The following is a 127,437-nucleotide window of genomic DNA, read 5'->3' on the forward strand; positions in this document are numbered from 1 at the left end:
AGGATGGTTTAATAGAAAGTGTGCAAACCTAAAACCCGTGCACTATCTCCAAATTAAGGATATAATGACCAGCGGTCAACTGGTACAAAGACAAGACATATATAGGCAAACAAACGACCCTCAGGTGAGATGGATCACGGGCTCCGCCCACCTAAGGGACGCACATGATGTCACCAGACAACAACAACAACAGCCGCTGTGGACAGAGGCGGCCGGTAGGGGGCCGCCTCACCATGACACTAACTAGCAATTTAGATTACCGAGATGACGGTCCCTCGTCATCATTGTCACAATCAGCCACAACGTGCTTCAGGTGCTCGTACATCGCGGTTGTGCTGCCGCGGAAGGCAAGTTCTGCCTTGCAGATATTGCATTTTGAGTTCCGTAGCCGGGTAGCCATGATACAGAGCCTGTCTGTATAACGTCCTGGGATGTCGTTTCCACTACTGCGCATGTGTGTCAGAGGAAAATTTCGCAGCAGTTTGTAGAGAAAATAGTAAAGAAAAAAAAAATGACGCATCGACTATTAAATAGTCGTTGACTATTTTAATAGTCGACATAATCCTGACTAGTCGAATAATCATGGCAGCCCTAGTCATGCGTTCACTCTAGTTGTGACAATGATTTGGGTGGAAAGCAATGGCTCAGTGACCCTTCATAACTGTGGTCACCCCAGACCCCTCCCTTTAATTATGCTGTTATAGATAAGCCTGCTGGAGCCACATTCTAATCACTGGGACGTGATTATACAGTGAGTCCAAGAAGTATTTGATCCCTTGCTGATTTTCTTCGTTGGCCCACTAATAAAGACATGATCATTCTATACTTTTAATGGTAGATGTATTCTTACATGGAGAGACAGAATATCAAGACAAAAATCCAGAATATAATTTTAAAGAATATATTTTAATTAATTTGTATTTCAATGAGGAAAATAAGTATTTGATCCCTCTTGCCAAACACACTCAATACTTAGTGGCAAAGCCTTTGTTTGCAAGCACAGCGGTGAGATGTTTGTTGTAGTTAACCACAAGTTTAGCACACACACCAGGGGGAATTTTGGCCCACTCTGCAGATTCTCTCTAAATCATGAAGGTTGGTGGGCTGTCGCTTGGCAACTCTGACCTTCAGCTCCCTCCATAGATTTTCGATCGGATTGAGGTCTGGCGACTGGCTGGGCCACTCCATGACCTTAATGTGATGTTTCTTGAGCCAATCCTTTGTTGCCTTTGCTGTATGTTTAGGGTCGTTATCATGTTGGAAGACCCAACCACGGCCCATTTTCAGATCCCTGGCAGAGGGGAGGAGGTTGTCCCTCAGGATTGTGCGGTACATGGCTCCATCCATCTTCCCAGTGATGCGGTGTAGTAGCCCTGTACCCTTGGCAGAGAAACACCCCCAAAACATTATGCTTCCACCTCCATGCTTGACGGTGGGCACAGTGTTCTTGGGGTCATAGGCAGCATTTTTCTTCCTCCACACATGGCGGGTGGAGTTGAGGCCAAAAAGTTCAATTTTGGTCTCGTCTGACCACAAAACCTTCTCCCAATAACTTGGTTCATCTTTCAAATGATCATTGGCATACTTGAGGCACGCCTCCACATGTGCTCTCTTCAGCAGGGGTACCTTTCGGGCACTGCAGGATGTGAATCCATTGTTGCGCAAAGTGTTGCCAATTGTTTCATTGCAAACTGTGGTCCCAGCTGCCTTCAGGTCATTTGCTATCTCCTGCCAAGTGGTTGCAGGATGATTTCTGACTGTTCTCAGCATCATTGCCACCCCACGAGGCGAAATCTTCTTTGGAGCACCGGGCCGAGGTCTGTTGATTGTCATGTTATACTCTTTAAACTTTCTGATAATTGCACCAATAGTTGTTACTTTCACATCCAACACCTTACTAATCTTTTTGTAGCCCATTCCAGCTTTGTGAAGGTCAACAATTCTGACTCTGAGGTCCTGTGACAGCTCTTTGGTTTTACCCATGTTGGAGACTTGAAATCTGTGTGATCTGTCTGATTCTGTGGACAGGTGTTTTTCACACAAGTGATTAGTGAGAACAGGTGGCTTCAGGTCAGGTAACAAGTTGATTGGGAGTGTGTAACTGGTCTGTAAAAGCCAGAACTGCTAATGAATACTAAGGGATCAAATACTTATTTCACTCCATGAAATACAAATCAATTAATATATATTCCTTAGATTTATCAGTGGCGATTGCTCTAAGACTGCAAGGGAAACTCAGCTTCCCCTAAATGTCAAAAAATAAGTGATCAAACATATACTGTTGTGTGTACATGTCATTGACTAAATATGCGCTACAACGCGCTCAACTTTTGTTCAGAATCAGTTTCTTATTGCTGGTAACGACGCGGCTTTCCTCTCACTCAGTCCCGCAGCTTCACAGTGCTTTAAACAGTGTGGACGCTGAGCGTCTACAGAGTTCAATAGCGAAGCAAAGAGTGCAGCGAAACGAGACGAGCCATTGGATAAATGCTGGGTTTTGTCCCGCCCATCGGACGCTCAGCGTCTCTGGGGGTCTTTGGGGCAGTGGGCTGGCCTCGGCTGTCCCGGACGCACAGCTTCTGCATGATGATTGGATGATCTGTCTGAGGCTGAATCCCTTTTTGATTGACAGCGAAATGAGTGAATCAGCGATCTTTTGGTGTAAACCTCCGCGGGAGCATAAAATTTTTATTTTTTTTAATTTTCATTCTGTTCTGAGTTGAACCGGAGATTTTCCTAATCCTCTTAGCAGCATTTTCTTCATTAAAAACGACTAGCGACAAATCGAGCTTCTATTTCTGGTGGTTTTTGTTGTAGCTGCTTGTGTTTGGAGACTGACTTCTATCACTCCACCCGAAATTGAGCTTCCCCTCCTTGAAAGACCAGCATCCGCCACTGAGATATATATATATATATATATATATATATATATATATATATATATATATATTAGGGGTGGGGCGCGAAAAATTAATCGAATTAATCGGAAGCTTTGTAATTAATTAATTAATCGAAATTAATCGCATTTTAATCGCATTTCAGTATTTAACATGATAAATATTAATTTAAATTTGAATGATGATGATGATGGCCCAATGAAGGTAATTTAAAAACCAGGACATTCAATGAATCAATGAACATAATCATAAACTTCAACATCTTGTTTATTTTTCCACCAGTCTACTACACAGACCAATAGATGAGTGCAGAAAACAGTTCAGAACACTGGAAATTCTGACCAAAAATGTTGTTTCATTTTGGGAGTTTTGCTCAGGATATTGGAAGAATTGAAGTAAATCAGAAGATGTTTTTTAATACCATTTTAGATGGTATATTTTTCTTTAATTTCCCAGGCTTCTGCCATAGGCATCTCCATAGTGCCTAGAAGTGGTCTTCTGCATGCTCAAAGCAAATAACTGGATCTTCCATTCATCATCTATAATATGAGCTGTCACACCAAGATCATTCTTGTTGCTAACAGAGGTCCAGTTAATGAAGGTAATTTAAAAACCAAGACATTTCCTCACTTTAAAAAAACCCGGGACGCCAGGGACAGGATGTGAAATACGGACATGTCCTGGGAAATACGGACGTTTGGTCACCCTATCGTACTAGGAATTCATTTAGCAGCTAAGTTATCATTACTGACCTGCGCATTAGCCCCAACATGTTTTGCGTTGAGGTGGAAATAAGGGTGGAAGTGCTCCTGTGATTAGCGAACTCCTTCCTACATAAAGTGCAAATAACACTATTTTTGTTTGTACTTCCATCTGGAAGTTTCTTGTATTTAAATTTCCCATCCACCAACGTAGCCTCTTCAGTCATCTCCATCATGCTCATCTTATTGTGCGTCTATATAATCTGTATGTCTGGAACTCGTGCACTGAGAAATATTCCACGGTGCAAAAGTGTCTCATGCGTTAAATGGCGTACATTTTTTTAGTGCGTTAATTTTCCTGTAATTAATTAATCGAAATTAACATGTTAAAGTCCCACCACTAATATATATATTACATATTTAATCTGTATTTTGTATCCTAGTTACCTAGGACCAAGACCATTTTTGCCAGTGGATGTGCTGATGCCGCCAGCAGATGCACTGATAATGACATGCCGATGCCAACTCCTACCTGAGGCTCAACATCCACATTGGAGGGACTGCCTGGCCTAGAAATAGAACTACATATATGGATTCTATTAGCTGGGCCGCCCAATGGAGGATGGGTTCCCTTTTAAGTCTTTGAGTCAAGGTTTCTTCTTAAAGGGAACCCCGGCTGGTAACACTTGTAAGCCTTAATATGCTGTAATTAATCGAAATTATTAAGACATGTTGTAAAAAAAATCACAAAAGCAGCAGATTTATTTACAAATCAACGCTTTTATTCGAAATATTTGACATATGGGCGAGGCCATGTTTTCTGACGCGCAATGCCTGCTGGGTAGATGACATCAAATGGTTGCAGCGCGCTAAACTTGACTGCGGTTGGAAGGAGTTCATGTTAGTTAGATAAGCTACCTTAAAGAAAACCATGCCACACTGTGTTGCCTTTGGATGTTATTTCCAGTCCAGGCAGTGGAAAGACTGATATTAGTCTTCAGTTTTCCCAAAGATAAAAAGAGGAGAAATTTGGGAAGCAGCGTGTGGACGAACACAGCTACCAAAAGACCCGCGGCTCTGCTCTCTTCAGTCCCGATGCGTTTGAGTCATTCAGTAGAGCCCGACTGGTGAGAGAGTTGACAGGTGCTGTTGGTTTTAAACGTAGACTAAAACACAGTGCAGTGCCCACAGTTTTCCCACACAGAAAGTCCAAAAGCCCCAGAATGTGGAGCGAGAACCGCACGAAGAAACGTAAATATAAACATGCGCTGGATTCTCTCCTGGCGTCCCAGCAAGCAACGTTTACCACTAACGTTTAAACCTTTCAAAGTTTAATATAGTAAACATAGTAATGTAATATTATATCATGTAATATAATATAATATATAAGCCTTTGAAAAGACTATAAAAAGAATGTAACGTTTACTGCTTCTCCCTCGTTTGCGGATCCTGAACTTGAAGGTACAGCATTAGCGGTCATTGATAAATCAAGCGCGAAGGCCAGTCACTGCAACCATTTGACGTCACTACCTGCTGCGCCTGTCAGCAGTTATAAAAATGGCGACCTACGTGCAGCGGGATTTTACAGAAAATCTAATAAATCTGCTTCTTTTTGTGATTGTTTACAATGTGTCTTAATAATTTAGAGTAATTACACGATATTAAGGCTTGCATATGTTATCAGTCGGGGTTCCCTTTAATCCCTGCCTAGGGTTTTTTTCTTTGGCACTGTCACTGCTGGCTTGCTCATTAGGGATCTGGACCCATGTGCTTTTAAAGCAGACACCTAAATAGTTCACCTCAGCTAGTCTATGGGCAAATCTTCTTATGTAATAATCATCATGCCTAGGATTGTCTCCAGTTTGGCTTTGTTCTTTGGTGGTGGAGTGTCTCTGATGGGTTTCACTTTCATCAGGTCTGGTCTGAGACCATCAGCTGTAAGCCTGTGCCCGAAGTAGATCACTTCTGACATACAGATACAATACTTGTCTGGGTTTATTGTCACACTTCTCTCTAGTCTGTCTGAACAAACTCTGAGGTTGTGGCCATTTAGTATCTTTCACTGTGAGCAGAGGATAGTATGGCCTCATAGAACTTGCAGGAACACATCTGGTAATTCACTCAATATGTTGTTCTCTCTCTCTCTGTGTGGAGTCAGTGACAGCATAAATAAGCGCCACATCCTGATATGCTCTCTAGCGAAGGATGGGTGGACCATTGCAGTCTAAAATGTAGAACTTTAATCTATATTCATTTCAGATTCCGTTCACTTTTAGTGGATGCCCTCCAGACCCTTTGAGCCAAAAGTTGTCCCCCTGTAGTAGTGTATTGGGGATTGAAGATGGTATGACATCTTCTTGCGCCTCTGCATCTAGCTTGAATGCGACTTTTTCTTTCTTTCTTACTTTGACAAAATGGCTGAATTTTTGGCACTTTAAGCACCAATTGCTTTTTGGGGGTGGGTCAAGCATTTTCTCTAACATTATCTCATGCCCTTTGCTGAGCGATGTTTAAGTTTTAGCTCTGTTATAACATGTTCAGTGGATCTCTGCTCTTTTGTATATGCATGTGGTCAAACATAGTTCTTAAGCACTTAATATGTATATAATTTAAACCAGTGTTTCCAATTGAATATAAGCTGTTGTATAACATATTATTGTATGTTGTATTGCCAATTACATTGGCAATATTCACAACAGATTTAATGAAACTCAGTTCTGTTTTCTGAACATTCTGAACAACTCACCCCTGCCTTTTTCTCATAAAATGTACATTTAGGAAAAATTGGGTTTGCTTTCAGAGTGAGGTATTTAATGAAGCCTTAATAATACGTTTTTATTTATTAAGGCTTCATTAAATTTTATTTATTTTAGCCTTTCCTTCTCCTCTACCGCCCAGGTGTTGTTAATACCTCTTCCGTTGTCCCTGTTTTATAGCAGAAGAAAACTGTACTTTTCCTCCTCACTTTTACTTTGGCTTGAGAACATAATGCAGCTGAAATCATGTGCAGCTGAAATCTTCCCCATGTCTCCAAGATGTTAGTCAAATGCCAATCCATCCTCTGAGTAGCTACACCAAAAATGTGCATTGATGTATCTAATTGTGAATTCAAAGTCAGTTGGCTAATATTCTGACACAATGTTTTTGTATATTTTTCAGAATAAGTAATGATTAGGCCTGTGTTGAAAAAATCGATTTTCCGATTCAGAATCGATTCGCATATGATGATCTGATTATCGATTCGTACGTCCAAAGATTGATTTTTTAGTGAACTTTTACCCCCGTCTCGTCACTGAATTCACGCAGGTGTGCTCGGTCTAACTAACTGTAAAATGACTTGGCGTCGGACAGTGCCGGTAACGACGATAGTCAAATCGGAAATCTAAAAACAGAAGGACAGTTTATCCAGTGTCAGTGACTACAGTTAGTCCGTGTCACAGAGGATGCTGCGCGCGCGCAAATTAACCCTGATGAGATCCGGGCGTGGTCTACCTTCTTGGGGTCCAGCAGGGTGTGGGGGACCCATTGCATTTTTTGTTAAAATAATCAGCAGATTTAGCCCAATTGCAAGTAAAATAAACAATACATATGTTAAATTAGTTTGCTCTCATTTATTTATTAGTTACTTTTTTATTAAAATGTAACACAATAAGGAAATGAATCATAAATCATGCTGGCTGACAGGCTGGTCCTATGGCTAGCTGCTGACGGGCTGGTGCTAACGGAGCTGGCTGCTGCTCATCCTCCTTTTCATTATCACTATCAGACTCTGATATTTCAGAAATGTGATCCTGAAATTTCTTCTTCTGAATCACCATCAAAATCCTCTGTCTCTTCCAATAGCAGCTGTAAGGCAGTCTGAACTGAGAATCGCTTTGCCATCTTTTATAGCATTTTTAGCATTTATAGCATCATGTCCCCATGATTGGATGAAACACACACTCACACACACATACACACACACACACACACACACACACACACACACACACACACACACACACACACACACACACAGGTCCAGAGAGGAGGGAGGGATAATGAGGGCTGAGAGAAAAGATGCTTCTTTCAGATCTCACCCCTTTGTCTCTATAGAGATTCTTCGTCTGCTGTCTGACAATATGCAATCAACCCCTGATGTGACAACCATCAAAAGTGTTGATGGTTGCTCACCTTTGCATGCCAAACTCCTCTGTCCTTTGTTTGTATATCCTTTAAAGTCATACAGACGACTATCAACTACCCAACCCAATGTTGATTGCCCACTTTGACTAGCCCAGGGCCCAGTGGACCCTGGACCCTGTATGTAATACAAATGTGAAGGGGGGGGTACGGGGGGGTGGTCATTGAAAATATTTTCTGATTTATGTTGCTCACAGAAAATGAGCCAAGGACCAATGAATCTCAGTTTGAAAAAAAAAAAATTGTAGAATTTTTTTAAGCTGATTTTTTAAAAATGGGTCCCACAGACCCTTGGACCATAGACAAACCACATCAACCCAACGTGATTACGAGACGAGCCACAGGTGAGGACTATCACAAGACGCACCCGCACCCACGGAGATACACCGACGTAGACGATTAGACGCAGACGACGTTAACACGCCCAAAACGGAGGGGTTGGGGACCGTAACGTGAGAGTTCTGTTCTTATATTCTCACTTTAAAGAAAAATACATGTTTACATTTTATACTTTCAGTTTATTAAGTGTGAGCACTTTTAAAATAAAAATGCATTTGGTAGCAACAGTTTTTGGGTGAATTCTTAATTATTTCAATCATAATAATAATGCACTGGTTAGTGTCCCAGTAGGAGCCCACTGTTGCAGATATAGGCACCTCAAAGATGTCCTCTGTTTATTGTCCTGGATTACCTTTCTTGAAGGTAGATTTATGATGACCCTTTTCACCAGTCTTCCAGCCATCAGTAACTACCAACTACCAGTAACTATTTGCTGATTAATATCTATATAATACTAGTTTTAACATGTTGCTTCTGTACACACCCAGGAAACAGCTCAAATACATTTTAAATAACACTAAACCCCGAATTGGATCGAATCGGATCGAATCGATTAAATCGGATTAAATCGAAAAAAATTGATTCTTAATCTTCAGAATCGGAATCGGATTGATTCTTGGAATTTGAATCAATACCCAGCCCTAGTAATGATATAATGCTATATCTCCTTTAGAGATAAGGTGCGGAGCACGGTCATCTGGGAGAGACTTGGAGTAGAGTTGCTGCTCCTCCATGTAGAGAAGAAGCAGCTGAAGTGGATCGGGCATCTGGTCCGGATGCCAGATGGGTGCCTCCCTGGCGAGGTGCTCCCAGCTTGTCCAACTGGGTGGACACCCTGGAGAAGACCTAGGACACATCATTAGGGTTTTGCTTCATATTGTTTATTTTGGCAATTATAATTTGTTTAGTTTTCATGCAATATTTTTTTGGTGATTAATTTTTGTGTTCTTGTTGAGGCCAGCTGATCCCCTATATTTTATCAGTTTGGATGTTTCATTTTCTTACTTCTTACTTTTTTTAATTTTCTGCTTATATCTTGTTGATATATATGTGTGATTGGTCAATTTAGGCGTATTGGCTGGGTGGCATAAACCATCCTTTTTCCCTGAGACTTGGCGTGATCGCTTCCATTTTATTTCGCTCACCATGCCCGTCACAGTGTGCTGTACTCTCCATTACCATTCTAGGGCTCCCTGTTCTCATTCTTTTCTTTGTGTCTTGTTTGTCGTGGTAGATTTTATGTGCATAACAAGCACTTTCTCCCTTTATACTGTTTGTGCGATTGTAGAAGTGCTCAGAGTTGTCCTTTATCTCCCAACATATGGTAATCATTGTTACGACTACTCTAGGCTATAGCCCTAACAGAGAATGAGTATTTTATGAAAGAGAGACTGTGATAGATATGATGAAAAATGATTGATATTTATTCAAATTATGGCCAAGGGATGTAACTCCAGGACACGACCTAATGCTCAAAATAACAAACAAACGTCTCTAACCAAAATAATATCAACTACCTAACCTGATGCATGTTTAAAGAAATGAAAGTAAATGACAATAACCTACCTTAACTACCTATGACAAAACATAGAGAACAGTATAACCAAAAGAGCGTCGTGTCCTTTCTTCCCGTCTGGGCCGAATTAACAAGCAGGATTATATACACAAATATTTACACTTACACACTATTTATATACATATACACATTAATTATATACAACAGCTTCCAAAACCAAAAGGGGCAAATCCAGACTCAAGTTCAGGGACGAAATAATACAAAGTCAATGAAACTAGAAAACCAACCACACAATCGAACGCTACCAAATCACACCAAACGCCAATCTGGAGAATAATCTCTTCGTCTTACTGATTTGTCTGTCTTTTAAAGGCGGGACTGTGGGTCTTGGGCGGTGGACAGCCAATCCACAACAACCAGGAAGAGGGAGAGTGACATGGTTGGAGGAGAGACACGTCTGGACCTGTAGCATCAGATACCAGCAACGCAACGACCAGCAGTGGTCGTAACAATTTTCTGGTGGAGAGCTCTTCGGCTTAAGCTGTCAAGTGACACATCCCCCTTTTCTACTTGAGAGCTTAAACAGCTAGTATATTTAATTTTCCAGATATTTTACTACAGTGCCATCAATTAATAGTTGTATAACAATTCTCCTATTTAATTTGCCCTTTGATGGTATGTAAACATATATATATATTTAAATAAACTTGTGTTCTTTTATTTTCATTTATGCTATTTTTGTTATTTTGTGCTTTTGATGATTGTTAAATATTACCCATCTAACTCAAAACCATGTCTCTAAATATTTTCCAAATATTGTTTCTTTGGTTTATATAAAAATAAATTGGAGAGAAACTCCCTAGCATAGTGAAGTTATTTCAGCACATTAATAAGGGCCATGTGTGGCACAGTCAGCAGGATTTCGAAAGCAGAGACACGTCTGAGTCATTTTCTTTTGCTTGTTTTCTTTTCCTATAATCATTTGTAATTGTTACTGCTAGAAGTTAACTGGCAGTTTATAGACAAAACAGCAGTCAGCACATTAGGGTCCTAAACATTTCAGCTGGGTGCCTGCAGTAAGGTTGTGCAAATTGCTCTTTGATTGACTTTTTAATTTTCCTCTTTGCTACAGCCAACAAGCTTCAAGAATTGAGATTCTGTGTGCCTAGTGTCTAGGTGGACAGTGAATGTCTCTTACAAGAGCAAGCCTCAGCTCAGTTCCAATGGGACCATCCTTTTGGTCCCTGGGGGGTAATTCTGTCCCTGCCAAAGGTTGCTATGTGTTCCTCTTAAGCGGAAGTGCCCAGTGGTAGAGGCATGGCTACTATCGGCATTAATACGTTAAGGAAGGGCAGGCTATTATTCAAGTGCAGCATTTAGGGCCTCTTGACTAGAATAATTTTTATGTTGGAACATCCGGAAGGGGATGAAAAGATCAGAATCAGGTTTTATTTGCCAAGTATGCTCAAACATTCAAGAAATTTGTTTTTGGTTACATTAGCTCAGATTATACACAGTACTACAAAATAAATTCCTCCCACACACCCAACACAGCATCTTAACACCAATGGTCTGTTCACATTCATTCAATGGTTTGTTCATATTCACTGCTGCTGAGTCTTTCTTTAAGACGGACACAATGGCACCTGTTCTGGTTGCAAATTGCCCACTTTGACAGTTTGGGAGCATTTTTGTTTTCAGCCAAATGAAAAGGGAAAAGCCGATCTAGATAAGGTAACATGCAAAATCTGTGCCAGAGGTTCACTGTGAAATGAGGAAAGATATCTCAAGCAATATGAGTTGCCTTGCAAGACCTTCTTTTCAGACTGCTGCACCGTAGACACCCTAAAGGCATTGGTCAAAAGTGAGCTCAAAATGTTGACTACTTCTCTGCCATAACTATATGTGCACAAGTGTCAGTATGACTCCTACTATAAGAGTAATGGTGCATTATCTGACCATGGACTGGGCTTCTTAAATTATGTTGCCTTGAAACACCGTATATTTGAAGAATGATCCCTGGATGACAAGAAGTTATGATAAAATTTCATAAATTTCACTTGCCAATATGGAGTCAACTGCACACCATCAGAACGAGTTTAGAACGAGCCACTGGTGACACTGTTAACCCACTCAGATCCTCTCTGAATCCACATAAGCTGAATATGTTGGTTTTCTTAATGCACAAGGACATGACAACCGAGTTCTATGTCTTATTGACTTTATGCTAAAGGAAAGGTTTCATTATAAATTTCTCATTTAGATTTGCACTTGACTAAACAATCTGCTTTATTGTCATTTCAAAATGTGTATCTAGCCTAGGCTTAATATTGTTTTTATACAGGAGAAAAGGTATCACTGTCAAAGGAGTTCTTAATTAATCTTAAAACTGTCAACTTTGACATTCAAAAAGCAACACTCTCTCTTATATATATATATATATATATATATATATATATATATATATATATATATATATATATATATATATATATATATATATATAATTTGTAATAAAAAGTGGGGGGGACATGGACTCGTCGCTATTTAAATATTTGGTTTTAACCATAAAAACTGGGGGGGACAAACACCGGCTTTTGAAAAAGTGGGGGGGGGACATGTCCCCCCCCCAAATTACGTCTGTGTATATATATATTAGTGGTGGGCCGTTAACGGCGTTCGTTAATTTGATAATCTTATCGGGCGATATAAAAAATATCGCCGTTAATCTATTCTTAAAGTTGGTTTGGGAACTGGGTCAAAATGGGTAAGCAAACTATGATGACTTTCAACTTGATAGTTTAGCTCGGCTGTATTCCTAACCAAATTGCACAGTAGGGGCGAGAACGAGTTTTCAAACCGAAGTCGCCAGGTTTGCTTCATGGAAAATTCATTTTTAGGAACGTAAAGTGTTACCGGAGCGGAGCTCGGAGCGGTCGTTTTCTGCATGGTCCTAGCGCTAGATTCGTCGCTATTTAAATATTTATTTTTAACTGTTAAAACTGCAGAGGACCAAAACCGGCTTTTGAAAAAGTCCCCCCCAAATTACGTCCGTGAGGTTAAATGTACTAAATGTTGGCTTACATTTCAAATATCATCTTTAGCTGAATAAAGCCTACATTTTATTGAGCATGTTATTTTTCTTCAAGTATCAAAGTAGAACAGCTTCCTCAAGCAGTCATTGATGCATTTTGGAAACAGGAGATGAGCCCCTGGTCTAATGCACCCCCTGTATTAAGAAACCCTATCTTAAAAACTGACTTTTAGTCATTACTTGGGTAGCACGCATATGAGCCATTTTAATATAGATTAATCTAGATTAATTTCAAGATTTCAGTGAGATTAATCTAGATTAAAAAAATTAATCTATGCCCACCCCTAATATATATTTAAACCAAAAATGTACCAATACTGTGGCAATATTACTGTGGCTGAACACTAATACTGTGTTCAGCCATCCTATACATCCTATGTCCTCAATACTGTGTACAGCCATCCTAAATCACCTTGGGCTGAGGCCAGAAGGCAGCAGAGTTAGGAGTTATTCAGTGTGTGCACTGCAGATGTCCAGGGAGTCTTATGGGCTCAGGATTACTCAGCCAACATCGACAGTTGCTGGATAACGAGGTTATCCAGGAAAGTTGTAATTACCTATGCCTCTCCAAACGAAGAAGAAAGACGGCAGCCTTCACACGTGCATTGATTACTGCCTTAACAACAAAACCAGGAAGGATGCATTTTTTCTCCTCAAATTGAGGAGCTGTTTCGTACTTTATCATTTATAGCTCAGTGATGTACAATTTTGGATGTCACCAGTGGCTACTACACTGTAAAACATTTCAAGTTGGTTAAACTCAGCAACATAAGTTCCCCTGTGTCACGTGCGGCTACGCCCCCTCTCCTAGCTGTCACTCTGGGTTCCCTCGTGTCTGTGTTCTTGCCCGTTTGTCCCGCCCTGCTCGTTAGTTTTATGAATCCCTCGTTTGTTACCACGCCCCTGTGTCATTGTCATCACCTGTCCCTAGTTTAGTTCTGTGTATAAAAGCCCCTGAGTCTCCCTTGTCCTTTGTCCGGTATTTTGAATTCATTTGTGATCGTGTTTATCCCACCGCTGTTCTCTGTGCCTGACCGTTTTCGTGTTTCTCCTGTTTTCCGTGCCCCCTGTCTTGTGATGCCTGTCTTTGCCTGTTTTACGGACTGCCCTCCTGTTATCGACCCTGGCTGGCTATCCGACGATGAATACGGTATTCCCCTGAATAAATCTCGCTCTTCTCAGCACTTGTGTCCGTCCTCTCGCTCCGTGGCGCGAGCCACGTTACACCCTGCTGCCTTAAAAAGCTGAGTAAACTCAACTTGAAGGAAACCTTTGTTACAACTCAAGATGTTAAGTTAAACAAGTTGTTCAAATACTGATTATTCATTGTTTCAACTTGATGCACTGACTTAAAACAACTTACTGTGTTTAATTTATCCATTTTAAAAATTATCTATATAGTTCAATAAACTTGCAATTCCTGACTGGTTTAACACATACTTTCAAGTTATTAAAACTTCAGCAATATTCACATAACTTATTATTTTAAGTTAACCATGCTTGTGTTTTTAAGTTATTTCTAACATTGTTGTTACTTAATGTTACTTAAGCTTTCACCTTGGTTGTTGGTACATCTTTCAAAAGTGTACCCAAAATAAAACTGAAGGGAAAATGCGACAGATTTTGCATGTTCACTTCAATTCTTTATTAACTCCTTTTTAGACAATAAGGAGAGGATCACACAGTCACTCAACATTTTTGTTGTTCTTTAACATACGCTGTTCAAACCAGGTCATTACTCTTCCAACATGACATGAACACGGTGAGCCTAACAGTGCTAAAATAAATACAAGTGACTGTACGGAACAAACACGTATGACCAAAACAAACCACATAATAACAATCTATCACATTTAATCAAACATGTACTCTTTTAACGTACTGCTTCGTGCCGCAAGTGCTCATGGGAGGTAGCGTACTCCATGCTCCACCCCTATACACGAGTGGCAACGCTACGATAGTTTAATTATTTAAGAGTCTAAAGAGTAAAGACAAATTCTTCAACACCAACATATAAATATGGTGTTACAATGCACGACATATGTTTTGAACAATTGTAACGTATTGAACAGGCAGAGAGGGATCCAAATGCGGAAGAACACCGCTTTTATTGAAATGAGACGCTGGTACAAAAACAGGCAGGTGAATCACGAGTACTAGGATCAGTAGTAACAGCGTTTTCTTGGTGTGGTCAGGACGGTCCAGGGTCATACCGGGGGAGCAGAAGTCAGGAGGTACAGAGGGACTAGGCAGGAGACAAGGTCGGGGACGTAAGCGAGGGTCAGAACACAGGAGAGCAGACAGGTAATAGAAAGGCTTGGTACGCGGCATGAGTCGGCAATACTTCGCAACTGAGACATGCTGGTGAAGTGCTTGAGTAAGACTGAAGGGGGCGTGGTAATGAGGGGCAGGTGAGGCTGATAAAGGAAGATCAGGTGGCATTCCTGACAACAATGAAAACCCGCTGTCGCTGCTGTGTGGTTACGTTGTAAATGCTACTCCAGCTAGCCAAACTCCACTTGGTGAATCACGCTGCATTCAGATTGCTGTCCGGAGTTAGGCGTGTCCCTCCGCCGCTGAAAGTACTTCCCTATAGTTGATGTTTTGTCGCTCCTTGTTAATATTAATTGCTATGCCACTGTAAAAAAGTGGTTAGCCCAATGCTCCCATGGTTTTAAAGTTGTAAAAAGTATGCCAACATTTTCTAAATTCTAAAATGGTGCCTACATCTCTGCATATTCAAATCTTCCCACTTTCCTTTTTTTAACCAATAACTTACAAACATAAGTTAAATAAACTTGGGCAATTCTGAAAAACTCACCAGAAGTTAAGACAATGTGGTATTTTAAGTTATTTTTATTTAAGACGAAGGAACTTGAGTTGAATATCCTAAACTTACCATGGCAATTTGAACTGAAAAGAAGAAGTGAGTTCACATAACATAATGTGGCTGTAATGTTTTACAGTGTACCAGACCTCTGTTATTGACAGTGAAAGTACTAAGACAGCTTTTTGTACTTCCTTTGGGTTAAATTTAACGGGATACTCTTTGGCTTATATAATGCCTCTAGTATCTTCTAGAGACTCATGGAAAGAATGTTTGTAGATCAGAACTGCCAGTCCCTGCTGCTATATATTAATGATAAAATCTCGTCTTCTGATATGTATAAGCAAATGGGCCACTTACACTTTGACTACAGTAAGAAAGCCTGAAAGCAAATCCGAAGACATTCTGTTTTGTTAGTATGGTATGGCTTTTTGAGTACAGCCATGGTGTGTCTACTGTGGCTAATAGGCCATATCTAGCTTCAGTTCTTGAGTTGTGCCAATTCCTTGGCTGTTATGACTGGAAATCTGGTCAGGACAATGTGCTTGAAGAGGTTGAAGTCAAAGCTTGTGAATGTCTTTGCCAATTTCCCCCAGTTATTTTGGATGTTTATGATACTCAACATGGTCCTGAATGAATATTTGTAAAGTAGCTTGCTGCTGTGTTTCCCAGACATTCAAGTTTGACTACACTAGTTTTGACTACACTATACTTGTTTTGCTGTACACCCAAAGTGGCACCCACAGAAACCCATGCCCAGTATAAAATGTGCTCCAGTTCAAAAGACTATATTTTAACGAATTGTCTTAGATTGTGTCTTGGCTGTGATATGGAGGCACTGATGCCACCAGTTGATACACTGATGCTGCAGTAATGCTCCAGTAGAAACACATAAGCTTGAGGATGAGGTGACCAACAAAAACAACGATACTGACAAAAGGAAGAATAAACAGGCAAGATGAAAATATACAATATGAATCTTGCCAGCTCGTACTTAAAAACAAATTGGAAACAAGAAACAGGTGCAAACAGTTAATATTCTGGAGGACCGCCTCTGATTGTCTGTAAAACTATGTACCCAAAATGACAAATGCACTATTTTTGGCTCATCATTTAGTACAAGATGTGCTTTTAGTTATTCTAAGGTTTGTTTTCATTCAAAATATACATTCTTGTCACATTGTAAGCATGAAATATTTATTCAAAAGTCAAACTTATTTAGTCAGATTTGGCAATTTTCCAAATAGTAAGACATCTTTATGCATCACCATCACAAGCACAGGCTCAATAAGAAGGTGGTTACCTGTGTAACATTAATGTGGGCATAACTCATAGTGCTGATGACACTCAGACTTGGCTAGTGAACATGAGATGAGACATTGCTGAATATGGGGACATTTGAAAAAGCAAACTCAATCATCTTCTGTAGTTTCAACCATGGTCAATTCAAGGAATACAGTAACAAAATAAAGCCAGCAAACTAAAAGGCAAAGTGACAGAACTCAGCCAGAATAAACACTGGCTTTGTTATTGATAGCTCAGTGACCTGAAGGGATGCAGAAGTGATGATGAGTTGTTGTTTTTGTTTTTTGTTTGTTTTTTGTGAATTTAACCTTACCTTTATAGTATAATGCAATGTATAATTGTGACATTTTAGCTTTTAATGTTAGCTGACCAATCTTTCATGAGCTGATAACATTGATAATGTCTTTTTTCACTTCATACTTTGTTGTATGACAAACGAGGATAGCCATTACTCTCATTCATTTACAGATCATTTCCAGTGCTTTGGTCATTACCCTAAAGCCAGCTATATTTTCATATTTTTGTAAAACGTATGTCTTGAATTAAAATATCTGAAGAATACATGGTTAATGTTGGATAGCTTCATACATTAACTTAATGCACTGATGATAAACAGGCTGAAGATAATGAATTTACCTGGATTAATAGATGTCAACAACAGAGAAGATGGGCAATCAAATATAAGCTACTGAAACACAGGAGAGATGCACATTATATGCAACAATTATAACATACACAAAAATCACTTGGATAGCTATCTACAAGAGATCCTTAAAACATGTAGGCTGTAATATTAGGAAATAGTAGGAATTACCCAGACACTAGAATGATAAGGAAGTGTATGGCTGGTTGAGAGGGACTGATTAGCTGGCTGATTGATAACTATTACACCTAACTGAAATTTATTGCACAACAAATACATACTGTTATGGCATAGCTTTCTATAGAACGGTACTTTAGCTAAACTGCTCTAAACACTGATATCAGTCTAGATGAACAGTTTCACTGTCACCAGCCACTCCTATAGCTATAATTTAACCCAGTATTCCCAGAAACCCAGAAACAGAAATCCACTGAGTGAAATGCTTGTTAGAAAATAGTGTTTTTCATGTAGACACAGTCAGAGTTTTGTCAATAGCTGGAGGCAGCATGAAATCTGGCAGAGGTAGCTGCCTCGTAATTCCGTATATAGGAAAAAACCCAGGAACCCTGTAGGCTATGAGGGCGTCTCAGTGTCTCAGCCTATTTTAAAACAAACAGGCAAAAAAATCTTTAAAACATTATCTAAATGTTATTGTTTTTTATTATAAAGAAAATAAAGTTCTGCTGCATGACCTCATATCTCAGCAATGGTACTTTGAGTAAAAGCTCTGAATTGTCAAAACTCCTATTTTTTTCAAATAGCCCGAAATGTCATACTTTAAACAAAACTGGATATTAATGATGTAAAAACATTTTTACTAATTGCTCCCTATTTAGAAATACCAAAAATATCCAAAATACCAAAAATGCAAGGTTTAGTTAGCTAGCTAATCAGCAGCAGTAAAGTAGCACTGCTCATTTGTCAATTTCTTTTTATGTTTTTTGTACAACTATATGAAGGTTTTCTGTGCTGGCTTTTATTTTGTTGGAAAAGTCACATGACTCTCCAGAAAATGTTGCTCATTTCACAGAGCTGATGTAGTAAGCCGAAGGCACATATTATCCACTACACTGTAGAGAACAAGGCGGGGAACTATTTGCATATTCATAGAGCAGTGCATACTGAATAGGTTACAGACTTTCATCTAAATAACTTTTGGGAGAAATCACTTTTACTGGAAACAACATCTAAAGATGTAATTTTGATAAATGGAAAAGAGTTTTGGGGAGTTTAATCGATGACTGGAGAGCATCTTTAAAGAAGGAGAACGTGATATAAATATCATTAATTACATATAAAAGGAAGAAAGGGGAAGCAAGTAACAAGAAATGTAATAAGATCAGTTTATTCAGGAGACAGAAGTAAACATATAGACTAGGGCACACAAAAGCCTTGGAACTCTTACACACACACACACACATACACCTTGGGAGCTCTTAAACATCTACCCAACCTCAGGGGGTACTGTTTAAGAGTCAGGAAAAGGGGGAAGTGGTGTTATATAAAATGTCAGGGTCAAGCGCACGCATACACACACACACACACACAGAGAGAGACACACACACACCAGAGCAGGAAGGGGCCCCTACGCCATCATCCCATATATGGAAAGATAAGAAAAGATGGCCACTCAAAACAAAGGAAGGAAACGAAAGGGGGTATTTAAAACAAATAATACTACCACTCTCTAGCTAAACAAACATAAAACTAACTCAATGGGCAAAACAGAATCAGAGATGTCCTGAAGTGATAATAAACGCACTAGCCTACCCAACAGACTCACTCACAGTTCCAGATCATCTGATTAATTCTAAATTATTTACATTAATCCTAACATTTTTGTTTCCATAAAACTACAATAGAAATACAGCAAAAACATACATTACACATTACATTGAGTCCAAATACACTATACTCTCTTAACAAAATACTCCTTAGAAGATAATCAAGCACCTTGCAAGTAACTGTACAACTGTAGGGTGTTGTAAGGAAACTACAACAACACCCTACAGTAGACTGTTAAAGTGATCTAATTGCTATAGCAACCCTAAGGTATGAGGTACAGGAAACCAAAGACACACTCAACATGTAACAATTTACCCTCATTGTGCCACCACCCAAAAAACTGCCTCATCATTCTCTGTCTAGAATTTAGCAGACTTACAGTGAAGCACCTTGCTTGCAAAGCTGATAAACCTCTGTCCAAAATGTCCTGTTTCTCTGGAATCTCTGTGTACTCTGAAACTATTTTGAATATCTCCACATCTTTTACTACAGTATACTACAGTTATTCACCTAGAATCTATTACTGGTGTGTGAATACATTTTCACTGTCAACTCAGGCTAAGACTCTTAGGATGGCAACGGTAGCACCTAACCTCTTGAAGTTAAACATATATGTTGGTGTCTCTCTGTTCCTTGACCAACCTGGTCAAGTATACAACTCACCATTCCCATTACAGTCACAGGGTGTTACGCCGACCTTGGTGATGAGACAAAAAAATCCCCATCACATGCACATACACGAGCTGACGCACCTCCAAGGCCCTTCCTGAGACTGTTTTATTATTATGCTCCTCCTTGCAAGGACTATCAGCCAACTTCAGTTCAATTTTATTGATTGCTATAGTAACCTGCAGGTTGCACCTGCCAGGTGGACAAAAAAATAATCAACATGTCATACTGAGTGAGCCTGTAGGTTTCTACATTAGACAGACCCTCCAGAAAGTCGCGATGTTGCGATTTGCAACTTCAACGCAACTTCAAGCAAACCCCACGAATTCAGGGCGGTGTTGCAACTTCAGCCAATCACCGCAACTTTCCCGCAAATTTGACAAATCACTGATGTCGTCTTGATGTGACGTCGACAAACTCCCGCCTTACTTCCGTATATACGTTCAAGAGGAGCAGACTGAAAGCAGCATGAGCGACGAAAATAACGGCAAAAAGATCGGGAAAAGCAGTATCCCGGTACACTACATGAAAGCGGGGATAAAGTGTTTTTTTTTGTTTTCAGTGTTTTATTGTTTCACAACGATGGGTTCATACATGTATTTCCAACAAGTTTAACATTTCTAGTACCAGCCCATCCACTCCAAGTGATTTTTCATAGTCTTTTAAGAGACGGAAATTCCATTTCTGCCACCGAGCTGTTGCACTTCGAGTGATCATTTCAAGAAAGAGAGAGGGATCATTGTGCATTCTCTGTCCCAACACCTATGTTTCAGGGGGCGGTGCATACAAAATCTTGAGAGGGATCATTCCTGCCCAAACTTTTTCATACCACATAGAGCACATGTCAAAGTCAAGGCCCACGGGCCAGATCCGACCCGCAAATTGATTATCTATGGCCCCCTGGATGATATTTAATTACTATTGGAACCGGCCCGCAGGCCACAGCTGCCCGATGGTGTTTTGCACGCACAAACACTACATTCCCCACAATGCAACGGTAGCCCGCGAAGTCACTGCAGTGCACACAAGCGGCGAGGGTCTGCGCGGCGAAAATTATGTAATCGCAGTGGCTCCGCCCGTGCGCGAGGGCGTCGCGCGCTGTCGATTTGCGAGGTCGTGCACCTCTCGAATTTTGTAACTGCGCGCACCAGTTAAACTTAATTAAGTTAAATATTTATACATATAGTCGAAATGATTCGAAATACTTCGCTTTTTTATTCACATTATTTAATGGTTGTTTATTTTCAAAACGCCCAATCTTAACGTCTTCACGTTCTCTCGTGTTTTGTCCTGGAATTACAAGAGGCTCGTATTTGTTAACGTAATACAAGAGAACTGTTCAGTCAGATAGCTATTTGTTGTGAAACGAAGTCGTTACAATTTCAAGTATTTTCAAGCACTTTAGCCTAAAGTCCAGCACTTTTCAAACCTTTATTACTTTATTCATTTAATGTACAGGACATGTTTTCTTTGAAGGAAGTTTGTTTTTATCTGTTTGCTTGTTGAAAAATTTTTTCACTTGAAATTACTGACAGGTCCATAAGAAAATATTGATTTATTCATTTAAGCATTAAATAATATACAATGTGTTAGGTCTTGGTTCAATAGGCTATGTGCAATAATTTCAATATGTTTTAATAAACATTTAACCAGTCCGGCCCTCGGCTTGTAGCAAATTTGGCTTTTTGGCCCTTGGTATATTTGACTTTGACATCCCTGACAGAGTAAGAGAAATAAAATCATTGCTTGAAGTGTTAAAACCAGGGGTTTTATAAGAAGCATAATACCCATAAATAAATAAATCAGGGTTGCCAACTCTCACGCATTGAGTGCGAGACACACGCATTTATCTCTGATCCGAATCTGAGTTACTAATTCGCTCTGGCGCCAACCACTGGCGATCGATCTCGATATAATACTTAATTTGTGTCCATTTTACAGGCCGCCCGGTAACAACTTACGTTCGCCACCCCCTCCAGGTTCAAATCTCAACCCTGAATAAATAGGTAAATAGATAATTAAAATGGACTACTAAATAGTCCCATAAATAGAAACCATACATTTACTCCCTATTGCAATGTACTCACAAAAAAGCAAAAACACACCACAACTTCCATCGCAATTTTTTTGAAAAACACCCGCAACATCAAACATTTTAGCCCGCAACAATCACAAAAAAGGCCCGCGAAATCCTGGTGGGACTGATTAGATTCTTCATTAGATTACATTAGATATACACACACACACACACACACACACACACACACACACACACACACACACACATTATATATATATATATATATATATATATATATATATATATATATATTAGGGGTGGGCATAGATTAATTTTTTAATCTAGATTAATCTCACTGAAATCTTGAAATTAATCTAGATTAATCTATATTAAAATGGCTCATATGCGTGCTACCCAAGTAATGACTAAAAGTCAGTTTTTGAGATAGGGTTTCTTAATACAGAGGGTGCATTAGACCAGGGGCTCATCTCCTGTTTCCAAAATGCATCAATGACTGCTTGAGAAAGCTGTTCTAATTTGATACTTGAAGAAAAAAAACATGCTCAATAAAATGTAGGCTACTCGTGTTCAATGGTTTATTCAGTTACACATGAATTTGTAAGCCTATACTGTACATTAAAATGGGTTGATAACATGTTTATTCAGCTAAACATGATATTTGAAATGTAAGCCAACATTTAGTACATTTAACCTCACGGACGTAATTTGGGGGGGACTTTTTCAAAAGCCGGTTTTGGTCCTCTGCAGTTTTAACGGTTAAAAAGAAATATTTAAATAGCGACGAATCTAGCGCTAGGACCATGCAGAAAACGACCGCTCCGAGCTCCGCTCTGGTAACACTTTACGTTCCTAAAAATGAATTTTCCATGAAGCAAACCTGGCGACTTCGTGGCTGCATCCATGTAAACACACGTACAATTTGTAATTCACAGGTTTGAAAACTTGTTCTTGTCCCTACTGTGGAATTTGGTTAGGAATACAGCCGAGCTAAACTATCAAGTTGAAAGTCATCATAGTTTGCTTACCCATTTTGACCCAGTTCCCAACCCAACTTTAAGAATAGATTAACCCCGTATATATATATATATATATATATATATATATATATATTAGGGGTGGGACGCGATCAAAAAAATTAATCGAATTAATTACAAGCGTTGTAATTAATTAATCGAAATTAATCGCATTTTAATCGCATTTCAATATTTAACGTGAGAAATATTAATTTAAGTTTGAATGATGAATGAATCAATGAACATAAGCATAAACTTCAACATCTTGTTTATTTTTCCACCAGTCTACTACACAGACCAATAGATGAGTGCAGAAAACAAAGCAAACAGTTTTCAGAACACTGGAAATTCTGACCAAAAATGTTTAATTTTGGGAGCTTTGCTCATGATATTGGAAGAATAAGAAGAAGTGAAGTAAATCAGATGTTTTTTAATACCATTTTAGATGGTAGACTTTCTTTAATTTCCCAGGCCTCTTACACAGGCATCTCCATAGTGCCTAGTGATCTTCTGCATGCTCAAAGCAAATGACTGGATCTTTCATTCATCATCTATAATATGAGCTGTCACACCAAGATAATTCTTGTTGCTAACAGAGGTCCAGTGATCCCCAGTCAGAGCTACATTTAGGGCACTCTTCACAATAACCAAATAATGTGATGCGTAAAGTATTGTAATGATCCTTAAGGGATTATTTATTGGGTTACTGTTTCTTTAAGTTAAGTTGTGTGTGCGAGTGGAAAAGTGCGCGAGGAGCGAGAGTGAGAGAGAGAGAGGATTCGGTTATTTTTCTTGAGTGAGTTCGCTTGTATTAATGTTTAAATAAAAGAGACGAGTTGTCAACAGTAAACTGTCCTGGTATTTAACCAACGTTACAGTATAAACGCCTCCGCCGCTCGTGCGAGGTGTGCGGAGTCGCGCGCGTCACTAGCGAAAGTTTAATCCAGTCTTGATTAGGTTTAATCAGTCTTAATGGTCCAATGAAGGTAATTTAAAAACCAGGACATTTCCTCACTTAAAAAAACCCCGGGACAGGATGTGAAATACGGACGTTTGTTCACCCTATCGTACTAGGAATACATTTATCAGCTAAGCGATCATTACTGACCTGCGCATTAGTACCAACATGTTTTGCGTTGAGGCGGTAACGAAGGGTGGAAGTGCTCGTGTGATAAGCGAACTCCTTCCTACATAAAATGCAAATAACACTATATTTATTTTACTTCCATCTGGACATTTCTTATATTTATATTTCCCATCCACCAGCGTAGCGTCTTCACTCATCTCCATCATGCTCATCTTATTGTGCGTCCATATAATCTGTATGTCTGGAACTCGTGCACTGAGAAACATTCACGGTGCAAAAGTGTCTCATGCGTTAAATGCGTTAATTTTTTTAGTGCGTTAATTTTCCTGTAATTAATTAATCGAAATTAACGCGTTAAAGTCCCACCACTAATATATATATATATATATACACACATACACACACGTATACATAATGGACATAATGGACTACAGCTTTAGTTTTTAAATTAAATTCTTATATCACAAATATCTCTAAATGATCATGATAGATAACTTTAATTACCAGTAGTAGAAAATAGATGTTTAATTGTAATGGAAATCCCCCCACAAAAATCCAAGATTTGTATTTACTGCCGTGGGAAAACTATTTCGAAATCAAGCTGAAATTAAATACTGTGATTTTACCAGGGAGGGAGCATGATGCATGTGTGAATGGAAAAAAAGTGCTGCAGCAAGCAGAAATAAAAAATAACTATCTATTCAGACTCCTCATGCATACTTGATCCAGTCCCAGAGACGAGGGCACTACAATGGTTAGTACTATGTCTAGGGCTGGGTATTGATTCAAATTCCAAGAATTGATCCGATTTGATTTAATCCGATTTAATCGATTCGATCCGATTCGATCCAATTTGGGGTTTAGTGTTATTAAAAATGTATTTGAGCTGTTTCCTGACTGTGTACAGAAGCAACATGTTAAAACTAGTATCAGCAAATAGTTACTGGTAATTGGTAGTTACTGATGGCTGGAAGACTGGTGAAAAGGGTAATCATAAATCTACTTTCAAGAAAGGTAATCCAGGACAATAAACAGAGGGCATCTTTGAGGTGTCTATATCTGCAACAGTGGACTCATACTGGGACACTAACCAGTGCATTATTATTATGATTGAAATAATTAAGAATTCACCCAAAAGCTCTTGCTACCAAATGCATTTTTATTTTAAAAGTGCTCACACAAATAAACGTGTATTTTTCTTTAAAGTGCGAATATAAGAACAGAACTGTCACGTTGAGGACCCCGACCCCTCCCTTTTGGGCGTGTGCTTACATCATCTGTGTCTGTGGATCTCCGTGGGTGCGGGTGTATCTTGTGTTAATCCGTCTCACCTGTGGCTCGTCTCGTCATCATGTGGGGTGTATGTGGTTTGTCTACTTAATGTGCATTCATGCAGTGTCCCGTGCTCGTCGTTGTTTGAGTCACACATGTTCTATGTAAACGTGTTTTATGTGCGCTGTCTGCGCTTCGGTAAATGTAATAAACGTAACGATTTGGAAAGTGCAAAGGATTCTGTCTTGTCCATCGCCTTGCGCCCAACGTTACAAGAACATTTTAAACTTTTTTAAACTGTAAAAACACTGGGTAAACTGTGAGTGACATGGACTAACTGTAAATAGTCACTGACACTGGATAAACTGTCCTGTTTTTAGATTTCCGATTTGACTATCGTCGTTACCGGCACTGTCCGACGGTATGTTGTTTTACAGTTAGTTAGACCGAGTACGCCTGCATGAATTCAGTGACGAGGCGGGGGTAAAAGTTCACTGGGGGAAATGTAAAAAATTATTTTAATAAAAAATAAATAAATCGATCTTTGGACGTACGAATCGATTATCAGATCATCATATGCGAATCCATTCTGAATCAGAAAATTGATTTTTTCAACACAGGCCTATGTCCCTTCTTATTTTCATATATATATATGAAAATAAGAAGGGACATAGTACTTACCATATATATATATAACACCCACACACACATATTATATATATATATATATATATATATATATATATATATATATATATATATATATATATATATATATATAAAGTAGCGAACCGTGACCATTAAACCTGGGCCCGCTCTCCTGATAGGGGGAGATACAGATAATTTATTTGCTTATATTTTTGTAATTGTTTAGATGTTGATTGTCAAACTGTAAGTACATAAATTAAATTATATATATTTATGTTTTAAGAATAGGCCCTTTGAGAGGGCGTAGAGGGCCCTGACGGTTCCCCACTGAGATATATATACAGTGATGGCTAAGTTACCTTGAAAAAGTAATCCGATTACTGATTACTTCTTTTAAAAGTAACTTAGTTACGTTACTGATTACTTGATTTTAAAAGTAACTAAGTTAGATTACAAGTTACTTTAGTAGTTACATTCAGCAGCAAAATTAATTTTTCCAATACTCACTTTATTGGAAATGCATTTTTAACAGTAACAATGTATTGAAGCAGGTTCGGTAACCGAGGCAGAAACTGCTTAATCCAAAAATCCCGAGGAGGGAAACTTTATTGATAACACAACCCTGGCGTACACAGACCCCACCCCCCAGTGTCACTTAAAGGGCAAGACTCGCCATGAGGAGTAGTAGTTGCTACAGTATCTCCTGACATTACGTTTGTGTAGCTGCGCGGTATTATTTGTAAATTTATTTGTAAACGTAATACAAGCGAACTGTTCAGTCAGACAGCTTGTGAAACGAAATACCATTACAATTTAAGCATTTTAAAGTAGGCGACGTTAGTCAAAATTTCAGCACTTTTCAAACATGAAACACAAAGTAACATTAAAATTCTTCAGGTAAATGTTCCTTCCCCTGTTTTTGAGGGGTGTTTCTTTACACTACCACATATCGTTACGAGAGAACACTGCAAAAAAAATGACGTGTAAAACGTGCTCGCGCTCTCACAGGGTCGCGTTCGAGTCGAGCGCTACGGTCAGACGCAAAAGTAGAACTGAGCCAAGAAGAAAGCAAAAATATATATTTTTACTAGGGAAAATAAAAATAGTAACAAATAATAAGTAACTTTGGATGGATAAGTAACTTTAATCTGATTACTGGACTGGAAATAGTAGCGCGTTATATTACTCGTTACCGAAAAAAGTGGTAAGATTAGAGTAACTGACATCACTGTATATATATTATTAGTGGTGGGACTTAAACACGTTAATTTCGATTAATTAAGGAAAATTAACGAACTAAAAAAATTTAGGCATTTTAACGCATGAGACACTTTTGCACCGTGGAATGTTTCTTAGTGCACGAGTTCCGGGCATACAGATTATATGGACGTACAATAAGATGAGCATGATGGAGATTACTGAAGAAGCTACGCTGGTGGATGGGAAATTTAAATATAAGCAACTTACAGATGGAAGTACAAACAAAAATAGTGTTATTTGCACTCTATGTAGGAAGGAGTTCGCTTATCACAGGAGCACTTCCACCCTTCATTACCACATCAACGCAAAACATGTTGGGGCTAACGCACAGGTCAGTGATGATAACTTAGCTGCTAAATGTATTCCTAGTACGATAGGGTGACCAAACGTCCGTATTTCCCGGGACATGTCCGTATTTCACATCCTGTCCTGGGTTTTTTTTAAGTGAGGAAATGTCCTGGTTTTTAAATTAACTTCATTGGACCATCAAGACTGGATTAAACTTTCGCGAGTGGCCGTAGCACGCAACTCCGCACACCTCGCGCGAGCGGCGGAGGCGTTTAAACTTGACGCGTCACATTATTTGCAGTGTTGTTCACTCTCTGTGGTTGAAGATAAAAGCTTACAAGAAGCGTTGCAAATTGCGTCAACTGATGCAAGTTACAAACTGCTGTCCAGAAAGACAATGTCGAAAATCCAGCAGCTGTATGATGAGGAAAGGGAAGTAAAACAGGTTATTGTGAAAAGCGCCACAAATGTGGCTCTGACTGGGGATCACTGGACCTCTGTTAGCAACAAGAATTATCTTGGTGTGACAGCTCATATTATAGATGATGAATGGAAGATCCAAAAATGAAACAACATTTTTGGTCAGAATTTCCAGTGTTCTAGACTGGTGGAAAAATAAACAAGATGTTGAAGTTTATGATTATGTTCATTGATTCATTCATCATTCAAACTTAAATTAATATTTATCATGTTAAATACTGAAATGCGAATAAAATGCGATTAATTAATTACAAAGCTTCTGATTAATTCGATTAATTTTTTTAATTGCGTCCCACCCCTAATATATATATATATATATATATATATATATATATATATATATATATATATATATATATATATATATATATATATAATGGAAAGCTGTTCAGGAAATAATTATATATATATAGAATGACTGCTAAGTCTGAATATATGGAATGAAACCTGAGAATATGAAATGAAGTCTGAATAAATGGAATGAAAGTCTGAATATATGGAATGAAACCTGAGAATATGGAATGAAACCTGAGAATATGGAATGAAATCTGAATATATGGAATGAAACCTGAGAATATGGAATGAAAGTCTGAATATATGGAATGAAACCTGATGTCATCGACGCACTCGCGCCATTTTGTGCTTTCAGTTTGTGGTACTGGGTATGGTGGCAGGCTTTATGAGTTTTCATTTTCGCCACGGACCCTCGCGCCGCATCAAGTATAAACCGCTTAAACCAGGCTTCAATCGATCGATCACCAGTGGTTGGCGCCAGAGCGAACTAGTAGCTCATTGAATCATAGATCTAGATCAGAGATAAAATCTAGTTTATTTTTCAGCGTGAGAAATCGGATTTATGGCATGTGTGGCAACCCTGCAAACCGCAGCTCCGAATCAAGCTAATCACCGCTGATAGCATGCTAGCCAGCAGTACTATGGAGAAATGTTCTATTTATTCTGCTTGTAAGCAGTTCGCCACCATAGCTTGTGCACTGGTCAGGGTGTTTTATCATCTCCTCCGTACTGAGGATTACTGCTACCTAGGGGTGTGACGATACACTCAGCTCACGAGACGAGACACGATTTTATTTAACTGAGTTACACATGCATTTTGAAATGTTTTATTAGAACTCTTAACATGCATGATGCAAGCATGAAATTAATAAACTTATTCTACAAACTGAAGTTAAAATAAAATTTCATAAAAGTTAAAATAAAATAAATAAAAATATTTCTCCTTTTTTCAAGCGTAAACAATACAGTGAGTCCTCACTTAACGATGGTTTTAGAGACTGAAAAGTCCGTCGTAGCAGTTTTCGTCGTTAAGCGCGACCCTAGATTTAGATACGCTTTGATCGTAAATCGTAACTCTGGTCCATCGTTAACCTGACCCGTCCTTAAGTGGGGACTCACTGTATTATGTGCAAAACAAAAAGTTTTTCTTTGTCAATACAGAGTGCAAATAGTGCAAACAGAACCTGACCAAGTATGTCACTGAATTTGCTGCAACTACACTGCCATGTTCATTTTTAAGAATATTAACACAGTGGTTCTCAAAGTGGGGGGTGCGCCCCCTAGGTGGGGCGCGGAGCTATTGCAGGGGGGGCGCAGAGCTTGGAAGTAAAGCCTGGTTTATACTTTCGCGAGTGACCGTAGCGCGTGACCCTGCACAAACGGTGTAGGCGTTTATACTATGAAAGTTATTCTGTGTCAATATTCAAATGAAAATGTAATACACATTTACATGTTCCACTCTTACAAGCAACTTTGAGCTCAACATTCAAATTCAATAATTCCATTTACATTTGTAATGTGATAGACGTCTATTCATATTTCATTTACACATACATTTTGATGCTTTATTTGTGTCTTTACAGGAGGCACTATTTCTCCATTAACGTTTGAATATTGACATCTTTTTAGCGTGGTGGTGAGGTTGAAAATTGGGTTTCAAACGTGTTATCACGAAATGCAAAGCATATTAAGCGAATAGCATTTTAATTATAATTTTGATACAACCTTTGCATGATCACATGAACTTGATAATTCAAATCGGGAAATACATTTTCATTTCAATAAAGACACAAATAAAGCATCAAAATGTATGTGTAAATGAAATATGAATAGACATCTATCACATTGCAAATATAAATGGAATTATTGCATTTGAATTTGAATTTTGAGCTCAAAGTTGCTTGTACGTATTACATTTTCATTTGAAGATTGATACAGAAAAACTTCCATATTATACTAACGAGCTTCACTGCAGTGTTCTCCGAAACGATAGGTGGCAGTGGAGAATAAAAAACCCCTTCAAAACCGGTGAAAGAACATTTTTACCTGACGCTACACCAGGCATCAAAATAAATAAATATATACACACACACTATATATATATACATAGATCTATATAGATAGAAATATACATCTATTAATCTGCGCGAATGGTGGAGGCATTTATACTAGCCGCGTCACATTCTTTGTAGTTTTGTCCGAAACGATATGTGTTAGTATAAAGAAACACCCCTCAAAAACGGGAAGAAACATTTACCTGACCAATTTTAATGTTGATTTGTGTTTCAGGTTTGAAAAGTGCTAGAATTTAGCCTAAAGTACTTGAAAATGCTTGAAATTGAAACTACTTCGTTTCACAACAAATAGCTGTCTGACTGAACAGTTCTCTTGTATTACGTTAATAAATATGAGCCTCTTGTAATTCCAGGGCGAAACATGAGAGAACGTGAAGACGTTAAGATTGGGCACTTTGAAAATAAATAACCATTAAAATATAGCCGCAAGCGGCGATAGGCGGGTTCACACACAAATAGGCATTTTGGCCTCAATAAGCAAAAGGAAGCCCAAAAGGTCCTTTAGACCTAAAAGTGAAAAGAAGCTGTTTGGGTTTGGCCTGTGTGTGCTCTACAGATGTAGAGTGTGTGATGACATCTGCATGTGTCAGAAAGGGAGACACAGAAATAGCACATCTGGCTAGGGCTGCATCTATGTGAACAATATAGGAAGGCCTGCATGTGTCTATACATGATTGGGCCTGTATATCACTGACAGAGAGAGATTGAGGGAGCCAGAGACTATGCTTTGTTAATTCACTCTTTACACACCTAGCATGCCTAACATGACTGCCCATGTATTCAAAGTATGAATGTAGTCTGCAAAGCCTGGCATTACATGACTGACATGACTGGTATGACTGGAATGACATCACTGCAATGACGAACAAAATTAACATGACTGATATGACTGACATAACTGGCATGACTGTAATGATTTGATGATTTGACTGACATGACTGATATGACTGATATGACTGGACTGAAATGATTGGCATGACTGATGTAACTGACATGACTGGCATGACTGACATGACTGATGTAACTGACATGACTGGCATGACTGATGTAACTGACATGACTGGCATGTCTGATATGACTGACATCACTGGCATGACTGACATATACTATACATATACTATAGATATGCATACAAACTATACATACATTTAGGTAGAAGTGTGTGTGTGTGGTAGTGTATGTACTCAAACTATGACAACATATACTAATACATACATACATAAGTATACATAGAAACTATACATACATATAGGTATAAAGGTGTGTGTGTCTGTGTGTTTGTGTGAGAGAGAGACAAAAAAGAAGCCAAATATCAGTTTGTATGAGCATGTGTTAGTCACTGAGATATGGGTGGGTATGGCTAGGGAAGTGTCATTGTGAATGCTATAGGAAGGCCTGCTTGCGCCTGTATGTGTGTGTGCCTGGTTAATAGACACATAGAGATCTAGGTAGCCAGAGCAATGTTTACTTAGGGCACAGAGATGGGAGGGGGAATGTGGGTGAGAGTGTGAGAGAGACTGAGAGTGTGTGAGTTTCAGCTTGCGTGCGTGTGAGAAGGAGAAGGTGACAGAGGGACTTTACATGCATTTTTATGCATTGTATATAATACTGCACTGTAGAGCCATACGATAACCGATTTAGATGAAACTTGACAAATTTGTTCAGGATGGGATTCTGAATGGGCTTGTGCATTTTGGTCAGAATTGGATAAAATATGAAAGAGCTTTAAGAATATGAATATTATATGTATCGATGCTGTCCATTAAAAAAATATTTAGCAGGTATAAGTGTCCTCAAATCCAAAATCTTTGGATTGGTTTTGATTTCACACTCTGTAGAGTATTATAAGACTATGCTTGACATGATAGTATGAAAATCCTAGGAGCAGTATGAAAAGTGATGATTTCAAACTATTATTAACTGTAAATAAACTGTGCATTTTTTAATAGGACATGTAATGGGAAAGTTGTTCGCACTACTGCAAGGAATCAAAAGAGTCCAATTGCATGTTCCCAAGTGGAATTATGTAGGGGATACACTTGCTTTTTTTGCAATAGCGCCCCCCCAGTGCCCAATCGACACCCGGCTGGATTATGTCATAGGGGGCGTGCACTTGTCCACACCCAAGAGGTTTCGTGCAGATTGACCAATGGTAAGCCTGTCAAACGTGTGCCGATCACTGATTGGCCGATTACGTCAGCCATTTTGGAAGTATGGCATGTCTGCTTTAGGACCTGGTTTCCAGAGGCCCATAGATGATGTCTGTCAAGTTTCATGTGGATCGGCCAATCTGAGTGCATGGGGCAAATTTTTGCATGTTATAGCGCCCCCTAGTAGGTGAGGTATGGCAACCTCTGCGAGCTGCCCCAGACCCTCACAGGGAAGCTGTCTGTGAAGTGCCATCTCATTACATGCAAGTTTTCTTAAGTTAGAGCTCCATATGCGCAAAATTTACTATTGAATTTACGCCCCCTCATTTGATTGGCTTATACTGACTAGGTAGTGAAGAAATTAGCATTTTTGTTGGATACATTTTAAAGTTCAGACTCTTCTGAACACATATGTGCATGTATGTGAAAAATCCAGGGACTAGTTCGCGCTCAAAAATGTGTGTGATTTTGCACATTATGCAAATTAACTCGAAATCTAAGTGGGCGGAGCCTAATGGTTGTATATTAAAAGTCCTATTGAATTTAGTCAAAGAATGTATAGGAACTGGAATTTTGGTTCTAGGACCTACGGTGTAGGAGATATGGACAAAAAGTCAATATGGTCTGCTATAGCGCCACCATCAGGCCAATTTGGGTCCCTGTATGGGAATCCGGTCCTTGGAGTTAACTGAACCTTTTTGCCAAGTTTGGTGCTTCTAGGCATTACGGTCTAGGCTGCACAATACGTTTTAGGTAAAAAAATGGGACAAAGAATAATAATAAGAAGAAAGAAAAATCCTAACAATTACAATAGGGTTCCCACACTATGTGTGTGAACCCTAATAATGTGATTAAAAAGTGAATTATTTCGAATCATTTCGAGTATATGTATAAATATTTAACTTAATTAAGTTTAACGTGCTGGGAAATATTGAAATGGACCTTGAAAGTGATGTACAAGTGCTTTAATTCCACCTTGTTTAGGTGTATGAACCCTGCAAACATGACTTTGTTCATTGCGCTGAGGCGCGGCGAGCGCGAAGTTACAAAATTCGAGAGGTGCACGACCTCGCGAATCGATAGCGCGCGAGACCCTCGCGCACGTGCGGAGCCACCGCGATTACGTCATTTTCGCCGCGTGGACCCTTGCGCCGCTCGTGACGCGTCAAGTATAAACCAGGCTTAAAACATGTGCACATGTGTCAATATGGGGGGGTGTGTGTAGGGGATGTCGCAAAAATATTCTTATCTACTAAAGGGGGGCACGGCAGAAAAAGTTTGGGAACCACTGTATTAACATGTCCACATATTAGCATATTAACATCCCCACACTGCTCCCGATATCCTTTGCTGTCACAACTTGCCAAAGCGCCTTTCTGTCCCTGCTACCTCTGTTCAAGTGAGATATGTTGATTTGAGTACTGAGCTGTGGTGGTGCTGTAAATGTCTCTGTATCGTGCTCGTATTGGCCGTGGTGTACGGCATTATTTTCATACAATGTTTGTATATGGTCCGTGCCTTATCAGTCACTCTCTTGCCATTTATCATTTCCCAAAATGCTGCCAAACAAACAAGCCTGCTGCCATACCTGGTACCACAAACTGAAAGCACAAAATGGCGCAAGTGACATCAGGTTTCATTCCATATATTCAGACTTTTATTTCATATATTCAGGTTTTCATTCCATATATTCAGACTTTTATTTCATATATTCAGGTTTTCATTCCATATATTCAGACTTTTATTCCATATATTCAGACTTTCCTTCCATATTCTCAGGTCTCATTTCATATATTCAGACTTTCATTTCATATTCTCAGGTTTCATTCCATATATTCATTCTATATATATAATTTTTTTCCTGAATGGCTTGCCATAATATATATATACACCACCTAGACAATTTTGTGTTTTCCCTGAAATCTCATACTTTTATTTATCAAATGAGTTGCAAAATGAATAGAAATATAGTCCAGACATTGACAAGGTAGAAATAATGTTTTTTTTTTATTTGAAATAATTTTCTACTTTAAACTTTGCTTTCGTCAAAGAATGCTCCCTTAGAAGCAATTACAGCATTGCAGACCTTTGGCATTCTAGCTGTTAATTTGCTGAGGTAATCTGGAGAAATTTCACCCCATGCTTCCAGAAGCCGCTCCCACAAGTTTGATTGAGTTAATGGGCACTTTTTTCGTACCATACGGTCAAGCTGCTCCCACAACAGCTCAATGGGGTTGAGATCTGGTGACTGCGCTGGCCACTCCATTACCGATAAAACACCAGCTGCCTGCTTCTTCTCTAAATAGTTTGTGCATAATTTGGAGGTGTGCTTTTGGTCATTGTCCTGTTGCAGGATGAAATTGGCTCCAATCAAGCGCTGTCCACAGGGTATGGCATGGTGTTGCAAAATGGAGTGATAACCTTCCTTATTCAAAATCCCTTTTACCTTGTTCAAATCTCCCACTTTACCAGCACCAAAGCAACTCCAGACCATCACATTACCTCCACCATATTTGACAGATGGTGTCAGGCACTCTTCCAGCATCATTTCAGTTGTTCTGCGTCTCACAAATGTTCGTCTGTGTGATCCAAACGCCTCAAACTTTGATTCATCTGTCCATAACACTTTTTTCCAATCTTCCTCTGTCCAATGTCTGTGTTCTTTTGCCCATATTAATCTTTTTCTTTTATTAGCCAGATATGGCTTTTTCTTTGCCACTCTGCCCTGAAGGCCAGCATCCCGGAGTCGCCTCTTCACTGTAGACATTGACACTGGCGTTTTGTGGGTACTATTTAATGAAGCTGCCAGTTGAGGACCTGTGAGGCGTCGATTTCTCAAACTGGAGACTCTAATGTACTTGTCTTTTTGCTGAGTTGTGCAGCGGGGCCTTCCACTTCTCCTTCTACTCTGGTTAGAGCCTGTCTGTGCTCTCCTCTGAAGGGAGTAGTACACACCATTGTAGGAAATCTTCAGTTTCTTGGCAATGTCTCGCATGGAATAGACTTCATTTCTCAGAACAAGAATAGACTGTCGAGTTTCAATTGAAAGTTGTTTTTTTCTGGCCATTTTGTGAGTTTAATCAAACCAACAATTGTAATGCTCCAGATTCTCAACTAGCTCAAAGGAAGGTCAGTTTTATAGCTTCTCTAATCAGCAAAACTGTTTTCAGCTGTGCTAACCTACTTGCACAAGGGTTTTCAAGGGTTTTCTAAATATCCAATAGCCTCCTTACAGAGTTAGCAAACACAATGTACCATTAGAACACTGGAGTGATGGTTGTTGGAAATGGGTCTCCATACATCTATGTAGATATTGCATTAAAAACCAGATGTTTACAGCTAGAATAGTCCTTTACCACATTAATAATGTATAGAGTGTATTTTTGATGCATTTAATGTTAGCTAAATTGAAAAAAAAAAACAGCTTTTCTTTCAAAAATAAGAACATTTCTAAGTGATCCCAAACTTTTGAACGGTAGTGTATATAAAAATAATTTAAAGCAGTGCTACTAAAGGCAATCGTTCCCTTGGTTGTAGGTACTGCAGCTATAAAAGCAAAATAGGGGCATGGAATAAGTGGGTGAGACAGAGCAGGATCGGTGATTAGTAGAACAGGAACACTGAGTGTTGAGGAATGGGAACACAGAAGGATGGGACATTTGGTAAAAGCAATTTGAATGTAGTAATCAAGACAGGTAAATTATCGGGCAATCAAATAACTATTTTGACATTTTACATACTTCTAGGCAGAAAACAAACAAACAATATATTCAGGAAACATAAGCCAATGCAGCCTCTTCACTAATCGTGGTATCTACAGGCCACCAAGACCTATTCAGAATTCAGTTACTTTGGTAGAAAGAATTATTATTGTTATTGTTCAAGATTTCAACATTCACTTTGATATCTCTTTCCTTATTTAAATCTTATTTAGCATATTTAGCATTTTGTCAACATAAATGGACTTTGCATGGACCAAGGTTAGCTTTGGTGTCCCACAAGGATATGTCAGGTCCTTTGCTTTATTATTTAAATATGCTACCTCAAAATGACATAAGTTCTCTTTGTACTAGTCTTCACTGATGTGCTGATGAAACTCAGTTATATGTTTCAGAAAAGCCAGGATAAACCATCAATTTATTATAATCCTGCTTTATGTCATTGAGGAATATGTAAAAGACACCTGGATGTTGAGAAATTTTCTTAATAAATCCTGTCAAGACAAAAGTGCTTCTATTAGGCCCATAGGCAGCCAGGAGCATACTCTCAAATTATACAATAAACCTTGATGATGTCCCAGTCCCCTTTTTTGGATTGTGAATTATATATCTCGGACAGCCCTTTTGCACAGCTTAGGAACATGCTATCTTCACAGGTTGCAGAAAATGCATTTATTGCTTCCAGATTTATCACTTCCAGATTGGACTACTCTAATACTCTATTTGACTGTATTACTAAGTGCTTAACCGGCTCCAACTAGTTTCCAAATGCAGTAGCCAGAGCTTACTATAGGACTAGAGCTTACTATAGGACTAGAAAGTTTGATTACATTACTTTGAGCAAATTTTTGCTACATTACATTGGCTCTCAGTTGTAATTTCATGATTACAAAATACCTCTAATGAGTACTTTAGTGAAGCCCTAGCATATTATGACGGCCACGTCTGCTTAGATCAAACGATGTAGGCTCTTCTTTATTAGTAACTCAAATAAGAAAATCTGCTCAGATAGCAGAACCTCTTCCTATGAAGCTCACACACTGTGGAATAACCTCCAAGTTGAAGTTTGAGAACTGCACTTTAAGGCTAGTCTGAAATCCTCTTTGTATAGTCAGGAATTTTATTAAATCCCTTCTTAGGTCAAGGTGTAGATGTGGAGGTTCATGGGTAGGCCTGTGTTGAAAAAATCGATTTTCCGATTCAGAATCGATTCGCATATGATGATCTGATTATCGATTCGTATGTCCAAAGATCGATTTTTTTGTGAACTTTTACCCCCGCCTCGTCACTGAATTCACGCAGGCGTGCTCGGTCTAACTAACTGTAAAACGACTTGGCGTCGGACAGTGCCGGTAACGACGATAGTCAAATCGGAAATCTAAAAACAGAAGGACAGTTTATCCAGTGTCAGTGACTATTTACAGTTAGTCCGTGTCACTGACCGTTTACCCAGTGTTTTTACAGTTTAAAAAAAGTTTAAAATGTTCTTGTAACGTTGGGCGCAAGGCGATGGACGAGACAGAATCCTTTGCACTTTCCAAATCGTTACGTTTATTACATTTACCGAAGCGCAGACAGCGCACATAAAACACGTTTACATAGAACATGTGTGACTCAAACAACGACGAGCACAGGATGCTGCGCGCGCAAATTAAATAGACAAACCACATCAACCCCACGTGATTACGAGACGAGCCACAGGTGAGGACTATCACAAGACGCACCCGCACCCACGGAGATACACCGACGTAGACGATTAGACGCAGACGACGTTAACACGCCCAAAACGGAGGGGTCGGGGACCGTAACGTGAGAGTTCTGTTCTTATATTCTCACTTTAAAGAAAAATACACGTTTACATTTTATACTTTCAGTTTATTAAGTGTGAGCACTTTTAAAATAAAAATGCATTTGGTAGCAACAGTTTTTGGGTGAATTCTTAATTATTTCAATCATAATAATAATGCACTGGTTAGTGTCCCAGTAGGAGCCCACTGTTGCAGATATAGACACCTCAAAGATGTCCTCTGTTTATTGTCCTGGATTACCTTTCTTGAAGGTAGATTTATGATGACCCTTTTCACCAGTCTTCCAGCCATCAGTAACTACCAACTACCAGTAACTATTTGCTGATTAATATCTATATAATACTAGTTGCTTCTGTACACAGCCAGGAAACAGCTCAAATACATTTTAAATAACACTAAACCCCGAATTGGATCGAATCGGATCGAATCGATTAAATCGAAAAAAATCGATTCTTAATCTTCAGAATCGGAATCGGATTGATTATTGGAATTTGAATCAATACCCAGCCCTATTCATGGGCATTGATAGTTATGGTAAACTCGGATGTTATGAGGCTGGCCCTTCACCTTTTTTGTCACTCAAATGTTTTGACTGAGAGTGGAGGTGCTGATGTTGCAGGGATCCCTCATGCACATTTTACCTTCTGGCTCTGCACTTCTTGCTCAGCCCTCCCAATGGGCTCAGTCTGCTAGTCAGTTCACTTACTCTGTTCTGACTGGTCAATCACCACAGCACTTTCACCCGTCTTCCAGTCTGCAGACAGACCCTTCTCTCATGAGCAGCTGCAAATACTGGTGTGTTTAAAATGTTAGATCATAGTGTCTGGTGTGTCGGGAGGTTTCCAAGCTGTTCATGGTCCCACAAATGGACAAGCAGTTTCTGCAGGCAGGCAGAAAACAGCATAATACAGTTGTAAAAATACCAGTGTGATGTTTTTAATTTACACCACAAGAGACTCTTCCTCGTTATTCTCAATTTAGCAAACTCAATTTATCTGTCTTATAAAAATTCAAATCAAAATGATCAAAAGCCTTAAATTCAAACTAAGGAAAGCATCATTAAAGGTTTGATGTCTAAGATTAATGAATGTGATTTCTTTTAGATACTGGCAACAGAGTTTCAATTTGGCAAACAAGTGCAAAATAAATGATATATTTATTAACAAAAAATACTCTAAGACATTAATAACAATAATCAACAAAATGTACTGTGGAGATAAATGGCTTGTTGGCACGAGTGCTTGTTGTAAGAAAAGGCGGCACGTGTGCATGCTTGTAGATGTGAGTCCACTCATATAAGTGACATGTCTTTAAGAGAAAATGTCTAGGAGAGGAGGAGAACCAATACTCTGTAATGTCTTCTGTGGTTGTCAGATGCTATAGGTGCCCTGCGGATTGTCCAGAATGAATGCGCGTTAATGGAGGTAAACGGCTAAAAATGAAAACTGAAAAAAGGTTCACTTCATTGGCAAAGTCTTCTTTTAATTTTGGAAAGTATGAATGAATGTTCGATTTATATAGTGCCTTTCTGAATACCCAAGGCGCTTTACAATTTACCACAGGTACAAGTCAGAGACAACCAATCACACACACCGGCGAGAAGCGGCAGCCAATTGCGCACAGCGTACTCTCTACCGGAAGCCACAGCCCCCTGGGGGCCTGAAAGGGGTGCCGGAAGGGGAGAGAGGACAGACCCTAGTGGCAGAGCACCATCCACCACTGGGCATACAAGCACACACACTGACACTACTTTTTATTGAACAAAGAGACAAAGACACACACTCGGGGAGAATTTGTCAGGGACTGCCAATTTACCTAACCTCCATGTTTTTGGACTATGGGAGAAAACCGGAGACCCCGGAGGAAACCCACGCAAACACAGGGAGAACATGGAAACTCCACTCAGATAGGGACTTGAACCCAAGACCCCAGTGCTGAGAGGCAAACGTGCTAACCACCAAGCCACCGTGTTGCCGTGAAAGTACTGTATTTTGCTAAAAAAAATCAAAGAAAGCCTACCTGTATATTTCATTTTGCTAACAACAAATGGGTTTGGAGCAGATGAATTTGAGTGCTATTGAGTGCTTTGGGCTTTTATATGTACGAAAAACTACAGAATAAATTAAAGGAAAACAGAAAAGCACAATAGGTCCCTTTAACTAAACATAATAATAATAATAATAATAATAATAATAATAATAATAATAATAATAATAACATACATTACATTACATATAAAAATAAGCTGCATCAATGTCATATTTCTGAAAAGATATTACAAAAGCATCATCAGGACACACATCAGCTGATTAGCATTATATTTCCCCCAGAGAACAACCAGTACTTTCCAAACCTTCTGATCATTGGCACTGCTCAAATCATTAACAGCTGTTTCCAATTGTGAAGGTGTAATGCTACTATAGCTCTAGCTACAGTGGAAGATCCAACTGTTATTTAAATTCAGAAATATATTTACATAGAACTCTCATTCTCAATATAGTAGAAAACAAACAAACAAAAATGATTAATGGAAGCTTATAAAAGCTCACTGAAAGATAGCTTTCTTGACCATGTCCGGGCATTATGAAAGCTTATTATGCCATAGAGCAGGAGTGGCCAACCTGCGGCTCGCGAGCTGCATGCGGCTCTTTGGCTGGTTTCATGCGGCTCCCCAGCCGGTCCACGCGCTCACCTGCACTAACGGTCTGTGCTGTGGCCCGGTTACCTCATCAGCTCTGAGGGCGACACACTGCTACATCTTCGTGGTGCGCGGTTTGTTTACAAGCCTAGCGAGCCGCTAATACTTTTAAAACCGGCATAGTGGAAAACACGCATTTTACTGTCTTCACACACACACACGAGTTACTAATTCGCCAACTACTGGCGATCGATCGATCGCGATATAATACTTATTTTTTGTCCATTACACCCCCCCTCCCCCCGTCAACAATTTACATGTGGCTCTTTGCCGTAACACAGTAAAAAAAAAGTGGCTCTTGGTCTCTGACGGGTCGGCCACCCCTGACATAGAGGCTGGTCAATATTTCTGTTTTCTAAGCCTTCATTAGCGATGAATTCCATGACATAGTAAAAAGGAATGTGACTGCATTTCTTATATCACATCCTGCACAATTCCAATATTAAGCTGTTATCTGCAAATGTACTTATACGCAGGGCTCTCAAGTCTCACGCATTGAGCGTGTGACACACATTCGACCGTCTTCACACGCCACACTTCCGATTTCACACGGCGAGAAAAAAAATCTAGTTTATTTACCTCTGATCCATATCTATGTCGCCCTCCACTGGCGATCGATCGCGATATACAAACCCCCCCCCCCCCCCTTCCCCCCCCTCAACAACTCACGTTCGCCCCCCCCCCCCCCCCCCCCCCCCCCCGCTCAACAATTAAGGTTCGCCACCCCCCCGTCAAAAACTCTCGCACTCTGACATGAATCCAAAACTTGAAAGCCCTGCTTATACGTGAAGCATATAATATGTGCCTTTTCAGAGCACTGGGCACAGAAAAAACACTGTAGAAAATATTTAGAAATCATGAAATGGTTCAAGAAACTTCATGAGTGGCATTTCATCATGGCACTGTTGTAAAATAAATATGAACTGCAGTATAGACATCACACGCAGGAGTCCAGGGATACTGTGGAGTTTGGAGACCAAGCTTGACTTGGAAGGGTGTTAGACCATTGGAGGAGTGTCTTTGAGAATGCTGGGTATATTCTGGGAATGAATTTGGTCCAATCTGTGGGTCGCTCCATGCAGTAAATGTGCAGGAAACAACCCAGTTCCTGATTCATCTGTTCCACATGCCCATTTGGCTGGGTATGGCAGCCTAACTCTCAGATTGTAACTCTCAGATGGTCAGAGTGCCATCCAAATCGTAGAAGTTAACGGGGGCCTTTATCAGAGACAATGTCCTCAGGAATAGTGAATCATTTGACAGCAAATGGTTTGGAAGGAAGGGAGTTTGACATAATTTTATTTCTGTGCCTAATAATTCACTTTATGTAGACAGTGTGAGTAGGATTGTGTCACCTGTAAACAGTGTTATGGGGTGAGGTACCCATAAACAATTGTGAATGGTGACATCAGGAGAAATGGACAGCTGATATCCAGGTGTTCAAAGCAAGCTATCTTTAAAAAAGAAAATATTAAGGATACACACTTCAATAATAATACAAATGTTATTATTATTATTATTATCATCAACATTTTGTGTTCAAGATTACCCTCTTGAACTGAACTGAAAAAACTGACCAACCAAAATTTATTCAAGACCGAGATCAAAACGGAGACAAAAAAGTTAGGAGTCTCAAGGGGGAAAATACTTTAGGAATGCAAAGTTTGCATCTAATTTAAAATTTTTTAAACTGCAAATGGCTTGTTTCATATGAAGTTTGTTTTAGATTTTACAACAATTACAATATACAATCAAGCAGCAGAAACTAAACCATGTTTCTGCAATATATATTTAGCAAACTTTAGTTTAAAATGGTTATAGCTACATTTATTGCTTAAAATCAACTTATTCACCTCTTTATTGCCAAAAAGAAGAGCAGCACCTCTACGTCTACCTCTCCCTCCATCTAAACGCTCCATCTAAACCCTTCTCCAAAGCTCTTCCTCCATACACATGCATACTGACTGCATAGCCTATCCTTTTGAGACAGACAGAGATAACTGTTTATTTCATGATTGGATAATGCAGTTGAATGGTGAATTATTTAGTAAATGACTATGAACTGCTCATATACTCTTCCCCAATATCACTAACACTATAGGCACTGTGGATGAAATTAAGCCTGCTCTTCTTTTACTGAAGACAGCAATAAGTGTACTTGTACGGGCTCTTAATTGTTCTGCAGATAAAACCTGGGTTGTAATGAACTTGAGGTTTCAAGGCTGAACAGCCAGCTAGAAATGTTTTGTTCTAGAAACATTCAGAGAATATAACCATGCCACTGTTTTATGAATGTTTTCACTGTGATGTTTTTTTGTTTGTTTCTTCCCAAATGTTCTGTTAAAAGGTAGGTAGGATGTTATTTGAAAACATTCTAAGAATGTTTGTTCAAAACATTTTGTATTAACATCAATATTTAAATTTCTTCCCAGTTTATTTTATGCTCACAGAATATTATTTTTGAGTAGCTTTAACCACTATAAAAATGCTTTGTTGTGGCATACGTAAAATATTTTTGATAACATTGTCAGTACATAACACACCATCATTCAATAAAGTTTAAAGTTGCGAGTTATAGTGCCAAGTTTATGTTCCATAATGTTATTATATTAGAGTACCATGTGCTTAAAAAAATTATAAATACAAATATTTTGTTTGTTGTTTATCATAAGTCTTTTTTTTTTAACTTTTTTTAAAGCTGTAACTAAGTCAGGGTAGGTCAGTTCTTTATACTTTCTGTCTCAAATCTGAGCTACTGCGCACAATTAGTGGATGCTGTTGCCATTCATGCACGCTGCAACCTCAAACAAGCCTATTACAGCTATTGTAGTTGTAAAAACAACAGGTTAGCGTCTGGACTAAGGAAGTACAAAATCCATACAAATTTATTTAATTCTATACAGTTATTTATTCATACAAAAAAGGCAAATGAACATACTCAACTCCCTGGTAAGACAACTTTGAAGTCATTTTTTCTCTGATAAGTTTAATTGGTTTGCACAACTGAAAATGTAGGCTAGATCATCTCCAGTCTCATCTTAATGCAACGAATACCTTGTAGCATATCATTTACGTCAGTTGAAATGACACTGCACACTCACTCAACCTCCCTCCAAATAGAAAACACATTGATTGCTGCCAAAAATAATTCCATTTCAATTCATACAAATACCAGTCCAAACATAAGACTACTGACAATAAACCATCTTACTGTGCATCATAACTCACATGCCATGCCAGCTCCACACAAATATATCTGCTCACAGATTATAACAAATTGCATGCTTGTTCTTTTCCATAAGGAAAATTTGAGCAATGTCAAAAAAATGCATACTGACCTGAGGCCGCTTGGGGGAAGCATATTTTGGGGTATCTTATACACAGGTATCAGTTGCATTCTGCAGTAACTTGGGATGGTTTTGTGGCAAGCCACTAAAAATACAAAAAGAGAGAAAAACTTTGTCAAAAATAAAAATTTTCTGTAAAATGTGGGCTTGCTTCAGCTTGAAAAATAAGATAGTTGGTGTATTTTATGCAGTACTTCATGTAGCTGAAGCAGTATTTGAAATACTCAAAGCAGTAGTGGAATACATCAGCTAGTACCTGAAGCAGATAAAGCAGTACATTAAGTAGCTGAGTCAGGAACAGAAGTGTTTCAAGCTGTATGTAACATAATTCAAGTTCAACCAATTGTGTTTTATGTTCTGTAGTAATAAATCTAAGTTTAAAAGGTAGCGGTAGTACAAAAATAGTCAAATGAGCAGTAGTAAAATTACAAATTGGTTGCTAGAGTGTTTCTAGGCAGCGATAGAGGCCACAGTCTTCACTTAAAATAACTTAGGTTATGCTTCTGTATTTGTCTAGAAGATTTGTCAGCATCAACACAAATCGCATAGGGATAGGGGAATGCAATACAAAAGCAGCAAGTTTTGCAGGATTGGCAACACTATGCCGTCATTTTCATTTATATCACTTTGTGTTGCAGTGCTTACATTCTGCCTATTCAGAATTTTATTTTATTGTGTTTAATATTTGCTTCATGGTAATGTTGCACTAATGTCATGTTTAATCTGTGGATAAGCATTCAAGTAAGAATTCAATTGTGCAGAGTGTACTGTACATGTCTACACATGTCAAATTATGAAAAATCAGAAGAAAAACAAAATCATCAAAAGGGCATAGCCATGACGGATGCTGGCATCATGGTTTGGTTTGTACTTTAATTTGTAGACTGTATGACAATCAGCAACTATGTTCTTCTTGCATGTAACTGTTTTAAGAAAATCACAAAAAAAGAAGTCTGAATGGCATGCCAATCCATACTGTTTTCAGTTTACTGAACACAAAAAATAAATAAATAAAGTTAGCTAAATGCTTGTCCATAATAATAATGATGATGAAAATGACATCTATATATGACTATATGACATCCCTAAAAATGTACGTTATACCTAATAAAATATATAATAGCAGTCTGACTTAATGTCAAGTCCTGAGGAACTCTGTTCTAGTAGGCAGAATTACTGGTGTGTTTTAGCTTAAAATTTATTTTATTTAAGGAAAAAGAGAACTTGGATGCACCATATAAATATGCCAAATTTAGCTACAGGTGCATTTTTTTTATCTGTAGTTGATGGGCAGATTTAGGGGTTGAGACACATAAAAGAATATACAAACACACAAGTACTAACAGATGCATATGTATATACAAACAGCATAAAATAATGCATAGAGAAAAGCACAGCATTATGATATACACTTTTGAGTGGTGGCATAGGCAGAGGGGACATTGTTTACACTACCCAACCTAACACATCATATGAGTAGTGTGGGCAGAGAACAACACCCCCCCCCCCCCCCCCTCTCCCCAACTACTGGCAATCCCCAAGTCAACGTCTATGCTCATGAGGTGCATGTGCACACACCTTATTTTTATATTACCATTTGCTGAGTTTTTCTACTAAAGATATCATTTTAATTATGAAGCAATTGCAATTTACAACATGCCTCACATATCAGCTGCAAAAAACTGAAATCAAATAATATTTTGTGGTTACAAATATAACCCCGCTACTAAATGAATAGAAACAAACTATAACTAATGCTTCAATGGCCTGCTGACATAAAATTCATCCTTTAGTCTAAGAGTTTTTGAAGGACTAAATGAAGAAGTATTTCAGTTGAATGGTAAAATTGATAAATAGAAATCGAAACATAGGCCGAATCCATGGCTACTCTTAAACAGAATTTTGTATTTACTACACTGTCATAAAACCTTACCAGTTTTTGTCAGTTCTGCTCAGTGAGCAACGGGATTGCAATTTACGTTTTTAAAGGAGGCCGTCCATTTTAAAACGGCTATTCGAGCTTGTGCCTATGCTCCCAACGGCCACTACATACTGGACTGGCTTTACGCAAAATGTCTTGGCACAAAGATGTTTCTTAATCGCAAAATGAGCATCACATTGAATACATTTGATGAAACGGGGCTTATTCCTTGAAATAGGCTACAGTGAAGAGTAAGCAATTCAGAGTGGTAGGAAAAGCATTTGAACTATACTTGGCGACTAAAACTGGTGAAAGCTGTAGACCGTTCAAAAGTGTCTTATACAAAAAAATCGGTTCCGCCTGAATGGGTGGTGTCTAAATGTAGCTAACGTGAAATGGAGCAAGAAGCAAGAAAGCTAGCTTCAGACTCATAATTTTAGAGCTTTAAAACAGGAACATAGTTTTGACAATTCAACCAACCAGTGGAGCTTTGGCAGGAATTGACAATTTAACCAACATGAAAAGCTAACTGTAAAACTGAATTCAAGTGTTTTTTTCATGTTTGACAGGAAAAAAAACATGGAAAACAAGGGTGCGAGATAGGTTTGAGCAGCATCTGCTCACTCCCCCACCGTTCTCTTCACTTCCTCGTACTCCCCTCTCCCTCTGCTGTTCGTGCGCGCAGAATCTAGATAGCGTGAAGGATGAAGGACACCACAGAATACATTACAACGTACTTTTAATACACTTAGAAACAAACAAAAAACACGCTTTTAAAAGCATTAAAGATCCCAAAACGGTAGCTACTTTTCAAACTCAAGAGAACAAAGGAAATACACGAAGATAGACGAAGTTAAAATAGACAAAGTGCAAAAAACATGGCGGCTAACCAACGCGCAGGAACAAAATTGGGAGGTGGAGCGTGTGAGATGGAAAAATAGCTAAATAGCTATTCAAGTTTAAATACTGCTAAAGCTAAGATAATGTTTTACACCAATTAAATATCAAGTGATTTCTAATCACACTTCTGAAGAAGTATGCTTTACACAGACCAGTTATGGGTATTCCTTTATCTACAATCCTCGCTGCTAACTTTTGCATTTTTAGTAGCCTATCTACCTAGATAAAATGTGCCCATCTGGGTTGCTAGAGGGAAAAGGCCAATGTTACTGCAATGCTGTGCGATTTTGTGTAAACCTCTCTACAGCAGTGGGAGCAGTAAAGAGACACAGCGACACTGAATCGTTAGGTGTCAGTACAGAGTGCAAAGCACAAAGACATCGATTATTTAATACGGCAAAGAACTCACTCATTGCTCCTATAGGCCTATGTATTGTTTTCAAGATACATCCAACAGACAAGTGGTAGTCTACCCACTGTGTACACTAAAGTTGCACTTGCCTGTGCCATCTCTTCACAGTTAAAACATTTGGGTTTGTTCAAGAAATTACAGGGCTCATTTTGCACTTTCCCCAAAATTCAATTCAAAATAGTAATATCCTCATGTGTTATGCAGAAGCTGTACATTTACAAGAACAAAAAAACCCCAGAAAGAATAGTTTCCATCAAGTGACTGCTGCACCCCAAGATAAAAAATAATTTTCATTAGTAAACATGAGCACAAGATTTTTAATGCTGCAAGCCAAAAAAAAATCAGACTTGTCCTTGTGATGCTTACTGCTGTTTTCACAATAATTCTCTCTCACTCTTTCTCCCTCTCTCTCTCTGAGACACAATCCTGGAATCTCATGCCAAATCCAGCTTAAGCCAGCTTCAGTGCCTTTGGCCATGTTTGGTCAATATAATTTACTCAAGAATATTTCTCTAAAATGCATTCCATGCTCGTGTTGACTTCATGCTGCAGAGGTTCTCACCCAGACTTTACATTGTAAAACAAACACTGCTACACTGCTCTCTATTTGTAGAAAGACATAATACTCCATGCCATAGCTTTAAATGGTCAAACTGGTTGAAAAATGTTTTCCTTCCCCCACCTTGTTATGGCTGTTATGGCTGCTGTAGTTCAGCACCAGGCACAGTAAATGGTGTTAATTGTAGCATTACATCTTTGTTGCTCTTTGTTCTCACTTTAACGGTATCTACTGACTTGTACAGCAAGTTAATCTCTTTGTTTCTCCACAGATGACTGCAAGAACGCAGGCAACACCTCTGTTTTTTTTATATGAACCTGTCAATATGAACCTGAATCTATGAACATGGCACCTGTCTTGGGGTCCTTTGGGTAAGAAATTCTCAAGACAATGTCAGGCTTAGTCTTTTGCCTTGTACATGTTATAGTCTGCATTCTGGACACCACCTATTCTAGAGTGGTCTTCTTGCATCATGTTACAGCTCCAGCCAAATGTGTAAATTTCTGTAGGTAGACAGGGGTAATGTTATACTAATTTGACTAGATATTCACATACATACCCTCTCTCAAAAAGCATGTGGAACTTGGAAAAGTGACAATTGCAACTACATGTTTAATCACAGAAAGCCTATCTCCACACAAAACCAAGTAAACCAAAAAACTGTCAATTTCCTAACTAACATTTAATAGAAGGGGTGACACCTGCTCTCTATCCTAGTGTGTCTGTACAAAAGGAATTTCAAGTGCATTAAAAATCATTATCGTCCTACATTTTGCACGAACAAGTTCTAACAAAGACGACAAATCAAACAGAATGGCAGTGTTATTAAACATGCCCCAACCCTAACCGGCAATGATATTAAACATGCTCTAATCTGGACCAGCAATGTTATTAAACATGCTCTAATCCAGACTGGCAATGTTATTAAATATGCTCTAATCCGGACCAGCAATGGTATTAAACATGCTCTAATCCAGACTGGCAGTGTTATTAAACATGCTCTAATCTGGACCAGCAATGTTATTAAACATGCTCTAATCCATCTCTGAACAGGTGAGCTCTGATGTTGACCTTCATCTCCTCCGTCACCTACCACATAAACCGAGAGTTCACACTGGCAACACTGATGTCATCCAGGTGAACTATGGGAGAGCGGGGAACACATCATATCACATAAGGACAAAGAGAGAAAGATAATTCCAACAACAACAAGAACAAAATAATAATATTAATAGCCTTTACATTCTCTTTCCTACCCCCACTGCAGTAGAAGCTCACCTTCTGTGACAAGTTTTTAAATTTGGCTTTTATGTAGGTCACCACCATTACTTCTCATCTATATAACTGAACATTTTATAAACATTATCAGTAATATATTATTTACTTAAGTTACACCTTTATATTTTAAATGAATGAATGGGACAATGAATAGTTTCATCTCACTGAAAAGTATGATGTAGACTCACATGGGATCGTAGATCACGATGATCTACAAAAAAAGCTTTTACTCAGACCCTCATTTGCTCATGTTTAACAAGTGTGCCGATAATTTTGGAAAAAGCTGTATGTACTAAAAACAAACCTAATTATGGTATTTAACAGATGAGTAGCTGAGGGTTATTGTCAGGTTGGCTGGAGCACAATAGTGGAACAAGCATTTTCTCTGATGTAGCAGAAGTGCATAAGGCAATCTTTAAACTCCTCCAGTAAAAACAGAATCCTTGAATGAGGAGAAGATTGTTCACTAGAACAACTGTCCAATGATATAAAGTCTGATCTTGTCTCCAGATCATTTCAATTTAACATGTAATGCTACAACTGTACTGTGGTTATTAAATTATACATCTATAACAGTATAACAAACCATGAAAAATATACAGAATATATGCATGCATGACCTCAGTCAGAGATTAAAAATAAAAGACTACTTCTATAAAAGTTAACATTAATAAACCTTGTTTTTCATGCACACAAGAGTAGTACTAATATGAGGAATTAAATGAATACAAATATGAAAAGAAACCATTTAAATTAATTTTCAGTTTTAACTTTGATTGCATTTTCCCATTAGTCCTACAAAATCTTTTTTAATTTTTGAAGTTTGGCTAATGGTACATTACAAAGTAGGTAGGGTCTTGGAGTTCTTTGCTATCAGATGCTCTACAAAATGACAAAGAAAAACTTCCATGGAAATAAGCATTCAATGAAAAGCTTAGCCCATGATCATATGAAGTATGCAATGATCATGCATGTTTACACTGGGAAAGTGTACAGTGAATCAATTAGTTGATACCTAAAGAAATTATATAAGTAAAAGTAGGTCAATAACAATCTGAAATACACATAGATAATTTGTATTGTATACTTGTATAATGTATATTTGACTAGGATCTCACATGGCATAATAAGTGTGTGCTAAATTTGGAGTATTAGGCTAGAGGAAAGAAAAGCGGTTTTCCCACTATCTTTGTCAAGCTGTACCATCTGCAAAAGGACTACAACATTAGCAAATTTAGAGTAAACATCACACTCAAACGTCTGACATACATCAATGGATAAAAGATGCAAAAAGCACCATATGCCTCATAAAGGATTTTTTTTTTATCATTTTTAATCAGACCAATGAAAACACATCTAAGAACATGTCTGCGTGTGGGTTAGTCCTTTCGTGTGTGGGCCCCCAAAAACGCTTATGCCATAAACATGCCAATGTGATTGCAGCATAGTGCAGTGTGTGGACATACAGGTGTTCATTTTACACAGCAGTTCAAAAAAGAACACTTTTACAACCTCACAGACAGACAGCAAAAGGAGGGGGAGAGAGACAGAGTAAGAGAGAAAGACAGAAAGAAAGAGAGACAGAGGCTGACAGAGGGAGAGAAATAGACATTGTCTAATCCACAATAACCGATATACCAAGTATAAGACATAGACTGATACCCAAAATAATTACTCATGCTCAGTTATCTTGTTCTGTTCATGCTGCTGCTTTGATGTCTGCACAGAAACATGCTAATTATTGGAGAACAAAGAGACCATATTCCCAATACTGATTGACTTTGTAAAGGGTTTTTGCAGGATCTAAAATGTGTTACTGATCTACAGACTTTATTTTCTAGTAAGTACAAATTATCACATCAAATTTTTCACAGAAATTATCACATAAATGTAAGCTGTATACATTCTCTGTTTCAACAGTACATTACTGTCTTTATTATGTTCACTGAACCACCATTGCATGCCTTTTATATGTATACTAATGCCCCCTAGCAAGAAGCAGATGTACTACAGGGCTGTGATTTTCGTCATTAAATCTGCTTCACCCACCCCCACCTTTTTTTAACGGGCTGTTCATTCATAAACCCTCCCTTCCCTTCCCCCAACAAACCCTTTTTGTGCAGATGGAAACTGCACGTGAAATGTTGTTCCATATGGAAATATGGAAAACAAAGAAATAAAAAATTATATATGAAACTGATGAGGTTCCATGGTAGAGACTACAAGAAATGCAACACATAAAGAAATCTGTACTAGGTGGCATTGTCATGCAGTATATGGAGTAGTAGTGTCACAATGAGCATTACTGAGCACACATCTTTATTTGTAATCATATTCTGCAGTGTAATATCATTTAATCACAACTACCTTTTTGATGCATATCTATTCACTGCAGTCACTGGATATTTCTGTGCATAATATAGACATTTAAACAGACAGAACATGAGTGTGATCTTTTTTATGTCTCCACGCCTTCTCCCATCGTAAGACTGTACCAAAGTAGATGATCAATAGTTAATACAGAGATGTAGAACACCAGTCGTAGTCTGCTCTAGACATATTCACTCTTTTTCTCTCTGTGTCTCGTTTGCTCTCTCATTCTCTCTTCCAGTCATATGCACACACACACACACACACACACACACACACACACACACACACACACACACACACACACACACACACACACACACACACACACACAGCTACTGTGACCAACAGAAAGCCCCAGTGATACTACTCAGCTGTTCATGTAAAATGCCTGAGCAACTGCTTGAGCCACAAAGCACACACTTTATGGCTTGGCTGTCAAATTGTATGCCCTTAGGTTTTTATTGCTCTGCTACTAGGAGGATGTTTGTGGCATGGATAAATATATCATGTGCCTGTTTTGGCCAGTAGTGTGTGCTGTCATTGTGTATTATTTTTCTCATTCTGTAGTGCAGTTGAATCTAATATAGATTTGTTTGACCATTTTAACATTACTGGGGGAAAGAGAAAGAGTATCATTTATCAAAACCCTTTGGCTGTGTTAAAATGTAGATTATCATTAAAAGGAATACTCCAGAATTCATCAGTTAGTAACAAAATACATGCTGTAGGTGGCAGCAAAGTCCCCATGATGATGGAGTAGAACACTAAGCAAATCACATGATTTTTCTAGAAACATCCTTTGCTGTTTATTAGTGGACACCATCAGTTTCTAAGGTTAAGACTTGAATGTGGAAGCTCGACATCTGACCTATTTCAAGTTTTAGATTTAGAGTTAATATAACATAAATTTTTGTGTGTGTGTTTTATATACGAGTGATAAAAAAATAAGAAAATAAGATGTGTGGAAGAGAACCCTTGAGTCCAACTTCAAGCCAATATCACATCAACAGCACCAGCAAGTGTGGGATTTACCAAGGACATGCCCTGTCCCTACTATTGTTCAACATAGGCAAATCTGCAAATCACCTCCTCAGCAAGATAATCATCTTAGAGAATACCGGCTACAGTATGGAGCAAACATCGAGCCACCTCCTCTACATGCACGACAAAGCTGCATGCCATAAGTGAATGAGACGTTGGCTCACTAATCCATCTCACTAGGATATATAGCAGCGATATCGAAATGTCGGTCAGACTGGATAATTTTGCTTGGTTGGTTCTAGAAGAGATAAGGTAGCTAGAACTGAGGGGACTGAACTATCAGAAGGCAACATAGCAGATGCTGAAGGCAGTTACAAAAACGTCTGGAAATGGCAGGACAAAGACAGCACAGAGGCACTAATCATGCCCAGGAACAAGCTCTCAATGCCCCTGAGACCATCCAGAACATAACAGCAGGGTCCAAGATGCTAGCATGCAAAGTGTACATGGAACATCATAACCAAGTGACTGGTGTAATATACAAAAACATCTGTGCTGAGTGTGGGCTGGAAGGTCAAAGTGGGACACTTCCCTGAAATAACCAAGCTAAGATCCTGTGGGACTTCCAAATACAAACTGATACAATGATAATGGCTTATAAACCAGACATTGTGGTGATGGACAAATATTCAAAATGAACTGTAGTGATAAATGTGGCAATCCCATGTGATAGCAACATGTAGAAGGTGAAGGCAAAAGTGGTCCCCATGGTAGTAGGAGCACTAGGGGTTGTTACCCCAAAACTGGGCACAACATTCAAGATCTCCATCCAGAAAAGTATAGGGGCTTAAGCCCTTAAGCTCCCAGGCTTAAGTTTTGTTTTTTTTAACACACACACACACACACTCACACACACACAGTTACAGTTTGCTTATTCAAAATATTATATATACAAAGCATACAAAGATTGCATTACATTGTTCTCAGAATAATGTTGACTAGAGAAAGAGGATGAGGAGACAAGATAAACAGACAAATTAAAGGGTGGAATTACAGGTTAAATGGTGTTAATCAGTCAAGCCACACAATACTTCAGCAATACATTTCCTTAGGAATTGATCAGGTCATTAATTTGCACAATGCTGCCAGATTCCAGTACTATGTGGTGAAGAGCATATGAAGGTTATTTATTTATTTATGTATTTTTCTGTGTCGCCCACCTTCGTACAACATACATCTCAAAGCATTCCTGTATCCTTCCACCCTGATCCCTCCCCTTATTCCCTTAACTCTGCCCCAGCCCTCCCGCTGTGCTGCACCAGTCCGTCATTAGAATTCTGGTGCCATGCCTCTGCAGCACTTTGCAAATGGAAGGCTGGGCATCATTTCCCTAAAATGCTGCTTTTTTATCGCCCATTTCTCCTTCATCAGAGCAGCACAGGACGATTGATGGCTGACAGCACAGCTGACAGCATGGCGCTTTTATGGTTAGATTTATGGCCTATCTGCTGCATGGCTCCTTTATAGCTCACACTCACCAAAAGTGCTTATTTCTCTGAGAAGAGTTAAATGTGATACCCATCTTATTTCTCTGAGAAGAGTTAAATGCAGTAGTGAATATGAATGTGTGTCAACATCAAAATGTATGCTCCACCTATAACGATTCTAGGTAACGAAACTGGAGTTACAATGAGTTATGACATGCAATACAGTATCCACTGTTAATTTGTCATGATATGAAGCAGAGCACAGCTTGTTTAGTGTGTGCAGTCAAAAAAACACAGTAAATATTAGCTCTCCAGATGAAAAAAAATGCTGCCTGTGTCGTTTCTTTTCTAATGATCTCTTCATATTTATTTTTACTGTCTGAAAGTAGTTTTACAAGAACCAGGACTGGACCTCTACTGAGCAGGCCATAGGTGACCATGGCAAGGCAAATCTCCTATGGGTGTAAAGAATAATCTTTGGGATGACCAGACTTAAAATGGAACCCAATCCTTCTTTGAGCAACACTACAATACTTGGTTACGTTTCCTCTCCCATTAAGTCAAAGCAATGCAGTGATCCATCAAACTTGTCTAACCACACACACAGATTTGACTCTCTTCATCCTAGAGTTGCCATCCTGGAATGTGGGAGGGTCAGTGTTGGGTTCTGTTTGGACATGAAGCACATAAGGCAACTTCAGAGTCTTTCCAAAAACAAAATTTTATATTTATATAAATATAAGGTATCATGTTTTTTATATTTGTTCAGGTGTGCAACCTACTGAGCAAAAGGTGCTGCTATTGGTTTCTTGGGAGCTTGCATTTATGTAATACATCAAAACACACAAGTAGAAAAGAATAATAATTTTATCCAAAAGATACAATAATTCCAAATGTACGACAAGAAACTATGATAAACACAAGAAAGTCAAATGGCACAAAGAGAGAGCACGTGCTGGTCTCTACAGTTGACACCAGTGTGAAACAGAGTGTACGCGTATTTCATGAAGAGACTGTGAAGCAAGAAATGTTTAGGAGTTGGAAGGGGCGGAGCTACTGGCCTGAGCTGCTGGGGGTGGAACTGCAACACCATTTTGTGGATATGTAGGCCACTTTATTTACCATCTTTTAAAAATTATTTTTAAAAGAATTTTTATGGTAGAATTTTAAGAATACACAAGTGCAGACAATTATACAATATACATCAGACAGAATGGACCAAGATGAAAGGGACATTGTGGGTAGGGGGTAGGGATACATCATATTTCTGGCCTTCACAGTCCACATTATTTCACAACCAGATCTTAAAATTGTAGACCTCATGTCCGCCTGGTCATTAGGGAGTATGTCCTAGGGTGCGTGAATAGATATAACCATAGAAAGCTTGGGAAAATTAACACACTTCTTATCCAGAATAAGTACTGCAAATTATCCTTGCGTACCCACTCATCAGGCTGTTTTAAACATGCCTTAATGCTGCAAGGTCTGGCTGTGACATTCATAACACCACCTACTTAACAAGAAACAGCTCTTTACAAAAATACAGCTCTTCAAAACAAGCAATGGCTTTTTTCTTTAGAAAGCCGAGGTCACACTGGGTAAGTTGATGTTGTCTTCCAGATGATTTTTTTCGACACAGGCCAGAAACTCTATAGAGGATTTAAATATGGACACAGTGAAAACCAAAATGGCCATAGTGCTGCACAAAGCAATCATGTGTTCCACTAAGAACTATCCGTATTCAGCCTGAATAGAAGTTACACCCTGCTGTATACAAAAAGCATTAAACATATGATTTAGATGACGTCCCAGTGCCAAGAACAGGAGTAATAACAGTGATAGCCTAAAAAAATCCCAAGATTTAAAATGGTCGATGCAGATACAACAGAGAAATGGGATATGCCATGGTTCCTCACGACACAAATGTCTGTCAGCGAGGTCTGTGCTATTGAGACACAGTAAGGATTAATGTCTGACCCTCTTTCCTTTCTCTCACCAGTGTGAGGAATGAAGTATACTAGAGGAAGCTCATAAAAAAGGGGGGACGTCTCCAGGCCAAACGGTAGAACAAAAAATGCATCATGGCCCTACGCTACAAGAAATGTCTGGAAAGAAACCACAAATGTACTAAGATGAGTCAAATGTCGTTTAGGATTAAGCATACAAAACAAACAAATAAATCTACCAGTAGGGTAAGCAAAAACTACATGGTCACATTTCTTGAAATATCTTACAGATACTTACTGATCTTAAAACTAGACAAAATACCATAAAAATATATATAAAAGTAAATTGAAAAGTCTATAAGTATATAAAATCTTCTCCCGGTTTATTCTCTGCTGAGTCTGGCCAGCAAGTTATGTCTTCCTATAAACTTCAAAAAAGACTTTCTTTGATCTAGAATACAATAGAATCTAGCTCTATATTGCAGTAAGCAAAAATGGCATGGTAATCTTTCTTGAAACTAGAGTATGGTATGGCAATGCTGAGTACTGTAGCTGGATATCTGTGTTTCTGCAGTGAATACACAGGAGAATCACAAGATGTTCACTGGTCTTGTGTCTTACTGGTCTTTTTAATGGTCTACTTTCTTTGCTAAATGCATTCATGAGTAAGCTGGTCATACAACAGCCTAATCCATTCTTGTCCCAATACATTCATTTAAAAAAATAGTAACAAATATGGGCATATTACATTTTACATGAGTATAGCCTAAACTAAAACAGTTTTTACTAGGCTAGCCACGATAAACATCTTTTGTTTCCTTTTTTATTTTTACAAGAATGTTCTTCATCTAGGAGTAGTACAATAACAGCCCCATTAGTCATGAAAAGAAGCCATATGGTGTGCTAACTTGAAGCACCAAGGCTTTCCTGTGATTGTCAGTATGAATGCAGTTCTGTAGACATGGAACCATTGTACAGAAACATAACGTATTCGTTTAGCTTATTTTAAGAATAAGACCTGATATTTATCTTCTGCTTTCGTTTGGAGTCCTAGGGCTCACAAGTGAAAAAACAACTAAATGCTTCCTGTTGACAAGAAATCACTAGTTCAATTCCCATCAATATCTCATGCTCATGTGGCTAAGAGCATGACTATTGATTATTTAATATTTAATTGAATGGGTGATTTTGATCTGAATTCAGTTAAAATTGAAAGGTTGAAATATGTTTAAATAAGTTAGCACTTAATTAATACACTCTTTAATTAAGTATTGAAGGGGAAATTTTAGTGTACATTTTAAGGATTTTACTATTTTCTGTAATTGCCAAAAATAAAAGTTAAACATTTTGAAAAAGCTGGCTAGATAAAGAACTGTATAATCTGAGGCAGGCCAAAGGTGGCTGTGGAATTACAGAGCAAGTTTACTCAAATTACAAATCTGCCAAACTGCCAATTATCAGCCCTTAAAACACAAGCCCAAAGTAATGTTACTAGACATAAAAAATGGCTCAAGATCGACTGTCCAGATGTAAGTCCAGAGCTGCTTGGGTCAAAATGTAAGTCTTATAAACGGCTATGTCAAAACGAATAGTCTTTTAAAGATACAGAGATTTGCCTTATGGTTACTATAGAGTTGTTGAATTTTACCAAGGTTATGGCTACATTAATCAGCACGGCTATCACAGTATACTGACAGGCATGGTATTCCATCAGGACTATGAATATATTACCAGGATTCAAAATAAATAGACGGTATACCCATCTGAAATATGCAAAGAGATCTGCATGCAGAAGTAATATTTAAATGCATTACTGTGGATGCAACTAAAAGCCAATAGATTTTACAGTGAGGACTTCTCTGCTGTCTAGTGCTCTGTCGTTTACTGTGGAGTTGTGCTCTGCCATCTAGAGGAGGAGAGATCTGTCTCACTGAAAATGGACAGTTGGGGGAGGTGGCTTGGAGGTGTGGTTCAGCTTTTAAAAAAACAGTTATTCAATATAGAAAATAAAGCAAGAACAGGCATAAAAAGAACATATAAAAATGTTATTGTACAATATATTGCTCTGGTGATACTGGACACACCTACATTTTTGACACTAAAAACGCACAAGATGTTTCTACTCAAAGGTTTGTTCGTAAATCTAAATCGGAGAATATCTCACTTTTATGCTAACAAAAATACAACTCAGGTATACAGCAGAGTGTAAACCAGAACTGAACACAAAAACTGCATTTGTGCACATTTAGAAAATTAGGAGTTAGTGTGAGAATGAGAGAAAGGGTATGTGCGATGTGTTTGTGTGCCGATGACTCACGGTTGACACGGGGCATGAACTATGTGCACAAACAACACACAGTGGTCTATAAAAAAAAATGCATTTGTATCCTTGCAACAAGTAACACCCTCCCCATCCCACAACAAACAAAACAAAAAAAACAAACATGCAGGAAGGATCCAGGCTGAAAGAGCATCATGGGTAGTGTGTCTTGGACAGGGAAGAGGATCAGATGGGCGATCAAACACTAATCATTCCCTTTTGGCCCTCTGAGTATAAAGCTGTCATTAATTTTGTGGAATTACATCAAATCCAGGATATTCTTTATGTGGCCTGCAACCCACTGACAGTTATACGACAAGCAGGGCAGTGCTAAGCAGATGGGACCGCTCAGCTTTGCATACTAACTACCTTCATCCCTCACTGCCATTTTCCATCTTCAGTTGCTTCCTTACACCCTTCCATCCTGTCTGATGTCTGCTTGCACATCTGTGTGTCAGTGTGTATTCCCATCGCTGTTGGTGTCTCTGTCCTCTCTGTTTCTGATCAGATATAATGCTGCTTCTCTATTGTTGTAATATTCTCACTCTCTCTATTAGTACTCCGGTGTCAATCATAGCTCCACCCACCTCCTACACCTCACTGTACACACACACACACACAAATTTCACCTCTTAACTTTCTTTTCTGCTTGTACTCTAAATCTTCTGGCTGATTTATACATTTAGCATTTACACGAAGGCTCATCAAAAATGCCCTGAACTGCGCTCTTCTTCATAGCACATCCACCTGCTCTCACAATCTTAGCCGCCTTCCTGTCATTTGCTTCTGTCTTAATGACCATGACCCAACTGCAGCCAGATCTCACCCTCATTTATGGCTGCCCTGACATTTTGGCATGCAATCAAGCATGGATATGCCAACCAAGAGATCCATAACAGCTAAAGAAATTGCTCCCATTTCCTCCCCAAAGCATCATGCCATTTGTCAATATGTTTGGATAAATAAATAAACAAATAAGTGTTCAGAGCTCCTCAAGTGTGTTCAGAGCTCTTCTCAAGTGCTCTTGTAAGTAACAATCAGACTGTATATTTTTAGATTCACCAAATATAGCAGGGGAAAAAAACATCAATACAACAACAGTACAATACATCAATACAAATCCTCCACATGCTTTGTATGAAGGTAATTCACGTATATGTTTGGAGAGTTGAAAGTATAAGCATAGTATTTCGCATAGAGGTTTTCAGTAAAGGAGAGGTTTGAGAGAAACCCAGTTTTGTACCTCATTCTATTTTCTTATTCTTATTTTTTCACTTTCTACTTCTTAGATGTTCATCTTTGAGTACATCTCTGCCTCTTCTCCTTTTGCCATCTGTTGTAAAGTACCTCCCTCTTCCCGCCACAGAAGTAGCCTCATCCAATTGACTCTGTCTTAAAACCCAGCTAAGCTGCCTTTGCCAGTGCCTGCATGAAATTACCAGCACAATTATAGGCTCCATTTCAGTAGATGGTTTCAGAAGCAATGTCACCACAAAGTTGAGCACACATTTTGTTAATGGAAGTGCCACTGATCCACAGTGATGATCCATTTTCTTTAATAGCTAAATCAATCAATAAAAGATAATATGTCAAGGTGTATGATACGCAGGCAGTGGAGACATTTGCAAATAACATCTGATACATGGGGGCTAAAAATAACAGTGCAGATCAGTTAGCTAACAGGATTAAGTAACAAATATACACATACACGTCTAAAATATTGGTCTGATATATTTTTGAAATGGTAAGTATTGTGAAGATAATTTTGTTGTTGTTTTCCATTTATAGCCTACTTGAAAACAATAATGTCAATGCTTTCTGGGTAAGTGTTGCTGCTGAAGTGAATACTTGTGTTCACTCCTTCTCTCGCACTCTGAGGGATCATCGATCAAACACCAGATAATACTGTAATGGAACGGCCTTAAGATGCTGGGATTTCCCCGAGGGGAAAGCTGGAGATGAAGGGGATGAAGCCAAGTTAAAACTGAAACGGGGCCAATGTTAAAAACCCTTGTCCCATGGAAAAGTCACTGCAGTACCATTTTCTATTAACCAACTTCATAAAAATGATTAGAAATTTGTGTAAGATGTCTATAAATATTTTTATTTATACATTCAAATACTGAATAAGGTTAAATGCACGCATAAATAACCCAATTTGTGTCTGCGTGTTTGTATGTACATACAAATTGTAAAATGCGTATGTCAGATATTAGGAACTTAAAATCCTATATTTTAAGGATTTTTAAGTCACCAATATTCAGAAGACTGTGCTCGATTTCGCTAGAGAAATTACAGTGCCATCTAGTGTTCATTTTTGCCTGCATCGGAAGAGTATTTTTCCTGTACTGCAGCCAAATCTGAAATGAATGTGAAAAGTTTTTGTAGCCTACTGTAACTTATCATTTGTAAGCTGGATACATCTATTAAAAATGATTTCACATGATATTCACAACTGCTAAAATGTATACTGGTTAAGGTAGATTCGCGATTTATTATATGTACGAACAGCTGCGTATATGAGCGAGCGCGTGGTATTTATGCAAGACTTCATTTCCCACAGTTCAATAATAAGGAAGTTGGCGAAGGGTGCATGTGGGATTTGTTATTGTTGTTGAAAGTGGCGCCCCTGACATGGGGGTACCAAAGTCAGTGTTTCTCCCTACTGGTCAGGGTCAGCTCCGGGATAAACGTGGTTTCTCGGATTGAAAACTGGAGCATTCTGAATGTTTGGTTCAACATAAGGTAAGAATAAATTTTCTCAATTTTTCCATTACTTTCTTAATCGTTTAACAGAAATCTATTTCTGCTGTTTTCTGAGTTAAAATGATTTTGGAGCAGTCCGCACATGAGGTCATGCGTCAGTGTCTATTGTCAAATAAGCAATACATAGCATCATAGTGTTGCAATGTATGCATATTATCAGGATGAAAAAAGAAATCATGGGTATAAAAAAGTACAATATAATTAAAGATAGATAGATAGATAGATAGATAGATAGATAGATAGATAGATAGATAGATAGATAGATAGATAGATGGATGGATGATTGGGGTGTCTTTTACATTCCCAATTTATTTGATTATTGAACAGATGAGTAAGTCTGTCCTAACATTTGCTTACTGCATTGGCACTTCAAGACTTTCCCTCAGTAAACATTCGAAGATAGTTATTGCCACACACTCTCATGTTATTTCACAACACAGAAATCTAATAGCAGACATGCCTATGTAGTCGCGTCGTCAACTGTTCCTGAAGGGTTCGTTGGAAAGTAGCTAAATATAGTTGAAGGGAAAACACAGGACATGGCAACCTATATTTGCCACTGTAACACAGTCATTGTCTTACGGTGAATCCACAAATTCAAAATTACTTTAAAAATAATGTTTTAAAGACTGAATGGATACTTGTTCATCTTGATGTGCATGCAGTAGTAATTACACCTGAACTGGATATCTTGTTTCATCAGCTATCTGATTTCCAAGACAGAAGCTCCATCTTCATTCTGACTCACATAAGTGACACTTGTTACCATGGAGAAGCCTTGGACGGTGAGGTTTAGAAATGTGGGCCAGGCCTATTTCCCTCAAACCAGGGTGGAGTGTTGCTATACTGTAAGTAGTCAACACAATTGGAGCAGTCGTGATTGGATAGGTCTCTTCAAGGTAAGCGGTACTCAAAGTAACAGAAAAGATTTATTATGAAAAACTGAATTTGGTTTCCACTCATTCATTTCTGAATGCCGCAGGTGGGATGGACATCAGTGAGAGACTATTACACTTTTGCCTGGGCCACTGCTCCAGATGGATACATAGTTGGCACAGACATAAACTGCAGTGTTGTCTTCCAGCGTAAGTTTGTCATGTTACAAGCATCAAAAAAATCACAAATTTCTTATCTTAATACAGCAAAAAAGAGAAACAAGTAGATTCATTAAAAATGCGCTATGGTAAGTGGTGAATGCAGTATTCATCGTGAAAGTAATTAGCCTTATAAACATTGGTCTTAAGTGTTTAGCATTTGCAGATACAGCATTTGCCAGGTGCTCTTTTCCAAAGCAAATTACAGATTTTATTTTATTTTTGTAGTCTCCATCAAACACTTCATGTCCTCATGTAACAATAGATGGGTCAGTGTTAAGAACACTATCCGGCTAAAACCCTGGCTAGAGTGGAAAAGACAGTAAAAGTTTGATTAGTGCCTCTAGCTATGTGTCAGGGTTTTAAATATGATGTGAACCACTATAGGGAGGCAGCGGAGGTAACGCAGCAGGGGGGTGACATAGGAGAACCTCCGGAGGTTGAAAACAAGCCGTGCAGCTACGTTCTGCATGAGTTGTTGGGGTCTGAGGGTGCAGAATGGAAGCCTGCCATCCCCTCTCTTTCTTTATCACTTCACACTGTCTCCTTATGTCTGCTCCCTGCTTCCTCCTTCAGCATCGTACCTGCCAAATCCTGGTGGAGCAGCATTCCAGTTTGTGTATGTGGACGAGCTAGGGCAAATATGCGGAGTGAGCCCTCATTTTACTTTTTGTGCACCAAGACCTTTGGATGAGCTGGTAACGCTTGAAGAAGAGATGAATGGAGAAGAGAATGAAGGAAACGACTTGCTACTAGTGGTCCCCAAAGCACAAATACTTCAGGTGAGAGGGTGTACAGTATATAGTGAATAAGACCAAGGGAGCTAAGATGAACAGTTATAGAACTATGGGCTATTATCCATTTCATCTTTTGTTTTTAACAGAGCCATTTGGAGGCATGTCAAGAAGAACTAAAACAGGTCCAGAAGAAGTTTGCGGCAGCCACAGAGGAAATGGAAAAACACAGGAAGAGAAATGAATTGGAGAAAAATCATTTTGAAAAAGAGAGGACAGAGATGAGGAATGAGATCGAAGAGCTGAGGAGTAGCTTGAGATGTAGCTTGGAGAAGATTGAGAGGATGGAGGAGAAACAAAAGGTACATGTATAAACTATTTTGTGGTCTAACTTCTTGTATAAAACATGAATATGAAAAAGCCCAAGTAACAAGTGTTAAAGCAAAATAACAACAAAAAAAAAAAAAACGGTGCATACATCAATGTGAATAAAATCACCACGATCACCTTGGCTATAAAGTTAGACCTGAACTAAATTAAAAATGAACAACTATAGTGATCATGTGGGAAAAATACATAATAAAGTTGATCAGCTAACAAACTTTATTCTGAACTACCTTTATCTTTAGGATGTGCTGATGTGTCATGAAAAAATATCTACAGAGGTTAGAAGCCTGTTGGCTGAAAAAACTGAAAACCATCAGCAAATCAAATACCATGAGGAGGAATTGAGTAATCTAACTTTACAAAAACAAGAGGCAGAAGTGGAACTGGACAGGTAGGTCAAATGCAGGATCTGCACCAGCAGACATGGGTGTCAGAACTGTCACAACAGCCAAAGCGAGTTCTGGTATGATAATATGCATCTAATATACAAAATGTTTTATACCTGTAATATCTGCAGAATAATCACATTGACTGTCTACTCAAAATGATCTGAGCATTGACCTCACAATTTAGTTGTAAAAAAAAGTGTACTGGTTATAAAAGAAGAACGTAATCTCACATTTCTGACTGCAGGATGAAGGAGAGAGTCAAGAAGATGTCCACCCAAAGGAAGGATGAGGAGGATGAGAGGAGAAACTTGCAGGTGAATTGTGAAAAGCATCATCAGTTGGTATCTGAGGCTACAATGCAGTCCAAAAATAATGGCACAGTAACAATTTTTGTTGCTTTGGCTTCATGTTGTGGCACAGTAAATGTCAAAGGAATAAAAGTACAAAATGTAAGCTTTACGTCCACAGTACTTATAGCTATTTGGATTTGATCATATAGAAACAGTTGATTAATTATGGCTACAGATCCAGTTTAGTATTAATGCTGTTGTAGGCCTGTACTGCAGTCATCTTCAGTTCCTGCTTGCTTTCAGTCTTGTTCTTACTTCGATTCTTGATACAAATGTCAAAAGATTTGGAAACTGTAGGAGTTCTCTGGAAATCGCCCAATGGAGGATGGGTTCCCTTTTGAGTCTTGGTCCTCCCAAGGTTTCTTCCTATTCCCCACCATCTAGGGATCTAGTTTTTCCTTGCCACTGTCGCCTTTGGCTTGCTCATTAGGGATTTGGACCCATAGTATTGTTAACCTTGTAAACCCTGTAAAGCACTTTGTGACAACATATGTTGTGAAAAGCGCTATACAAATATATTTGATTTGATTTGGAAAGCTGTGCAGCTGCTGTAGCACCACATTCTGCATCACTGACTTGCTGCAAGAAATGTCCATTGAGTTTTAAGGAATTGGCTGGATCAGAGCAGTTGTTTAGGCAAACCTCAGAATTCATCCTGCTGTCAAGGGCCATTACAGCATCAACATGTGATGTAGATCCACTGTCAGCCATAACTGCACATGCCACCACATTTAACAGCTGTGATAGTAAGATGGATAGTTGTTTCTTCACACTTTGGTACAGATTTATTTTCTTGGTTGTATATGAAACTGAAGTATAATCTTTGTGGTAGTATTAGATACATTAATGCCCAGTTTTTTTATTGTTCAGCAAGGTTTTGTTTTGGCTTTTCATCTACTACTGTAGCCCTAATGTTTTGATTAGGTTCTCAATGTATTTAAATTAAGTGATTAGCCATTTATTTGGTAAAACTTGACATTCTTATCCTGTGTTGAGGTAAATGCTGCCGCAACAGAGTGCATGACAGCAGTATCACAGCTGCTTTACATTTACCTTTATACTAGGAGGCAATGGGTTATTATAAGTTACCACTCCAAAAATAAACAAAACGCATGCTGTAAACGGTTTTGCTTTCTCCATCAGATAGAGAGCAAACAGGCTCAGGAGGAGCTGCGGACCCTGCAGGAGCGCCTGGAGGCCAGCGAACGCAGCACTGATGCCCTGCGGCGGGACCTGAGTGAGCTGGGCACCCTGCAGGGTCACAGCCACGCCGAGCTGCACCAGGCCCGGCTGCAGGTGGCCCAGATGACCCTGCAGCTGTCGCAGGCCAACCTGGCCCTCCGCGAAGGCCAAGCTGCCTGGGCTCAGGAGAGAGAGAGCATGAGGCAAAATTCAGAGGTGTGGGAGGATGCTTTCAGATACAGTGTCTCTTAAGTCTGAATAGGGTTCACATGGATGTGTCTGATCTGGCTAAAGGACAAATTTGGCAGCTGTTGGTCTGATTTAGTTGAACATGACACATACTAATCTTGTACTGGAACTGGGTGATTATCCTTGGCTGAAAAGCTTGTTCATAGATTTGCCTGTTAATAGTTAAATAACTCAGTGTATGCCATTTGTTAACTTTTTCTTTATTTTAAAATACTTGACAAGTATGTTATTTTTTATTAGAAAACTATCAGTCTTCTTGAATTGCTACTAGGCTTATTAACTGAAAAATAGTTCTAGGAAATGTTACTGTTTGGTTGATTGGTTAGTTGCAAGTTATTTTGTTTTCATGTTACAGTATTGTGTCATACCAGATGTCTTCACATGAGATTGTATTAAGGTTGCTGTGCTTTTTTCATGGTTTTGTAAACATTTCTCATTTCTTGATGACATCAGTATGGATCAGAAAATGAGGTCCTGTGTGATTCACATTTATTGCATGTGCTCAACAGCTAGATAAGGACCGACTGCAGAAGCTGTGTCGAGAGCTTCAGAAAAAGGAAGAGTGGCTGCAAGAGGAGAGGGCGGAGCGAGAGAAACTGGAGGTGGAGCTTGGAAGCCAGAAAGACTGCAACCGGGTAAATAATGTGCATGTGAGATTGTGTGAGAGTGTGTGTATGCCTATTTCTGTTTTGTGTGTGTGTGTGTGTGTGTGTGTGTGTGTGTGTGTGTAGATGCATGCATGCACAGGCCTATAATTAAACAGTCGTCATAGTGTGCTTAACACACAGCTGGGTCATGTTTCGGTTTTTCGAGCACATTACCATAAAATGTGTCCCAACTGTTAGTTAAAAAAACAGGGCCTACTCTTGCATATTAAAACTAAAATAGGTTTTACAACTAGAACTAATATTAAAAATACATGTATCGTCTGTTGTTTTGACAGTTACAAGCAAACAAAAAATTCATGCTATATTAATAAGCAAGGAAAGGTGAAAACTAGACTTTAAAAACTCTTATAGAGTTACATACTTAAGATAATTTATGATGGGCATAAATTTCATGGAATCATAAAATCATTTAATTTCTTTGCCCAGAATCTTGTTTTGATGTTTATTCTATTAATACATTACCATGTTAGAACTGCGGCAAAAGACAGTGGCTTTTCTTCATACCATACCATTTTTCCATTGTAATGGAGCTGTTGTAGCTGTAGAAGGCCTATATGTTAAGGTTTGCCATTACAGTATCATTGAAGTACCATATACTGCAATAAAAGATCCTTACTATTATTATTAACAAAACAAGCAAATCAATCTTACAGTGAACACACTGTTGAAAGGCAGTGTTTTTGCATGTTCTTGTATTCAATTTAAGGAACTGAGGGCGAGTCTTAGAGCCATACAGAAGGAGAGAGAGCAGCACCAGCTGGAGAGACAGGCACGTCTTTCCTGCATAGCTGCGAACATTTACATACGCGTCGACAGCTTCCCGAATCTTTCCTCTCTGACCATTTGCTGTTTGCTGAAACGCAGGAGTTTTTGGATCACATTCGTGTGTTGCAGCTTCGACTGGAGAGAGAGGCTGATGTCAAGTGGGCAGAAGCAGCATCTACCTCGACATGTCAGTGACACTTTTCAAATCTAAAACCCCAAATGCTTTAGACCTTCAAGGCATTTTAAATGGGTCTTAGCAATGCTAGACGTGCTGATGAATAACCCTAATTCAAATGCTAACTCTAGTATTAACAGGAATTATTTATTGTTATGTTAACCTTCCATTGTTATATTAATTGGTTGCTTTTATATTAACAATAATTGTGTGTACATGCAGACCTACAAACTATAGAGTATTTTATTGTTTGTTTGACTAGATAATGTATTTGTATATTAGACAAAAAGAAGTGATGTTTAAAGGACTGTCGGATCAGACGATACATGTTGGATTCTTGACATATATTTATTTATTTGCTGATCAATTCATGAATCTTTGTTGTCCTTTAGTGAATCTTGACACTGCACCAGCAGCCGTGGAAAGGTCTCCTTTAGAGAAAGCCATTGAAATACATCTTCTGATCCAGAAGGAGAAGGATGAGTACAACCAAGAAGAAGCTGGGCTGGATTGCTTGTCTGAGCCAACCGAAATACACAAAAAGGAAACAGATGAAGAAGAGATGGTAGGAGGAATTAAATTATAGGCCAGAATCTATGTACAGGACATGCAGGACATGAGCAGTGATGTATAGTTACAAAGAAGAAAAATATTGCTCTACTGCCCACAAGTTTATTTCTTGGCTCAATGTTTGACTCAAGTGAAGTGCTTGCTGTAAGTCACATCTTCACTACATTTTAAAAACAAAAATATGCTTTACACATTTCCTAAACCCTCTTTAATGCTAATTGGTAAGCTGTAAGATTTGGATCAGTGGAACACATTTTGGTATTTATAGTCCTGTACTGCAGGTATCAGTCAGTTGCAATACCAGGCTAATACCAGCTAACTACATTGAAATTTGAGCTCACTTAACCATTAGTAGCCTATAGGTATATGAGTAGCTAGCTATGTACAAACACTGAAAAAAACGAAGTAGTTTAATCTCTATCCGTAAGTTTATCCGTAAAGATAAAAGTACTAAAAAAAACTTCAGTTAGCAACAGAAGATGCTGTGTCGTGGCAGTAAAATGCAAAGCTCAGATCGCAGTCAAGAATGTTAGTGTCGTCCAGTAAACTTCAGTTGCAAAGTACAAGTAGATACGTCCCTTCAAAGTGAGTCTGAAGCAGGAAGCGGCCACAAATACTTTGGTGGAATTCGCCTTTACCTTTGCTACCCGCAAACAACATACTAAGTGTAGTTATAAACCAACAGAATTACAATTGGTGGACACAACACCACAATTAAGATGGAAGACTTTACACACGATTCTGCCGCTCCTTCTTGCTATTATACTAGTATTAGCTAACCTAGTTAGCTATCTAACGCTAATATTCTATTTTCATAACGAAATAGATAGTTATGTGGGCTAGCTAATGCAGCCCAGAAAATGTACCGCTGGATTTTCGTTAGGCGTTTGTTTTGGGTTTGAAATGAGGGGGCAGTGATTTCGGTCTTTTGGTTTTGTTGTAAATAAGGAGGCCGTGGATTTGCGAAGCCAGTCTGATCTGAATACCAGCGACGATAAACGGCTCCTTCCGACCGAAGCCAAGGGGATCAAAGCGAGGTGACTATGATGCACTCCAGCAGCAACGTTTTGCGTGGTTCCTCGTTTTGAGGGCTTTACTTCTATCGAAAAGCATTATTTTACGTAGGACTATGAGTAAAGGTAGTCATATGTATATACCTTTTAACATTAATAACTCAAGACTTGAAGGTTTGGGGTTTTTTTTTTGCTCTGAACTTTACATAAAAGAAACAGGAAAGTGCTAGAGTTCAAATGCTTGTGACCAACAACACCTAGCCTTTCCATTGCCATGTGAATACAGAAGATAAGGAGTTTGTTTTCACCACCTAACATTAAATTATAAACATTTTATGACACTGAAGCCATGACCACAGTTAGCCTTTAAAAATGAGTCTCCTGCCATTGCAACGCTATTTAACTTTTTTACAGCATGGAAAAGAAACCACTCACAGAAGGGAGTTTGGATGAAGCTCCAGGCAAGTGCTCTTGGAATTATGGAATATTACTCAAGAGCAACTTTCCGATGAAAGCACCCCTCCCTCATGCCCCTCTGTCTCTTTTGCACAGCTCAGATGGCAGTTATGTGACCTCCAATCCTTGTTTGCCTTCTCTGCAGTGAACTCACTGATTCCCCCTTGTGGTGACGCACAAGAATAGATCTGAAGGAAGTGAACCTGATGCTACTTGTTTACATCCATGACACATCATGTGCTTAAGATGAGTATAATGTTTCCTAGTACATAAAGCACCTGTTGGAAATGCCGGGTGTCGTGGGTATGTGCTTTTTATTGTGTGAATGTGTGTGTTGTGAGCGTGAGTAACTCAAAAAAGTAAGTAAAGAAATCAGGGCATATAAAGACAAATATGTGTTAGTTTGAAATCATAATCTGTTTGTGTCAGAACCTGTTTATCTCTTTATGTTTATGCAAAAATGTTTTTGTATAATTACAATAATTTAGATCTAATGAAATACATATCACAGGACATAAACATTTAGTAAGACATTGTTAACCACGTCGGCTCTCAGTAACCCACCAGTTGTGGTCAGTGTTATTTTTGGTGCTAGATCAGTTAATTTATTATCATACCACAGCTGCTGTTGAGTACACTATGTGAAGTTAAAGGCTTTGGCGTGTTTCGATCAAATAATTTTACTTGAGTATGCAGTGTTTACTTTTGCATACAGTAATAGTAAAACAATTTATTAAAATGCTATTTTATTAATGCTATTTGGTTCATCCTGTTATTGTTTTCTTTTTTGGCATAATCCAGGGTAGTGCCCTGCATAATAATTAGATAATGAAGCAGTGATAAGTGTAGTTTTGACTGTAGAACATTGGAATTGGAATAAATGCTTGATTATGGAGTTTAAGGCCCACAGTAAAGGGATCATGAAGCTGTCATTAAACACTGAACGTTACAACGCATTATATTGTTGATTTAAATGGTGGACGCATTAGGTATTATATTAATAATATGTATTGTCAATGTATTGCCTTTCCCCAAACAGATACATCAAGTCATGCAAACAAATGACACAAATCTTAAAACCACATAGAAATGGGAACATACTACAAAAACTGAATTATAGGCACATTAAGTAAATTGAATGGTTTTCAGTTTAGTTTCTAAGACATTAAAGCAGTCACAGATATATTGTCAGTTCCATAGTTTGATGGCCATGATAGCTGCCACTTGAAGAAAGTGTTCTGTGATGCCACTAGTGTTCTCACAGAGGACCTGAATTCACACAGTGCAGTAAAAATGTGAATATGCAATTTCTTCTTTCCTCTAGATAGAGTTTTCTCTCCTTAAGTTTGATTTCTTACTGTGTAGTGACACTGATGTTATATTGGCTCACTAATGCTAAAAATGCTGAAAATGCAAATCTGAAGATACTTCAAGTATTCAAATAAATATAAATATGCCCTCCTAGCTGTGTCATAGGTCCAACCCATCTCCATTTACATTCATGGTATTTGGCAGATATGCTTATCCTGAACAACATATTTTTTTCTCATTACATTATATTTACACTAGAAACTGAACCCATGATCTTGACTTTGGTGCCACATGCTACCTGTTCTATCAGGTGAGCTAAAAGAAGCAGCTCCCAGCCTCCCGCCTCCCAGCCTTTACACCCTCCAACCCTCAGACTCGTCTACTGTGGACATGGAGACAGGGGAGGACTTATGACCCAGTCAGCAGGACTTTGTCTATATTTGGAGCGCTAAGCTTGGATGAAGGCTTGGTGCAGCACCTTGAGCAATGGCACCAATCTCAAACTAGAGCAGATCCACTCAACTGTGGACATTCCTACACACCAGCTGATCATCCTGTGTCATCCGAATACATTAGGAGAGGTGTGTCACGGTAACAGCTCCGGACCCTTCCCTGTGGGCGTGCCGCTACGTTGTCTGCGTGTCGTTATGTCCATGTTCGTACTTCCGTGGGCGTGGGTCGTCTGTGAGCGTGTTCGTGGTATCACCTGTGCCTTGTCTCGAGGTCACGTGGGTCTGTGTAATTCACCTATTTAATGTGCATTCGCGCAGTGTCTTGTGCTCGTCTTTGTCTAAAGTTCATGCCCGTGTAAGCATCTGCGTTAGCGTGCTTACACCGTATGTGCTGGGCTTTGCGTGTTTTTGTTATTAAATGTTTCATGTGCATCGCAAGACGCTCGTCGTGTCTCCTCCTTCCTCCCGCACGCCAGCGTCACAGAAAGACGAGCCGTTTACAGAGGGCGTATGCCAGGATATGCTACCCGGGCACCGAAGGGGAAAAGAAAGAGCCGGCGTCACCACGGCTCTTCCCCGGTCCGGCGCCAGGAGGTCCCCGTCACCGAGCAGACGATGGAGCAGGATCCATTCTGTGCTTACATGCTCTGCGCGGCTCAGGAGACGGACGACGCGGAGATGGCGGAACACTTCCGCCAAACCGCGGTACGCGTATGGGAGGAGAGACACCCCCACGCGTCCCTGGAGCTGCCACCCATGGCTGTGGGCAGCAGCACAAGGGAGGAGGACAGCGCACCGCTCCTGGTCTTCCCCGAGGAGGAGGAGACCGGTGAGCCGATTCTGGTGGGTGCAGGCGCCTTTGCCCTCACTCCTCCCGAGGATGAGTTCGGAGAAGCGGACTCTCCAAGCGAGGAGGAGGACGAGACCTACCCCCCGTCGGAGTATTCCGAGTCCACCTTGGACTACGGTGAGGCGGAGGGAGAAGACGAGGAAGACGCTCGCTCTCCGTCCGTCTGCTCCACTCCCACCACAGGCTACAGTGAGGGAGAGGAGGAGGACGAGACCTACCCACCGTCAGAGTATTCCGAGTCCACTGTAGACTACGGTGAGGTGGAGGGAGAAAACGAGGACACCAGCTCTCTTCCCTCCAGCCACACATTCTCCACAGAGCGACACGATGCGGAGGAAGACGTCAGTCCTCCCCCGTCCGTATACTCGGTTCCTACCGTATACTACGGAGAGGGGAAGGACGCCAGCCGCCCTTCGTCCGTTTGTTCATCGCCCTTTATGAGCGAGGTCGAGAGCGAGGGGGTGGACAGTGCCTCGGGACGTTCAGGGAGCACCGTGCATCTCAGGAAGGAGGTTCCCCGCCCAGAGGGAGGACCGGAGCTCCTCGAGGGAGGCCACCAGGAGCAAGGGCAGCGGGAGCCCCGAGCAGCGCAACGCGCGTGCGGTCGGAACCCGAAGACCGGAGGGACTCCGCCGCCCGCACCGCCCGCACCGCCCGCTGCGTCTGCGCTCCCAGGAGGGACTGCGACGCCGTTTGCGCTTGGGCAGGCAGCCGGAGCGATGCCATGGCTGCCTGTACCCATGTGTTTGTCTATTCCCCTGTGTCTCCCTAATTTCCTTTTCCCGTTTGTTCCTCTTGTGTTCCATGTTCCTGTGTGCGTGTGTGTGCTAGGGAGTTTTTCCTTGCCACTATCGCCCTTGGCTTGCTCACTGGGGGCTAGGACTCGGCACTTGTAAAGCTGCTTTGTGACAACAACTGTTGTAAAAAGCGCTATATAAATAAAATTTGATTGATTGATTGATTGATTGTGCCTTTGTTTAATGTATTCTCCCCTGTCTTCCCAGGTAAGGTACTAGCAACACTGAGGCCATGGGTTAGATTCCCAGGAGAGTTTGGACTAATAAATATGTCACTCTGTCAATGTACAATATAATGTTAGGACTCCTATGGCATGTTTTCCATTTTTCTTGTACCTGTGAGGAGATTGTGGCTAAGTCATCTGAGTACGAGGGCTGTTGATTCTAGTGTAGCTTCACTTCCATAGAGAGCCTGGGGTGCAGAGGCTCACACAGGGATATCTCCTGTTGGCAGAGGAAATGGCTGCTATGGGGAGCTCCTTTGTACAGGCCTTGAAAAAGAAGATTGAACACTGTGATTCTGCATAGGATATAGACACTTTGGTGACGCTCCTCAATCTACCAGATGAGCCCAACACCTTTGCGCTTCCTGAGCCAAAAGGGCACTACTCAATTGTTTCCATTTGTTACAATTGTTACAATTTCTGATGTAACAAGATCACTAAAGTTGACACCATATCCAGAGTTCGGCAGCTTAAATTAGGAAGACTTCCGTTTTGTCAGTATTTAATTTGAGAGAGTTAGCCTTCAAACAGTTCTTTAAATAAAATATATACTATTAAAGATCAGAGTGGCAAATCAGTGGTAGGATTAATACATTTTCCCATAGATTGTACCATAAATCAGTGTGTCATCAGTGTAATGATGTTAATTAACACTGATGATCTGGCCAAGGGGGAGAAAATATATTGAAAAGATGTGACTAAGAACTGACGCCTAAGGGTATTCCTTGAGTAACGGGACATAGAAGGATTTACGTTTTCTAATTATAATAAAATGCTGCCCATCAGTGAAGTACTACAAGAACCAATCAAGGGCAGCGCCTGTAATGGTAACTATGGAAAGACTGGAGAGAAGCATATCATGATTCACAATTACAAAAGTAGCTCAAAACTACATTTACACTACAAGACAAAAGTCGCATAAATAGATATTAAAACTTTTTTTTTTGCTTGACCTGATTTTCATCACTGTGTGAAAAAAATCTGTTCTATTTAAATCACCATGTGACTGTGATGAGATCCTTTGGATCTGAATTGCGTTCTTTATACATCATACTTCACTGCACATGCACATATAACTGTCATCACCATGTCGACATACCCTCCCAGACCCACGCATCTCACACCACAGGACTGCCAGTAATGGATAAAAAACAGATATGTCTCCAGACCATATCTTTGTGATGAAGGCATGTTCAACATGACTGTAATATATATTGCTACTGAAATAAATGATTGGCTCACAAATATCTGAGAGTTATGAAGATGGCATTAGTAATTTTGAAAATGTCCACATGCATGTCCTTTCAGGGGTAGAGGTTCATAGTAATAACAGATGTGAATTATTTACAAATACTGTCAGGCCAGAGAAATTGGATTTAAGCAGAAACAAGAACTGAGCAATCAGTACTGTGTAATGAAAACCAGATTGGATGATTTCACAGCAATTGTCAGACATACATGTTTGTTGCTACAGTCACCTTTCTCTAACCATTTTCATTAGAAAGGGTAGCTTTCAGTGTGAAGACTAGCTGATTGGAATCTTGGGGTAACACTTTATCTATTTTTAAACTCTGAACTCTATAACAAGTCACAGACTAAAGCTTTTTAAGGATACATGCATGTATGTCAGGAAAAGAGTTGGGTCAAAAAGAGAGAAGGTGCAGACATATTTTGTTATTAGTTTAAGAATAGTGTTGGCAGGTGTAAGATTTGTGAAACAATGGCTTTCCTGGGAAAGATAATACAACAAATACAAATACAAATACAATACAAATGTTGTGACAAATACAACGTCACAACAACAGGACAACATGAAATATTGCCGCTTCTGATGGGGGCAGCTGGCAGGAGGCCGCACGTCCCCGCAGCTTTGTGGTCAGCAGTGGCAGTGCACAAAACACACAACGAAGGGGCAGGAGGGTGGGAACAAGGCAGATGCATCTCCTGCGGTCCTGGAGCTGGAAAACACAAACATTAATTACACCAAGCCCCCCTGGGCAGAGTTCTAGACTGACTGGGCCGTCAACAAGACGACAACTATGCCCAATTTGGTCACAGGACCCTCACGCCCTAGCAGCGCTCTGGCTGCTTCTTTCCATAAAACAGCTATCCCCCTCAGACCTACCTCTCGTCTCGGAACTGACCTTGCCTCTAGCATGGGGTCACCCCAGCCTCCTGGGGAGATCTCCCCTTGTGGGGAAGCTCCATGCCAAGTGGACAACTCCACTCACAGCAGGTTCCCGGGGCTTCCACCCACTTTCGGAGAGGTATGGCATGAAGTGGACTGCTCCACTCAACCCAGGAGTGCTAGAGACCATGGCCCTCATCTCCCTGAGCACGAGGGGAGATCTCTGCCTTCGGCAGGGGTTCTTCAGACCGGAGCCCTCCGGTCCCCAAACATCATGGGAGTCTCACCTCTCAGGGGGGCTCTTTAAGACCAGGGCTATGGTCACCCCACAACATCAGAGAGCTCCTGCCTACTTAGGAGATCCCTCAAGGTCCAGGAGTGCCGCTTCCCACCTCTAGGGAGAAACACCTGCACAACACACACACACACACACACACACACACACAAAGAAATAACACGAGAAGCAGCTGATTGACAGCTAGTAAGTAGGTAGCATAACTGAAGATAAATTTAATAAGCAAATACTAATTAGGTCTAAAATGGCATGAAAATGATATGGATATCCATCTTTTCTAAAACAACCTTGGATATTTTTATATTTCTCTTTAGTTTCATTGTCAGAGTCAGGTAGCTTACTGTTACATGTCAAGCTTTCATGTGTGTGTAAAATGTTAGGAATATTTGTAAAGATATTTGAGATATATATACCTTGTAATATATGCTTTAAGAGAGAATTGAACACACACACACACACACACACACACATATATATATATATATATATATATATATATATATATATATATATATATATATATATAGAGAGAGAGAGAGAGAGAGAGAGAGAGAGAGAGAGAGAGACTCTTGAGGCATGTGTGGGATGACTGACAACACAGCCTCGCCTTGCTGTTTATGAGGCCTCTGCCATATCATAGTAAATCTTCTGAGATCATGCTGGTGTACTGCTCTCTTTATGGAGGTCTTTCACACATCCAGACCTGATCTGTTCAACTGTTTGTTTGTTTTCATGATATGAAACATTCATCAGTCAGTCATTGTTGTGGATCCCTCAGCCCTGTCCTGAGCTCTCAGACCCTGGTCACTTTACTCTTTTCCCATCATGACTTTGTCGTTCTCTTCTTTCTTTCTTTCCCCTATTGACAATTTGCTTTCAGTCGACTGACCACCCTGCTGGACTGCCATTCCTTCTTTCTCATTAAGAAACGGATGGTGATGCTGTTTTTACAGCCAGCCCCAAACCCTTAGCTGAAGGCCAAGAGCAGGATTAATGGCCCACCACTCGCTCTACACTTTTAATTAGAAATGGAGACAGTGTAGAAGACTCCAGGGTTCGATACTCATTCCCCCTCTCTTTTATATTTCCATTTTTTCCATCACATGATTTTTCTCACTTCATTCACACCTTTTTCCAGTAAACTGCAAAACAACATTCTAATCAGCTTAACTTTGGTTTAATGGATTTCTTCTAAACCATATTATTATTTCAAATGTCCGGGAAGACTTCAGGCAAAATATAAAACCTTTCTGAAATGGCATGTGTTTTCTCTGACGTTTGTGCAAATTAGAGCCCTCCAACACATATGTTTAAAAGTGAAAAACATTAGAGCATGACAGAATGTAATTGCGCGATGACCATTGTCCTCAAGACTCCTGTTCTCTTGCGTCCTGAGTCAATGCCCTCAGAATTCCAGGCAGCGCAGAGCAGATTAAATATAAATGAAGACAGAGACGCATAAAAAAGGGAATAAAATATACTGCCGTGCCACTTTATACCTCCAACTGCAATCTCATTGCCATGGCAACACATCCCGCTCCAGTCAGATATATGAGATCATTAAAAGCTTCCTTGTAAAAAAGTGTATAATGTATGGACCTTGTTTTAATCCTTGCACCATTTTATTGATCTCTGTTAAGCAAATGTTAATTATGGCAATCATTTAATTAGCAGAGCCCTAGCTTGCTTTACTGCACTCTCTCTCAGCTCATTACAAAAATGGCCTACCTGACATCCATCTATCATTCTGAATCAAGGAAGGTCACATGCACTACATGTATGAGGTGTTAAATCTGGCTCAGGCTGAGGTACGTTGTGCAGCCAGTGTATGTATATATAAATGAGTTATTCTGGGTAATTACCATGTAAGTTTTTGTTGATGATGCAAGTTAAATTTTAACTACCTCACCATACACAGGCCTTTTCTAGGCTCATATAATCAATAGTTCTCATTTAAACACACTGGGCTACAGAAAGATCCACTAAGACACTCTTGTTTTTAATATGTCATGTATGAATTCTAATAAAATGTTAGCTAATATTTAGCATCAGGCTGGTCATGTACTTTTCATACACCTCAAATCAATATTGAACTCTTGAATTTGGTGATGTATTGTTCCTTATTGTGAGCATCAGTGCATGCAAAACAGTGGTTACATTTGCATTCAGGGATTTTCATCAATCTGAATGATTATATTTAGTTTTCAGTGCTTCTGGTTATGAAAGATTTCAAATTCATGCATTTACATGCCTAACTTTGCCCCAGTCTATCAGTTGGATTGAAATTCCACTTGGACTTTACATAAGTGGATAACTAACTATATAATCTATATTAATTGTAGTGATTTTTTTTCAGTCTGTAAAATGTTTGGTCGGCTATGGCAAATTTGAATGTTTTAGCAGATTAAAAAAAAAAAGCTTACAAAAGCAGTTCCATAAGCAGCAGTAATAAATAATAATAAGTAGCAGCCTGAAGCATATCTCAGTTTTGAGTTTGACCATAACATTGTAAATTGTACCTTTTTGTCCCACAAACTAAAATAGGTGGATTGTTTTTAGAATGATCATGACTCTTAAGTGACAGAGTAGTAACATTTTACTATAAGTATATACTACTTATTCATAATTAAATCTGTTAAAATATGTACACATTTTCACCTAGATTTGCCCTGAGGTGTATCCTCCTACACTGTCCTGCAATTACCTGGTGTCACGCTACGGTCCCCGAACCCTTCCTTTGGGGCGTGTGTTAATGTTGTCTGCGTCTGTGTACCTCCGTGGGTGTGGGTGCGTCTTGTCATTATCCGTCTCACCTGTGGCTCGTCTCGTCATCACGTGGGGTTGATGTGGTCTGTCTATTTAATGTGCGTTCGCGCAGTGTCTTGTGCTCGTCGTTGTCTACAGTCTGCACGTTGTGTGAGTGTTTATCGTGCGCTGATTGCGCAATACTTGTTGTTAAATTAAAGTGACTGTGTGTGAACAACCGGACTCGTGTCTCGTCCGTCTCTCTGGCGCCACCGTCACACCTGGAAATATAAAGGGATTCACTTTCCTTGGTAAACTTTAAATACAATACCTAATGATATTAATGTATGTATATCCTGAAACACACAAAAAAATGATGGGTGACACTTGGATTCAATGTGTGAATACATATTAAATGGGTGATTTCTTTATGTGGCAAAATTTTTATAACCCATGACCAGTATCATTGTTGAGTTATTTGGTAAATACATTAACTCCCAGTACTCACTTAAGTAATTGGCATGGACTAACTACAAGTCTTATTACAAGTCTTACTATATCCAACAACACACAAACATTTTGATGAAGAGTTTCTTTATAAAATTAACTTTGGAACAAAGCTTTCAAACAAAAAGTACAATAAAAAAGAGAATATTAAGGAATATTATGGAATAAGCAATTAATACAAATGGCATCTTTGCCTAAACACTTTTCAATTCTAATCATGCCAGTTCTAGTTTTCCACTAGATTTGTGCAGGGCACTGAAAAGAGTTGTACAAAGGCACTCAGCTTATAGAAGGAGAAGAAATTAATGAAAAATGAAAAAGTTATACTGCAAGAGTATTTTTCATTCCAATAGATTATAAATTCCAGGATTTTATGTCTTAAAAAGAGGGAGGGACACCTGGGATGTTTTTTTTTTTTTTTTTTTTTTTTTTTTTTATCCCTGCATTTGGAGATATGTCCAACATCTTACAAAAAGCAAAACAATGACCAAATATTATTCTGAAGATAATGAATAAACATATACATAATAAAGCCCATAAGAAACCTGTTATTTTCTTATGAGCAGTTTTACCGTTTAAATGCCTACAATATTTCTGTAACTAAAAAAGACACTGGCAAAGTAAGCAAAACTATAAAACACTGAACAAAACAAAATGAACAAGTGAACATATACACATATTCCAAACCACCAAATGGAGAACCTTCATGAAAGAAAACGTATACATCTACAAATATGGTCAAAATGCATGCACAACAGGTATATTATGCTACATAAAAAACACACACACAAAAAGGAAAATTTCTCTCACAATCTATAAACACGTTACTATCTTGTGGCCATCTCAAATTCTATGTTGCCATTGGTTATTTGCTACATTTATAGAGACATAAGACTTTTGAAGGGTCATAATACATCATGGAGTTGACATGTCATGCTATTCCTTGAATAAAGTGTATTCCCAGAGGTATGGCTATGTATCCTAATAACTATTGCAATATTTTGTAAGAACGTGATAATCTGTAAACTACATGTCCATGTGTATGTGCGCACACACACACACATGCATGCATGCACACACACACTCAAATGGCTTTGGTGTATGGTTTTGGTCACGATTAGATTATGTATGCTAATTTCTACAAGCCACATTTGACAAATACTGTACTTTGTGCTGAAACTGCAGGCCAAATTTACCCTGTCATAACTCCGGATATCAGTGCATATACAATAATCTGATGAGACATTATGGTCACTGCAATTTTATGTAGCACTTAAGACAGCTTTTAAAAAGGCTGTTCAGTAAAGCTAATGTGCCAAAAGGTGTAGGAAAGCTAGATGGCTTCAGTTAGACTGATCAGCCTATAATGAAAATTGTTCAATTTCAAGCATTACAAGCAACATTAACATTTACGGGTGTATTGCTCCTTTATTATGGAAACTGATTGGTCTGCACTATGAAAACCATTCTTGGATAACCCATGATCATATTTGTTTTTAAACGGTTTATGAAAAGTTCTGAAAGCAGTTGTTTTTGTTAATTTTATGACATGTTTCTTCTAACAGAAATACATGAAACATCTATGTCTATCTTGACACTGCTCAGTAACTATTTAATTGAGTGCTCAAATAAATTTTAACAAATTATAAAACACAACAAAAGTGTTGAGCCTGAGTTTGTCTAAGCTGCGCTACCAATTACAAATGGAAAGATTATTTTTCATTTGGTTTGTAAAGATCATGATTTAAAAATGCTGCAGCAATCAAATTATTAATCATATAAAAGAGAAATGTGCTGTGACACAAATGACCTGGGATAGGCTGCCTGTACAACAACTACAAAAAAATGACCTGGGATAGGCAGCCTTTACAAAAACTACAAAAGACATGCACCAACACTTCATAAGGCCTTCAGCTGTATGGCTATGTGTCATTAGAGACATGCATTATGGTCTGTCATTGGAGACATGCATTAGTCTGTTTAGCATCCTCATACAAACACCATCAGCAGCAGAAGAACTTGTTTGTATTTTACATGTTCATCCAACACTGTAATTTGTCACTGAAGAGGTATAAAGCTATGGCTCATGATAACAGATTTTATTAATGTATCTCTGTAATCACATGACTTTGAATGATGGGGAATGATCCTCTAAGGCACTCTTGTGTTTTTATTGCATGACACAGTGCATCTGAACAGAGTAAATGAAGTGAATTTGAGTCTACTAATATTTAGCACCAATGTAGTCATGTATATCTCATAGCATACAAATGTAGCAAAATGTTGAGTTTTGTATTTGCTGGTATCGTTATGCGTATACTTCAGACTATGCCATGTTTGATCAGGTGTGCTAGGGCAGTCTGCTTTGATCTGCAGGTCAGATATGATTTGGTCCTTGCATACAGCATCAGTTGCCCTGAGTAAACATTTTGCTCTGTCATAACTTGCATTGGATCAATTTGACTTTGGAAAAACACAATCTTACATCTCAAAGGTTTCTCCCTCCCATTGCCACTGGATTAAACTGAGCTTTAACAGTTCCTTTAAACCTACCACTTTGTATAAACTAATTCTAAATTTCTGTTCTAAAAACACTAAGGAATAATGAGTGAATGCAAAGTCCTTTCCAAATGACTGTCTCTTTAAATTTAGTTCTAACAAACATTGCTTCACGACAAAGAATATAACAAAATGTAAAAAGCCTTTAGACAGGAGTGTGTCCCAAATGCCAGAAAAGGGGTTGAAAATGCATGAGTGATGACTTGGAGGAAAAGAATGCTGCTCGAACTATTTCCCTCCAACCTCAATATCCCCTAAGGAACCCTAAACTCAGCTTAAAATGCAGCCTTCAGATTCAGAGGGAGAGCTGCCAGTTTGCTGATATATGGTTGTGAACCGTAGTAACATAACCACATTATAATTGTGATGCATTAAACACACAAAGTTGCCATATGCATGGAAAATAAAATATAACATGCATAGGTAAAAAATAAACCCATAGGTGGAAAAGAATAACAAGAAAAAAAAAACAACCTGTATTAATCAATTGCAGTTGTCTTTTAAGATGGCCATAAAGTGTTGCATGACCTGGTTGTGTGTGTGTGTGTGTGTGTGTGTGTGTGTGTGTGTGTGTGTGTGTGTGTGTGTGTGTGTGTCTGTTATTATGAAAGTATGCTTCTGACAGAGTGCAAGGCTGTAGAACACATTCTTAAACATTTGGCATCTCCACATTTTTAAATGTGTTTTTCAGAAATTACCTCCAAATCTGGCATGTAAATGATACAGTGACTTTGTCTTGCTTCCTCTTTTTCATCTCATTTACATGAGAAATTTAGTGCTTTAAAAAAAGAACCAACTACATTCCATGCTCCATTTCACATGTTCCAAATTATTTCATCTTTTCTGTTGCATTCTGTCATTAGGTTTATAGGACCATTCAATATTTTTAAGGAATGGCTTCTTTCCATATTTACCTAGAGCAGAAGGAATTTGCGGGGTATATACCTTTGACTCCCAAAATGTGTATGTGTAGTGTTTATGTATACAGTACATTTAACTGTTTTCAGTGCGCATGTATGTGCACGCGTGCGCGTCTATGAATGCAGACTGGTTCCATGCATTTGGAGAATGATTTCAATGTTGTGGTCCTCATAAATGACTCTCTGGTGCATGTGTGTGCTCGCACACACAGTCTACATTACTGCGCTCTCCCGGCTGTGCTTTTCCTCGCTCCCCCAACATCCACCTGCAGAAGACCCCAACCTTCGTCCTCGCTGTCTCCCCCCCTCTCCCTGTCCTCCTCCCCACACTCATCCTCCTCGTCCTCCTCTTCCTCTGGGGCTGAATCTTCATCCCGCTCGCGCTTTATGGTCTGGATGGCGGGAGGTGGTGGGGGAGCTGTGGCCACACCCTCTCCGGCATCGCCTCCTTCCTCCTCTACATCAGGGTTCTCCAGCATCTCCCGGATGAGAGGGGGCATGGGCCCTGGGATCTCCATCTTCAGCGTGATGGCTCGCTCTGCTCCTACACATGCCACAGAAATATGAAAGGCAAAATAAAACGGAGAAATCGAACACAAGCAGATAATTATGGTCAGCGGCATTAAAAGAGTAAGATGAAATAGTACAATGGAAGAATATATTAAAACGTATATAATATTTGCATTATTAATCATACTTTTTTATTTTTGACAAACTGCATATTACACCTACAAAACATGCAAAAAAATGTTTAAACCTGTGTAAAGGTGCAGTATTCAGCCACCAGTAGGAGGCACAGGGAGGTACAGTCAGAGGCAATCCGCCACCCATTGCACCCATGCCCACTAAAATACAGCGTGCAGGCTGCCTGATCCTCAGCCTTTGTTCGATGTCCTGGAAAAAGTCTTTTTCTGTCCTCAGACTCTACAGCTTGAAGCTGCATCTTTCCTCTCAGGTTCCTTCAAGCCCACACTGGAGTTCTCCCATCGCTTGGGAATTCCTCTGGCTTTCCCTGTCTCCCATTCTCCTGGTTGTAAGTCAGTTTTTACTCTTTTTATTATTTTTCCTTTTCCTCTTATTTTTAAGCACAACAGCCTGTTTCAGCTCTTTCCATTGAGTTGTCATGTGTTGCCTCTGTGGTGTGTTGGTACCGTGGCTTGGCAACCTTGTGAGCAGGGCTTCTAATACTGCCTTGAGTTGTTGGGCTTTTTTTTTTGCATTGGGAAAGTTCCCCAAATTGTTACCCAGGTACAGCTACTGCCAACTTCTATTTGGGCTGGAGTTTTGCATTTTTTCGTTTGGTTTGGTGTTTCCAAGATCCCTAGCTGCTCTACATTTGGGTCTTCATACCGAACAGTTTCTTACTTAGTTCACATTGATATATGGGGACTGGTATTTGAATCTTGGGGTGCCACCCTGTTAGAATCAACTTAATCTTTCACATATTCAATCATGTAGATAAGCCCACTTCAGATGTTTTCCATTACTTCCACTATATGACAATAAAGGTTAATATGAATAGAATGCATCATGAGTGTTTGTATGCGCTGACCTTTAGTGCTGATGCCTCGGAGGTCAGTGACCTTCATGAGCATACGGGGGAACATGTGCGGTTTGTTGGGGCGTCTTCTTCGGGCATAGATCTTTAATGCTTCCAGAAGAGGTTCCTGAAGCTGGTCTACTCTCTGAGGCTCCTCCAAGTCCATGCGGTCTGCAGAATCCATTCAAGTGACCATGAAAATCAGTAGTGAATGAGATGATAAAGAATGATGCCCCAGAACAAGGACACATGAAAACCATTCAAAAAGGAGATGGGAGAGATTAGACAGTAGAGAGATTAGATAGAAATGACATAGGTTAGATTTGATTATACAAGACAATTATATATAGGAGATTAGAAATCTAATGACAATTATACCACAGTTAGTTCTGACCCTACAATGTGATTGGATGAGAGGCGATCTAGGAGTGCCAATATTACACGTTATAGCACTGTAACCGAAGCTCTCCATGTATTACTCCGCCACATACAGGTAACCTAGCAACGAAGCAGCATTTACAAGCCAAACAGCGCAACTACAAACAAGCAGCAACATTATCAAAACTAGACTTGCATTTCCTGAAGGAAATACTATAGGGCTTGAAAAGGTGTGCCCCCTCTGCTCCATCTGCCCCTCTGCTCCATTTGCCCCTCTGCTCCATCTGCCCCTCTGCTCTATCTGCCCCTCTGCTCTATCTGCCCCATTTGCCCCTCTCCCTCATCTGCCCCTCTGCTCCATCTGCCCCATCAGCCCCTCTGCTCCATCTGCCCAATTTGCCCCTCTCCCTCATCTGCCCCTCTGCTCTATCTACCCCATCTGCCCCTCTGCTCTATCTGCCCCATTTGCCCCTCTCCCTCATCTGTCCCTCTGCTCTATCTGCCCCATTTGCCCATCTCCCTCATCTGCCCCTCTGCTCCATCTGCCCCTCTGCTCCATCTGCCCCTTTGCCCCATCTGCTCTATCTGCCCCATTTGCCCCTCATCCTCATCTGGCCCTTTGCCCCATCTGCTCCATCTGCCCCATTTGCCCCTCACCCTAATCTGCCCCTCTGCTCCATCTGCCCCTCTGCCACTCTGCTCCATCTGCCCCTCTGCTCTAGCTGCCCCTCTGCTCCATCTGCCCCTCTGCTCCATCTGCCCCTCTGCTCCATCTGGCCCATCTGCCCCTCTGCTCCATCTGCCCCATCTGCATGTATGTATGTGTGTGTGTCTGTGTGGTGTATATGTGTGTGACTGTGTGGAGTGGGTATGAGAGAGATGCATGTGTGTGCACGTGCGTGTGTGGGGGAGGGGGAGAGACATTCAAAAATAACTGAGACACTGAGTGGAGAAGCCTTGTTTTATGTGATTTGCACCCTCCGAACAAACGGTCGTAGTTCGGGACCCATTTAACCTATCGCTTCACCGAAGAGATTGTCTGAGAGAGGACCCCTTGCTGATGATTTTGATATATTTTGGTGTGGTTTGACCCAAAAATGACTGATTTATGACAAGTTAAAAACACACAAAAATCTCAACAAAGCTGATTCTGATATATTTATATGGGGGCCAATGGGGCAGTTTTCTCTGTCTAGTGCCAAACAAATGCTCATAACTCTAAAACTAATTCATCAAATGATTAGATATCTCGGCATGCCAGAAAGAACAAGTTTCTCTCCCATTTAAAATTTAAATGGAGCTTCTAGGTCAAGGTGTAAGGATTTTACAGCAGTTTATCCAAGAACGTTTTGATCATTTTTTATGCCAGCTCACACTCTAACTGGCAGTGATGATTTGAAATTCTGAACATTCCACCATTCATTTTATTATAGGGCCATTTTTCATTTTTAAACTCAATTCTATTAAAATCTATAACTCTAATCGACTCCAAAAATGGATAGCACACCACACAGAGCCGAGACCTTCGAAACGCAGTTCGAACGGAGTCTGTATGTTAAGTGGTTCAGGCCGCATTAATTGCAGAAATTTGGAGAAAAGGAATAACAATATAGGCCCTATAATGAAACAGGGAGTTTGTTAAATCTATTGGCTTCGAAACTATTTGTTTCGATCTGAAACTAGAGGATGAAGCTATAAATGACCAGCCTGATTCCTCCAATGAGCCAAGGTTTGTCACGCTTACAAACAATGATTTGGATGAGCTGGATGCAGAGAAACGAAGTTATTAACAACTTCGTAAAACAAATGTCCTGGGCTCTTAATGTATTTACATCCTGGGTAAAGAGCAACGACATTGCAGTCGATTTTAGTATTATCAACAAAAATGAAATGAATCAGCTTTTACGATGTTTTTATGGATCCGTCAGAAACGTGAAGGGAGAGTTATATAGCAAGAGCTGGACTGAACCTCCAATCAGCCGTGGATGGTCAATAATTGTTGTACTTTATTTTTAATAAATACAACTTTATCAACAGTTGTTTTTGTGTATATTTACCTCTATAATATTTATTGGGCAAGGCTGTTCCAGTGTTGTGTAAGTTTAGCAGCGAGCCATTGAATGGAACTATTTTAACTGGCGGAGTATTTTTAACCAAACAGGTCGTATTTTCTCGTCCTCTTTAACTCAAAATCTTTCAATAAACAGCGATAATTGAACTGTGGTATAATCGCAATAATACACTCGAGGTTCGTGCTATAACGTGTAATATTGGCACTGCTGTGCTGTGGTCGTATTACACGTTATAGCACGAACCTCGAGTGTATTATTGCTTCAATATAATAGATTTGAAACAATAACCAGAGTTGAAAAGTGACTATTTGGACAAAGCAAACAAAATCAGTCACCAATAACAGTACAAGAAACAAGACAAACTTCAGAAAACAAGCTGAATTATTTCATCTCTAGTTCAGAGATTATTAAAAAAATATATTCTTACATATCTACCAAATTGCCACACACACTAAAATTGGCAATTCAGAACCTAAATTGCAAGACTATTCATTCAGTAATGCTCTGTCTGACATGCAATTTCACAAGTTTCACACTGAATAGGACCGGTTTTCCCAAAACCATTGTACCACAAAGACCATGGTTAAATGGTAAGGCTAGGTTCATACTGAACATACTCTCCCATTTAAGATAATCTCAGTACTATGATGGTTTTGGTAAAGATGTGGAATACTGCAGTACCTCCACAAATAAGGCAGATGGCGCTGAGAAGGCCAGTCTCTGTATCATCCATCTCAAGAGGAAGAAGTTGGCCAGCAAAGGCAAACACAAGGTCAGTAAGGGGCCCGAAGCCGGCATTGTGCATTTGCGTTCTGTTAAGGGTCAACCCATCTGAGAACGTCATAGTGTCCTGCTCTGGAGTGTACCTCGTACAGATCCGCAGCATCTGAGAGGAAGAAACACAACGACATCACTGCAAATCAGCATTTACTAAAACATGAAGAGCAGCAGCAGGAGATGATTATGTACAATATACAAATTAGCATTAAAATAAGTTCACATTTTCATATGTTGTAAAGTGACCTTGAGGGTAAAAAATATGAATATGAGTGAAATGGGTGGGAAAACACAAACTAAGAGTAAAACCTGAATAAAATATGTTTAAAAGTATTGCAGTTCTTCTGAGTAGCTCTTACCAGTATGTCAAGGCAGGCCGATTTAAGCAGTGTAATTTGGTCTGCAATGGTCAGAGAGGTAAAACCAGGCAGTCGCTTTGCAAACTCCACTATCTTAATAATGCATTTAGTGGAGAGCTCACTGAATTTATCCCACAAGCCCAGATCCAGCTGGACCCTGTGGTCTGCACTCGAGTTCTGTACAGCACAGGGAGAAAGGCCAGGATGGAGAAAATTAATGGTGAAATGGTGAAATAAATAGTCATGTCTGACAAAACTCATGTTTACCAGACACAGTAAAACCAGAAGAATTAGGTAAAGACATACCTATTGTTTTAAATTATTTTTAAAAAGTTTTATTTCAGTGATGATTTAGTAACAACTGATTTTTTTATAATGGGAAAATGTCTTCCTTGAAATTCTGTTCAGATGTTTGAGTATATTTCAACAAATTGTGTAGATTTCTCTGTGTGTGTGAGTATGTGTGTGTTTTGGCCTGTAACCTACAGTAGTGTATTTTCCCAGCTGACATAGTGAGGGGCAGGTTTCTCTGTGGGCTTTGCTGACTTTGTTGACCAACTCCTCGAGTTCTCCACTCAGCTCGTAACTTTCTGGCAGCACCACCTCCTCCTTCACATCTTTCTTCTTCTTATTTCTGTCATTCCGCACAGCTGAAGAAAGATTGAGAGAGTTTATGATATATATATATATATCAACAAAAACATGGCCAAGACGATCTGTTGCAGTTCAGACCAAGCATCAGAATGGGGAAGACAGGTTATTTAAGTGACTTTGAATGTGGCATGGTAGTTGCTGCCAGACAAGCTGGTCTGAATATTTCAGAAACTGGTGATCTACTGGGATTTTCGTGCACAACCATCTCTAGGGTTTACAGAGAATAGTCCCTCAAAGAGAAAATATCCAGTGAGTGGCGATTCTGTGGGTGCAAATGCCTTGTTGATGCCAGAGTTCAGAGGAGAATGGCCAGACTGGTTCGAGCTGATAGAATGGTGGCAACAGTAACTCAAACGACCAGTCATTACAACCAAGGCATGCAGAAGAGCATCTCTGAACGGACAACACATCAAACCATGTCAATATGGACCAGACTCTCTGAGCAATGTTTCCAGTACCTTGTTGAATCTATGCCACAAATGGTTAAGGCAGTTCTGAAGGTAAATGTGGGTCCAACCTGGTACTAGCAAGGTGGCCAGTGAGTGTATATTTACGCAATCCTTGCTATCTGTTTTAGATGTACTTTATTAACCTTGTCTGCTGAATATCAGGTCCTGCTTGTCTTGACTTGCTACTGATTATATAAGTACTATAACCTACTGTGCATTTCTTACCAGGCCTGAGAACCAGCGGCACTGAGTTATAGCACTGCATGTAGGAACACTTCAGATTAAATGCCCCCAACAATGCTTAATCGGATAAGTAATGCAGAATCTGTTTTTTTTTTATTAGATTTATGTTTATGTTTCTGAATAAATAAATACACGAATGAGAGTGAGAACTCCCAGTGGGCCTCAGCCTAGAGTGGATATCCTGAAAGGAAGGAAAGCACGTTGTTTGCAGGGGGCTCTGAGCGGTGGGCTAATGGCAGGAAGAGCTTTCCCAGCACACCATAGCGTGCGGCGCTTAAGACACGCAGACAGTCCTTTACTCGCTAGAAACACTGAGGTTGATGCCGTGTGATAGAGCAGAGATGGCCTAGTGCACTGGCTGACTTCTCGTGTAGGAGAAATTAATATCTGAGCAAATCAAACGTGATAGACAGCCACTGCGGCTGTTCCTGGCTTAGTACCAAGGTCTTTTTGTACTTGTTTGCACATTCTATTGGCAGGATCAAATGAGCCATTAAAGGCTTTGTAGTTGCATGCCTTTTGGGGGGGGGGGGGGGAATCTGAAATGCCAAATCAGGCAATCACTGATTTTTTATTCTCTTTCAAGAAATGTTTCACAATACATTTTATAAGACACTCTAGGTAATACATATAACCTGCTACTTTAAAAAGCAGGTAAGGACAGATGGTTCTTTGTTTTGTGGACATAGAAGGTTTCCTCTTAGAATTTTTCTACATGTTCTGAGGTGGAACCACTTTTTCAGGCTCAGAGAAACGCTTACTTTTGGAGTAATGCTAAAATGATGTCTCCAGTAGTTACTGAATCCCAGAGACCATTGCAGATCCTCACTGCCTTCTTGCCGTTTCTGTCAAAGTTATCTTCATGCCCAAAAGGAAGTTTCACAACACCTTCTGCTTTGAATATTCTCACCTTCTTTAGACATGCCAACCTCGAAACACTTCTGTAAGCGACAGTACTGGCAGCGGTTCCTGGTCACCTTGTTGATCTGACAGTTCTTATCCCGATGGCAAGTGTACACCATGTTCTTCTGAATACTACGCCGAAAGAAACCCTGAGAAAGAGAGAGAGGGATAAAGACCAGGAGAGTAACACTAAGTTTTCAGTACAGTTTCACAATATAAGCTGTTAAACGATTATTCTTGGTGAGGGGCTCACTGAACTGGTTTACATGTGCCCACAGAGATGACTTAAAGCTTAAGTGATAAGCTAAAATTGTGCATTTAGTGGCCTCCAGATTTTTGAGTAGGCCATGTGTCAAATAAAATAATCTATCAGATCAATCATTTGAATCATTTGATCATTTGATGATCAACATAATGGCCAAAGAAAACTTTTTTTGAACTATTTTGAAGCCAAAGCCAATGCAAAATAATAACTTCGCCACTAGGGTGCAGCACTTGACCAGCTAACAAATGCTCTTGTCAGCATGCCTGTCCAACTTTTTTTGTTGTTTTATTTTTCTCTTACACGTTTCAGTTGGATAATGGAGGGCTGTAGAATTTCATCTCTCAGGTGCTTTTGAAACAGAGCAACAATGCAGGCGTTCTTGTAGTCCTTGTCTGGTTTGGGAACCTCTGTTACAACACACTGCAAGAGTGTGTGCCACCCCCAAAGTAATTCTAGAACAGATATTGTGATCTGAAATTTGCTGTTACTGGCCCAACTTGTCTAGACAAGTGCCGGTTTGTGCAAACCCATGCACTCACGCTAAAATGCACTGGTCTGTATCAAAATGAACTGAACCCACTAACCTGAACCGAATGACTCGAACCAAAGCAAACACAACCGATCTCAACTAAATCAAACTGAATAGCCCATTAAACTGTAAACTGGATCGCTGGATGAGGTAGTTTGATGGTCTTAGTCATAGTTCCTTACCTTGCATCCTTCACAAGAACTGACTCCATAGTGGTAGCCTGAGGACTTGTCCTGACACACAAAGCACGGCTTGTAAACTCTCGGAGGGGGGGGTGGAGAGGGCGAACTGGGCACCATCTCCTCTGAACTCGTACTTTGAGTTTCCACAGCTTGAAAGAGAGAGAGACAGAATGTTACAAGAAAGAGTATTAAACCATTATTTAAAACTCTGAAAAACTGACATTTAGGACAAGGAAAGTACAAAAATTTAAAGTGGCATATGCAGTTCTCTTTGAATTCTGTTGGCTTCCTTTTTTTGTAGCTTTTTCAAAAAAATACGTAATCTATAGTTTTCTTAAATAAAATGTGTATCTATATAAACACATGTTTGGTGATATTAATGGATATAGGGCAGATACTTTTAGCTCAAGCAGTGAGGCAAATATTTTCTGAGCCCAGCAAGAGGCAGAGGTGGTGATTGATGTGGAGAGACATAACCAGAGGCTGAGAGAAACAAAAGTGAGTTGTAAGCCAGTTGGCTACACTGAAAAATTTGTCTGGGGGCAGAAACACTTACACTGACACAACTAATACGTTATTTGTGCATGTGTGTGTGTACACATATATATGTATCTTAAGTGTCTTTATCCAATACAATGTCACACTCTCAAATGGATATGCAATCATGCCTATAACAGACAACAGTTACACACACACACATGGCTGACACATAACATTTATAGTACTGGCCAACTGAATTAAAAAATCTATTTGTGTTGAGACTCCAATGTAAACAGTGTATAACTACGCACACACTGTTGTTCCCTCTGGCTAATCAGAACAGTACTACGTAGCCTCAAACGCTGTCACTTGGTTCAACCTTCACCTCTCGTCACCCTCTATCCTGCCTCAACCCACACCCTCCCCCCATGTTTCCTGCACCCTAAATTCCTGAGACCTGCCTGGCTGGCTTTTTACTAGAGGTCCAGGCTCATAAGATGCTCCATAAAGGCCGTCTGTGGGCTGAGAAGGGGGCCTCTGGCCCGGGTGACCGGAGCTTTATTGGCATCAAGTCACCTTGGCCAGCCATTCACGCCATTGCCAGCTGTCCCCCCCTGCTCCCAACTTGTAAAAAAAGAGAGAAAAAAACATCCAGAACCGGGATCTTCAGAACTCTGACTTTTATGACTCACAAACAGTCCCCCCAGCCCAGTGTCCTGAATGCACAAGGCCAAAATGTGTCCACCCCCTCATCTCTCTCCTCCCATTTTCCTCTCGTTCTCACACCATAGCCACCGTTTAACAAGGGTGGGACAACTTCAAAAAGGAGAGGAAGTAGAAAGGGGTGATCTAGTAAAAAAGGGGTAGGGTATGAAGAGAATGAGAACCAGAGATAATGAGGGAAAGAGACAGTGTGTGTGTGTGTGTGTGTGTGTGTGTGTGTCTGTGTGTGTGTGTGTGTGTGTGTGTGTGTGTGTGTGTGTGTCTGTCTGTCTGTGTCTGTCTGTCTGTCTGTGTGAATGCATGTCCATTTCACTTTGACCTTGGCTTTGACTGAACTTTGGCCACTCAACACGAACATGAGCTGAAAGTCATGGTAACACACAATGTGTCTACTTTCATACCCAGCTTATGAACATATAGTGTTTGTGTGTAGGCTATATATGTGTGAACAAACTTACCCAGCACATACGGGTGTATAAGGTGTTTGAGTGTACTATCGTGTGTGTGTGTGTGTGTGTGTGTGTGTGTGTGTGTGTGTGTGTATTACATTACATTGCAATGCATCAGTGTGAACCTCCTTTGATTTGACCTTTGTTAATTTCCATTTCGTCTGTACAAAATTCTAAATGTGTCTCTGCCATGAAACGCAATTTTAAAAATCACATTAAAAACGATATTTTAAATAACACACCATATTAGAAGACAAATGGAATGTGGAAAATACTTCACCCCCCCCCGCCAACATTGTCTGAGGACTGAGAATGCAACCAGAGCCCCGTGTTTACGTAGTAATCCTAACCTGAGCACGCTTTGCAGTAATTCCTAAGCCTCTGGGAGAGGTACTGAAAAAAACACCTCTCATTGTACGAGTCAGAGTCTGGTGCCATGAGAGTGATGACTGACAGAGTGGCAGTGTGTGCAGTGAAAATGTCTTCTAGCTTTTGATTGTTCTGGGTCTTGTTTTCAGACCAGCTTATCAGTTGATTAGGTGTTAAGAGAAAAGTCCTTTCTAGTGTTTGTGACATTATGCGACGACGTCTCCATGAAAGCTTCCTAAAGCAGCTTTTCTGGAAGAACAATCAAGTCCACTTCTAACACTGCTCCTCCATTACCTCTTTTTAGGGAGTACTTCACTCATAAATGCTAAGATCACTTATAAATGACAGCCAGGAACCAATCAGCATTAGCTCATTTAATTACATCGTTTTTCTTTAAAGTCCCTGTCTTCTTATTTTTAATGATCTTGTAACTATTATGTATAGCTTTTGTGAATTATGTGCGGAGAACTGGAAGACGTAGAACAGGGATGTCAAAGTCAAATACACCGAGGGCCAAAAAACCAAATTTGCTACAAGCCGAGGGCCGGACTGGTTCAATGTTTATTAAAACATATTGAAATGATTGCACATAGCCTATTGAACCAAGACATAACACAGTGTATATTATTTAATGCTTAAATGAATAAAGCAATATTTTCTTATGGATCTGTCAGTAATTTCAAGTGAAAATATTTTTCAACAAGCAAACAGATAAAAACAAACTTCATTCAAAGAAAACATGTCCTGTACATTAAATGAATAAAGTAATAAAGGTTTGAAAAGTGCTGGAATTTATGGTAAAGTACTTGAAAATGCTTGAAATTGTAACGACTTCGTTTCACAACAAATATCTGTCTGACTGAACAGTTATCTTGTATTATGTTAACAAATACGAGCCTCTTGTAATTCCAGGACAAAACATGAGAGAACATGAAGACGTTAAGATTGGGCATTTTGAAAATAAACAACCATTAAATAATGTGAATAAAAAAGCGAATTATTTCAAATAATTTCCACAATATGTATAAATATTTAACTTAATTAAGTTTAACTGGTGCGCGCAGTTACAAAATTCGAGAGGTGCACGACCTTGCGAATCGACAGCGTGCGATGCCCTCACGCACGGGCGGAGCCACTGCGATTACGTCATTTTCGCCGCGCGGACCCTCGCCGCTTGTGTGCGCTGCACTGACTTCGCGGGCTACCGTTGCATTGTGGGGAATGTAGTGTTTGTGCGTGCAAAACACCATCGGGAGGCTGTGGCCTGCGGGCCGGTTCTAATAGTAATTAAATATCATCCATGGGGCCATAGATAATCAATTCGCGGGCCGGATCTGGCCCGCGGGCCTTGACTTTGACACATGTGACGTAGAATGATACTTCTGTTAGTTTGGGATTGGATAGGACAAATGTTGGTGTATGTAATGCTAGGTCTGTCAAAATACCAATCAAAGTTATTGAAAGGTTTACATCGTTGACCGATCACGTTCGGGCAGTTCGCGAATTTCCGCTAGTTTGGTCACTGGAAGTGGTAGTAATCGCCTGCTCAAATTGTATCATCATTTGTCACTTTTTAGGAGTTAACAGTCCTAAGGATGCAGAGTTGAGGATGCATGTCAACATATTCAATTTGGAGATACCTGTTAAATCAAAGACATCCTCTAGGCTGCTTTATTGAGATTTAGTAAAAGACTTGTATGCCATCTGAAAGCTGCCTCTCACAACATGACAACTCTCCTCCACATAGCTCATCCTTAGCTAAACCAGCTAGCATTTTGGATACTTTTTTGTCATTTAAGATTTTTATAGTGGTAATTTACCTGTGGTAGAAACTTATGGCTAAACCACACTGCACTCATCAACGCCAGGTTGTTACATTGTCCGAGACACGACACTGTCAATCCTTTTTCTGTTCTGTATTAACACATCTATGTTTCTCAAAGATGACTGATAAATATTTATTACAATGAATATCTTTATAAATAAAAGTTTTTAACCAGGTTGACTGGGGCTTTAACTGCATTTGCTATCTTAAAAACGATGCATTTTGAGTAGAATCAGGCTAACTTCATAGCAATTTGCTCCATCTGATGTATCTATGAATAAACCATAGCCTATTCTTCATAGAAAAACGTATTATACAGTATTTATGTGCTTGCCACAACAAATAATGATATGCATGAACTTGGAACTGTCACTGTAGTTATTATCACAACATTTCATAAATGTATCACGCATGTTTCATCAATGTGACAAGTAGCTAAGGTTCTGTCAAATGCTTACGCACAGACACCCATACACCCACCCAACCAACCATCCACTCACACACACATGTGGACTTATATACACACACGGACTTATACTCATAGTGGGCTGTGATACTGAAGATGGAGCATAGTTGAATAGCTTCTGAATGAATTTGCATACTGTGTGTGTGTGTGTGTGTGTGTGTGTGTGTGTGTGTGTGTGTGTGTGTGTGTGTGTGTAAATGGACTCTGCTGCATGACTCACGGCCAGAAAGCTACAAACTTGTTTTCAGTTCTACAAGGAGCTCTTAATGTTCCAATGTTCATAACAAAGACTGAGTTATAGGTGTCGAGTTTCAGACCGCAGCTAGATTTCGAATATTGGCCCACGATCACATCTCATCAAGCAACTTTTGGAATGAGGATGACTGGCATGAGAATCCTGATCTGTAGTCCTGCCTGCTCACAAAATACAATTCAACAGGATGGCAAAACAGTTCATCACACTACCTCTGAACAGCGTGTTAGAACCAATAATGATTTTCAGTTTGCATAACTTCTGTGTGCTATGCCTAGTTTCTGAATAGCTGATCAGTGTATAGTTTTAACTCATTCCTATGATTCTATCCAACCTGTGTGTGTGTGTGTGTGTGTGTGTGTTCTCAAAATGCTAGAAACATCACCTCTTAACATGGCAACTCGAGCGTCCCACCAAAAGATGTGACACAGAGCAGGTTGATTTGAGAATGAGTGAATTTTGCTGGCACTATGTGCTAAGCTTCAACCCTTCTCAAGTTTCAGTGTGAAGGTCTTTCTTTCTCTCTTTCATTTTCTTTTCCTTTCTTTCATTTTCTTTTGTACACTTGGCCCCATGCCAGGCTGAGGTGCTCACAGGTTTCCTTGAACCTCGTTTGATTTTCAATTTTTTTTTTTATAACTACACGCATTTCAAAATGTTTCCTCTTGACTTGTGTGCTGTCGCATTCAAAGGAATGTGCGTGCTGGACACTCAAACTGTTGACATGTCAACCTGAAGCTGTTGCTATTTTTATGTCTGTCTGAATAATAATAAAAGAAAATCTCACCTATGGCTCTGTGTAGGGCAGGGCTTTACATAGTAGGCCCAGAATATCGATAAATTGAAAATAATATCCTCAAATCACTCATGTTACTGAAACACCCTCAAGCCACCCAACTGTTGAACTTGCCCAATCCTTGATTTTATTTTAAGAGCCTATCAACATAACAATGGCATTAGTCTTTTGCGAGGCTAAATCCACTTAATATTCAACAAATCTGTGCTCCACCCAAGTCTTGGAAAACTACAGCCTATGCATAACATAGGACCAGGAAAAAAACTCCTCTAGCTTCCCTTCTACTGCTGGCCCATGGTTTGAAGCAGTGACTCTTTGCTCTGTGTGGTGAGGGTTGAAGGACATGTAATGATGACAGGAGTGGCTATGACCAGTTAAACTAAGCACCTGCAGTCTAAGTCCCAAAACCTATTGCATCCTATACCTCCCCCATAACTGTTGTCACTATTATGTCTCCTTCCACCCCCATCTTCCTGCCCCTTCAGAGTTCTTCCTGTCTTTGCAAGGAAACCTGTGATAAAAGATGACCACTGTCCAGGAGATGAACCAATAAAATCCTGTCACACACACACGCACTATGAAGACACCAAAACACACAACTGCATAGTCACACATTGGGCAGAAACAACTGACACAGATGCAACATACAAATTCACACCAATAAATACATATGCCACACACACACACACACACACACACACACACACACACACACACACACACACACACAAATCTGAATTCCATCCAAAAGCTGGGCTAATAAAATGGTTAACACTGCAATGTCCTGCAGGATGGGTTTACACTCCCCTGCAACATGTAACTTTGGCCTTTTGAGCAAACTAATAGAGATATGTCACATCCTGACTGACCAAATTTTTTTAAAAATATCTATTGAAAACAATACAAATTTTCAGAGGAAAAAAGCAATGATTCTGATGTTCAATTCGAAATGCTTGATACAGGTCCAGCACAATATCCATTGCACACATGGAGAGACACATGGTCCTAGCCTGCTGTCTTTCTTAGTGTCTGTCTTAGTTGTTAAACCTGGATTGCCCCTCTAATTCAATAGCGTGCACACAAAGCATCCTTTCTTCTTTACAGCACCTCATAAATTGACCATTTTTATTTTTATGAAGCATAGTCAACATTTGGTCACAGTCCCCATCTCCACAGTACACCCCCTACAATCCCTCCTCAAATCTAATCTGATTAAAAGTTGGAGCAGAGTTGTAACTGGAAAAAGCTTCATGTTAGCTGTAGCTTGTCAAGCCAACAATACATATCTAATATATTTATACATTTGGAAGTGAATGATTCAAGACTCATTACCAGCTCCACAACTCTGTAAGAATAGTCACCTGCTTTACTGCTGAACAAAGTTTTGAAACTGAAGCATCTCTGAGGGGTAAAGCAGATGAAGCTTCTTAGTCCTGAGGAACAAACCAAACAACCTCTACTACTTCCTGGCTTGCCGACCTCCAGGACTACACTGTATTCATCTACTGTAATCTGATCCTGTTCAAGGCACGACTTGAACTTACAACTTGAACTTGTAGGACTTTTGGTTGACTTCCAAAGCAGAGAGCCAAGAAAATCTAACCTTAATGTTAGCAATGTTCAGCTTTTCTGATTCAATAAGTCCTGAGGATAATGTTCAGACACAACAAGTTCAAGTTAAACCAAGGGCAAGGGTCCCGACCAGTGAAGGGTGATGGAATGAGAAGAACAGGCTGCTGGAGATGACCAGGGTGGGCCCACACTATTTACAACACTTCCCTCACCAAGTGCAGTCCAGCCATAAAATGTCATTACAGCATAGGGCCAAATTCCAACAGGGACCTGTGAGATCTACTCAGGCACACAGTAAAGGGCCAGTTGGCTGCCTCATTCAGACAGTACGGAAGGTCTTTCTCAAGTATACATAATTACCATAATCTTTTGGATTCCATTTGCTCATTCATTGATAAAATTATGGGGGGAGTCATGCCTTGTTCACTACAGCTTGTTTTTAGCCAGTTACTCACTTTCTTGAAACATGTGAAAGTGTCTTCTGCCTTCAAATAATAATGGCCCTCTCTAGTGAACACTTAAATAGTAGAGCTATGGATGCAGTCTGCACCCCCACCCCCATCAGATTCTGTCAGTGGTTTCACTCTTTTCACTATGTCCCTCCAACTATATGCTCCTTGTCCAAGATGACCTCAGAGGTTTTGAATACTCACATATATCAATAGCAGCTTTCATTACCTTCTCTTTTAATCATTTAACATAATTTTTTCAACAATCCATGAATTACTGACCACCACCAGCAACTGGGATTTCTGTAGCTCTTACAATAAAAAGGGAGATATGTGCCTTGAATAAAAGCCATATATGGACTAATTCCCTAGGATTTGTTTTTCTTACAATCTTTCTAAAGAGGCTCAGTAGGTGTATATTACAAAGGAAACATTGATATAAAAGCTTCTAATCCCTTTATCAGCTCAATTTCTCTCACCTAATAGCCTACTCCCTCTTCATCTCACTTTTTCCCAGGCTGTTCCCACAAGCGATCTAATCTCTTAATTGAGCTTATTGTAGCTAATTATAACTGACTAATTAAAGATTTTCATGAAGCATAACCAAATCAACAGAACCTCCACAACATAAGATAATGGGTAAATTTTCTCTCTTTGTGCATCTCTCACTCAAAACAATCTTTCACACACTCTCTTTACACACACACACACACACACACACACACACACACACACACACACACACACACACACAATAATAATAATGATACATATAATTTTGTTTTGTGAGTACTCATTTTAAAATGTAAGATACAACTTTTATTTATATTTGCAACTTTTAATTTTCACATGAAACTGCTCAGTCAGCTATCCACTGAACCCTGAAACCGATAAGTGTGCATCATGCGTTCTTCACGATAGGCTAATTCAATTATCGCAGCTCCACTATTTCATTTTTTATTTATTGATTTGTTTTGTTTTACACCAGCATACCTTCCTAGTGAATGACATCAAGATGCTTAAAAGAGAACAGGACAAATCAATTCCCCAAGAGGTGGGCTAAATCGCTGCTCAAACATCCTCTCGTCACTCTCGCGGTGCACGATGAAATCCGAACCGCGACGAATTAAGCGGGTGCTCCCCGCTCCTCACCTGCATTGTCCCACCATATTTACAAAGTTTATTCTGAGCGTTTTAAACGAAATCGTACACCGCGTCTACCAAGCGTTTGCACCCGAGGGCGCACACACCACGACACAATGAAAGATCACCTATGTCCCTTTTCCGCTACAACCTATGAACAAACTGCCACAGTCGCAACTTCCTGGAACATGCCGATTTGCACTAGTCCTTAGATATATTGAGTTGGATTGGTGATTTGCGTTCCAACAAGGTTTTAATGTAAAATAACATAATGCCAACCACGAACGAAGATCTCCATGTTGCTTAGAAAGATACTAAATGTTTTAGTCAATAGCTAACATGCATTCAGTAATATAATGATGTGGCCAATGATGTTATATCTCTGAGTTCGGACAACACTTTGAATGTTATGATTGGCTACTACACCTGCGTTATAAGCGTCTTAATGCTACCTTTAATCAGGTATTAGTTCTTGTACAGGAGTTAGGCCCAGGCTCTAGTGACAGAATAACCTTGACTGGAGCATCTGAGCACTTGTCAGAAGCATAATGTAGTAAATCAAATATAAACGAATATGGCAAGGGGATGGAAAAACTATTAGTCATGTAGACCATGGATCATAATCAATAGTGTGTCTTTCTCACTCAATCACTCACTCACTCACTCACTCACTCACTCACTCACTCACTCACTCACTCACTCACTCACACACACACACACTCACTCACACACACACACACACACACACACACACACACACACACACACACACACACACACACACACACACACACACACACACACACACACACACACACACACACACTCAGCAAAATCACAGCAAAGTGTGCACCAATACCAACACTTACATTGCAGGCTGGTGCTGTTGGTCCAGAAGGGCTCTAGACCAGAGAAGAAGGAGCTTGCCTTTCGCAGCATGCATGACCCCTGGGTGGACACGTCAAAGAGAGGCCTTGAGCCAACCCCCAGAGCCTCCATGCAGTCAAACATGATGTACACCTTTCACAAGAATGTCCACTCAGACTACAAGGAGAGCTCTACTTCTGTCAGCCAGCAAACAAGACAGTAAATCGATGGCTGAAACCCAAGGCCAAGCTTCTTTAGGGTTAACCTTCAAGATCAGCTGTGTATCACAACAGCTTCTGCAGTGATTGTCACAGAGGAGCTGGAATTTGCAGCTTCAGGTAGTGCAGTCGGTGACTTGTGTGCTCTGGTCCCAGGGCTCTCACTTCTTTCCAACTGATCTTCTTCCAGCCAAAACAGCACCGCACCCTATAACACCAGACTGGCCACTTTCTCCTCCGCTCTCCTGCCACTGGGACTTTGTTTCAGCTGAGTTCTGATACAACCACACAAGCTCTAACTAGCTTAAGGAGGTTCAGCAGGACAGTGTGTGCTAACTACGCTCACATTGAGACAACAGTCTAGCTCAGCCCCCATTAGATAGAGGGGGAGGGAGGAGGGAAGGAGAAAGAGGGAGGGAGGCGGGAGGGAGGCGGGAGCTTGTCTGATTGGTTCAAGAGCCAAAACTTTCTGTCATTCGCATTTTCCACCCAAGTACTCAGTCACCCCTGCGTCATATTTCAGAGTTTTACAAATGAAAACAAATAATTGCCCTCCCCATAGTCCTTCTTTATCTCTATTTTTCTTTTGCAAATACTTACTGCTTTATTCCCTTCGCTCTCAGCACATCACTGCTAACACTGCACATGCAGATGCATAGATTTGTTACTCAACCCTATGTATTTCAAGTCTTTATAAAAATGTTTAATGACTATATGGTGCTGTTTAATAATAATAATTTACAAGGACATTTTTTGGAAGTTAGAATAAAACAGAAAGATACAATAAATAAAGAAAATAAAGAAACACACACACACACACACACACACACACACACACACACACACACACACACACACACACATACACACACACACACACACACATACACACACACACACACACACACACACACACACACACACACACACACATTCAAAACATTCAAAACTACAAAACTCTTTACTTAAGCTTCTTACACCTAAGTAAATATTTGAAAGATCAATAACCAGCTGTTCAACAGCAATTAATTCACAGTCCTTTTTGTTCATTGTAAGAAATATACTTCTTGAAATGACTAGGGTAAATGATACTGCTGTTACATTAGCAGCAACTTCTGCCAGCACTGATTTTAGGGCCTTCCAGTTTGGGAGACAGAATTTGAGGGTTGCTGAATCTCTTAATGTTTGGAGCCTAGCGCCCCCTTCAGGCATTGGCATCAAACAACAAGCAAAGGGTATACTAGGACATGCACACAGGGTCACTATAAGGAGTTTCTCTTTTTTGCTGAGCTGTATCTTTACTGCTATCTTACCCTCTCTCCTCTTTCTCTCTCTCTCTCTCTCTCTCTTTTTCTCTCTATTTCCCTCTCTTTCTCTCTCTCGCTTCCTCTCTCTCTCTCTACACTTGTATTTTGTCTGGCATCCCAACAGTCATCTACTGTAGCCCCTGCCCCCTCACTTTGCCACTGCCTTCACTGGAAATCCAAAATCACATTCTTTATGCCCATATTAGCAACACCACACTGTTATCCTCTTTTTTAAACTTTCTAAGCCCCATCAATTTTTTTATATGACTTTCCTGTAATTCATTTCATCAAACGGACCACAATTCAATGCGGTCCTAATCCATGGTAGATTTTCCAAATGGCCACGTCTGACTCCGGCTCAAATCTACGTCAGCAATCTCTTCGGACTCATATCCAACCTCCTGCCAGTTCCTTGCTATATGTTCCGTACAAATATTTCCCAACTGAGCCAAAGCCTATTTTATGTTTTTGACGCTCTCTGAGTGATCGTTTTAACTGTTTATAACCATGCCCCTATTAGTTTCAGTTTCTTTTGAATTGGATAGTGAGTTTAATTGCTCAACAACTTTGCAATTCACTGCTTGATTTAGCGATCCAGGTGTCTGAAAAAGATCTCATTCCTTGGCACATGGCTATGTTTTGACAATTGACTATACATCTTATTGGGTTTAACCCCTCTTGCAACATCATAGCACTGTCTCTTTTTTATAACTCAGTTAATCAAATCAATTCACACCAGTGGCACAAACATCACTGGCCTTCGCCCAGCCATATCAGAAATGGCCCTCAATTTGAAAAAAGAGTTTGAGCATTTACTGGCAGTCTATATGGTCCATCCCCTCTCTCCCTCCCTCCCTCCCTCCCTCCCTTTCCCCGTTCAAGACTGAACTCTGGAAAGCACCCCCCGAGGGGCGCTAACCCCCCCCCCCCCCCCCCCCCAACAAAAAACTTCTGCTGCCCTGCCTGTCTCTTTCATTCCTCCCTGGTTTTGGCACTGTGTCCTCAACCACCGGCTCTGTCTCTTTTCCCTGTCTGTTGTTCTATGTCTCGTTTTTTTGTCTCTCTCTCCATTCATTTTGATACTACTATGGTATTTATCTGCTATGAAAAATACCATATGATACCTGTGCTACTACTGTGGTATTTATCTTATTTTTTTTACCTCTATCTCTCCTTCTCTCTATCCATTTCTAACCAGTCTTTTATTTTTTATTATTAAATTTGTCTTGTTATAGCAGCTTTCTGCGACCGTTTCAGTGTTCTTAAAATAAGTGTGTAAGGTTTCTCTTTTATTAAAGTGAAACAATCCAATCTTTTCTCTTTTCTTTTGTTCCCCTTCATCCTATATCTGTTGCTCCCCACATTACCCTCCATTTCACCCCATACCTTTGGTCTTTCTGTCTCAACATTTTCACCTGTCTTTCAACAACCCCAACCCCCCCCCCCCCCCCCCCCCCCATTCTCTTTGTCTCTTAGTCTCACATACTCACATATGCACGCACGCACGCGCACACATGCACGCATGCGCACACACACACACACACACACACACACACACACACACACACACACACACACACGCACGCGCGCACCACGGTGACACACAGCAGGGAGCAGAACTGCACAATTTCAGCCAGCTCTGTTCTCTCCACACCTTGAGGCAATTACACCCCCTCCTCACCCCAAATGAGACCCTCTCACACTCTCTCTTTTTCTCTCTCTCTCTCTCTCTCTCTCTCTCTCTCACACACACACACACACACACACACACCGCCTAAGGCACAAGGACCACAGAAAGACAGGAACGAAGCAATGCATGGAAAATGCAGACAGGAAAAGGGCCACCCATTTCCTTGCTCTTTCTATTTCTTTTCTCTTCTCTGTTCCTTTCTTTCCCTGGATTTCTTTTGCTCTGCTTCTTCATCTTTCATTCCCTTCTAACATCTAACACTGTAATTCCGGTCTCTCTCTCTCTCTCTCTCTCTCGCTGTCAGTAGTTTGTCCACATTCCAGCCCCACATAAAGCTTTGCATATTCAGCCTCAGGTTCTTTAGCATTTAGCTCGGATGGCTGTTGAGGACCAGAAACAAGACATACTCTGTTCAAACAGGAGCCTCCTCCTCTTTCTCTTGCTCCAGCTTGGCCTCACAGAACTGGCCCCAAAAACGCTGCGGTTAGAGCTGCCTGCGCACCATTTGGCCTGGCACTTTTTTTTAAAACTGTGTGCTCTGTGTGCTGTATTTGCTTGTATTGGAATGTGCAGATCCTTGGGGGACTTTAGGGTGTGTGGGTTTGGGGTCGTGCCAGTGTGTGTGTGTGTGTGTGTGTGTGTGTGTGTGTGTGAGAGGGAGTGTGTGTGCAAGCATGCCATGTCCTGGTCATGAATTGTAACCTGAACTTGATGGGGGAGGAAAGGGTTTCCTTTACAGGCACTCTGGGTAAACTTGTGTATATGTACACACAGGCACACTCACACTCACACACTCACACATGCACAAACACATACACACACAAACACAATTTCAAAATCTACAATGGCTTTTGAATCTACAATGGCAATTGATAAAACATGCAATTCTATAATGTTTCTGAAATGGGCCGTATCTGTCTTCTAGTACTTTTACGTTCTTGTGCCATCTCACTCACTGATTGGTCTCCAACTAAATATTGTCTTAAGGCTTCTTATTGCTGTAAAATTATGTCACTCTGAGTCCCCTCGTATTATGTGTCCCCCCACACATAATGAGCTGAGTATTTCCTTTCTCTCTGCTAGCTTCGCATTTGTCTGATCAAAAAGATCAGACCCCATAATCCCTGAATACCCACAATGTGTATTGTATCATGCAAAGTCTGTCTTTCTGTATTTCTCTCTCAAACAAGATGATTACTAGAGTATGTGCATGTATGCACACACACACACACACACACATACACACACACACACACACACACACACACACACACACACACACACACACGCTATTGCTGGTTAAAAGACCTGGGCCAAAACCCAGAAATTCCACTGCAATTCTATATAAATAAATCAAAGAGGCACTGTGTGGACTTTGTGCCAGTACTGCTCCAGTACAGCAGAAGCCTCTGAGCTGTTCTTTCTTTCCTCCTCACTCTCTGAGGAGCAAAATGTGCTGTTCGTTTCTAAGATGTAGTCTCCTAATTCCTCATACTTTGTTTCAGTAGCCAGAACCCGTTCGCAGTATTTGACCGTTTGACCATATTCACAAGTTCAGAGATTAAAGTGTGTGTATGTAATGGAGGAATAGACTATACACAAATAATTATTACTTTATATGTAATGTGTGTGGATGTGAAATGATGAATGTTCTGCTATGTATCTTATTTACTATAAGGCTTCCATGAGCTGCTGTCTGTGTATCGTTCTGGTCTATGCAGACATTCAGCTTTTAGGAGCGGCTGTCTGTGTAAATTCTGGTCCATGCAATCATTCAGCTTTTATGAGCTGCTGTCTGTGTAAATTCTAGTCCTTGCAGTGATTCAGTATTGAAAGCCTTGATTCTTGGGTTAATTTGGATGAAATGTATTTTCCTTTTTCTCCTGCAGGGACAGGATACCACATCTGAGGCATGGAATTTGCAGATAAGTTCCTCTGTAGTCCTGATTCAGCATGTGTGGGCACTGCTACTGCACACGTTAACATTAACCCTCCTTCAAAGAGGACTATGGTCGGAAGTTTGGGCACCCAGAGAACATTTAACATTGTAGATGAAAAGTGAAATGCCACCATGGCCATTTTCAGAAGGAAAGCAAGGCTTACCATGCCTGCCAGATATTAACTCAATAGTAAAATAAAGACATTTGGGATGGGGACGTTCTTTGCCTAACCTTTTATACTTCCAAATTCAATATTAAGTATTCCAGAACATTGAGCAAAGTGGTCTTTTATAGGCGCTCAAAAATTCAAATGGATTGTGGGAGTACTAAGAATGGACTACGCTTCAGTGCTTCAGTGCAGAATGGCCTGACAATACAATATTTAAGGTGGGGCATGCTACTCTGGCCATGAGTGAATGTGCTTAAGGTGGACTGCTTCTGTACAAACAGGACTGCAAGAAGAATGAGCATTCAGACTGCACAGAAGGAGGAAGTTTTTTAAACTGTACGGCATAACGTATTTAAAGCTAAATCTTAAAAGAAGCAACAAGTTACATGTATTTACACACTAATAAATTGCAATTATTAAAAAGTTAATAACTAACCTTTTTCATGTTATAATTTCCTGAACTTTAAAACAGGTTTTCTTTATATATATTATATGCAAAAAACAAAAGTGTAGCTAAAGAACTGAGTCTGAAATGAACAGACAGTATTCTGTATTCAAAGCAGATGTCACACGACACCAGCGTATACACAGAATGGAACAATAAGAGCAGGTGAAGTCACTTATATTGGCAGTGAAGTGTGACTAGCACAATGGTACCTGAAGGCAACTGACTAACCATCTCTCTCTCTCTCTCTCTCCCTCTCTCCTCAGAGGATAAAGGAAAGAGTAGGCAGGGAGAAGAGCAGATGTTATCTCTTATTAAATGCTGCTAATGGACTTTCTGTGTATGGTCTGACTGCACCACATAATGGCAAAGATTTGAGATAAAGATGCAGGAATGCGCATGCGCACACACACACACACACACACACACACACACACACACACACACACACACACACACACACACACACACACACACACACACACACAAAACACACAAAACACACACACTCACACAGACAGACAGACACACACAGACATGTGCACACAATTTTAGGTCAATTTAAGTGGTAGGCCAGGATCTGGCATGGACTGACTAACATGTAGGAAACCGCTCGATGTGTGAACATGTCTGAACATAGATCAGACTGGAAGGCTGAGCACTAAAGCCAACTAGAGTATCCTGAGCAGAAGTTTATTACATTTAAAACATTTACAGTTACATAGGGGTCAAAAGATATCCACACAGGGTGTTGTGTTGTCAGATTTTGTATTTCTCATACTTGTATTTCTCAGCTGTGCCTCACCACAATTAACAAATTGGTATGAACAGCTTTATAAGCAACTCTGTTTAAGCATATACATTACATTACTTTACTAGACTAAACACCTTCTGCCTGATGTGTTTGAAAGTGTTCTTCAAAAAAATGCAATCTACTATTAAGTTGAACATCCATCCTATTTTCAGAGATGAGTAAGTGAAAACATCCCCACAACAGCATCAATAGTAGGATTAAGAGCCCACAAATCCAAGGACACAAATATTACTGGAGTAGAAACATCGTCTGTCCTATGAGATAGATAAGATAAAAATAAATAATGATACACACACACACACACACACACACACACACACACACACACACACACACACACACACACACACACACACACACATGTAAAACACAAGTCAAAGCTACACAGTAAAGGACTAAAAAGAGAGGAGGTCAATGATGAGAGACTGTCATGACACAGGTGATGCTGCAGTGTCCGGTGGTTGAGCAGAGGATGGTTCCCTCAGCAGTGACTCTGGGGAACATCTGTACATGACTTTTACGACAGGTCAGGACCCCTCATACATTTTGTTGGTACCTAAGAAAACTGGTGTCAGCATGTGAACAGTTGAAACATTAAATATGTTCCTATGTGTAGTAGAAGTCAATTTTAACTCTCACTTTAAGTGTACGTTTTAGAAATAATTTCATAGAAGTGGATCATTGTACTCTATACCATTTTCTGATCACACAAGGTAGTGGGCTTAAGAACCTTTCAGGGGATTGCATAATATTTGATTAATTTTAAGGCCTTGCTGCAAAAGTATTTTTTTTGTAGATTCAACAAATAAGAAATAAGCAGACACAAGTGATCTGAGTCTCAATATGTTGCCATATAAAAGAGTCTTATTTGTTTGGTTACATGTTTTTGTGACCATGTGAAAATACACTGCTCAAAAAAATAAAGAGAACACTTGAACAACAAATGTAACTCCAAGTCAACCACACGTCTGTGATTCCAACCTGTTCAGTTAGGAAGCAACACTGTGAATCGATTTCACCTGCTGTTGTGCAAATGGAACAAACATGGTTCTGTGTAAAGGAATGGTTCTGCAGGTGGTGACCATAGACCTTTTCTCTGTTCTCATCCTTTGTGGCTGAAGTTTTGGTCACTTTGCATTTTGCCAGTTCTCTCACCCTAGCGGTAGCATGAGGTGGTATCTACAACCCACAGTAGTTGACGATATACTGGTGTAGTGGGCCCTGGGCATGACAATGTTAGGCCTCATGTGGCTGAAGTGTGTCAGCAGTTCCTGCATGATGAAGGCATTGATGCTATGGCCTGGCCTGCCTGTTCCCCAGACCTGAATCCAATCGAGCACATCTGGGACATCATCCACCAACACCACATTGCACCACAGACTGTTCAGGAGTTGACACTTTAATCCAGGTCAAGATTCCTCAGGAGAACATCTGCCACCTCATCAGGCACATGCCCAGGTGTTGTCGGGAGGTCATACAGGCACATGAAGGCCACACACACTACTGAGCCTCCTTTTAACTTGTCTTGAGGAATTTCCACTGAAATTGAATCAGCCATTTGATTTCCCACTTTGATTTTGAGAATGATTCCAAATCCAGAACTCCATGGGACAATAATATTGATATACATTGATAATGTTTGTTATTTTGTTCTCAACACATTCCACTATGTAATAAATAAAGATTTTCAACTGGAATATTTTATTGAGATCTAGGATGTGTTATTTTAGTGTTCCCTTTATTTTTTTGAACAGTATATAATCACTCATTATGAGAATGTAAATGAAAAATTATGGGTTCTTATTTGCTCAAAATTGAAAATATTTTGTGTGTGAGGCTCGTCTTTTGCTTTCACTGCAATTGTTGCTTCTTTTGTCTCATTCTCACCATCCCCTTAGCAGAGATGGGCAACAGCGCCCCCTGTAGTTTTTGCAGGAATTTCTTCTCAGTTTAAAAAAAGCATAAAAGAAGAAAAGCTGGCAGCATACACACTCAATAAGTCCAAATGGAAAAAGGCTGTTTTCCAGAGACAAAACTAAAGTCTTAAAGTGCTTTCCTTTTCCCAGTACTATCACTCTATAAAACTCAACACACATCTGACCTGCCCTCACCACAGCTCCAGTCCATACAAGCTCAATTTCAAGTCAGAGGCTAGTGAACCGAGTCTCACATCAAACAGAAATGTTAATATGTAACAAATTCTTAATGTTACTTACATAGTGCTGCCATCTCCTTAGGAAGGTCCGCCCCATATCGTCCAAAGAGGCTGCCATTGGTCAGAAGATCAAACGGTGAGTGGTTCCTCATAGTATTGAAGGTGAAGGGATAAAACCCAGTCATGTGACCCACGGGCCGCTCCCTGTTGGTTGCCATGGTAATGATGCCACGCTGCAGTGTCAAACAATTCTACAAGGGGGCTGGATGTAAAGGGAAAGTTGTGGACCTCCTGTTTATGTGTCTTCCCCCCCTCACGCTCACGTCCTCTCACAATGCTTTGTGATGTAATGAGTCTTAGATACACCTTTCAGCTTAGCGCTCCTATCGCTGTCCCATTGTAAGACTTTTCTTCAGTAGCCCAGGCACTGTTCGGAGTCACACATTAAGGTGTGCTTGTGAAGTGCAGTCAGGGTGCTAACCTAGGACATCTCCCACAGCCCAGGTTCCTGGGAGAAAAGAAAGACAGGAAAAAAGTATTAGCAAGCTCTGATTATATATAGTAAAAATGTTGAAAATGACAGGATACATAATGCCACAGTTGAATATTTATTTTTATACCATCCTTTCTATGTCTTGAAGTTTTTCTTTGTTTTCTATGGAGTCTTTCATCCATTTCATTGGAACATAAATTTATAAACTAAAAAAACATTGTTGATATTAAAATGGTAGAAGATGGTTAGAAAATAACAGTAGTGCAAGACAAAGGAAATCCACTCATACAAAGTAGCATTAAGTTAGAGAAAGTGAGAGTAGACAGCCAGATAAAAGGGAGGGGGAGAAACAGAGTCTCTCGCTTGGGCGTTCATTTGACTGGCCTCCAAAGCCATGAAGTGATTCCAGGCATTGCCATATGATTTAAATCAGAGGCTCTTCAATAAAGACGCTTCTGTTCCACAGCCAGCATCCAACTGCCACATGCCCAGGGTGGAGGGCACCCACCGTGGGTACACTTAACCCTTTCCACCCATTTTTCTTCACAACTACCTAATGGAAAGTTCCAGAACATTTTTTTATGTCCCTGACAAATTTGAAATGTTAATGTACCTGATATGTTATTTTGCACTTTCCTTTGATGAAAATACATTCTGATTACATCATATGGTTTCAGTCAGTTTGTCTTAACTTCAACAACCAGTGCTTTTTACATATGTTTTTACTTAAAGATACTGTATAACAAGTATGCTTTTACTAGTACAACATATAACGCATTGTGCAATTATATGCTAAATATCTAAAAAGTGGACAAGGACCAGAAACTTACTTTTCAAAATTTGTTTTAAGATGCACCCCAACTTTCATTTCCATTATTAAAAAAAATAAATAAACAAACTTTAATTTTCCTCCAGATTTAAAATGCACACCAGATAAACAATGTTGGTGTAACACTACTCAGACATCTCCAGTAACAAATGCAATATATAGTTCTGATATATGACTCTGCAAATAACTTCTTAAGTTTATGCGCTTCGAATTTAAGTTTCATGATTCATCTTCATCTTTGAACGTTCTGATCAGTTTAGAACTTTGCGTGCTCTCAGCTCTCCATTACAAACCGTGGGGTGCTGCATTCTTGTGGGGCTTGAAACGGAGGTCCATAATATGACAAGTGAAATTTAAAAAACAGCATATTTTGAATTATTACTTATTAAATTTGTATTCATTTACAGTCTGTTGAACTGATCAGCCCTGACTTGCCTGATATAAAAGTCAAAACACAGAGGGGATGTACTGACTCAATAACAAAGCATGGAATATAATGGAATATCTGCTGTTATTTTTTTCACTGTTGTATATTGAATTCATGACCAAACAAGCATGTAACAAAATGTCATTAATAATAATGGTAATAATTGAAAAATTGCAAGCTGAAAGCTTTTGGCTGAGGTAAAATCTAGTTTTCTGACAGCAAGTGATGCAACCAGCAACACTGATCCATCATTGGGAAGTGGCTGTCACAGATTTGTTTGTTGATCTAATTTGATGTACACTTTTCCAGCGTGAACCTCTTGCGAGAAAAAAAAGTTATTTGAGCTTGAACCAACACCAGGTTTTACATAATCAAGTCTGTCTTTGGTGTGCTGCAAAGTATTTCTCTTTATTACATTGAACAGGATCCAAATAGTGCAAGTGCTTGCATCATCATCTCTGTAACCATTAGTAATGCTTCTGAAAAGATTCTTCTAAAATCAAATCCTGCTGTCTGATTTTCACACAAAGGGGACCTGACTCAATACAAAGTTTAAATAGGACTGAACAAAAGGGGCTTGTTCGCTTGCTTTTTATCAAGCTAAATGATTTTATAAATGTATACATGTAATGTTGTTACATTACGCTTATTTAACTTGCTATGCTATGCCTTTATACCAGATATTTCAGATGGAATGTGGCAGGTAAATGCTAATTTTGGACTGAACTTGAAGTGGCCAGTGCTCATGATGCTTTGTGTATGCTAAGTGGTTATATTTATTATATGGTTTGAGAATGTGGGCTCGGACAGGTGGCCTGTGGCATGCAATATTTTGAACCTGGTAGCAAGCACACACCAAAACTGCCATGTCTATCATTCTCACTGTATTGGTGCCTGAGTTTGTTTCTGTGGTTTGGTTCTCTATCAGGTCAAAAAGCCAAAAACAGACAGGAGGATCCCACGCACACCACAACATTTCTGCATGTTTGCATCACTGGTAGACACAAGACGTGCAATTTTGAGCATGCACATTTGCACACATACACAGTACACTCTCACATACAATCACAATCATGTTGTCACATTTGTTGTCATTTGTTACCTTTCCCTACTTTTGTTTGTCACTGCCTGTCTGCCTGTTTGTCTCTCTCTCTCTCTCCCTCCCTCTCTCTCTCTCTCTCTCTCACACACACACACACACACACACACACACACACATCTCTGCAACATTAGTTTGTGTTTGATTGCAGTACATTCCACCGCTAATAGGACTGTATATCTTCACCACCCTTAATCTGAATGTTTTCTTCTACATATTCAACACTCCAGGTTCAAAAGGTTTTCCTCATTGACCTTTTCTGTTGGGTTTTCATCTGTGGTTTCTACATTTTATTCAAGGCGATGAATTTCAAAATGCTCCAACAAAAGTGTTGAAGTGAGAAATGAAGGTGCTGAGGAACTTCAAGAAGAAGTTAGTTCAAAGCAGGAAGGACATGGAAGGACAGGGAAAGCAAGAGAGAAGAAAACAAAACTAGGCAGTTTTGACATCCTGATATGGAGAAAGTGATTACTCATTAATTAGTTACACACTGGCACTGGGTGAGAGACTTTAGTCTATAGTTAGCAAAGATATGAAACCTAAAAATTAAAAGGATAATTTCCCCAAGCAAAATACAGAGTTAATGTAGTCAAGGTAGCTATACCTTTTAATGAGTCATACCAACGAAATAGATGCTAACACACACACACACACACACACACACACACACACACACACACACACACACACACACACACACACACACACACACACACACACACACACACACACACACACACACACACCACAGTGTGTGCCAAGAAGGCTTTAATATACAGATCTATGGGCACCTCTTTCAAAACAAACTCATCAACACTCAAATACATGGAAATAACCCTGCTGCCTCTTTCCCAGATCTGCCCTTCCCCACAAACAGGCACCCCTGCCTCTCCTGCCCCAGTCTCCAGGTTCTGGCCCTCTGCAGGGCGCACACCTTTAGGCTTTTTCCACAAAAGCGCCTGTGTATCCCAGGCCTCAATGCTGCCTTTATGGGCCTGTCGCATGCCAGGGAGGGGCTGACCACAGACTCTGCACTGGTTTGGGTGGGGTTGCTGTGGTGGGATGCTGGGGAAGGGTGCACCGAGGCTGGAATGATTTGTGGCCACGTTTACTCTTTTATAATGGAGGCGTATTGATTTGTGTTATGTATACACACAGGCACAATGCAAGCGGGAGAAGATTTCACAAGTCTGAGTGATAAAGGACAGAATGTTTTTTTGAGTCCAAAAAAAGAGTTACCAAGAAAGTAATCAGATTATGGGTACATTTGAAAATTAACTAAACAAAGAAAACATGTATATAAATAAGAAAACAGCATAGAAGATTCAGCATATTAAAATACACTTGGTGTTACTGCATAGTCAAAAACAAAATAGGTTGCAAAGATTGTGTAACCAATTAAATGGTGTCACTTCTCATTTCCAGAAAAATCAACATCAATAACTGAATATAGTTTGAAAGTGACCTGCTCATCCCTGTATAAATTCTGTCTAGATTGCTTTTTAACTTAACACACAATGGTTTCCTACAGTATACAACATTTACAAAACAGTATGATCTAGCATTTATTAGTCTGATCTAATGTTTTTTAGTCTGATCTCACATTTGTTAGTCTGATCTAATGTTTTTTAGTCTGATCTCACATTTGTTAGTCTGATCTAGCGTTTGTTAGTCTGCGTTTGTTAGTCTGATCTTGCGTTTGTTATTCTGATCTCACGTTTGTTAGTCTGCGTTTGTTAGTCTGCGTTTGTTAGTCTGATCTTGCGTTTGTTAGTGCGGCTCTTTCCACACCCATTTGGTTCACGTTTTTTCCAGTACAACGTTCAAATTAAATTTTTACTCTTTCCAAATCTGGAGGCAATAAATTTAATATTAAACATTGAGCTTTAAGACTCCAGACTCCTCTGTATTTACAGAAGCACTTTTTTTCCTAGCACAGCAATACAGTTCTCAGTTAGCTTTATTCTACTCAATATACTACTATATATATTCTACATCAATACTAGCCTAACTTAGTTACAACTACATCACAGTAGCGAACCGTGACCATTAAACCTGGGCCCGCTCCCATTCCACCCCCCCCCCCCTGAAAAATTTTTGTTTCTTTTCCTAATTAACTGCAATAAAAAAATAAATAAAACTGAGACGACAGTACAGCTTTAGAAACTCAATAAACAATAATATCTGTACTAGATAACTTCTTAAGCAAAATAAGGTTCCAACAAAATAAAGTTCACAGCTCTGTGTTCCTCGGGAGCAGAATATGTAAACAACGCGCACCAGGGCATCAAGGGAATGAATCGAAACTAGCTAGCGGTGGTACGCTAACGACAGCTAGCGTCGCCGCGCCCACTAAGAGGGAAGATATGATTGGTCAATTTTACTGGTATTGCGCTGAATTATAACTGCCTGGCCCTCTGTATACAAACAGCGGGCATCACAGTCCTGATAGGGGGAGACACAGGCTCATAGGCTTCCACTTAACCCCTCACCTTCCAACACAGATTGAATAGACAATAATTTATTTGCTTATACTTTTGTAATTGTTTAGATGTTGATTGTCAAATTGTAAGTAGATATAAAAAAAAATGGATGTTGGATTGGATTTATGTTTTAAGAATATTTTAGGCCCTCTGAGGGCGTAGAGGGCCCTGACTGTTCCCCACTGCTACATCATATATACATGAGCTGTAGCAGGTTAATCTTATTAAAAGTGTTAATCTGTTATGCTCTTGTACCTGGGATGACATGGTACTCCAATTATGAATCATTTCCTATAACTATAAAAACAATGGATGAGGATTTAAACACAATTGCAATGAACCTTTTATTTCTTACAAGTTCTTTGCACTTTAAATAGAAACCTAAAGCCACAAACAATATAAAGACATTTAACAGACTTTTAATCACACTGAAGTTCTGAAAAACAACTAAAGTTGTTACTTAGGAGTCGATGCCCAGCAAGAATATTAAATTAATCATGTCCGACACAAATTTTGGGGAGTAATAAAAGTGTGGTGAGAATTTGAATAGTTGCCCTGGGCAACATAACAGACACCTGGCAATGAAGAACAGTGAAAGGAGAATGGAGTTGTATTACGGTGACATTTGTGGAAAAAACGTGATGGATCATGAAAATTACAATATGATGACATCATCACACAACATATGAACTCACAGGGTGCCAGTTAATGGAAAAAGTGTTGATCAAGACCAGCTTTTCAACATATGAACACCATTAGTTGAGCAGTTTTAGTACTGGGGTATTCTACGATGCCAATGTTAGATGGCAAACAGTGACTTTTCAAGGTGTAAGGGTTTGTAAATGATGATAATTCTCATGCGTTAATAATATTCATGAACTACAAATAGTGATTGTGTTGTCTATAGGCACCTCATCAGTTGTGAATGAGGCATGTTCACTCTGAGCCAGGTGAGAGAATGCATCCCTTTGAAGTTTGCTAATGACTTGAGTTTGGCACTTTTGTCCAATAGTATGGAGACAATCTGTTTGAAATGGGGAACAGCCACACAGGCAAACATATCTATAAAAACATGAGGTAAGAGGAATAATTATGCTGCTGAAATATGAGACATAAATCAAAGTGCCTAAGGGAAGCTATGAACCTCAAATCAAAGGATGTGGTGCACTAAAACAGAGAGATTAAAACACACATACATTACAGAAATTTTCACATGAATGCTTATGGCCTCAGAGAACAAATGGATATTAATCTCAGCAAGTGCAGACACACACATGCACTCCTCACAAAAGCAAAGGGCTTAGATACCCATGTACTGGATTCTGCTTTAGAAGAAAACTATACACATGCACGCACGCACGCACACACACACACACACACCTCACAAAAAGAAAATGCTTAGATACCCATGTACTAGATTCAGCTTAAGAAGAACAAAACTCACACACAAACACACAATATTCTCAGCATACAGTAATAAACAAATGTAACCCTGTTTCAGTGCTTTTGAAACATTCACACATGTGCAAATAGAAGGCACCCATAGCTTCATGATTGAAAAAATAACAACATTTAAATTTCCATTGCTGATAAATTAAAACATTTCTATGAAAGTGAAATGCAAGATTACTTTCTTTCCTTAAAAAAAAATTTTTGAGTGTGGTCACCAATGGTGAACAATAACTCCAGTTTATGAACACCATTATGCTCCTGTCTGCACAGTTAAAAAGTGGATCTAATGTGTATATAAATATTCATAGGTACCATGGTAGACAGTGTATGCAGTGGACATCACAAATAATGAGCCTCATGTCTGTAAGCAGTAGTTGAGGGCAGGCAAGGCTATAATTAGTTTAATTTAGCTCTGTTTTTATTTGAGGTTGCCAGTAAAGACACGTCTGAACACGAGCATATGAAAATGCTTGAGCAAAATGCAGTTCAATTTAATTCAGTTTGCTTCTGGGAAAAAAAGAGTTAAACCAAACCACATGATCTTTAAAAGAATAGGTTATGCAGACATGCTAACATTTCACAAGCATGAGTAAAAGGTAGTTGGGACTAGTTAGCCTGATTTGCATAATACTGATTTCACCTATTCAGTTCAATGTTTGCAGTGTAGCATTTTATGGTAGAGTGGTATTACACTAACCATGATCAGTATTTTACTTTTTAAAATTTTCTGCACATGGGAGCTTATATTTGTAAAAATCTGGAATGTTTGCATGTAAACGGACATGTATATGCACTCTGGATCACAGAGTAGACTAGAATGTCTACTAGAATAAAATAGGTATCAGAGCTTGTAATTATATCTCAGTGAAAAGGAGGGTAACACTTTTTCAGACCCTTAAAGCTAAATTGTTTCACAAAAGTTAGTCATGCACAACACAGCCTGACCAATTGCTCTGGTATTGAGAACCCTACCCCACCTCAGCAGCTTCTCACTGGACCTAAACACAGAGTCCAATGGTCCAATCATTTAACCCTTTATAGACTTCAATAGATAAAATGTAAACTCACACTATGGTTTTTCTATAGCTTTTATATCAAGTTTTATTGACATTATTATGTGTGTGTGTAGCTAAGAGAACGTAGGTTAATGAAAACATCTATTTCTGTCACTGACCCTAGGGATTATCCTAATACAGTTTTGTATAAACCATTGAGACCTAACTCAAATAAAACCCCATGCTCTCATAATTGTTCAACAGCCCCCACTGATGGGATCAGATCATAGCATTCAAACCTGCTTCATTTAAGACTGCTGTTTTTTAATACAGGATCCACAGATCATGAATTGCGCTGAATCAAATGATATTTACCACCACACCACACTCATAGGGACATTCTTGAAGAACAGTCCTTTTGGAAGGAGATTTTAAAACAGCAAAGGGGTGACTGGCATTTCTTTTGCAGTAAAGCCGAATGGAGTGCATTGTAGCTATTTTGCTCTTATCATATTCAAAGATAGGACTTGGTTTTAGGTTTCACTGTGCTTCATCTTGGATGTCTTGAATGAAAGAAGGTTAAAGTGATATTTGCCTTGTGCCCTGCGAAACTCTGTGCCTACATCTGTTTCCACAAAACACCACAAAACTCTAACTGAACAGTAAAATATATGTTACAAAATTCAACATATGACCAGTATTTGTGTCTCGATCTACAATCACTTAGCCTCAGGAATAATTGTTTATACTTATATGTTTTAAAAGTCTGAAAGAATTAACATTTTTATTCAAGACAGTATGACTATTTTTGAATTCGAGGTGCACAAAGCGTACCACTATTCCAATGGAGCAACTGGCTTCTGGGGTTCAAAGGTCACCTCTGAGGCCATTTCTAAGTGCCTGGAGCTACAGGACAAGGTCATGGGTTGAACATAATGAAACCTATGCCCAGGCACTGATGCATTAAATATTACCATAGCGCTCTGCCCCTGTTTGATATCACTGCTATTAAAGCTTTTTGTCACCGTCATTAAAGTGCTTACATTTATCTGTCTATGTATGTGCCTCTTTTCTCTTGCCTTCATCACATTCTATAGTGAGCAAATAAATCTTCAAGTTAAATGGGTATTGTAACATACCACTTACAAGTCAAGCTATTAAGGTTACTGTGCAGCACTTAAGAGTATATTATGTATTATTAATATAAATAGAGAATGCTATATTTATTAATATATTATATTAATTGGACCAATTATAGAGAATCTATACAGTTCAGAAATTCTGCTAAGACCAATGCATTCAATTTCTGAGTTAAACATGCCATTGGACCTGATCTAGATAATTAGAAGTGTCATATAACTCTTTCCAGTACCTGATTAACCTCTAAAAGTGATGATAGTATGCAGTGTGGGGATTGAAATATTCATAAGAACTGTTTGTGGTTAAACTTAAGCAGGCTCCAACATGCCAGGATAGCATAGCTCAACCATCTCCCCACACATCCATATGGCTCAGATGTTCTAAATACATGAATGTGAGAATTTGGTCAGGTATGAGAATGTAGGTCACCTTCTCATGTTATCTTAATGCACTTATCTTCAGCTCAATCCTCTCTAATTAAACTCTTGCTATTGTATGCCACAAAAGAAATCAGAGATGGCTAGTTGTTTAAACATGCATGGCTCGCTCGCTCTCTCTCTCTCTCTTTCATTAATGCAGTTGCAAGTAGAAGTGATGCTTTCATTTGGAGTGCACATATATGGGTGGAAGTTAGCTATGCAGAGGGGGTGATGAAAAGAACCCAGTGTTGATAGATGGGTGGAGACTGCAAGAGAGGGAGTAAGTGAGAGAGACAGTGAGGAGGCAGACAGCATTCTCTGCCTCAAGGGCTTGTCATTCTTTAAAAAAAGCCAGGTACAAAGAGATTGAGAAGGAGGAGAAGTTAAAGCATTTAAATGCTCAATGCACACACACACACACACACACACACACACACACACGCACACACACTCGCACTCACTCACTTTACTCATGGGAGAATGGGAGAAATCTAAGCTCAATGCTTAAGTGTGGTTGCAAGTGATGGCTAGACTAGACAAACAAAGCCTGCTTGTCAAGTTAGGTAAGCAGGAGACATTGCTGACAGATTGACTGAAGAGTTCTTTCACACCATGTACATTGTGTGACAGGCACAGTCAACCACTGGAGCAGGCTTCATCAGTGTAATTAGCAATTGCAAAATCATAAATATAAACTGTCACCTGACTGTCATTATGACTCAGAAGTGATTAACCGATCATGATAGTTTACATTTGTGGCCTTGCATGCATTATGATTTGTTTAGTTTTTTTTTTTTTTACCATTTTCAGTAAAAGTTTCTATGACTACAAAACAAAATATTTTTGTACTAAGTATAGCTATATATTTGAGCCAATAACAAGATCTCTCTCTAGTTGACTAACCACAGACTTTAGTGTACAGCTTTAAACACCTTTGTACGTCTTGTCATGCACCACTCACTCGTGTACCACCATGTGTTCAGTATTTTCTTTAACTGTAATAACATTCTCATCAACATCTGTGTTTGGGCAAAAATAATTTTCTGCAATAAGAGGTAACAACTATGTTTAGCAAGATTTTTTGATTTCAATAAATCTAAAAGTACACAAATTGTCGTTTTGGTCCCTTTCTTGAGCAGTCTTTGTGTCACAGTTTTAAGTGTTTGGGGAAAGGTTCCTGCTCAACATGGGTGCCAGGTTTCACTGCCCTCTAAATATCAACTATGGACAGTGCAACTGGAAGCACTAAAGAAAAGGTTAGCACAATACACGTTATGAGAGACAGTACCATAGTTAGAAAAGAAGAAAAGCAAAAAATGGAGATCAATTAATTAGAGGTTCACAAAATTTGAAAACGGTAAACATCAAAAGCAAAGATACTGATAGACTTACAGTACATAGTAGTAGTACATGGTATTTGTGCCATATTCTGCCTTGTATATGACTTTGTTCATTTCATTGGTGAAGATACATTAAGTAATTCACACTGCATGTGCCCATATCCCTGCATATATATGGATCTCATTCGTTCACTCCCTTAAACCAACACGCACACACACACACACGCACACACACACACACACTCACCTTCAGCTCCCCAGTATTCAAAGTAGTTCATTTTAATGTTTCCATAATGTTTGGTAATTGCTGTAGCAGACCTTTCTAGATCCAGACATTCACCCCCTTATAGAAAATAAACACAACTTGACCACCTATATTCATCACAACTTAATTTACTATTACAATCATGCTCCTTGAGTCATAACAACCATATTGTTTAAAAAGTACTACAAAGAAAATAAATCCTTACAACAATCACCAATCAGGAGTTCCTGTTTACATGTTTTTATAAGATGAAAGTTTTCATGTGGAATTATTTATTTACTGTCCTGCAACTGATCTTGGTTTTTGTGAAAAGGAAGATTGTGTTTATTGTGTTTGTGAGATAAAAGTGATATTCAGTCCTGCACGTTTTAAAGATATATTGGATTACTGAGTCTAATTGTTCTGAACTTGTCGAACTGTCTGAAATAGTTCACAGGGGTAGATGGGTCAGTCTTTGACAAGGAACATGTCATTTTTGACACCTGAGATGAAGATGTCTATTATCAGCATTTACAAGACGCGCGCACACACACACACACACACACACACACACACACACACACACACACACACACACACACACACACACACACACACACACACACACACACACACACACAGACCTTAAATGAGGATTCTGTGTAGTCAATGTTTTCGTTTTGGCTTTACAACCAATAACATAAATAAATAATACAAAAACAAATATAATCCAAGTGCTAGCCAATACTCTACTTCTTCTTCATAACACCAATGTGACTAAGAATGTTTTTAATCATTCTTAACCAGTTTCCCCAAAGCCAAAACTAATATTTTTATCCCACCAACGTATGCTGACTGTACTGTAATGCAACAGACTATGATTAAACCAAAATTAAGTTACTTTCAAAAAGATTTTATACCGATTCTGCATGATGAATTACCAGTCACAAAACTGCTGTTCTACAGAATGATTATGCTATACTGTTGTCAAATACTACGGTGCCATATTGCTCACAAGAGTTCATATTGTTGTTGGCAGTTTTTATCTTTCCTGTGATGATTTATTGAGCATTTGGTGAGTATTTGGTTTACCTGGATTATACTCGGGTTATTAAGGGTTTGTGTTTATTTGTGTCAGTGGCACCAAATGATACCTAATGCAAATAAATATGATCAGTAAAAACGAATACAATGTGGGAAACTGGATAAGTTCCTCAGGAAAGTGATCTGGTTTCATCTTTATAATTTTTTCTCTTCCATTCTCTTGTTTCTGCTGGTTCAGAAGGGATATGTAAACACACACTCACAAACACACACAGACACACGCTTGTATACATACACTACTTGTGCATTTTGTATAGCATATTTTTCTCAAGCTGGCAAAGTATGCATACAGTGCTACACACACTTAAAATGCGCAAACTCTCAAAAACCTCCCACACTATCGAAAATGTCCAGCATGAAGTGCTACCTTTAGTGCCTAACTTTTCCATATCGAGACACACATGCACATGGGAACACTCATCTGTAGCTTAGATCTGTCCTCTGCACATTCTCACCCTCAGTCTCACTCTTGCTCTGACATGTTCCACCTCTGTCTTTCTTTTCCTCCCCTGTGTAAGTTGAGCTCAAAGTTGAAAATTCCTCAGCACAGATCTCAAAAAACACTGATAAGTAACCAAACTTACCTGATCCAGTGAGGTCTGGCAGTCAGACGGGATGAAGTGACAGAACATGTGGTGAGAAGACAAGTGGGAGCTCGACTGACCAGGGCTAGTCAGTCAGACCCAGCGCTCCTTCGCTGGGATAAAGAAGTCTGTGGTATTCCGCCCCTTTTTCACTCTTGCTCCCCCTCTCGCTCTCTCTCTTTAGCTCTACTCTTGCTTGCCCTCTCTTTCTAAATTTTCCCTCCTTCTCTGTCTCTTTGCCCTGAATACACTGATGTTTCAGCCTTTGTGTTCTAGCCTTGTGTAAAGTTCTCCATTTTACTAGTAGACTCCTAGACGCTGCGTTCACGGGCCCCGCACTGTCATGCTTGCCTCTGCCCTACCCCATTCTTCCTGCTTTACAACCAATTATGTTCTTACTTTTTCAACCACAGAATGTATAACAGGATGGAAACTATGGGCCAGAAAGATTAAATGACCTTCTCCCCCACTATATACTCTCCACGTAGCCCCTCTCTTTCTTCTTTATTTTGCATCCTTTCCTCAGCCATAGAATTCTATCAATTTTCTGCTCATTCATGCTCTGTATTGGAACCTCTGCCATGGTCTGCTATGTTTATTTACTTGTTTGTTTGTGATCTCCTACATTTTTGGGTGTCCACATTATTTTGATTTCCTATTTCTTTGGCTGCACTTTTCATTATTTCCTTCCCTGTCGTTCTTGCCTTTCTCGGTATCATTCACAGTCGAATCGAACACTCCCTCTTATGTTTCCACCTGCCAGTTTGTTCTATTTTTTATTTATTTATTTTGCCCTTTTTTGTCAACACCTTTTCTTCATGAGCGTTCTTAAACACAGTGTATTCACTATGTATGTGCGTATATGCACACTTGTGCAGTGTTACCCCATATAGCCATAAAACATGTTGTTTGACATGCAGTTCTGAGCACGCACATGCACAGAAACACACACACAGAAACAATCATTGCCCCCTCAGACATATATAAACACACCTGCCTCCAAGGACAGGACACTGTGGGGGTATCAGTATCAATGCACAGCTTTTAGTGACTGTTTAGAGTGGATAAACTCCAGGCTGGCTTCAGCCCTTTGGGATCATCGTAGTCCCCAAAACATACCTCTGATGCTGATCTTAGATCAGGTTTCCTCTTTTGGTATACTGGTCTCAGTTACCACATACTAAAAACCAAAACTGACGCAGAAACAGGCCCTCTTTTTCTTAGTGCATTTTGGCATTGCTCATTATATTGTTACAGAAACAGCACTTACCAATCAACTTTAATATTAATAGCATTGAACATCAATTTCTGAATATTTGCCTCTAAACAATGCATTTAAAAGTGTGATTACATTGACATGTATGATTTTCAATAGGTTAAGAATATTATCACTGAGAAAATTCTTACTCAGCTCTGGTCAAAAATTATTATAATAATTTATTCTGCATTCCACATGTTTCCAGTTATCCAGAGACCTTCAAATCAGATACCTTCTGTTCCTTTCTGAAGTCATGTAAGGACCTCCCAAAGTCTTCCCAAAATTGGGATGAAGGTCCACAAAGGTGAATTATAATGAAAGGTAGAACTTCATATTGCATGTTTAGAACTAAATGTTTAAACAGAAAAATTGGAAATAAGATTAAATTATACTGTGTCTGAGTACAGCATCTCATTAAAGATAATGTACATACATTCTACAGAGTCAGGACACCAAGATAGGGGTAAAATAATGTTAAATATGGCAGTGTGGTCTCATCAGTCCATAGCCCATGATTCTGCTGGGTTCAAAACACCTGTTGAAGTTTTACATACACAAATCATTTCTGTTGCTGTGATTAGTTGTAAGGAAGAAGGAAAGAGACTACCCAGTGAGATGAGCAAACATAACAGATAAAGAAGAAATGAATACAAAGACCATGAGATGAGTAATGGATCAAAACAGATCAGATCTCTGGTTCTCATTGTCATTCTCTCATTGTCTGTCTCTTTCACCGTCTGTCTCTGTCTCCTTCACGATTGCTTTCACTGTGTCTCTCTGTCTCTTTCACTGTCTGACAGTGTCTCTCTTTGTTTATCTGTTACAAACCCAGGCCATCTACCCAGGAATATGGCAAACACTGTCCAGCTAATTAAATATCATGACTAGCTTTTAACCTAATGTTTTTCCTAGATGGTGCATGGATGTGAAAGTCAGTCTTTATACAGTGTGGGTTTAGATTAGCTTGGGGAAAGCCACACAGGATCCATCTTACCTGAAGTCTTCCCTGTCCCGAAGGCTCATAGGTTTGGTAACTGACTGGGACAGCAGTGTTGCTTGCTTGAGTTCAGTTGTTTTGTTTCTCTCTTTTTTAAATACCTTTGTTAATCTTCCATTGATTGAGAAAAAAACCTAGAAAACTCCAGTTTCACATGGAAGGAAAAAACACAATCTAATATGCCTAATGTCTTTCTTTAATATTGATGTGGCTTCTCTCTCAGCTCACAGGTGAACGCAATTGTGAACCCCTGAAAGTAAGTAATGTCATCTGGGCTCCCCTGAATCAATTCGGTTCTTTCCCTGACCATGTGACCATGTGACTAAAGTAATGCCAAAACAATCTCTCAACAATCTGTCTGTTTCATGGTCTCTCAGCAGCGCTCTTACTCACACTCCCATTTATGTTCTCAACCACCTTTTGCCTTTTTGCTTCATCTCCAGATTTGTTTTGTCCAAATGTCCCCTTGGCAAATTTCTGCTTTGACATTTTTCTCCTGCTACCATACCATACAGTCTCAATGTTTAAAACTCGATTAAAGACTCATCTGTTTAGTTTGGCCTTTGATTAATCTGTTACATATTTACTACATCTCGTATCTTTTCTCCGAGGTTCACCTGGAGAGTAACATTGCAGTCGGAGCCTACAATACCAGCATCGCTGCTCCGACACGGAATGAAAGCCTGGCGTTCATCAACAGACATTTACAGTGACAATATCATAACCCAGAACTTTCATTTTTACCTTTACTTAGTCTGATTGTGTGATTTGTGTGTGACTTGTGTATTTGTCTGTATTTTGTGTAATTTGTGTGTTAACGGGCCACCCAATGGAGGACGGGTTCCCTTTTGAGTCTTGGTTCTCCCGTGGTTTCTTCCTATTCCCCACCATCATAGGGAGTTTTTCCTCGCCACTGTCGCCTTTGGCTTGCTCATTAGGGTTCTGGACCCGTAGTACTGTTAACCTTTTAAATCCTGTAAAGCGCTTTGTGACAACATGTGTTGTGAAAAGCGCTATACAAATAAACTTTGATTGATTGATTGATATCATATAAGGGTGAGGGCCAGTGTGTGCCTGCCCATGACATGGAGCCAGGCCACATATTTCTTTAAGTTGCAACAATGCTTTGATTGGCAGGAGACACTTAGAGGACAGTGTTTATCGCCTCATTCAGTTATGAATAAATGATCTAACAGACTCCAGTGATTGTCTGCTGTGACTGTAAGTTGTGTTTTTCTGGACGCCCACCCACAGATGGCTGTGGCATTACTGTGAGACCAAACCCAGAGAGCGCAAAACTTCTTTTCCATTTGCATTGTTCAAGAACTCCCAAGTTCTTTTCAAGGACTGTATATGCCACATCGGTGGTGTTGTACAAGTTATTCCAGTAGCCGTGTGTGTGTGTGTGTGTGTGTGTATCAGAGGTGGGGACTCGAGTCACATGACTTGGACTCGAGTCAGACTCGAGTCATTAATATTAAGACTTTTGACTTGACTTGAAAAAATATTCAGAGACTTAGACTTGACTTGGACTTTTACACCAATAACTTGGGACTTGAATTGGACTTGAACCTGTTTACTTGCAAAGACTTGATTTTTTTTACCCCAAATCTAAATTTTAAAACGCATATTAATATTTATAAAGTGCGCCCCATTAATTTCATTTCCGTCCTTCTGACGCAAACAGGTGTTCTGAAAATCTGTGCTACCCCTCGAGCTGTCCTACCTTGGGCTACTGCGCATGCGCATGCTAAGATTACGTCACTGTCAGCGTAGCCCAGAATTTTGCGCTACCAGCTGTTTTTTGTCTTGGAATAACGGTGAGTTTTGCCCATTTATCGTTTTTAATCATATTGCAATGTAAATCTTTTTGCATTTTATTGTGTTGTTTTCGACAATTGGTAAATATTTTTGTGATTATCCTAGGAAAGACCTCGTAAATATTACTATTTGCTCGAGTGTTTCCAACAAGTGGAGGTTTCAAATGTCTGTTTTAGCCTCGCCGTACTCGATTTTATCCATCTGTTCATTCTAGTGTCCTACACTAACTGGTTTTAGTTGATTCACCTCAAAACGAGCACTTCTTAACGCTTAACATTCGTTCAGTTTGGCTATTTTATATTTCTGAAGCAATTTTCTTAAATACAAGTAAATAACCATGTAACGTTCATGACGTTTGCGCTGTCATTTCTCCATGTTAGAAGGTGATGCTGACGACAAGAACATAACAGAAATGGTACAACTACCGATGCAGTACAGAAATTTTAACAGACCAACGCTGAGAGACCAAAACTGCAGTGTTATTTTTGTAGTATTTTTAATGTTCACAGTTTTATTCTAGAATAATTTGCAATAACTGTATCATAATGTATAATAAAAATTTGTTTTGCTCCAGTGCATTGTTTCAATAATGACTTGTGATTTTATTAATGGTAGAACCACGTTCGGATAAGGTAATATAGCCTATAAAATGATCATACCTACCTACAGTATTAATGCTGTACACACGTTCTGATAAGGTAATGTAGCCTATAAAATGATCGTACCTACTGTTTTAATGCTGGATGCACGTTCTGATAAGGTAATGTGGCCTATAAAATGATCGTACCTACAGTATTAATGCTAGAAGCACGTTCGGATAAGGTAAATATAGCCTATAATATGATCGTACCTACAGTATTAATGCTGTACACACGTTCTGATAAGGTAATATAGCCTATAAAATGATCGTACCTACAGTATTAATGCTAGAAGCACGTTCGGATAAAGTAATATAGCCTATAATATGATCATACCTACAATATTAATGGCAGAAGCACGTTCATATAAGGTAATATAGCCTATTAAATGATCGTACATACAGTATCAATGCTAGAAGCACGTTCGGATAAGGTAATATAGCCTATAATATGATCGTACCTACCTACAGTATTAATGCTGGATGCACGTTCTGATAAGGTAATGTAGCCTATAAAATGATCGTACCTACAGTATTAATGGTAGAAGCATGTTTGGATAAGGTAATGTAGCCTATAAAATGATCGTACCTACAGTATTAATGGTAGAAGCATGTTTGGATAAGGTAATGTAGCCTATAAAATGATCGCATCTACAGTATTAATGGTAGAAGCATGTTTGGATAAGGTAATGTAGCCTATAAAATGATCGTACCTACAGTATTAATGGTAGAAGCATGTTTGGATAAGGTAATGTAGCCTATAAAATGATCATACCTACAATATTAATGGCAGAAGCACGTTCATATAAGGTAATATAGCCTATTAAATGATCGTACATACAGTATCAATGCTAGAAGCACGTTCGGATAAGGTAATATAGCCTATAATATGATCATACCTACAATATTAATGGCAGAAGCACGTTCATATAAGGTAATATAGCCTATTAAATGATCGTACATACAGTATCAATGGTAGAAGCACGTTCGGATAAGGTAATATAGCCTATAACATGATCGTACGTACAGCTACTGCTGTGGTATTACATTTTGACATGGTAGCAAGAATCGATAGATATGTCTATAATTTTGCGCTACGGGTGTGCGCCATGTGCGCTGAGAGTGACGTAATCTTAGCATGCGCATGCGCAGTAGCCCAAGGTAGGACAGCTCGAGGGGTAGCACAGATTTTCAGAACACCGGTCCTCTGCTTTTCCACACTCTGTACGTGTGTGTGTGCATGAGCGGCAGCACAACCAATCAAATGGGGGGTTGGCGAACGTAAATTTTTACCGGGCGGGGTGTAAAATGGACACAAATTAAGTATTATATCGCGATCGATCGATCGCCAGTGGTTGGTGCCAGAGCGAACTAGTAACTCATTGAATCATAGATGTGGATCAGAGGTAAATAAACTAGATTTTTTTCCGGCGTGAGAAATCGGATGTGTGGCGTGAGAGCGTGTGAAGACGGTCAAATGCGTGTGTCTCACGCTCAATGCGTGAGAGTTGGCAACCCTGGGTTCTGTATCTGAACTCGGGGAAGAGAGCCTCTCTCTGTCACCATCATAATATCCAGTTCTATCTCAGCATGGATTGTGTATTTGAAAACATCTACGTCGAGAAAAAAATATATTGACAAAAGTGGAGCATCATTCATCGTGCACAAATGACATACAGACTTTTGGCCAGCAAATGCAATGCAGAATAGTTTACTGAAATGTCTAAAGTTGC

General features: G+C 39.5%; 3 protein-coding genes across 6 annotated transcripts; 2 read left to right on the forward strand and 1 right to left on the reverse strand.

Annotated features, from left to right (window-relative positions):
• The first annotated feature begins 60,903 nt into the window (after window positions 1-60,903).
• On the forward strand, window positions 60,904-69,871 carry calcoco1b (calcium binding and coiled-coil domain 1b). 2 transcript variants are annotated; one of them, XM_076981091.1, is made up of 15 exons: window positions 60,904-61,060; window positions 61,785-61,980; window positions 62,064-62,166; window positions 62,752-62,957; window positions 63,059-63,271; window positions 63,539-63,687; window positions 63,930-63,999; window positions 65,179-65,433; window positions 65,976-66,101; window positions 66,841-66,903; window positions 66,999-67,086; window positions 67,467-67,639; window positions 68,593-68,681; window positions 69,072-69,118; window positions 69,259-69,871. In XM_076981091.1, the coding sequence occupies exons 2-15, from the start codon at window positions 61,849-61,851 to the stop codon at window positions 69,297-69,299; spliced, it is 1,755 nt and encodes a 584-aa protein (XP_076837206.1). In that variant the 5' UTR covers window positions 60,904-61,060; window positions 61,785-61,848; the 3' UTR covers window positions 69,300-69,871. The 2 variants fall into 2 exon arrangements, with proteins under 2 accessions (XP_076837206.1, XP_076837287.1); XM_076981172.1 differs by having other exon boundaries at window positions 68,596-68,681.
• A 142-nt stretch (window positions 69,872-70,013) lies between these two features.
• Window positions 70,014-73,009, forward strand: LOC143482898 (uncharacterized). Its single transcript, XM_076981514.1, has 2 exons — window positions 70,014-71,005; window positions 71,353-73,009. The coding sequence occupies exon 2, from the start codon at window positions 71,387-71,389 to the stop codon at window positions 72,620-72,622; it is 1,236 nt and encodes a 411-aa protein (XP_076837629.1). The 5' UTR covers window positions 70,014-71,005; window positions 71,353-71,386; the 3' UTR covers window positions 72,623-73,009.
• A 1,860-nt stretch (window positions 73,010-74,869) lies between these two features.
• Window positions 74,870-121,307, reverse strand: rargb (retinoic acid receptor, gamma b). Of its 3 annotated transcripts, XR_013122301.1 has the most exons (10): window positions 120,992-121,307; window positions 108,444-108,890; window positions 90,253-90,401; window positions 89,284-89,425; window positions 87,514-87,677; window positions 87,028-87,204; window positions 86,573-86,777; window positions 83,454-83,612; window positions 77,984-82,445; window positions 74,870-75,283 (listed from the first exon to the last, which is right to left on the reverse strand). XR_013122301.1 is itself a non-coding variant. In XM_076981289.1 (9 exons), exons 2-9 carry the CDS (start codon window positions 108,598-108,600, stop codon window positions 82,120-82,122), a joined length of 1,479 nt encoding a protein of 492 aa, XP_076837404.1. In that variant the 5' UTR covers window positions 108,601-108,890; window positions 120,992-121,307; the 3' UTR covers window positions 77,747-82,119. The 3 variants fall into 3 exon arrangements, 2 of the variants coding, with proteins under 2 accessions (XP_076837521.1, XP_076837404.1); XM_076981289.1 differs by lacking the exon at window positions 74,870-75,283 and having other exon boundaries at window positions 77,747-82,445; XM_076981406.1 differs by lacking the exons at window positions 74,870-75,283; window positions 108,444-108,890; window positions 120,992-121,307 and adding an exon at window positions 99,647-100,214 and having other exon boundaries at window positions 77,746-82,445.
• Window positions 121,308-127,437: the final 6,130 nt, after the last annotated feature.

This window comes from Brachyhypopomus gauderio, chromosome 1 (assembly GCF_052324685.1).
Source record: "Brachyhypopomus gauderio isolate BG-103 chromosome 1, BGAUD_0.2, whole genome shotgun sequence".
NCBI lineage: Eukaryota > Metazoa > Chordata > Actinopteri > Gymnotiformes > Hypopomidae > Brachyhypopomus > Brachyhypopomus gauderio.

What these genes read in the sequence shown, in the direction of transcription:
- calcoco1b (XM_076981091.1), top strand. Translation starts at nt 61,849, where the DNA reads ATGGAGAAGCCTTGGACGGTGAGGTTTAGAAATGTGGGCCAGGCCTAT. An exon ending in ATGAGAGGAGAAACTTGCAG is followed by an intron (nt 64,000 to 65,178) that starts GTGAATTGTGAA and finishes TTTCTCCATCAG; the next exon opens with ATAGAGAGCAAACAGGCTCA. An exon ending in GCCAGAAAGACTGCAACCGG is followed by an intron (nt 66,102 to 66,840) that starts GTAAATAATGTG and finishes ATTCAATTTAAG; the next exon opens with GAACTGAGGGCGAGTCTTAG.
- LOC143482898 (XM_076981514.1), top strand. Translation starts at nt 71,387, where the DNA reads ATGCCAGGATATGCTACCCGGGCACCGAAGGGGAAAAGAAAGAGCCGG.
- rargb (XM_076981289.1), bottom strand. Translation starts at nt 108,600, where the DNA reads ATGGCAACCAACAGGGAGCGGCCCGTGGGTCACATGACTGGGTTTTAT. An exon ending in GTTCTTGTGAAGGATGCAAG is followed by an intron (nt 89,426 to 90,252) that starts GTAAGGAACTAT and finishes TCTCTTTCTCAG; the next exon opens with GGTTTCTTTCGGCGTAGTAT. An exon ending in CGGCCTGCCTTGACATACTG is followed by an intron (nt 86,778 to 87,027) that starts GTAAGAGCTACT and finishes TCTTCCTCTCAG; the next exon opens with ATGCTGCGGATCTGTACGAG.